The sequence below is a fragment of the Pleuronectes platessa genome, chromosome 1 (genome assembly GCF_947347685.1).
Source record: "Pleuronectes platessa chromosome 1, fPlePla1.1, whole genome shotgun sequence".
Lineage (NCBI taxonomy): Eukaryota > Metazoa > Chordata > Actinopteri > Pleuronectiformes > Pleuronectidae > Pleuronectes > Pleuronectes platessa.
The window spans coordinates 14374055-14508026 of NC_070626.1; the positions used below are offsets into that span (position 1 = coordinate 14374055).

Consider the following 133972-nt stretch of genomic DNA (forward strand, 5'->3'; position numbering starts at 1 on the left):
AGTGTAAAAGTACTTCATACTATTTTAACAAGTATTTTATGCATATAAGACTCATAAACTACTTATGGAAGAATTTTTTTTTTATCCCACATCCAAGTTAGACGAACAGGCTGATGTTTGGTCTGTAGATGGGACTTTTGCAATTGATTACTCAAAGACTACACACTAATACTACTTCACATTACTTGTACAAGTATTTTAAGATTAACTGGAAAGGTGTAAGGCTCATAAACTACTTATTGAAGATATATGTTTTATTCTATATCAAAGTTAGATGGAAAGGATGAATTGTTTTCAGTAGAAAGGGCTTAGGCAGAAGTTTACGCCAGAACCTCAAAAAAAGTTTTTCCTCTTGCGAAATATTAGGTTCATAAATAACTTGCGAAATACATGTTTTTGTTCTGTAGTATATGTCCTTTTGCAATGGATTTCTAAAACTATACAATATACTTGATATAATTTTAACAAGTATTTTAAAATGTACCTATTTTAAAAATATAAGACTCTTATGGAAGAAATTGTTTTTCATCTCCAAAATACAAGATAGACGAACAGGCTGATTTTATTTCCGTAGAAAGAACTTAGACAGATATCACACAAAAACCTCACTGTCAAAGTACTTGCTCAATAGTATTTGTACAAGTAGGCTAAAAATGATAAGGCTCATAAACTACTTATGGAAGAAAGGGTTTATTAGTGTAGATTATATCAGACTTTTTTATATCTTCAAGTTACAGGTGTGGGACACCTACATTTCTCTAAATTGATAAACTGCTCAAATTTAGTGAGCATTATATTTGTACAAGATATTGTATGAGGATAATGTCCAGTGGTCTAGTGCAGGGCATACATGGGTATACGGTATAATACCCACTTATTTTACAATCAGCATTGCGACAACCATTTCCAAATCATCTGAAGTCTGCATCATTAATTCCTGTCCTGCAAGCCAATTCTTTTTGAGGACAGCGGAAAGCATCACCCTCCCTTTTCTGCCTCTGATTGGTTAGTTAGGATAAGAACATCAGAGTTAGCCAATCATACGCCCGATAGGGATGGATCATACTTGTGTTTGTCTTCCTGGTAAAAAATATCACGCCCTTTATCTGACCTCAGCCTATTAAAGACAACCCACAGGAAGTGGAATAGACCATCAGAGATTAAAGAAGAGGGGGGACTTTGATATAAGATTTCTCTACTCCTTTCTTTTTAAAGATTCTTAATCATTTTCTTAAACTCTAAAATGTATTTGTAGAAAATTTTCTTTTGATGTAATGTATTTATGTCATGGATGGTTTCATCAAACAGTGGTGCTATAATGACGACACGTCCTGTGATAGGCGAATATTGAATATTTGAGCTTCTTTTTAGGTAGCTGTTGAAGTTGCTCTGGTCTGAACTGTACTGCACTGATCTATTTAATGTCATGGAAACATTTATTGTTATTTTTATAAGTTTTAAAAATAAAGGTCTTAAAAAATCTAAAAATAAAATACACGTACAGCTGCAATAACAAACTCCAACTCAACCAATGCAGCACCTGCACTAACGTTATTTATGGTGCAATTATCTGAAATGAATTTAATACTGAAAGTCAATGTTAACATTATTAACATCGATGTTGATTCTCCAAACACACGCAGTCACCTTCAGTTTAAAATAATTTCGCCATAACAAACGCGTTGAATGTGGATTTATAACTATGATGAACGATCAAACTGTTAGCATCATCATTTCAGATGGTGTCTTGCCTGGAGGCTAACCTAAGACAAATATATAAATTTAACAAGCCAGGTACAGAGACACCGATCCCTGCTCATCACTGTAGATACAAAATAACACACTGCATTTTTCTTCCTACAAAATCTGCAGTATACACATCTTTAATTTCTCAGTTAGGTCAATCAACAATACAACAAATCATATTATTCATCTGATATGTGACTCAAAACTTTTCATGTTCAGCAACTGGGATTGGCTCGTTAGCTCAGGTGAAGCTGAGCAGACAACAGGCTAACAGCCAAAGTAACGGTGAGGTCACCTGTCAATCAAGTCATCCTTTTGCATAATTTCAAACCTCTACTCTCTAAAGGAGGAACAGAGGACCAAAAGTACTTCAAAGGGAAAAGACATGGAGGCCAAGATAGAAGCAATCCCTTTGATTTGTCTTTATCAAAGGAAAGGGACGTCAAACACATCACTATCTAATGGTTAACTAACCATTAGACAGAAGAAGATAATTCTGCAACACAGTTTTACAATTTTGACATAAAATGGAAACTGATGAGCACCCAGGTGAGTTGGAAAAGGGGTTCATGAAACCTGTGCTTAACATTGTAATTCGAAATGTTAATATTTGAAACAGGAAACACTGTGGTTAATGTTCTCTTTGATCTATTGTTTAATTATGTCCACCAGAGAAAATCAGGGCAGCAAAGAGGCAGAGCTATCATCTCACCATCAAGACGAAAGATGAGACCATACACAAGCTGAAGGAGCAGAACCTGGATATAGCCAAGGAAGTTTCAGTGCGGAATATTGTAAGTTTAGTGTAGTCCAAAAAGTAAGTTTATCTATGCCGCTTTGTGTTTTGACATTTTATTTTGCTTTTGCTTCCTAGGCTGAGACTCAGAACGTTGTCCCTTTCCCTGACAGGGAGTTCGATTGCACTGTCTTTCGCATTCCAGGAAAGGTAAAATAGGGAATCAAGAATACAGTGTCCTTTGTGGTTCATTCTTACTGTGCTATACAATGCGCCTTTGGCTTAATTATATATAATAATACCTTCGTCACACCAAAAGTATTACTCCAATATATCCTCAAACAAGGTTTTTTACCCTTTCACTGTCTGTATGTCTATTTCTATTCTTTCACCAACACCTTTCCTTGTAATGCGTTTTCCTCAGAAAGCCGAGTCAACAGCAAGTAATGATATTAATATTAAGATGAAGCATCTCAATAAGCTGAAAAACACCACCCAGAGATACCAGCAGCGCCTTGTCCTGCTGAGGAAGGAGCACCAGCGACTGAAACCTGAGAATGAACATTGTCCACCAACTGCTAATTTCCATGACCGTGAGGATGAGGAAACAGCTCGGGTACTTTTGCATCAATATCTTGTAGAGATGTGCAAAACATGAAAAAATGCTTATTTCTTTATAATGACAGATGAGTCCAGTCAAAGATTTTTTTTAAAACTATGTGTGTGTGTGTGTGTGTGTGTGTGTGTTCTCAGTTCCTACGGTCACTGGAGATCCAAATGGAGAAGACCGGGTTTCAGTGCAGTCAGGCTGTGTTCAACTTGAGGGATCACCAGAAACTCATAGCTCTTGTCCAGGTTAATGCACATTTTAACCTTAAAATAATGCTTTGTGTCACATACATTTACACTAACTCACTGGAAATATTGCTAAATGAGCATTGTTTCCCACAGGGATATAAAAAAGAAAACACTCCCTGTTACCGATTGTGAAAATCATGTTATTTGTGTGGCTGTTTTTACCTTAGGCATGATAAATTAATTCCACAAAGATAATAACTGTGCAATCTGTCAGAGGATAAAAGTGAAAAAACACATATATCATCAGTGTTTTGTTCACAGTCTGCTAATTAGTTCATTTTCTAATCACGCACAGAAGCAGTAGTTGTTGTGTTCTGTGCTGCAATGCTCTGCAGGGTAGTAATGGCCTGTGTGACACTGATGTGCCTTGAACAGGGGACATTAAGTGAGATGTGACACTATGACTGTGGAATAGAACTTCCTGATCTGGTCCAGGAGAGTCGTTGACCTTTGTCACAGATTTGCCTCCTCTCTTAACCTTTTTCACATTATCTTCCTTTCTGCCCCTCACTTTTCCACTCTCACCAATTCAGGGAGGCAGTATGGCCTGCAAGAGCCGGTCAGGTCATCTGGATACAGAGATCCAGAAGAACAAGACCACTCTTCACCAGCTGCAAGCCAAGAACAACAAGACCCAGCTCGCCAACAAAGCTGTTCAGGTAACTTGTGACCTTTTCTCACGGGGGGGGGGGGGGGGGGTATTCACTTCCCATCACTCTCACCACCACTGATACAAGTTATATGAGTCACAACCTAGGTGTTTACAGGGGCTTTTAAATATTTATTCACCTACCCTATTTTCATTTTAATGGACACAGCTTACAGGTTTGCACACATTAGCATTAGCAATTACTACACAGTGTGCAAAAAATACCTCCCACTCCCAAAAGCAATGCTGCTCTACCTTCTCGGTCCTTTTGTTTCTTCAAAATAAGTGCACAGCTAACATCTTAGTGGGTTAAAGTGCATTGGAGGCCTCCTGCGTTAAGTCATTTTTGTTTCGAAGTGTAGTCATTACTAGTTGGTTTCCTTCTGACCTTCCTTTGATTCCCATCTCTCCTTCCCCTCCTTCTTCTTTCTGCTTTAGGCAAAGTCCCAGCAGCTGAAAGAACTGTTCGATGAGGAGGAATCTAAGAGGGAGCTCAATCTCATCGCCCACAGGAAAAAAGCTCAGGAGGCTGCGTGCAAAGACGTGTCTCCTGAGTCTGATGACGACAATCAAGACACACACATATTGGTACATATTGTACAAGTTGCACCACTTCGGAATATCATTATAGTGAATGCATTTATTTCGGTGTTGTTCCCTAGTTCTCTCTTTTGATCACATACTTTGTCACTGGCCAATCATTTTTTGCAATGATAATAATTTGCTTCTAAACAAGAAACACTGTGTAAGATGACAATGAGTAATTGATATTAACACTCTTTCTAAACTTTTCTCCCTGCAGTATAAGGATTTCAAGACCGTCACCGCCGACATCGCGCAAGTGACGAAACTCATCCGCACTTTTGAGGCGAGCTTGAAGAACATCAAATTGGTCGTTGGAGAATCAGAGAACCAGGTACGGATGTGGACAGAGAAGAAATCAATATTATTACTGAGTTAATTATCTTTGGCCCTGACGACCTAGCAGGCGAGTTGCTCAGTGGCTAGTCCTGTCGGTCTGGCCCCCAGTTACATTTGAGAGCTTCTAACTCTGTATGCTCCTAAGGACTCTAAGATTATATTATCAACACTCGTGAGTACTTCCTAAATCAAAGCTGGTAACTGAGGGTGATTTTGAGGGCTTTTGTCATCAGGGTCCAGAGGCTCTGGAATTCCTTGCCTGAGGAGATTAGACATGCCAGTATTTAGTCCGTTTTTGAATAATTGATGAAAACATATCTTTATAGTACAGTTGGTTTTAACTTGTACTAATAGATGTTGAGTGTTTTCATATTTACTTTAATGTTATCCTGTTGTTCTGTGTTGTTTTATGTATTTTGTAAGTGATATAGAAACTTATATTACTATTATTATTATTATAACGTAATAACGAAATATGTTATTGCATGTCTCCTGTGTGTAGAAGTTAGTGGGAACCTGGATCCAAAAAAGGGAACGACACTCACAGCTGGAGAAGCAAAAGAAAGAGAATGACATAGTCCTGCAGGGGCTGAGGAAGCAGAGGGATCTCCTGCTCTCCACTTTCAAGCAGATTGATTTATCCTACAGCCTCAAACGCTACAAGTGAGACAGCGACACAATTGCAAATGAAAAATGGATGCATGTTTGCAGTTGTGCAATTCTTGTTCTGTCTCACAATTCTTGTTCTGTCTCACTGTTCTGCTTTGACAGTGAACAACAGGAGCTGGCAGAACAGTCAAGGTGCTCTGCTGTTGCTGTGGAACTGCGTTCACATCTGGATTTGTTCACCACCATTAAAGAGAGGATAGGGTACCTGGCCGACAAACTTCAGCACGTCACACTGGTAAATATGACCCTACCATTTATAACTACATTCATTTCCCCCAATGTTGATGGCTCATAACTCCCACTTCTCTCCAGAGTAAGGACAGAGTGACGAGTGCGTCTGCAGACTCATATGAGCTTGTGTTGGAGCAGCTGTCCATGTGCGTGGAGAAGCTGCAGGTACTGAAGGATGACCTCAAGGGGGGAGATCTGGCCGCTTTGAGGAAGGAGATGAAGGAGGTGAGAAAAGGCTCAACAAATTGTCAGGCTACACCCCAGTGGTTCAGGTTCTGAGACAGTTTTCTCAGTTTTCACATGCAGTTCTTGAAAGCATGTCCAGATGGTTTTACATAGATTTAATATCAGGCTTGTGGGAAATGCATGGGCAAGTCCACAGATGTTGGGTGGGCCTAATATACTGTTATCATTAACAGAGAAAATATTTTGTGTTGCCATAGGCAGTAATGTTGAAGATGCAATATCGACGTATGTAATGGTAGGCCATCACTAGACATCACAGTGGGTAGCATCGGTATTTCCCTGACAAATTCTGATATCTTGTATTTTATGAGCATATTTGAATAAGGTTAGTCTTCCAAAGAAACAGATGCCGAGCCTTTTGGAAATAACAATTTTTGTAGATCAACACCAATTCCAAAAATTCTGCATTGACAAACATAGAATACTTGACTACTGACTATTTGCACTTTGCGTCTGTGTGTCTCTCTAAACAGATCAATGACAGCATTGAGAAGAGACTGCCATCTTACAACAACCGTATCAATCTCCCAGAACCTGAACTGGAGTGACATGAAGGAGGAGGATAATGGCGGATCCTTTATCGTGTTGGCATCAGATAATGGTGGTGGACCACGACCGAGGTGGCAGCTGATGATGGAACCTAACTGGCGGCAGTGGACAATTACTGTGGACTATGGTGGCATCCGATCTTGATGGTGGATCATGATCTTGCTGGCTGCTGACCATAGACTATGATTGCAGCAGGACTGCTTGACATATAGTATTTCTCCTAAGACACTTGAAGACCTTCAAGTATCTGACCTTCAGTTATCCTTCAAAATGTTTACCCTCATCAATGCTGCTAAAACCTTTATCCTGATGATGCTTTCCTCTACACTTGACATCCATTGCACTTCTGTCCGTCCTGGGAGAGGGATCACTCACATGTGGCTCTCTCTGAGGTTTCTACGTATTTTTACCCTGTTAAAAGGGTTTTTAGTCGTTTTTCCTCACTCTTGTTGAGGGTTAAGGACAGAGGGTGTCACACAATGTTAAAGCCCTATGAGCAAAATTATGATTTGTGAATATGGGCTATACAAATAAAATTTGATTGACTGCTGAGAACCGCTGATACCCAAACACAACATGAATTGAGGAGAACAGATTCAAATTTACTTTTCTAATAACAAATAATTCAACTCCTATTTAAAAAGTAATCTATTTTTGATATATGAGGGCTATTATTTACTCACATGGAAACTTTTCGAGTTAAGAACGTTTTTTTGTCGCTGCAGATATTATTTTGTCTTATTTTATATTATTTCTATCATTGGTATTGTGATGTATTGCATGTTGTTGTTTTCTTGTTTTACCTTTGACTCTGTGAAGCAAAACAAACAACAGATACAAAACATAAAATGCCTCCTCACGATGTGGTGTCATCCAAGTGTCAGTAAGCCCCGACATTCCAATTGGACTGCATAGAATGTATCAATACATTTCTATGAATAATCTACATTTTCTTATAAAAAGATTGGTAATATGGACCTTGGCATGCACAAAGCAAGGTGATTAAGGCTTTTGAAGCTTAATGTAAGTGTCTCAAATGGTTAGAAAACATCCTAAGGATTACAGAAAGGTATTAATGTTGTTTGAATGTCTACAGCAGATATCAGAATAAGTCCAAGAATTCGGACAAATGCAAACATGTCCCACAATACCAAAATTCACTCTATGGTCTGGTCACCTTTAAAAATCAAAAGATAAAAAGAGAGGGAGAGGGAGAGAGGGAGAGAGGGAGAGGGAGGAGGAAACATTGAGGGAAGGCGAATAAGGAGATTGAGACCATTTCATAGTTTAATACAAACATTCTTTAGGGGTCCAAGCTAATCCAATATTGAACATTGCTAAAGAGGGAAGCTGACAGGAAATATACTTGGTTTTATTGGACTATTGGACTATTAGCTCATCAACTTCATCCATCTCTCATGCTATGCCTTGATGTGTTGTTTCTCTGCTTTCTTTGGACTATCCCTCCATTTGATGTCCGTTCAAAGTGTCTGGTCGTACTTCAAAACCTTCTGGAGCTGTTTGATGATATTGGTACAGAAGCACATTATTTTGTTCAACTTTACTGGAAATGACTTTTGATGCGACCAACTAAAAAACTGTAACTGGCTATACAGCTGACAATGATGCACCTATATACAATACACTGTTACACAAGTACAGTTCTTTTTTTTAAATCCATTCTCACATTTCATAATTCATACTTGGCTTCTAGAAAGTTAGTTAATGTGCACAAACAAGTGATAGGAACCCGAAGCTGTTTTTCAAGACATAGCACACCTACACTTTGACAAGTGCATGTTTTATTAAAACTATTTCAGATAATTGAATTTCTACTGATGCATGTTGAAATGATTTAATTCTATGCTTTGGGTTTTTAAGCTATATTAGGATTAAGGTGTAAACAGAGACAGTTTCTCTGTTAGAGAAGGAAATTCTCTTTTTCTAATATTAATGGTTTATCTACATTCTTCTAATAGACCTGTAGTTTATCTACTTGACGGTTACTGAGAGGTAGATCTTTTAACAGCTCATTTGTTTTGAATACACAAGTATCTACCAACGCTACAACTGTGTACCATATTGTGTTGTGTACGACTTTGGTGGAAGTTTTCTCCTGTTAGTACAAAACGTTTGTGTCGCTTGTACTGTATGCAGTGGAATTAATTAAAATTTTCACCCTGACAGAGTATGCTTGTTGCACACAGAGTACCAAAGGAGATGTGTTGGTAGTAACATTTAAAACAGGATGCTGTGCTCTCAACGCATACTGCATGTGACTATGCAGTATTCTTTTATTAGCAAAGCTCATTCAGGACAACAGCTGGAGTGCAGAGGAACCCAGCAGCCAGCAGGGGGCAGCCTCAGGACATCACAGAAGACTGTGATTTTTGAAAGGCATCAGAAGAACTACTGGGTTATTCTCTAACAATAGGTTTTTAAAGCATGTTATCCAGTATCTAAAATACAAAAATACAAAAGCAACTTTTAAGCAAGGCTGTCAAATATATGTAGAAAAGTAGAAAATATCTTCTGTGAATTGTGTATCAAAAGCAGCACAGAATGACACGGACACAGACACACGATAATTTGTCCATCTTCTTTGTGTGCTTAGTTCCGCACTGGAATCAGCAGGCGGTGTGGGCTAGTTGATAAAAAGCCCGTTCTCCAATGAGAAGGTCCTGGGTTCAATACCCACTCTCTCCCATGTACTCACTGGTAATAATTTTTTTTTTTTAATTCAATTAATTAAAAAAAAAAAAAATTGCGCAGAAGGTGCGCAATGGGCTTCTGCGCAGAATGTGCGCAGAAGGTGCGCAATGGGCTTCTGCGCAGAAGGTGCGCAGTGGGCTTCTGCGCAGAATGTGCGCAATGGGCTTCTGCGCAGAAGGTGCGCACTGGGCTTCTGCGCAGAAGGTGCGCGCGCAGTTTCTTTTTATTTTTATTTTATTTTATTTTATTTTATTTTATTTTATTTTATTTTATTTTATTTTATTTTATTTTATTTTATTTTATTTTATTTTATTTTATTTTTCCTCTCCTGCACCACCATGGTCATAACAATATACAAGCACCGAACTTTGACGTAGTATTTAAATACTCAAAAAACTTCAGTCTCTGACAGAGGAGGGAAAATAAATCAACGATGTGAAACGATGAAGCAATCAGAGTATCATTTCAGATCTTTTGACACCATGTGTGCCCGGTCATTTATCCCCCCCTGTGGAATAAAGATGCCCATGAATAAACCAGTATGTCTATGGTATTATTATGAAACTCCCTGGCCGGATGTTGCGGGTGTCTCGTGTGTGACCAGTGTGTGACCAGTGTGTCCGACCATCTTTTACAAACAGTGTGTCGTGTGACCACAGCAGCTGTGTGTGCCGGTTGAAATGTCTCACGACGGGTTTGATAGATCTCACACTTTAAAGACATGGATCGCTCTGAGGCGTCTGGACAAAAACGGTTCGTAGATTTCTTCCCGGTTCTGATTTATTTAACGATCATTGATCATTTCTCTTCTTTGAGGTGGGCGTCCGTGTCCATGGCAACCAGCCCCGTTATCTCTCCGAAGAAGACGTGGAGCACGAGCGCTCATTAGTATCCGCGTTATTAGTTACTGTGATGGACGTTTTTTTCTCTTCTTAAGACAACGGGGGTCGCTGGTTAATATCCATTCACGCTCAAGAGGACAACCACAGCTGCATTTGAAGGCTGGGAGTTACTGGTTTATAATTAGAGCTCAAAAGAGGTTGTGACGCGATTAAAAGAGGGGATGAAAAGCCTTAATATATTGTGAGACACAAGTATTCTGGTGTTTGTGTTTTCTAGATACCTTGGAGAGAAGTGATTTACTATTGAGGAACTTAGATTTGACTTATTTATTTTTAATCTGGAGAGTTATCATTAATCAAAATCGGCAGACGTAAATGTTGATCATCTATTCACCTATAAATAATAATAAGTCATGAAAGACATTGAAATCAAGGTGAAAAACGTGCACGTCTGGTTCCAGTTCATGTTCAACACGTTTCTGTGCAGTCATCAAATACCAGAAGGTCCAGATAGCACAGGTAGCAGTCCAGATAGTACAGGAACCAGTCCAGATAGTACAGGTACCAGTCCAGATAGTACAGGAACCAGTCCAGATAGTACAGGTACAAGTCCAGATAGTACAGGAACCAGTCCAGATAGTACAGGTACAAGTCCAGATAGTACAGGTACCAGTTCAAACAACGTCTTCAACTGTGTGTTTCGCTTACTGTAAGTAAGCGAAACACACAGTTGCTATGTTACGGTCGTGGTTCTTCTTCGTTTGGTTGATTGGAGGCTGGCAACCAGCGTCAGGAGGCAGCACCACCGCCCACCGTGTTGGTGCCATAGACTGAATGGTGCACCATTCTGCAATCAGAGAGTTTAATGCATTAGCCGGGAATCGAACCCTCATGGCCGGCGAGAATTCTACCCCTGATAATTTGTATATATTGTGCTAAACAAAATCCTCCTCTGCCTTTGGGCCTCCCGTCCCCACACAACCAGTCACTCAAAATTGTTCAAGACAATTTTACAAATGCCTTCAAAAAATTCAGTTTTAATAATATGATATAACAGAGGCGAATACAGGGGACATCAGATTGCTTACCACTGTCGTGTCAAAACGTTTTTATTAAGTCACTTACAAACAACATTAATAATATACAGTATATTTATTTTTTATTTCAGAATTACATAATGTGCTTGAACAGCAAAACATTTTTAATAAATGTAATGACTGTTTGGCCTATTATTGAGCGAAAAAGGTGTGGCACTGTACTCAACCAGGAATTGTGTACGGATGTTGGGCATAATAATACATTATTATTCTGCCCCCCCTCCCCCCTCCTGCCCCTGGGTTTTATAATTTAAAAAAGTCTCATTTGACCTGTGAAGGATTTGATGAATGAATAAATCTATTAGTTACAAAACATCATCGCATTAAACCGTGGCTCATTAAAAAGTGTTGTGTGTGCTGTAGATGACAGAGTGGTGGCTCTCCGAGAGGTGTCCATCCCTCCAGCAGCTGATGTCACCATGATCATACAGGTATGGTCCATCCATCCATCCATCCATCCATCCATCCATCCATCCATCCATCCATCCATCCATCCATCCATCCATCCATCCATCCATCCATCCATCCATCCATCAATCCATCCATCAATCCATCCATGCAGAGATTCCGTTTAACCATTTTCTTGGCAGTTGCTGTGAATGTGTCAGTCAAATGCCACACAGTACTTGGAAATGTGGACTGTTCTCATCTTTTTCCCATATGGAAAATCAAGAATATTAACAGTGAATATGTATGTAAAAATCACAAACAGAGGAAACTGTGATGTGTTAATATTTGACATATTTTGCACTGTCTCCATTTTTTTTCAAGATCATCACCACTACCTTTGGCCTGAACTGTAGCGATGTAATATTCAAGGTACAGTGACGTATTTGCCGTCATGCATATGTAGAAAATTGTTATAAAGAAAGAAAAATCTGAAACTAAAATAGCTGAAACTATTGATATGGAATTAAAGTGGTTAAAAACACAATGAGCTGGATACAATTTGTTTCCTCTGTGTGCAGATCAGGAACCATCGTGGCTGTCTGATCCCTCTGAACAGCTCCATGCCCGCTAACAGCAAGCACATGTCAGTAGTCTGTAGTCATTTAGTCCCATATTTCTGCTCCTATATTCTTACCATAAAGCTGTTATTCACACTAACTGCTGCCATGTACTGTTCACAACAGGCCCTATGTGCTAGAGGTAGCCAAGATCTTTCAGCATGGTAAGAGCCGATTCAGTGTTTTCTTGTGGAGATAGTTTTGTTCTGTGGGCTTCTACATTTCACAGAACTGTTCATAGTGAGATATTTTGAGAAATACATTTACACTTGGTAAATACCATTCTCATGGCTGAGCTCAACTTTATAGCAGATTATCATAAGGGCTAGAAACAGAGAAGAAATGCTCCCTCAATGCTGTCCAAAGGCAACAAATTGCTCCAGGAAATCTAGAGCTATTTTATCAACAGAGTATTTATTATTCGTTATTAAATATCAAATTATATAACAAAAATGCTATCTGATAAGTCTTATAGGGTGCTGTGGTCAAAACCAAAATGGACTGACATGTATTTAAAGTTACAAATTAGGACACAAACCAACACTGTATTTGCACACATAGCCAGGTGGCAGAAGTATAGTAGTCCTTCTTTACATGTGCCTGACTCAGATGCCCATTTTTGCACATTACACCACTGATGAAACAAATTCAACCTGAGGAAAAGGCTTTTTTTTCTGTACCCAGTGCGTCCCATGCCCAGAACCATTCCCATGACGGTGATCAACAAGAGCATGAAGACCAGGCTCCAGACTATTGACAGGAGGGTATGAAATGGGTTTTATTTGGAGTGTGTACATGTACCAAGCAGAACATCCAAATTCCGATCTAAATAAGCACAACTTCATTGTTTTAGAGACTGTTCTTCCATGAAAATATCAATTCAGTTATTTTGTTGCAGATTCAAAGACTGGAGGACCTTCTTCCTCAGATCAATCTCAGGCGCAATGAAAAGCTTGGCCAGGTATTTTAACTTCAACCTCGACCTCTTACAACAATGTTAAAACGTGAGAGTGATATTTTACATCCATATACATTATAACATCCACGTGACTGTGGCCTCTCTGTCGTGTCTCAGGAGATTGAATGTCTCAACCAGAAGCTGAGGTTTCTTCAAAGGAGAATGCAGGTGAGGTAATCGGATTAAACATAGCAAGCATTTAATAATCTAGTGATGATTTTAAGTCACTTGAGATTTTAGGGCTTGTTGTTTGCCCCGTGTAACTTTCATGGTAGTTGTGGTTCAACACATCTCCTATGTCCTCGACCGAGAAGTAAATGTTTATACTCCCAATTTTACCTCAAATCAGGGCGTCTAATTGCACTGATCTAAGAAACTTTTCCAGGGATTTTCTTATATTTATATTTTGTATTTTACATTATTTCCTCCAAGTTTCCCGGGAAATTGAAATTTATAGATTCAATGTATTCTGCTACCCGATGACCCAGATTAACCAAATGCATAATTGATGTTGCCAAGCAGAAAATGTGATAAAACCCTATATTTTACATTTCTGTGTAATGTTCTAAATAACCCTGCAAACATTAAGATGATGGAGCCTACAGACAAAACAAGTTGGCTTGAAGCTCACCATTAGCTCAGCATCAGATAATATGTGACTCAAAACAAGCAGGTAACATTGAATGTGTTGTGAGTCCAACGGCTAGTACTATATTAAACTTGGCAGAAATACCAGAGTAGACTCTGATCTCAATTCAACACTGCCACCACACTTCAACTTTCAATTTTCATGTCACAGGTTGCGGACTCTCACAGCTGGAAGGGGGTGCTGACCAGGGCCCCTCTGTGGTGATCCAACACTTTGTAGAAAACACAGGCCATCTATAGGACTGTGGTCACACTGATCATTCACTGCAGATTTTTATCATGTCACTAAGTCTGTATGGATTATAATGTGGACGGCTTCAGATCAAACGCGGCCCACAGTGTAATAGAGCATGTTCATCATTGTGCTTAAAATTCAAATATGTGCTGTCATCAGTTTAGATGAAATATTGGCCTGTATTTAATAAACTTCCAATTCTGATACGACTGAGGTTTCTTCTAAGTGTAACGTAATAAAACACATTTATCGAGAACTTACTCTTTTTCACATCCGAGTGTAACTTTTATTCCTCAAGTTATCTGGAATGATCACAAGCTCAAAGAAAAACAGCGATTCAGTTATAAATTGACCCTGCAGATGCTAAATTGTAATTGTTCTTAAAATCCTGATGGTTTAAAAGGTGCATTGATGTTATTCTGCAAGAGAATAGATATTTTATGTTAAAAAATAATATTAGCGTCATCTGAAATTGTCATACTTCTCTGAGAATAATTTTTGTAGGAAATTACCAACGATAAAATATATTAATAATGTAGAAATAGGGATGATATAAGAAGAACATGGCTGTATACATTTTGCTGTTCTGCTGTAGCTGATTAAGATGTAAAGATTATAATGAATTTGCAAAATTTGGACAGAATTAATATTTTAACTTTTTATTTGAATACAGGGCTAAAACCTACGCGCTAAACTGGGGGCCTAGATATCAAATATCAGGGCTGATGTAGTATATATTTCTTTGTTGTTGTTGTTGTTACTAATTACCATAGAATTGTGTATGCCACAATCTGTTGGTTAAGTTTTATTAAAATATGTTATCCATACAAATACGTTATTTTGTTTGAGTGATTTATTGAATTGGTTAACTAATTATTGAAAATACAGAGAATAAGTTATGAGACAGTCACTTAGGTTTTTTGTTTTCCTGTTTATATATAGAAGAAATGTTCAATTTAGGCTCAAATAAATAAATAATTATTGATTGGATATGTGAATAATACACAAGGGATTTATATTTTTTTCGTTTTCAATTGTTTACTGTCTATCTACCTATCGATTCACATCACAGACTACATAATTTACATCCAATAGGTGGCGGTACTGCACCTACAACCTGAGGGTCAACTGCCAGCAATTCAAAAGCAAAGAAGATGTACATCCATAGTAAACACTGGTTGAATGATTGAACCTCAGGAAGTCACGGGGACTTTAGACTCATAATCTTCAACTTTACATATTCGGTTTTGTCTTTATTTCTATTACCATAAGTACTCTCCGGTACTGACGCTGCTGCTGTGACGGATAACACACAACAGCCGCTCGTTTCGTAAGACACCTCCGTTAGCTCGAGGTTAGCATGCTAGCTGAAGCCAGGGTAAACTCTCCTCAGAGTGGATGTCGGTGAGACGGGCTCTGGTGGGCTGTGTCGTGTTGTCCGTACAAGACGCCTGTGTGTTTTATCCCTGCTGCAAAGGCTGCTTCTCCAGGATCGATGTCGATCAGCGGGAACCGACGAGGTAAAAACACAACCGACCTAAAGAGGAGACTTTGTTCAATGGTCAGGAGGAAACACTGGGTGTTCACGAACCCCGTTCACATAACTGAGTAAATCCCATGTAAACTTGTCCGAGTCACGCTATAATGCATACCAAATCATATATCTTGTCTCCATTCATTTCATGTAGCTGAGGATCTGAATTCGTTAACAACTGAAATGAATGATGTAGGTTTGCTGGGACACACCAACCTTTTACCTGCAAAGCTCACGTAATATTCAATCGGATACGAAAGAGAAAGACCTCAGGACACTGAAGCTGCTCTCACATGGAATGTGTTTCAGACTCTATGTGATGTCAGACTTAAAGTGGTCTCACACTGCGGCCATGATGTGCGTCGTTTGTGAAAACCACAGTCCATGGTGAAAAGTAGCTGAAGACAAATGTTGGAGGTTTATTGAAACTTTTTATGGACGATTGAGTCGATTTCCACACAGGACGTTAACAAGCATACTGTAATGGAGTTATATGTGTGTTTATAACGAAAATGAAAAGCAAATTTGGCTACTTTTTCATTATGGAACTCACAGCTTGCTGATATTATATATTATTATTTTCAAAGCCTTGAGAGGTGAAATATCTGCGTCACCTCACTCCTCTTCATGGTGACCCCCACTGTCGGTATGACTAGTTTCATGAGATTTTACTGTAGATTTGTAGATAAAATTTAAGGCAAATTTGGCTACTTTTTCATGATTAGCTTCCTCATAGATAGACAGAAATATGTGTGTCATTAAAAAAGTAATATCAGCAAGTTATGAGAGCCAGTATGAAAAGGAAGCCAATTTATCCTTAAATTTTCATAGAAATACATATATATAATATTCCATTTGATTATACTTGTTAATATCTTGTGTGAAAATCAAGTTGTCATTAAATTTTCAATGTTTGTCTTCAGCTTTTTTCTGCTCTTGACCTGTATAATAAGAACGCAGATACATTTGTTAAGTGTGGCTGGCTTGAGGTGGTTTTCACAAACGGCCGACGACATGACCACAGTTCTCAAACTTAACGTGATCTCAGATTTAAGGCGGCCTCAGACTTAAGGTGGTCTCAGTATTAATCTGATCTCAGATAAGGTGATTTCCTGTTCAAGGTGATCAAAAACGTAAGATGGTCTTAGACTTTTGAACCCTACTGTCTCCCTCTCGCTCACCCTCGTGTGTCGGATCTTTGTGCCCCCCCCCCCCCCAGATGCAGATGTTCCAGATGTGGTTACAGCTGTCTCAGGGAACAGGTTGATTACCGATATCGTCTTTCTCTGAGAGTGATCCGAGACAGATGCATATTTGGAGTAACAGTATTTGGAACCTGCTTGAACCCATTCTTTGGTATCCATGCGAGTGGATTACAGAGGTGAGCAGATCTTTTTCTTTTTGTAGTTGATTAACTTGTTTATTGATTTTTCTTTGTCAGAGTCCATTTTAATTCACCGCCCCCCAGGTCCTGGTTAAACAGAGCTAATAAGCCATTCAGGTCTTGACACAACTTGTCTTGTGATCAGTTAACTTAGTAAATACTGGGCTAAACAGCAGTGACGCTTATTAAATGCCCCGTATTCACATTTTACATTGTTAAATAGTTCCTTAGTTCAGAAAACTGAACTAATAAGTCGTTGTGGTTTTCAGCTGCTACGGACTGTCTCTGCTGGAAAACACTGTTGATCTAAGGAAATACATTCATAGAGTTAACTTTAGCTATTTTACCATTGTTTAATGAGGCATGTTTGTAAAGCTCAATTTGTGATTAAATTGTCATTTTTTTGGCCAATTTTTGTTGTGTTTGTAATTTTGTAGGTTGGTGGAGACTGCAGATGGACAATCTGGAGCATCAACCAGAGCCTCACTGTTGGCGAAAGCTGTAAAGGACTGTTTCATTGGCCGACATTTCATCTTTGGTATTAAGGTAAAATTGATATTGCATATTGGGCACCTTAATGGTGTATTGGGTACCTTAATGGAGGAATGTCACTTTCAAAACTTGTGTCAATGTCACTTAACACTCTTATCCAGATGTGGGTTAGGGTTAGGGTTAGGGTTATCTGATGTGCAGTACTTACATGTATATTTTGAATTTGAACAGGTCATTACAGTTTGAATATAAACTTTTCCTCCCAGGTTTCCAGTGTTTGAATTTGGAATGAAACCCAATAATCAAAATATTAGTTTATAATGCCAATGTCATGACTGTTTTTTTTTTGGTTTCCGAATATTATTTGTATATAACATGTTTTCACACGCTAAGAAATCTTGTAAACTTTTTTTTATCCAACGTATGATCTCTGGTCTCAATCACAGGGTTGAAATGTAAAAGTCCAATCGACAAATAGTTGAGCTCTTTTTCGTCAGTGTATCCAAACACACTGTCCTGAATAAAGGAGATCAACCTCTTAAAAAGTTACATTTGATTTAGTTTTTATGCCGCTTGACTTCTACCATCCCTATTCCTCAAGGTCACCGGAACAGAGAGTGGGCTTCGGTTTGGGGGGCCCGCACTCAGTAAAGATGGAGACAGACTCCAGTTTATCGCCAGTCAGATGCTTCTCCCCAAAGCTTCAGGGGGTGGTGGCTGCTCAGTGGTCAGCTACTATCGAGCCCTTCTTCAGAGAGCTGCAGAATATGAGCTGGGGTCCAAAACCTCCAGACCCCTTGAAACATCTCTGCTGCTGATTCGTCATCTTTCTCCATCCAGAAGCTTTAATAACTCCTCACCATTTGCCTCAGGTCTTCTTTCCCTCTCCCTGCAAAGGTAATACAACTAAGGAGCTACTAATAACTGCTGGTTTTTATTTATTAATTCTCAATATTCTTTATTAAAGGGTCTTTAGAGGGGCTGAAACAAATTACTTATACATTTATAATTAAAGTAAAAACAATGCAAATTCTTAACTGTGTCCCAAAGAGTTTTGTTTATTTGAAGAAAAACAAAACAAATTTAAGGTGCTGAAATGGAAAAGAATGAATGAAATAATAAAAACAAAAATTATTTCAAAACGAGGACAGTCCAACAAGCCTTCCCTGAAATCATGTTTATGTGCCGTAACACTCTTCTGACACCAACTTAAAGTCTTCTCTTAGTTCCTCCTGTAAACGGTTAGTGGTCACTGGTTAGTTTTACAAGCTTTTGATCGTCATATTTCACATGTACCTTTTCAAAGTGTTCTTACTTATGGAGATTTCATGATAGTTGTTTGTTTTCCTCCTAGGTCAGAGCACCAAGACAGCACCCTTTCTCCGACTCCTCCATGGGAACAATCACTGGGACTAGTTACTTCATCAGCAGAGCAGGAGGAAGGCTGCGGTAACCAGGATTATAGAGGAAATGAAAGCAGCAGCCAGGAAACCACCCATCATTTACAGAGAGGCTGTCTGGATAAGAGCAGAGTCACAGAGGAGAGAGCTCCCTCACCTTTTTTTTCTTCAGAGCGAAGATCTGATAATACTCAATCATTTTCCAATTGCCCAAACAAGTCTTTTGAGAATGCTGTTGAAACCACCCCCCTTATAAACTCTTGGTTCAGATCCTCCCAGCCTGGCCAAACAAGGGATTTACCACTCAGCTGTAAAACGAAGGGATTTTCTACGGGACAACTAACCAATACCTTTTCGTCAAGCTCTGTGGTGTGGGAGGATTTGCCTTTTTCTGAGAGTCTCACAGAGTTTTTGTGCGGGGAACACAACGATTTTGACATTGTTAGTGAAACTGAGCCACATCTAAATGTGCAAAATCAGAGCGAAACGGTGAGAAACAACAAGAAAATAAGATCTCAAGACAAGCACTTGTCAAATGACTCAACTTCTGTTGGTCAAAGTAACACACATATAACAGAGAGCTACTCATGGATGTTACAGGATATCACTAATACGACAAACAACGTTGGTGACAGAGATGATTTGTCTGACCCCTTGTGCAAGGACAATACTGTAAACAAGAGTCAAGCCAAGAGCATTGGTTTACATCCATATAATCAGGAAAGTGAGAACACTGGTGCGCTGTCTTTTGAAAACCAACAAGAGCAGCTCGAAGGAGAAACCTACGATTGTTCAGTAGACCTATTCGGTTGCTCTCCAATGAGGAACATTACGTCGCCCGACACACGTGCAGAAAGTGTCAGGGTGACCACAGAACCTTGCCCTCTGCTCATCAAGCAGCACCTGAGGAGCGAAATGAATGTCACACATTCAACACCGGACAAACAGAAACTGAGAAGTATTAAATGCACAAACACAGAAAGTTTCATTCCACCAGGCACAAAAGATCTCCTCTTCCTCCCTTCCGCTCAGTCCACCCCAATTGTAAGAGTAGATGTTGTGTCATCCTCACCTCCCTCCTCATCCTTCTCCTCGACATTAGGTGAATTCAGGTCACGACCATGCATTCAAGATATGTGTGTGTTTTATAGTGAGCCGCCCCAGTGTGACATAAAAAAAACTGAGAAAATCACCTCTTCTCTTTGTAAACAAAACACTGTCAGTGCTAATCAGCTGTCTCAGTGCGGCAGAGAGTCTACAAAAGAGAAGCTGTCGTGGAGCAAGACTTCTATCAGACACGACCACGAATTTACACCAAAAAGGAGGTTCTGTAAACCGAACAGGCCTAAGAAACTGCTGCAGGATCAGCAGCACCTCAGGGTCCAGAGAGGGAGTCCCAGCCTGGAGACACCAGAAAGGATTAACCTCAAACGTGACTCTAGTGTTTGTGATGTGACCGAGGACAGGGAAGTGTTTGTTCCTCCTACTCCTGCTGCTCAGGGAGGACTGTGTGCAAAGCTCAGAAGAAGAACAAAAAGACACAATGATGACAGCAGCAACACTTTGGTTTCTACTGTGAAAGCACAGCAGGTAGATGGAGTCGCTTATAAAATAAATCTGTTGGAACATCGTCTGTCATCGCTCACATCTCAGAGAGAACTTGCACCAACGGAAAACTGTGGTGGTGAGGTGGGTGATGAACGGAGTCTGGACGGCTCTAATGATTTCCTCCCAGATGATGATAACCAGGCATGTGATTGGTCCAGAGATCTGTTCTCTGACTCCAGCTGAGATTTCCATGCAAATGCACTTGATTCAATGATCCAAAGGGCTTTTTTATGCATTTAATGGCTACTGTTGTATTGAAAATAGTAGTTTGACTTTCACCTCTCCTACTGCTGCTGATCCTCCAGAGGGATCTGAGAATAGAGAACATGTATTTAACACTGACGACTGGAGAAAGGCTGTTGAAAGTCTCTGGAGGAGAAGCCCTACTCGAACCACTTTTTGCAATTTCCTCTGTATCGCTGACTAAATTCACACACAGATATGAACTCAAATCTGGTAATTAGGTTATTGGTTCTCCTCTCTGTACAAGAGAAATCCTGACAGTATATTTATAATTCTTACGTAAGCAGCATCATTTTATCTCACTAACTGCTGATCAAGATATGTGTCTATGATACATTTTCACACATGCTTATATACCACAATACCAGCAAACCAATTTGAGAAGCATTGATGTCACAACTGACGTGTCAGACAAAAGAGAAGTGTAAAGAAATAAAGAAGTGATGTAACACATTGTTTTAGATTTATTTGATGGTCATTGGGTTGGTCTCAGGTGCATCTTTCTTCATCATTTCCATTGCAATGGCAGGAGACAGCTGGTCAACCTCTGTGGATAAACCATCCCATCTGGTTTCTTGATAATATTATGACAAAATGACTCATGGCTTATGGAGACATCGTTAATTTTCTAAATAGCCCATGTTTATGAATTGGTAAATGATAACAGTTTATACAGTGACAGTAATTTGGTCTTTGATCTTCCCTTTTATTGTTTGACAAAAATTTGTTTGTGCAGCTGTCCTTGTTAGAACTCAGCATATCTTAACATGATCAATTCATGTCTTACCTTGACCTCACATTATATCACTAATCTTAACCAGGAGCTCTGAAATGGCATTTTTTCCACATTAGTACAGGGCTTTATTCCCCAAGCGATTATCGTCCCTTTTATAAAAAAAAGTAACAAAAACATGTTTACAAACAAAACTCTCTTTTGATGTTGATGTTTACACCTCCACACATTCAATGTTATAAAACAAAATATTAATACCCATCCCTCATAGCACATCTTCGGATTTTGTGGCTTGAGCTGCCTTGTAGTGCACATGAGATGGACAGAATTTACCAAGACTGTAATAATGTTTACACTTTTATATGGTTTGCACTGTAACTCTGTAGCCGGTCAAAGTTATGTGAATAAACACACACGAGAGGTTCAGAAATCTGCCGACTGTTAAATCCCATTGACTCCTGCAGCCTCAAGCACATTCATGACTAAAAAGTGCATTAAATCAAACGAGAGGCTTTGCATTTACAATTGATTATGGGTTACAATAAACTAGGTCTTGTTGAAACCTTTTTCAAACTATTGAATGATCTCACTGGAGAAAATGAGGGGAAAGCCCATGTTTTTTAAATGAGATATTCACCAATGAATGTGGTTTGAAGGTTTGAAGGCCCACAGTTTATTTTTGAAAGGAAAGAAAATCTACTTTTAATCAATTAGGGCTTTTACCAGAAATGTCTTGGGAAGTAAAAGCTTCATCAGATGAAGTTGAAGCCCTTGTGTGGGTGGGGTAGTGGGAGCGTTACGCGTGTGTGCCCATGACACGTTGTTAGTTCCACTTGGAGCAGCTGCCATTGTACCCTCAGAGCTGGCATCGCTGACTCACAACCTCATGTGATCTCAGATTGTGACACAGTCAGGGTAACACATGTGTATGATAAGATTGTTCTCTGATGAATATACTAAAACTAAAGTGCAAGTACCGACTCTATTAGAGACTTCTTTTTTTTTAGATTTTTATATTAGATAAGATAAATGCAGTATGACTTGGGATAAAAGCCCCCATTTGGAAATTAACCAGTCATATGTTGCTCTAAGCAGGAAGCTCATCCTGCTTGCTTACATTCCCCACAGGTCCTTCCAGTGTTGTACATGAACGAACGCAAAAGAACGCGCTCATTGAACACGTTCACTTTTATGAGAACGATGAACTGAACGCAACTCAATGACAAATAATGAATTTGAACGGTGAAAACATAAGTTTTCGCCGCTCTGAAGGAGTTGCCTTGTTCAACAGGGGTCTACCCTGACCTAGGCTCAAACCTCCTATTAACTGTTGAACGTGGCCCACAATGTCAGTGTGTTCAAGTGCTGCTTTTGCTTTTAGAGTTCACTCTGCGGTCAATGCGAGATCCTTGCTCTCTTTCGATCAAGCACTTCTTCTTTGCTTGGTGTATTTTAGGCCCTTTGCTGATGTTATTTTCCTCCAGCCAAATCCTATAATAATGAGTGGATCTTAATAGAAGAAATCTGGCATATTTATTAAACCAATCAATCCATTTTATTTGACGGGGCGGTTATTTACGAGTGCGACCAATTTTCCGTCAGATTTAAATAAAAGTCTATTTTCATATCTCATAAGGCGTCTGTTGGCCCTTGGCGGAGTTTTGCACTCTCTTAATGCCATTCAGACTGTTTAATGTAATGTCAAACTGGCACGCAGCTGCCTGCTCCACTTCAGTCCGTTTGATGTTTGCTGTGTGTGTGTGTGTGTGCCAGGACATTTTGGCATCAGTTGCTGCAATAATAAAAATGCAAATGTAACCTTGAGTATCAGTTTCAGGCATTTACAAGTGCAATCTTTTAAAGTGTCAATGCACATTGAGGCATTCTTAGATTTGAGGGAGAAGGCCTGACCTGATTTTGGCTCTTAGGGAAAATGCCCACTCATCTCTTTGTTTGACCTCATTACGAGGATGATTGCATCAGCATTGGCCACTTTGTCTGCCTGTTTTGGTCCTGATAACTTTATTGATATTTCAACTACCTCAGCAACAATGTCTGGTTTAAAATGCTGTGTTCTCATGCTTGTTAAAAAATTCTGTTTCACAGGACCATCATTTTTTTAAATGTGTATTGTATTTGCATTATTACAATCCCTTCATTTGATTTTGTAAAGTGTGTGTGTTTGTGCGCAAGCCAAGGGAGACCCTCTTTGCTTTGCATATAACCTGTTTTCTTTCATAATAATCTTTATTTGTAAATTAAAAAATCACAAGTCATATATTTTGTTTTTATTTTGTTTTCATGCCTCCATAGTGGTGACAGCAATAGCTGGGGGTATGATGCTGACCGTGAACGCGATATCTCAGGGAAGCCTGTAGGGAATTTCTTCCAAATTTGGCACAAACGTTGACTTGGACTCGGAGCATTATTTGGAGTTTGGTTGTCAAAAGTCAAGATCACTGTGTCCTCACCTCCTTCCCATTCTTGTCAACACAATCAGGAATGCCTGGGGGAATTTTTATCTCGCACTTAAAGTCAAAACCTCTTTTTGACTATAACTCAAGCATTAATACCCTAAAATACACTTCATACCTTTGATGAAATTCCTTCGTCTCAATTATAGGCATCAAGCAACTTGAGTGGTTGACGGTGGTATATCTACATTTATATATAAATCTCCCTCCTATCCCACATGGGGGTGTCATGTTGTCCTCAAGCTCGGCTGCTCTACCAGAGGCCTGGGAGTTTGAGGGTTCTGTGCAGTATCTTAGCTGTTCCTGCTTCCGATGTTGTACCTGGGATCTGCTAGAGCCCCTCACCCAGTTTGGGGGTCACCCCTGCTCCTATTCCGTTTGGCTTGGTTATGCTCTTTCCCTTTCAGGAAGTGGCAGCAGAGGGGAGGGCTCCCTCTAATGCGCCCACTACCATAGTGATCACGATGCATTTCACCTTCCACATCTGTTACAGCTGTTCCTCCAGCCCTTCTACTTCTCCATCTTCTCATGCTCCTTTTTCCTGTGACTGTCTGCTGGGATGGCCACATCTATCCCTACTGCCATCTTCTGATCTTTGTCCACCAGCACTATTTACCAAGCGGCCCAGGTGACGTCTGGACCGGTGTAACTCTACTATTTACTACAATTACTACTACCCTACTACTATTAGGTATGACAACTTAAGGAGGCAAGAGTGAACCCTCTCCTCAAGAAACCCATCCTCCACCCACAAACACAGACCTGTCTCTCTTCTTCCTTTTCTCTCAAAAGGAATCGAGCGTGCCATCTTTAATCAACTCTACTACTATCTTCCCCAGAACAACCTTCTTGATCCTCACCAGTCTGGTTTTGGGGAAGGCCACTCAACTGAGACTGCCCTCCTTGCTGTCAGCAACTTCTCACTGCTGGATCTGCCTCTCTCTCCTCTGTGGTCACCCTTCTCGACCTTCGGGATGAGCTTGACACGGTCAACCACCAGGTCCTTATTTCCTTCCTTCACGATCTGGGTTGGTCTTTCTGATAGTGCCATCCGACCCCTGCAGCTCGACTGGTCTTCAACCTATCTAAGTTCTCTCACACTCATAGACTGTATATAAAGAGCTCAAACTACAACGCTCCTCTTCTCCCTTCACTGCTTACCAGTTGCTGCCCGCATCCACTTCAAGACACTAATTCTTGTATATATATATATATATATATATATATACATACACAGTTGGATGGCCTAGGCCTAGGGCAACCGACTTCAAAATCAAAACAGGTTTTTGGTCATAACACATGAAGCTAAATGCATTTACTTTAAGACACATATTTTAAAATAAAGTTTTAACAAAGTGCAATGATTTGTCTGATTGTAAGTCCTGTGTCTTTTCTACTTTTCTTCTGGATTGCTGAAAATAAGCTTGCTCTTTGAATAATGACAACACAGAGAATCTATCAGTGGAAAGGGGATATGGCTGCAAGGTGATAATTCTAGTTGTTCAATTTATTTGGCATTTGTTTATTTCCGACACCTTGTGCACAAAACACACTACTTGGCACCAAAAGTTGGAAAGTTCACATTCTGATCTGATTAGTCCCACAGGACTAATTTTAAATGGGTGACTGTGGAATGGTGTGTGGCAGTAGTATTTCCATTGCACAGTTGCCAGGGAAAATAATGTCGGCCTACTACTGCGCTGTGGACAGCGAGAGGGGTGGCAGAAACTTTAGAGTGCAGTGGAGATAAAAAAGCGTGACAAGCACATGGTGTGCAGGGTGGAGAGATGGCTTAGTATGGAGTTGTCAACAAAGCGTCAGCTGAGGGTTGGGCGGCTCAGCTACGTCCCTGTGTAGAATTAAAACAGATAGAAGAGGAGAGATTTTCTTCTTTAGTGTCGGACAGTGGCTTTTCTGTAATTGTAAGAAGGCAGTGGAAAACTAGGTTGACATGTTGTATGTGCTGCACTGTCAACCATGGTTATACCGTAGTTTAACCTTTAACTCTACAATTCTGGATTAGTGCACTTGTTTTCTTCCTCAAATGTCTTAATGCATAAGTGCCATCTTTGTCTTTCTATTTTGTTATTGTACATTATCTTGACCTTCCTGCAAGAGAAATACAAAGTAAAACAAGCTCTCTGAGGTTGAAAATACAACATCGGACTTCTACTCTTCCATCTTCTCATGATGTGAACAGCTATAATGGATCTCTTTGCCATAGTTCTGTGGCCTCCCACTGGTGTTTTGTGGGCCGGTCTCAGCGCCCCTCCATTACAGGTCATGGAATCTCTGACGTTTGATGCCAGCCCTCCTAATATGCACCTGTCCCTTTGCGTCACGCCATGCTCCCAATATGAAAAGCGTGTGATTGTTTTCCGAATGAGACAGTGTGCGTAGATAGTGGACTGGGACTATATACCCTCCATGGAGGTTCTGTTCCCATTTCAGCTGCAAACAGACTCACAGGCAACTTCAGATTGCACACCACGGGATACTTTTTTTTTTTTGCTTCTCTTCAAATATAACATGGAGGTAAGAGGATATATCTTCACGATTTAAATGTTTAGGCTATGAAGATAATACCGATTATTATGACTCGGCATTCAGTGATATGTTTAAAAAGTGCTCTTACTTTTTTGTCTTCATTATTGTAGAAGCTGATTTAAAACATATATTGACTATATATTAACTTACTAAGTATATTGAAATTATGATATGATCTAATTGAAGTGCTTAATACACATTTAATATGAATGCTCATAAATTATTCAAACTTGAGTATAAGAGATAACGCTATGTGCATTTAGTTTTTGCTCAAATCTAATGTTACTTGTCCCATATTCACAAATCACATAGAGCTTAACAATTTATATAAGATGCATCGTCTGTCCTCAACACTCGACAAGGTTAAGTTAAAACTATTAAAAAAAACTTTTACCGGGGAATAATATGCAGAAACCTCAGGGAGTGAGATATCCCTCTCCCAGTGCGATAGATGATTCGTATAACAGAGCAACAAGATAACAACATTTAAAACATTCACGAGACAAATAGAAAAGTAATCAATGTTTAAGCTGTTATGCAAAAAGTGCTCTGTGCCATTCTTCAGTACCCGAGCAGAGCTTCTGACTGAGCTGTGTTCTCTCCAGGCATCACCTTGTGCCCAGATAGTTAGCAGCCACACAGCATCTCTGTTGATGAGCCTGAACCTCCAAAGACAGCGTTCTCAGTTCTGTGACTGTGTGGTCAGACAGAGGCAGAGCCCGGGTCAACTCTATCCTGCACACAGGTGAGCAACATGTTACCAACCAAACATATGCACATGTACAGTAAATATTTGGAAATATTGTTTAGATTGGGAGTTGTACGTCTAACTCAATAATGTTTTTGCGGCATCAGAATTCTAGTTCCTCTTTGCTCCTGCAGGTGTGTCCTGGCAGCTTCTAGTCCAGTGCTCTCATCTATCTTGTCCTCCTCTGGTGCCCTGGTGGAACTGCAGGCCCCTTGTCTGACTGGTTCTGTGCTGGCTCTTCTTTTGGACTACATTTATACTGGGACTTTGCCATTCTCACGAATCCAGCAGTACTACTACAGCCTGCTCACTAGCGCTTGCTACCTGCAGATGGATGAACTGCAAGAGGCTTTGAGGGCATGGCAGAAGATTAAGGCGAGTGATGCAGATAAAACAAATGTTTCCACCGGAAATGAGAGTGAACAGCTACAAGCTACAACAGCTACAACAAACTCCTGTAGTAGGCATCTACCTTCAACATGCAGCGTTGACGCGTTAATAAGACATGAAGAAACAGGAGGGCCGCTGGAGAGAGTGGATCGTCCTTACTCATGTGATGAAGTGCAAATGCTTTCAACGAGTTTGGATTCCTGTATTAAAAGCACAGAAACAGATACAAGTGGTTTAAATGGTGCGAACGGCTGTAGTAGCAGGTGTATTTTAAGTAACTGCAGTAGTATATCAGAGGACAACTCTGATGGTGTCAACACTGGAAAGTGCACACCAGTAACTTATCTGACACCTCAAGATTTCATTCAAAATATCCCTGACTCCGCTGAAGAGCATGTAGTGTCCGAAGTGGACAAAGAGGTGCAGAAGGATCAGTTTCATTCAGCTGGCACAGAGACCTGGCAGAAGAGCACCGAAGAGGAGCTGCAGAGGAGAGTGGAGGGCAAGAGAAAGTCATCATCACCCTCTTCTTCATCGCCACATCCGTACTGTGAGGCAGTGCCTGTCATACGCCACAGCAGCAGAGCAGATATGCACCAGCTGGCAGAGGTGCCCCCGTACCATTCAATATCCAAGGTCTCAGTCGATTCCAGCAGAGCTGCCGTCCCACGATTAGCAAGCAAAGACATTGATGACATTGCTGAGGGTGTTACTCCTAAGCAAACAAATCCCCATGGGGAACAGGATCAGGATGACGGAATCTGTGAGTACGTGACTGGAACACGCAGTTTGGATTACCAAAATAGCTCAGATCAATGCGCAGAACATGATAAATGTTACAGATCTAGCAGAGATCAACCCGACACGTTAGAACAACAGTACAGCAGCAATGGAGATTATTTCATGAAACAAAATGATGAACATATGGACAATGGATTATCCCACAATACGGACCATAATAACCACTGTGTTTCATTTCAGAGTAAACATCACTCTAAATATCTTGGAGGTGATTCGGTGCCACAGAATAAAATGTGTGGGGAATTCATCAGGGGAGTGAAGCATAAAGCTGAGCTCAGTTTCGATGATTTACCCTCCAAGCATCAACAACTGGACTGGTCTGACGGTCACAACGTCTCTACGACAGCTGCAGCAGAGGAGACAGTCTCCCAAGATCTGAGAGACGCAGCTCCACTTCCTGTGGAGATGTCGGACACAGGAAGTGGCTCTCAGGGGGAAGCCAATGACAAACAAATTTATTCCAGCAGGGCTCCGGCTAGAGTGGATAGACAGAAGCTCCATTGTAACCTTTATGAAGCAAGGAATGATTGGTTCCCCACACTGCACAGAGCCCAGTCAAGCACACACGATACTGCCTCTGCCCGGCAGGAAAATGGGTCTGACAGAGAGAAACGAGCCACTGCTGCTGTGGAGAATGTCCCTGGTCGTCTAATTGACTTTGAACGCCGCGCATCACTGGAACTCTCAGAAATCACAGAGCCACGCTCAACGTTTACAAAGCCAGGGGACAGCAACATGTCTGATCTCATGTGTGGTGTGGTAGGACAGTCATACCACGGACATCTTCATTACCACTGCCTACGCCACGAGGACACACGCCTATTGCACAGAGACTCTGATCAAAAACCTTCTCACGCTGATTATTCAAACCAGTCCAGCGATGAAGAGGAGGAGGAGGAGGCCAACACAGGTCGCAGGTCTCTGAGGCCGCACTTCGCTGCAGGAACCCCCGACCAGGTGCTACTGCTCGACATTAGTGCGAAACCTGCAGAGTTGCTTGTGGCTTACAAACACAAATCAGACGACATGGCTTTCTGCAAAAATAACTCATTTGGGGGTGGGGTCAGTGGACAACAGGATGACCCTGCATCTGTAGCAGGTGTTGAAAAGAAAAAAAGTAGGACTGCAGCAAGACATGGGGCTAAGAGTTTTGATGAGTGCAAGAATGGATCTTGGGTTGGAAAGACAAATTTAGAAAGACCTGGTGACGGTGCCATTCAAAAAGCTGTCCCCAACCCTGAGGAGGGTGAAAGCCAGAGCGGCATTTTGGCACCATGTTCACCTCCCTGTATACCAGACTGTGTACAAGCCTCAATATCATCTACCTTGTCTGTGTGCATACCAGCTACTCTCTCGGCCAGCATGCCAAGTAATACATCAGCCCATCTGTCAACACCACTCCACCAAACTTTCCAGTGTTCTCTGTGTGACCGCTCCTTCAGCCAGCGCGGCTCTCTGAATAGACATGTGCGGAGCCACCTTGGTGTACGGCCCTTTCCCTGCCCATGCTGCCCTATGACCTTTTCTCGCCAGTACCGAGTCACAGAGCACATGCGTGTGCACCAGCGGTTCACCCATGGGAATGACTTTCACAAGACCTCTGCATCATCGATTTGAGGACAGGTCACAGAGGAGAAACGTATATTGTCCTGTCACTCAGGGACAGTCTTCATTCAAATGTTTTGCTCTGTTTGCCTTTAAGTTAAAAAAAATTATACTTTTATTCGACATTTTACAAATACAGAGAATGTGACAGTATTATATAGTATGAACTGAATTACTTTCTCCTTTAATGCTCTTGAGTTTACACAGTTAATAGTGAATTGTTACAGGGATCTTGTATAACAGTTGCTTTTCATACAAATTTTGTAGATTGTCAGGCAAGTGCTGTTCAAAGTAAATGGTTGCTGGATTTATGTTTGTATTTAAGTTTTGTTTGCACCTATAGTCTCTGAATAAAATGCTGAAAAGGCTGCGTGGGGGAGACACAGTGGATCCCAACAGGGGGCGCCACTGTGGCAAATGAGCATGCGACCGGGGTCTCACCAAAACAGCCAGAGACGAACCACTGGCTTTTCAGCACTTTTATTAAATTAGGTGAAACATAAACTCACGAAATGCTAAACTCAAGTCAGTCTCAAACATAATCAAAACGTCACCTACAATTTTTGGTGACAAACTCATGGTGACAGTTGCACAGGAGGGACACACACTTCATGATATTAATACCACTGCACACTCCCTGTTCTCTTTTGGTATGTCTCGCGTTCTATCTACTGTGAAGAGAGGACAGTGTGTTAAGGTGTCACAGTGTTTGAGTTTATTGGAGTTGCTGTTTAAAGAAGAGCTTACATAGTAAAAAAAAAACACATTAAAGTGTCATGGGCAGCCGGAGGTTTTCAGTTTCATCTGGATTGTCGTAGAAAATCAACGCCGCCTGCTGGCTGCAGAGTAAACAGCAGGTCCTTGCTGATGATTAAGTAAAGCAATAGATCACAGAAACACCACACGGCGACACGTTCAGACATACATACAATCTGTATTGCCTTGTATATAAAGCTAGTTATTACTGGTTAATATTTAGGGCTCAAGGATCTTGTTGCTTCGTAGTTCTTCTCTCTTCTCACGTTGTCCCACTTCAGACGTTTATGTTGCGGTCTTCATTCTGCTGGAGTTTCAGGTGGTGCAGCTGTCATCATGACAACAGCCTGGAGAGAAAAGTGAAGTAAAGGTTCTGTTCAGATCTGGTGTTTACGTCCGTCCTGAGAGATCTGATCCCAAATGGTCATTGTTCGGTTGAATGTGTCTCCTGATCTCACTTACCCGCTCTATATGTTAAAACAAATGTCAATTGTGTTTGTGAGGACCAAATTATGTTGTTGTTACCTAGTCTGAGTTCACAGATGTGTATTTGTTTTTGTGTGGCTTTGAGTCGGCAGAAGGGCTGAGATAATCCAAGAGCTGTGTGCAGCTCTGCTATGAAATATGATTTAACCTATTTGAAAAACGTGTTAAACCTAATGTGGTGGTCAGTGATGACATTGAGAAATAAAAAATATCTTCATTGTATTGTGAAATCTGTCCAAGACGATATCTGAGTACGTGGTCCTTTGTATGTTGACCAGGACGCATTTTCGTTCACACAGCGAAAATGTCCACGTGTCACAGACCACCTGCTGATTTGATCTGAGTGATCAGATCTCACGACACATTAGGACGTGTTCACGCCTGCACTTAGCATTGACCACTAGTGAGCGGATCACTCAGGAGGTATGTTGGCACAAACTACTGTATAAACAAGGTCTAATGCTTGACTGAAGTCCTCATTGGTGAGACTGCTCCTAGCGATTGGGACATTCAGGTCGGCCGTGGCCTAGGGGGTAGAGCGGTCGTCCTCGAACCAGAAGATCATGGATTCCTCCCCATCTGCATGCCGAATTGTCCTTGGAGCAAGATACTGAACCCCGAATTGCCCCTAGAGGAAAAAGTGCTGCCCAGAGATGCACTGTATGAATGTGTGTGTGAATGGCTGAATGGGAATAACCTGTACTGTGAAGCGCTTTGAGTGGTCATCAAGAATAAAAAAGTGTTGTATAAATACAGACCATTTACATTCAAAGTTCTCAGCACTGTCTGTATTAATGTGTAAGTGGGGGGGAAGTGGGGGTTTCATGCTGTCTTACCTGACTCTTTGTGGAACGCAGGGCAGCTCCAGCCAGAGTTGACATTACAATTAAAATAATTGCACTAACAAAAGTGTAGAATACAAAGATCCATTCCAAGCTCCTTCCCATGGCCTAAACAAAAACACACATATCTCAGACACAATGTAGGACACGAAGTATCACCCATACCTTGACTGTTGATACCATGATAAACACTGAAAAGGATCTTTCATTATATTCCTAACTAATCAGTAAATTTACTTTTCATTTTTAATTAATACAAGAGAAACAAACAATATGATGTTTGTATACATTTTTCAGTACAATATAACAAAGCCTTAACAGAGAAATATAAAAGCTTGATCTGTAACAAATAACAACAACAAATAACCACAAAATAAATAATCACCTCAAAATCTGATCTCCATAATCCTTCTTCTTTGTGACCGTAAACATAATGCCTATAGTAGTGGGTCTGTATTAAGTCAGGCAGGAAGTAGAAGTCAGTCCCCAATGTCGCGAGTATCGACACAATACTCAGAGCCAAAGATATGGTGACCTACATGCAGACGCCAGCAGAGACAGACAAACACTTACAAATGTTGGTAATAGTTCACACAGTATGCAGACAACATGGAGAGCCCTGCAGACAAATCGGTGAATGAAAGGATTTGTGATTGGTCAATAAATAAGAGCTGGAAATTAAATTTCTGATCGCTTTAATAGGATAAGCCATGTCAGAAAGAGGAGGCTGATGTGAAACAATAATATAATATATATTTGAATCAACGGTTTTATCTGCAAGGCTCAGGGTCCTTAAGTTGCCAGTAATGCTTTTTAAATATAAAAACAGAGCTTACTGTTTTCTTGGTTGGATTGTGCTCTGCCAGAATATACATAATCCCACATATGATGAACTGTGAAAGAAGGAGTAAAGATGTTTTATTATATTGCTTATATACAGCGCAGATATTGCCTAAAGCTTATACTTAACTACTTACTATGATTTTTTGTATAATACTTAATCAGCAGTTTATAAATTGGTTATTTAGAAAAAAAATCTGACACAATAAGACACTATCGTCCAATTTTTATCAATAGCACAGCTGGAGCTGCAAGCGGGGTACACCCTGGCCAATATACAGTGACAAACAACTATTAACATAATTCACACCTACAGTCATTAGAGTCTCCAGTGAACCTAACCCCAATCTGCATGTCTCTGTACTGTGGAAGGAAGAACCTGAGTAGACCCAGAAAACCACTGAGATGTGCAAAGAACATGCAACTCCACACAGGAACTAGGATTCAAACCGACAAACTTCTGGTTGTTTGGTGATAAACAATGCGAACCACTGTTCAATCACCTCTCACTCTATGATCTAATGATCAATAATCCTCTTGTTGTAATACCAACCAGAATTCCCTGAATAATGACAGGTGCGTCGGTTCTCCACAGAGGCTCATTAAAGAGTTCTTTTGCCATTGCAACTGAAATGATAAAGAAAGACGAGCCCAAGACCAACACAACGACCTGAAAGGAAATCAAAAACAGAGTCGAACATGACGCCTTCATTTCTTTTTTATTTACGCTTTTATTTGTTTTCTCTGACATCAGAATCATTATTTGTTACTTTTATGCTTCTATTTGTGTGTGTGTGTGCGTGTGTGTGTGTGTGTCTCACGCCAATAGCCTTGGGTTGCCCTTTCATAAAGCGGTGTAAAGGTTTGCTGCCTCCCACTGTGTTGCCTTGAAGACTTGCATCATTTACATCTGGTCCACTCACAATGTGCAGCTCAGCAGACATTTTATGGATTTAATTGATTGCTGTAGCAGAAGAAAAAAAATTTTAAACACAGAATTTCAACATTTTGTTTCAGTTAACAATATTTCATCCTATATGAGTTTGAGGCTCTTTTCGGGTTTTAGATCCTCTGTCTGTTCCCCAGAACATCTCATGTCGAATGAGGCTAAGGGAGTTATGCTTTAATATAAAAAGTTAGACATGAGAACAAGTAAAAGATCGATGATTAAAACCAAAACCCAAACTGCTCCTGCCACAACCCTCCTTTAATTTGTTTAGAGTTTCAGTTCCATAAACATCTTCACAGACACAGACACAGAGAGAAGCTCAGATTTAAAATCCCAACATTATCCATCATCATTTGAGGGTCGCAGAGGGACTTGAGCCAATGCTGACATTGAGTGAGAGGCTTCATTAAGAACCACATTTCTGAGCTGGTCTACGAAACTACAACTAAGAGTTTCTAGTCGTTCAACACAGAACTGAACTACAGTAACAAATTCAAATGGTTTAAATTTTTCAATTCTGCAAAACCCGCTCTGGATCTTACCTCAATCTGGATATATTTCATTGAGGCCACATTTATTTAGATTTGTATTGTTGTTCAATAGCCGTTCTACTGTAAAACGAGTTTGTATGTCTTCCTGCTTTAAAAAACAGTATAAGACCCAAAATCAAATAAACAAGCAGTAATGTGTAATTATGACTTGTATTTACACTCACTTGCTTTTATTAGCTTTGTCTGTTTTTTTTTCTTATGCAGTGAGCAGCCCTAAAGGCCGGCGCATGGTTCTGCATTTTCAGAGACGCGCAAGGACACACAAGCGCAAGAGCCCCTTGTGTACCCTTTCTTGCGTGCGGCGCCCAATTTTTGTAACTATACGACAAAGCTACGCAAGCCACACACAGCCCGAAAGGCTGTGATTGGTCTGCTAACTACATCCTTTCCGGAGTCACATTTCCAGTTTCATGCCCCATAATACCAGCAGAAACCAAGGAAGTTTTAGAAGAACGAATATGGACCAAATAGAAGAGCGTTTGTCAGAAGAGATCCGAAAGTATGACCACTTGTATAACCCGTCATTGACGGAATATACAAGGACTCGCAGATGGCCTGCAATTCCTGGAAGGAGATCTCGGCTAACATCGGTTTGCAGGTCGACGAGTGTAAGAAGCTGTGGAGGAAGATCAGGGACAAATTTGTCAGCCAGAAAAAAGGCTTTGAGGAGCAGCAGTGGCAATGTAAAGAACAGTTGACAACTGCCACACTTATTGACATACACCAAACACCAAACACATAACACATACACTTATTGACATACACCAAAACACATAATACATACTCATATTGATACACCACATATATTCCTTAAACCATACTCATAGTCAACACTTTATATCACACATCCCAGCTCCCTGATTCAGTTCGCACAGAGACAGTGAGTAGACCTTGGCCTACAATCTCTCCCCCAGACAGCACACTAACGCAGCTGCACTGATACAGCAACATTATCACCTCTGGTAACCACGACAACGGAGTGCACGTACGACATCTTCATCACGCGTCATTCCAAGAGGATGAGGCACTGTCCCGTCTAGATGCAGCGGCCTCCATCTAGTTTTGACCAATCCAAGACGAACCCCAGTCACGCCCAATATAACAATATATAATCTATGTGCGCACTCTGTTTAAGCGTCTTTCTTCCTGTGCAGCCTCCTGCGTAGAACTAGAGACCCATGCATGTTCAATTGCTGGACACCGCGTTTTCCTGACCTGTGACCTCTGAATAAACTTGCTTAACTTCAACTTGAGAACGACGACTCCTCTCCTTTGATTTCCACCCGCAACAAATGGTAGCAGAGGATGGTTTTAGACGATTGAAAAGAGCGGAGTGGAAATCAACCAGTCGGGGAGGAGGTCGTCTCTCGGACGGGAAAGAACCGCCCTGCGTGGCTTGTCTCTCCTCGGGAACCTGATCAAAACAGCGCTGTACTATTAAAAGGTAAGCAGAGCCTATTTAATTGAAATCTGCATATTGTCATGATAGGAAAAAAACCAAATTTTTGATCAGTAGTACTGAGGGTGAGTACAAGTTGCATATGCTAAATTTAGAATAGTAATTAGGAAGGTCTGAAAACGCTGTGTATTTAGCAATTGTGTTTTTCTATATTTAATAAAGAGATACCGGCCGAGAGAAAGAGATACCGGCAGCTTACACTGTAAAATATGACTAAATGAGTTGGTGTAAGAGTAGCTGAGAGAAAAAGATACCGGCAGCTTACACTGTAAAATATGTCTAAATGAGTTGGTGTAAGAGTAGCTGAGAAAAAAAAAAGGAGTTAAAATTCAGCCAGACGCATGTTGTAAAATAGCTCCACGACGGTGGTTGATGTGGGGGTTGGCGTGACGACACACACTGTAAAACAAAGCACCTTAACGGGTTTGTGTGTGGGCATGTCGCTACGGGTTTAACTCACAGGCCCTCCAAATCTCACAAAAAAGGGAATGGAAGGGCCTAACAATTGGACTATCAAAGTTTATATGTAGAAAGAGATATCAAATTAGAAGAAGTGACTGTGGGGGAGACCGCTGAGGCACAGCCCGTTGAGTAGAGGTAGAGGCTGCCTTCGGCATACACCACAAGTCTGGCTCAGTGTATCATCCACAGTCACAAGGCCTTGTAGAAAGAGCCAATCAAACATTGAAAACCAAAATTGCGAAGGTTTGTGCAGACACTAAGATGACATGGGTTGAAGCCCTGCCATTGGTGTTGATGACAATGAGGTCATCCCCAGGCGGTAAGACACACCTGAGTTGTTATGCGTGGTCCACCCAGGGATGGAGGTCACGTGCCACCCCTGGATGTACATTGAAATGTCAAGTTATATGAAGGTTTTAACTGCTGTTACTGTAGCTCTCTCCAATCAGGTCTCCAGGGCCCTGGCGACTGATCCGGAGGCAGCTGCAGGACCGAAGGTAAAAGTTGGTGACTGGGTAAGAGTTAAGGTTCACAAGAGAAAGTGGCCAGAACCCAGGTGGACTGGACCGTACGAAGTGAAGGAGGTTACTTCACACTCGGCCCAGGTCAAAGGTAAATCAGGCGCACCTTGGCACCACCTGACACATTGTACCCCAGCACCTTCACCTTCCCGCCCATTGGCTGAAATAAGAACTAATTTGAAAAAAAAAAAAAAAAAAAAAAAAAAAAAATGGAGGAGGAGAGGAAAAAGAGTCAAGGTCAGCTTGCTGACTGAGACAGAGAGGGAAATGTCTGACTGAGAGAGAAAGAAATAATACAAAATCTAGACTAGAGGCGATATACGCCTGCCATCTGATGTATGTGGTATGTATGGATGTGAGGGTAAATGTGTAAAGGACTTGCCAAAGAAAAAGATTAAGAATGTTGACTGAAGGTTTGAGAGATGAACTAGGGACGAGAAAGATAAAGCTATGTTTAGGAATAAGAAAGATCTATAGGAGTGAGATGTTTCAATTCAGTAATATCTTGCTCTGAGATGGATAATAGAATGTAAAACTTGAGTGGTAAAGAAAGTAGGGGAAGAGAAGTGGGATAGAAAGATTTTGTACGTGCACAGCAGAAGGTGAAAAGGGGGAGGGCCAGAAGCCTTACAGCTTACAACTGGCGTTAAGATCACAAAGAGGCGTAGTTGTTTGTTTCTATGTTGTTTGTTTGTTTGTTTTAATATGGCTTCATTCAGAAGTAAAGCATTCCAAACTGAATTGTTAAAATTACACTTTTTGGCACAAATTTGTTGTTTCAGATATTTCCAATACATCTAATCTATTAGAGGACAGGAGAAAGGTTTTGGCCTCAAAAGTTCTACAAAAAGAAGAATCATTTAACATCTTATTTTATTTTTACCTGACACAGCAGGGCTAATAGTAAAGACCATTTTAATACTCCATAAGTTACTAATTGGATTCGTAATATAAATTCAAGGATGAGTGATTCACTACATCACATTAAGGTGTCCTTTTAAAGCCCATCTCTAAGTACAGTTAATGTGCAATTTGTTTTCTTTTCTTTCTCTGTTTGTATTATATTTAAGCCACTTACACCCATACAAAAGTTTCATCCGCAACTGTGGCCTTGTGAGAATGAGATAACAATGTTTTTTGTTTTTAGTCTGGAGAAGTTGCTGCTCCGATGAAATGAGCCCAGTGAAAGTTCAATAACAGCTGATCTGTTCTGCAATGCTGAGGTTTGATGAGAAGGGAAATCTAGCTCTTCTCTTTGGTTGTTGAAATGCTCTGTTTTATTGACTTTTATTAATTTTGTTTTGCTGGCTGTGATTCTTTTAATCACAGCTTTGTGTTGACGCTTTTATATTAATTGAATTGTTTGTTTTTACATTTTTGTTTTGCTGGCTGTGATTCTTTTAATCACAGCTATGTTTTGGCATTAAGCGCTCCAGTTCCCTAAGCAAGCACACAAAACTTGGGACACACTAAAACTGATACAGCCTGAAGTGCTAGCAACCTCTCAGAGCTACACCACACCCCCTCTCACACACTGATAAAGATCCTCTCGGCGGGACCTGTGAACCGACGCCGGAGTTTTATTTTTTTTTCCTTATGTTTCTATTTTTCTATTCATTTTGAGCATTTAACAGAGTCCACAGTGTTACAGTTTGATTTTCTTTCTTGTGTTACATTTTCTCTCTAAATCCACAGTATCATGCAAGTGTTTTAATTAAAAAATAAGAAAAAAAAAATGGAACCATGGCAAACACCTTGGCATCCTTTCAGACACCCTGGGGTATGTGGGTTGAGGGGGACAGTACTGTTTTCCACCTTTATCGCTTTCCTGATTGTATTTCATCTACTATGGTTCGAAAAGAAAGGAGATGTTTGCGCTATGATAGGTGCACAATGTTGTACGTTCATCCCCAACAGCACAGCCCCAGACGATACATTATCTAAACCACTCCATAGACTGCACTCACTCTCTGTGGAAATGAAGGAACACTCTGGCTTGAAACCATGGGATGATTATATGACTAAATTCTTTGGCAAATGGTCTAAACTGGTTGCGGCCTTCATACTATCTGTCGCAGTGTTCATAGCCCTGTTCGCATCCCTGTGCATCCGTGTCATAGACTCTGCGATACAAAAGAATGACACTGAACGTGCATTACAACTGCCTCTGCTAGCACACTCTGAGGAGACAAGGGACATAAGAGACTGCGTTTCTTATAATTTTTGCTCAGATGATGACAACTGACCAGATATTGACCATGCCTTTGCTCTTGCGTTACAGACTGTCCCCTCAGTCGCTCTGACCCCTGATTAGTCACATAGCCCCAAATGGTGATGTATGAACCTATTCTGGACACGGTTTTGACCCAAATTGGCCCTTTTTGAGTGTATACAGCCCCTCTTTTTGACTCAGACACAGGGTCAGGCCCAGGGCACGACCATAGAAAGGAGAGGTGCTTCATTAAAGTGGTGAGAAAAAGATATGAAATCCTCCTCTGTGTCTTATCTTCTGGGTCAGTCCGCTGTAGCAAACTCCCTGTTTGCCAAGGCCAGAGTAGTGGGAAACCTGGTCGGTTGAATTTTCCCTTACAAGTGATACTGTGGACTTAGGAGGAAAGGGAGCTTCTTCTCGACACAAGCTTTGATGGCTGTGATTCTTCTGATCACAGCTATGTTTTGACGTTTATATTTTTGGGGTTTTAGTGAGTATAGGTTTCTTTTTGATTTTATTTGTGGTGTTGTGTTTTTTTGCTCATGGCTTTAGTTGGGTTTGTTTATCTGCCTTGCCCTTTTCTGCCCTTTGCCTTCCCTGTGATGTCCACACCTATCAGGTGTGGAAAGGGGGATTTATTGACATACACCAAACACCAAACACATAACACATACACATATTGACATACACCAAACACATAATACATACTCATATTGATACACCACATATATTCCTTAAACCATACTCATAGTCAACACTTTATATCACACATCCCAGCTCCCTGATTCAGTTCGCACAGAGACAGTGAGTAGACCTTGGCCTACAATCTCTCCCCCAGATAGCACACTAACGCAGCTGCACTGATACAGCAACATTATCACCTCTGGTAACCACGACAACGGAGTGCACGTACGACATCTTCATCACGCGTCATTTCAAGAGGATGAGGCACTGTCCCGTCTAGATGCAGCGGCCTCCATCTAGTTTTGACCAATCCAAGACGAACCCCAGTCACGCCCAATATAACAATATATAATCTATGTGCGCACTCTGTTTAAGCGTCTTTCTTCCTGTGCAGCCTCCTGCGTAGAATTAGAGACCCATGCATGTTCAATTACTGGAAACCACGTTTTCCTGACCTGTGACCTCTGAATAAACTTGCTTAACTTCAACTTGAGAACGACGACTCCTCTCCTTTGATTTCCACCCGCAACACACTCTAAGGTCGTCTTCGACAAAAAAACATTACTCCACCTAGTGTTCTGGTGGGGAATTGCGTTGCAACACGGGCAACCCTTGGAGAACCATAAATTAAAACGAGTCCATCGACACAACTGCATGAAAAGCTGCAGCTGAAGTTTCAGAACCCTGCGCTGGCCTTTAGACTAAACTGTATTATTATTATTAATATTACTATTAGTAGTAGCAGTAGTGCTAGTAGTAGTATAGTAGTAGTAATATTAGTAGCATGTGCCTTATGACGTCAAAAATACTTATTTTGTGTGACACGGTGCACACTACAATTCCAACACATTCTCAAGACTGATCCATTTAAAGGGGACATATTATGAAAATTCCACTTTTGTAGTGCTTCTACACGTTAATTTGTGTATCTGGCACGTCTACCATCTCAAAAACTCTGGACAAAAACAACTCCCGCAATTTGTTGTGGTTCCTCTATGTCAGAAACGAAACTAGAGTGCGTCGAATGGGATTGCGACCGAAAAGTACGTCATTTTCCAACCATGCCCAAGTAGGGAGTCCCGCTACATGGCCTTGAACCTCCCCCCACCATCATCTCACCGGCTCCGGGGAGAAACGGCCCGGCTCCGTTGGCCCGGCTCTGTCGGCCCGGCTCCCCGGCTAGGGTTAGCTCGCTGCTGCTACCCGTCAGACATCTAAGTGGCCGCATAAACATGCTGATCGTCGAGGCGGAGACCCCCGGGACACTTCTAAACGTTGACTCAACAGTGTGGAAGGATGCTGTTGCTGCGCCAGCTCAAGCTCCCACTGCTCCCACTGCAGGGCTGCGCTGGGGAGCTGGGGCTCTCGCAGCCAGGCTTCGGCCCACCTAACTCTGGTTCAAAACAATATGGTTGCAAGATTGTATCTTCGTCTCCAGTAGCCATATTTCTACAGAGGTAATGGATAGCAAAAAATCTGGGCTCTTGTATCTCGTGAAGGAGGGAGGGGGGGGCGGGGTTGTTGGAGGGGGGCGGGGCACTCAAAACAGGTCAATCTGAGGAGGGCTGTTTTAGACAGGGTAAAAAGGTGCTGTTTTAAATGATCCTTGTGGTATTTTGACCAAAATATGTTGGAGACATTTAATTAAGAACCCAAGGAGCCATATCAACTGTGGTGAAATGGGCAGACGATGGGTCCTTTAAACGAAGTTGAACAACTACAGCTCACATGAACCTCTGGAAACAGATCAACCATAAAGACTAATTTGACTTCTTTAGCAGGAGGTGTTAACATGTGACTGTCCTGTAGAGCAGCGCGTATTTCTATATGGACTAAACACTCTCTTACATACGGTTAAAATGTATCAGAAAAAGAGGTTTAGGCCTAATGGAGGTTTATCTGTTTCCATCTCAACAACAAACCCTCGTGTCCATAACAAGATCAACACGTTTCTCAACATGTGCTGAGAAACGCGTTTGTCCTGAAGGTAAAAACCGTTTCTTTCAGAAGTTGAAGTGTTGTTATGAGCTGGACTCAGAGTCCTCACCTGACATCACACAATACTGTCAGCGCTCAGTCCAAAACCAAGCAGCGATACGAGGACAGGCCGAACCCGCCCAGTTATAAACAGGCTTCTGAAGTTTCTCGGTCTGATACCAAGGAAAACGTTGTTTTTTCGTCTGTTCTAAAATCACAGTTCAATGACAGATTATGTGATGATGCTAAGTGTGTAGTTGATTCGGAGTCAAACCGCAAACAAATGGGTTATAAACAAGAGGAGAGTCAGACTTGGTGCAGCTGGGAGCTCCGTGCTATGCTTCCCTTTGACGGTGCGTTCTCGTGCTCCTCGGAAAAGATAATTTCCCGATATGTGTTTCTGCTTTTGATGCGTTCACGTGCTTTGAGGTCTGAATGTGGATACAACATTTTTGGAGCACTTAAGAAACCGAATGAAATAACTTCACAATATTTGCAGAAAAACAAACCAAAGAAAAGACAAATGATTGAGTTTGACAAATGAATCATTTCAAACATAAGGTCATTTATTGTCTGTATCTGCTAAAAATATACGTTCTGGTATTCGTCAGAGATTTGCAGACAGTTTGCAAGTGCCAAAAAGTAACACAGATTATGACAATTTGCATAAAGAACTATTGCCTGGAGATGATTTTAAAAGTATTGTTAATTAGCGATGACGTTATTAACTTGACAACTAGCGAAACAAAACTTTTAGACGACTTTCGAATTTGTTTTTCCGACTTTCAGATGGCGTTCACGTGAATTTTGCCAGTTGGCAACTCATCTTTCCGATTATTCCGACACCACTTGAACGCATAGATCGAGCAACTGTTCACATCTGGAGCAGCGGAATACCATTGGACTGATTTGGGATCTGTTTTGTTTTCTCACTGCACTTCAAACACCAACTGTTGTTATTTGTAAATTAACTTTCTGAACTCATGTTCATTGTGTCGAAGGATATGATTAAAGAAACGATATGTTTTGTCGGGGACTACTTCTCACATCCGCAGCTGTCCAGCCTGGCGGAGGGATTCACTGTTAACAGGGTGACGCCGTCAAAAATCCATCTAGTCTGGAACGCACTCAAGGGTCAGTTCATCAGGTACACCTGCATTACACAGACTGATACAACAACCCTGCATCATGTGTATTTTGTGAAATGTATGTGTATTTATGTCGAGTTTTCGTCAAAAAAGTTTTATAGGTGGTGAATCACATTGACTGTGTCATCATATTGGAGGATGTAACTGTTGAGCACCATTATATTATCCCAAGAGGCATTTTTGTTCTTCAGCATAACCTCATTTAAATTCTGAAGCATCATGGGGACATCCTCTAAAATGAGCTCATCAGTAAGTCTCTAGATACTCAGAAATGTAACTGCCATCAATGACTATGTACGTCCTAATAGTTATGCACAGTTGGGCAATACTGTACATAAAGTCGTTGTTTACTATAAAGTCTATAGTGTGAACAGATGAAGAGTCTGTTTCACTTAATCGTAACAAACTGAGTGTCACAAATCAGAATCTTATCTAATAATCATGAACATATCCTCTTAAATGTAGTAAATATGAAGAACATCCCATCATCACTTGAACCATCCCTTGGGTGGAAATCAGTTTTTGCTTAATCCTGCAAATAAACAAACCAACAAACAAACATGAGTGACAGATGCAGTGTCGATGAGTTGTGGCTGCCCTGCATCACAAGCAGAATTGTAGTGATTGTGAGAATCTGTGCCTGTGTATGTGTGTGTGTGTATGTGTGTTGGTGCAGCTATTATAAGAATTTCTGTGTTGCTAATGGAACTCGACTACTTACATTCAGCAAATGGCCAGAGGAAAAATGAATATTTCTGTGTGTGCTTGATACATAAAAATGCAAGTGTTTGCTACCAAAAAAAATGTGTATGTGATTGTTCTCATATGCACGAAGAAACGTTTTTTGGCTACCTGTATTCACTACCTGATCACAGCAGCAGTCGCTCTCATTGGCAAGTTACAAATCCAAACACAACTTCCCACATATCAGAACTAAAGCAAAGAAAATGTCATACTGACCGACCAGTGATGTGAATAAGTAATCCACTTTGTAGAAACTGGCACCAAGTGTTGAGACAGCATGTCGAACATTTGTGAATACACAGTCCACTTCACAAATACAAGATGACAACAATATTATATAGTATGAACTGAATTACTTTCTCCTTTTGTTGCTCTTGAGTTTACACAGTTAATATTGAAGTGTGACAGGGATCTTGTAAAACAGTTGCTTTTCATACACATTTTGGAGATTGTCAGGCAAGTACTGTTCAAAGTAAATGCATTTCATTGTCTTTTTTTGTTTATGAACAATTAAACCTGTTGTGTTTGTATCCCTAACCCTAACCCTGTATTTACATGAAGTTGACAGCGTTAAATAAAGGAAAGAGAGAGAGAGAGAGAGAGAGAGAGAGAGAGAGAGAGAGAGAGAGAGAGAGAGAGAGAGAGAAACTACACAAAAGCAGAAATTGCTGGATTTATGATTGTATTTAAGTTTTGTTTGCACCTAGTCTCTGAATAAAATGCTGAAAAGGCTGTGTGGGGTGACACAGTGGATCCCAACAGGGGGCGCCACTGCGGCAAATTACCATGCGACCGGGGTCTCACCTAAACAGGCAGAGACGAACCTGTCGCTTTCCAGCATTTTTTATTAAATAAGGGGAAAACATAAACTCACGAAATGCTAAACTTGAGTCAGTCTCACACAAAATTAAATGTCACCTCAAATTATGTTTTGCAAACTCATGGTGACAGTTGCACAGGAGGGACACACACGTCATATGAATACCACTGCACTCCCTGTTCTCTTTTGGTATGTCTCGCGTTCTATCTTCTGTGAAGAGAGGACAGTGTGTTAAGGATTCACATTGTTTGAGTTTATTGGAGTTGCTGTTTAAAGAAGAGCTTACATAGTAAAAAAAATAAAAGTATCATGGGCAGCCGGAGGAGGTTTTCAGTTTCACCCGGACTGTCGTCCTTTGGCGTCGCTGTGTAAACATAACACTGAAGAAAATCAACGCCGCCTGCTGGTTGCAGAGTAAACAGCAGGTCCTTGCTGATGATTAAGTAAAGCAATAGATCACAGAAACACCACAAGTTCAGACATACATACAATCTGTATTGCCTTGTATATAAAGCTAGTTAGTACTGGTTAATATTTAGGGCTCAAGGATCTTGTTGCTTCGTAGTTCTTCTCTCTTCTCACGTTGTCCCACTTCAGACGTTTATGTTGCGGCCTTCATTCTGCTGGAGTTTCAGGTGGTGCAGCTGTCATCATGACAACAGCCTGGAGAGAAAAGTGAAGTAAAGGTTCTGTTCAGATCTGGTGTTTACGTCCGTCCTGAGAGATCCGATCCCAAATGGTCATTGTTCGGTTGAATGTGTCTCCTGATCTCACTTACCCGCTCTATATGTTAAAACAAATGTCAATTGTGTTTGTGAGGACCAAATTATGTTGTTGTTACCTAGTCTGAGTTCACAGATGTGTATTTGTTTTTGTGTGGCTTTGAGTCGGCAGAGGGGCTGAGATAATCCAAGAGCTGTGTGCAGCTCTGCTATGAAATATGATTTAACCTATTTGAAAAACGTGTTAAACCTAATGTGGTGGTCAGTGATGACATTGAGAAATAAAAAATATCTTCATTGTATTGTGAAATCTGTCCAAGACGATATCTGAGTACGTGGTCCTTTGTATGTTGACCAGGACGCATTTTCGTTCACACAGCGAAAAAAAACATGTCCACATATGTCACAGACCACCTGCTGATTTGATCTGAGTGATCAGATCTCAGGACACATTAGGCTGTGTTCTTGCACTTAAGGCCGGCGCATGGTTCTGCAACTACGACTGCGGCTTTTCACGCAGTTGTGTCGACGGACTCGTTTTAATGTTTGGTTCTCCAAGGATTGCGTGTGTTGCAAAGCAATTCACCACCAGAACACTAGGTGGAGTAATGGTTTTTTGTCGAAGACGACCTTAGAGTTGCCTTCTTTGTGTTTGGCAGTCGTCTTCGACTATTTATTTACATCGCCACTGCAGCTCCTCAAAGCCTTTTTCTGGAGGACAAATTTGTCCCTGATCTTCCTCCACAGCTTCGTACACTCGTCGACCTACAAACCGACGTTAGCCGAGATGTCCTTCCAGGAATTGCAGGCCATCTGCGCGTCCTTGTATTCCGTCATCATGGGTTTTACAAGTGGTCATACTTTCGGATCTCTTTTGCCAAACGCTCTTCTATTTGGTCCATATTCGTTCTTCTAAATCTTCCTTGGTCTCTGCTGGTATTATGGGGCATGAAACTGGAAATGTGACTCCAGAAAGGATGTAGTTAGCAGACCAATCACAGCCTTGCGGGCTGCGTGAGGCATGCGTAGCTTAGTCGTATAGTTACAAAAATTGAGCGCCGTACGCAAGCACGTAAGGGGCTCTTGCGTGTACTTGCGTGTCTCTGAAAACGCAGAAGCATGCGCCGGCCTTTAGCATTGACCACTAGTGAGCGGATCACTCAGGAGGTATGTTGGCACAAACTACTGTATAAACAAGGTCTAATGCTTGACTGAAGTCCTCATTGGTGAGACTGCTCCTAGCGATTGGGACATTCAGGCCGGCTGTGGCCTAGGGGGTAGAGCGGTCGTCCTCGAACCAGAAGATCATGGATTCCTCCCCATCTGCATGCCGAATTGTCCTTGGAGCAAGATACTGAACCCCGTATTGCCCCTAACGAAAAAAGTGCTGCCCAGAGATGCACTGTATGAATGTGTGTGTGAATGGCTGAATGGGAATAACCTGTACTGTGAAGCGCTTTGAGTGGTCATCAAGAATAAAAAAGTGTTGTATAAATACAGACCATTTACATTCAAAGTTCTCAGCACTGTCTGTATTAATGTGTAAGTGGGGGGGAAGTGGGGGTTTCATGCTGTCTTACCTGACTCCTTGTGGAACGCAGGGCAGCTCCAGCCAGAGTTGACATTACAATTAAAATAATTGCACTAACAAAAGTGTAGAATACAAAGATCCATTCCAAGCTCCTTCCCATGGCCTGAACAAAAACACACATATCTCAGACACAATGTAGGACACGAAGTATCACCCATACCTTGACTGTTGATACCATGATAAACACTGAAAAGGATCTCTCATTATACAGTGGGTAAGGAAAGTATTCAGACCCCTTTAAATGTTTCACTCTTTGTTTCATTGCAGCCATTTGCTAAAATCAAAAAAGTTAATTTTATCTCTCATTAATGTACATTCAGCACCCCATCTTGACAGAAAAAAAAAGAAATGTAGAAATTATCGCAAATTTATTAAAAAAGAAAAACTGAAATATCACATGGTCATAAGTATTCAGACCCTTTGCTTGGACACTCATATTGAACTCACATGCTGTCCATTTCTTCTGATCCTCCTTGAGATGGTTGATTAGGAAAGGCACACACCTGTCTATATAAGACCTTACAGCTCACAGTGCATGTCAGAGCAAATGAGAATCATGAGGTCGAAGGAACTGCTCCAGGAGCTAAGAGACTGAATTGTGGCAAGGCACAGACCTGGCTAAGGTTACAAAAGAATTTCTGCAGCAATCAAGGTTCCTAAGAGCACAGTGGCCTCCATAATCCTTAAATGGAAGAAGTTTGGGACGACCAGAACTCTGCCTAGACCTGGCCGTCCAGCCAAACTGAGCAATCGTGGGAGAAGAGCCTTGTTGAGAGAGGTAAAGAAGAACCCAAAGATCACTGTGGCTGAGCTCCAGAGATGAAGTAGGGAGATGGGAGAAAGTTCCACAAAGTCAACTATCACTGCAGCCCTCCACCAGTCGGGGCTTTATGGCAGAGTGGCCCGACGGAAGCCTCTCCTCAGTGCAAGACATATGAAAGCCTGCATAGGGTTTGCCATAAAACACATGAAGGACTCCCAGACTATGAGAAATTAGATTCTCTGGTCTGATGAGACCAAGATTGAACTTTTGGGCGTTAATTCTAAGCGGTATCTGTGGAGAAAACCAGGCACTGCTCATCACCTGCCCAATACAATCCCAACAGTGAAACATGGTGGTGGCAGCATCATGCTATGGGGGTGTTTTTCAGCTGCAGGGACAGGACGACTGGTTGCAATTGAAAGAAAGATGAATGCGGCAAAGTACAGAGATATCCTTGAAGAAAACTTCTTCCAGAGTGCTCTGGACCTCTGACTGGGCCGAAGGTTCACCTCCCAACAAGACAATGACCCTAAGCACACAGCTAAAATAACAAATGAGTGGCTTCAGAACAACTCTGTGACCATTGTTGACTGACCCAGCCAGAGCCCTGACCTAAACCCAATTGAGCATCTCTGGAGAGACCTGAAAATGGCTGTCCACTAACGTTCACCATTTAACCTGACGGAACTGGAGAGGATCTGCAAGGAAGAATGGCAGAGGATCCCTAAATCCAGGTGTGAAAAACTTGTTGCATCATTCCCAAGAAGACTCACGGCTGTACTAGTTCAAAAGATGTGATTCTACTCAATACTGAGCAAAGGGTCTGAATACTTATGACCATGTGATATTTCAGTTATTCTTTTTTAATAAATTTGCTAAAATTTCTTCATTTCTGTTTTTTTTTTCTGTCCAGATGGGGTGCTGAGTGTACATTAATCAGAAATCAAATTAACTTTTTTGATTTTAGCAAATGGCTGCAAAGAAACAAAGAGTGACAAATTTAAAGGGGTCTGAATACTTTCCGTACCCACTGTATTCCTAACTAATCAGTAAATTTACTGTATGATGTTTGTATACATTTTTCAGTACCATATAACAGAGCCTTAACAGAGAAATATAAAAGGTTGATTTACAACAAATAACAACAAATAACCACAAAATAAATAATCACCTCATAATGTGATGTCCATAATCCTTCTTCTGTGTCTTGGCTGGTGTAATCATAAACATAATGCCTGTTGACGTGGCTGTGTATTAATTCGGGCAGGATGTGCAGGTCAGTCCACAATGTCGCGAGTATCGACACAATACTCAGAGCCAAAGATATGGTGACCTACATGCAGACGCCAGCAGAAACAGACAGACAAACACTTACAAATGTTGCTAATAGTTCACACAGTATGCAGACAACAAGGAGAGCCCTGCAGACAAATCAGTGAATGAAATGATTTGTCATTGGTCAATAAATAAGAGCTGGAAATTAAATTTCTGATCGCTTTAATAGGATAAGCCATGTCAGAAAGAGGAGGCTGATGTGAAACAATAATATATTCTAATCAACGGTTTTATCTGCAAGGCTCAGGGTCCTTAAGTTGCCAGTAATGCTTTTTAAATATAAAAACAGAGCTTACTGTTTTCTTGGTTGGATTGTGCTCTGCCAGAATATACATAATCCCACATATGATGAACTGTGAAAGAAGGAGCAAAGATATTTTATTATATTGCTTATATACAGTATAGATATTTCTTAAGGCTGATACTTAACTACTAACTGTGCTTTTTGTATAGTTGTTATTCAGCAGTTTATAAATTGGCCATTTACACCTACAGTCATTAGAGACTCCAGTGAACCTAACCCCGATCTGCATGTCTCTGTACTGTGGAAGGAAGAACCTGAGTAGACCCAGAAAACCACTAAGATGTGCAAAGAACATGCAAACTCCACACAGGAACCCTGATTCAAACTGGTAAACTTCTGGTTGTTTGGTGATGAACAATGCGAACCACTGTTCAATCACCTCTCACTCTAAAATCTAATGATCAATAATCCTCTTGTTGTAATACCAACCAGAATTGCCTGAATAAAGCCAGATGGGTTGATTCTCCACAGAGGCTCACCAAAGAGTTCTTCGGCCATTGCAATTGAAATGATAAAGAAAGACGAGCCCAAGACCAACACAACGACCTGAAAAGAAATCAAAAACAGAGTCGAACATGACACCTTCATTTCTTTTTTATTTACATTTTTATTTATTTTATCTGACATCAGAATCATTATTTGTTACTTTTATGCTTCTATTTGTGTGTTTGTGTGTGTGTGTGTGTGTGTGTGTGTGTGTGTGTCTCACCCCAATAGCCTTGGGTTGCCCTTTCATGAAGCGGTGTAAAGGTTTGCTGCCCCCCACTGTGGTGCCTTGAAGACTTGCATCATTCCCATCTGGTCCACTCACTGTGTGCAGCTCGGCAGACATTTTATGGATAGAATTGATTGCTGTAGCAGGAAAAATAAAATGAAAAGACACAAAACACATAATTTCTACATTTTGTTTCAGCTCACAAAATGTCATCCTATATGACATGAGTTTGAGGCATTTCCGGGGTTTCAGAAAAGATTTTAGAAAAAACTAAATATTTCTGGGCACAAGTTGGAAGTTTTGAGCTTTTAGTGACATAGTTTAGTATCAGCAGTGTTCAGTATCTCCCTGTGAATTGGACATTATGACCATAACTGTGCAGTGATTTAATCGAGATTGACTTTTAACATTTTAAATATAGCTACACCATCCATCCATCCGTCCATCCATCATCATTTGAGGGTCGCAGAGGGACTGGAGCCAATGCTGACATCGAGTGAGAGGCTTCATAAAGCACAGGATTTCCATGCTTGTCTACGAAACTAGAAATAAGAGTTTCTAGTCCTTCAGTTCGTGTCCCAACACAGAACTGAACATGACATTTGTTTTTATTTCTCAATTCTGCAAAACCCACTCTGGATCTTAACTCAATCTGGACCTATTCAATGAGGCCAGTTTGATTCAAATCTGTATTGGTCTTCAATAGCCTTTTTACTTTAAAATTAGTTTATATGTCTTCCTGCTTTAAAAAACAATATAAGGACCAAAATACAATACAAGCAGTAATGTGTGATTATGACTTGTAATTACAGTCACTTGCTTTTATTAGCTTTGTCTGTTTTATTTACTTATGCAGTAAGCAGCCCTAAGACTAAACTGTTAACTGTATTATAATTCAAGACGGTATTTTTTAGGCCAAAAATTCAGATAATAAAATTTGAGACTTTTTAAGACCCCGTGGGAATCCTGAGGAAGTGTCAACATGTGACAGTCCAGTGGATCAGCGCGCATTTCTTTATGGACTAAACAGCCACTTACACACGATTAAAATCCGTTTCTTTCAGAAGTTGAAGTGTTATTATGAGCTGGACTCAGAGTCCTCACCTGACATCACACAGTACTGTCAGCGCTCAGTACAAACCCGCCCAGCTTTAAACAGGCTTCTGACGTTTCTCGGTCTAATACCAAGGATAACGTTTAATTTTTCGTCTCTTCGAAAAACACAGCTCAATGACAGATTATGTGATGATGTGTAGTTCACTCGGAGTCACACCATATACAAAGAGGTTATAAACAAGAGGAGAGTCAGACCTGATGCAGCTGCGAGCTCCGTACTATGCTTCCCTCTGACGGTGCGTTCTCGTGCTCCTCGGAAATGAGCATTTGCTGAGATGTGTTTCTGCTTTTGATGCGTTTACGTACTATGAATCGGAATGTGGATGTGGATACAACATATTTGGAGCATTTAAGAAACGCCATGAAATCACTTAAAAATATTTGAACAACAACAAAGAAGAGAAAGACAAATTCTTGTGTTGGACAAATTAATTATTTAAAACAAATGGTCATTTATTGTTATTGCTAAAAAAGATACTTTCTGGTATTTGTAAGAGATTTGCAGACAGTTTGCAAGTGACAAAAAGTAAACCAGATTATGACAATTTGCATAAAAAACTTGTGCTTGGAGCCGATTGTTTAAGTATATTCAATTAGTGATGACGTTATTAACTTGACAACTAGCGAAGCAAAACTTTTCGACGACTTTCGAATTTATTCTTCCGACTTTCAGGTGGCGTTCACGTGAATTTTGCCAGTTGGCAACTCATCTTTCCGATGATTCAGACACCACTTGAACGCATAGCTCGAGTAATTGTTTACATCTGGAGCAGCGGAATACCACTGGGCTGATTTGGGATCTGTTTTGTTTTCTCACTGGCTTGTGACACAGTCACTTCAAACACCAACTGTTGTTATTTGTAAATTAACTTTCTGAAATCATGTTCATTGTGTCGAAGGATATGATTAAAGAAACGATATGTTTTGTCGGGCCCTACTTCTCACATCCGCAGCTGTCCAGCCTGGCGGAAGGATTCACTGTTAACAGAGTGACGCCATCAACAATCCATCTAGTCTGGAATGCACTCAAGGGTCAGTTTATCAGGTACACCTGCATTACACAGACTGATACAACAACCCTGCATCATGCGTATTTTGTTAAATGTATGTGTATTTATGTAGAGGATGATCTCTCACTCTCTTTCTCTCTCTCTGTTTGCGTGTGGGCGTGTGTGAGGTCAAGCGGTCACACTTGGGGGAAATGGAGAAGTTGAAGGAATGTGATGAAATGGTTTAAACGAGAGAGAGGAAAGAAAAGACTAAAGTTCTTGTTTTTATTCCTACAACTGACAAGCAGGGCTCTGTTTTTCATCATCCATGTAGTATAACTGACATTTAAAACTGAACAGTAAGAAAAAAAGTGGTGTGAGAACGAAAAACAGCAGGAAAGAAAAAGGGCATTTAAACATTGACCTTCATTTAAAAACACAACTTTGTCTTTAAACATGAAACAGATGCTACGTACTTAAAAAGACAGCAGAGATTGAGAGAGACCGTGATGTTCACATTCATTTCTCCCTCCAGAGCAGAAACTGATCCACTAATACATCCGACAATCTCCCAGGGGCAGGTCTCAATACAATAATGTGGAAAGCACCAGGAGAAAACTGTTCAGAGTTACAGTGTATCTGCTCTGTTGAGGTTTCATGTTCAAGTTGCAATAAGACAACAAAGAAAGGAGCATTGATTGGACAAGCGTATCAAAGAAGTAATCAAAGTTGAGTTTATTGAAAAATTTGTCCGTAGCACAGATTTATTCCAACAACGTTGATAACAGTAGCTCGCACTGCACCCTGCGGTAGGCTGCCTGTTGAGCGGCCCAAAGCAAAACCTTTACACAGGACAGCAGACCGGATCCACATTCATGCCAACACAGAGAGAGACCTGATAATTAGTCAAGACCTTTCACAAATCTTTCACAGAAAGAATGAGGTGAACATTCATCATCGGAGAGATGATTGACTCTAATATAAGTAGCGTTGCATTAGCAAAATCCTCTTTTCTTATTTGGACTTCCACATTTCATTGATAAGATCTACTAATAAGGAGATATTTATAATGTAATTATGAAAAGAAAATCACAAAATGATCTATTAATATGGCAGAGGGATTAGCAGATTATGATTCAATTTAGAAACTATTTCCAAACAAACTAAGAAAAAGACATAACAAAGTCAAAGCCCTAAACTGAGACAATCTGTTTCATAACTGTAAATCCCATTGTTATGAATTGTGGAAGCCATATTATTGAATCTGTTCCTTTCGTTAAGTGCCGTACAAAGATTAGGGGAAGAAACAGTCAATGTTACATCCATGTAAATATGCAGTTTTAACATTACAACAACATGTATGTTTTCCTCTTACATAGATTACACTGGATTCCTCTCAGTGGACTCCTGACTAGTTTTCCTTCCAGCAGGATCACAGATACACATCTATCCTATGTTCAAACGGTATAACACACTAAGAGGTCTTGTTAACTGTATTCTGGCATTTAGTTTTCACATTTCTTCAACATATCACACATTAATATCAGAGCACAAATGTCCCTGTTGATTTCTAACTAGAATCTGGTGAATTAATTTCAGATTATTTTCAATCATAAAAAAATCAGCAGGGAACTACAGTCATTTTCTTTTTTTTTCTTTTCTTGAAGCTGTCGAACATTCAACTCCAGAGTTTTTACATGGGTTTATTTTTATTTTTCCAAAAAGGTAAAAGCATTTTGCCTGCGATAAACCAGAGGCAACAAAACAAAGCAAAACGTCCAATTACCAGCTGACTTTACATCAGGGACAGTGAATCCGTCTATTGGCTTTCTTAAAATACTGAAATGTTGATCTATGGCTTTTCGTGGCCACATGTTGAAACTGACACCTCTTAGGGCAACAGGTGGCCACTGGTTTAATGGAGTCAGAGTTATAGTAATGGATGCAAGTGTGTTTGAATGACAACCAGTAACAAGTATTTTAAAAGATTCTTTTTTTAAAGGTCACTTCATAAAAGAATATTGTTAATTATTATTTACAGTGGTTTCCCCTAGCTTAAATCTATATAAGTGCTAAAAAAAATAAACAGACAGACGTCCATCTCCCATTACTGCGTAACAGCATATATTATTTATGGATGAACACATAATGAAAGACATCTACGAACAACTATTTGTGTTTGTGCGGATGCATGTATATAAATACATAAATGTATATATGTATGTATACATACACATATAAATAAATAAATATATAAGACAGAAAGTATACTGATTTATGCAGCGACCATAAAACTGACCAAACCTGACCTTATCCTGTATAACCTTATACAGTAATTGCATTGATGAGCATTAGTCATTGGAATAACACACACTGTGAGTGGTTCATGTTCTACATTCTAGCATGTCACTAGAGTTAATGTATTCACACACATGTATGTATATCAAAAACAGACGTAAAGAACACTTGACTAGTTGCATTGTCCTGCATGTCCCTGGAGCACTTGAGCGCACTGAGCACTTTGTTGGATATCTAGAATTGTTCACAGTAGCACGGTCAAATGACCACACGCCTTAACTGGAGCTGCTGAGGAGCTGGCCACAGAAAAAGACTGGATACATGATCTGTGCCTCTAGTTGTTTCTGCAGTTTCCCAACGTTTTTTTTCTATAGTGTTATGTGTTGTTTCTGGTGCTGTATCTGCTGAGCGTGCTGACTACAGCCACACACCTCGAGCAGATGGAACAAGATGCTGAGTGTCTGCTGTGTGTTATGGATAAAAGAAAAGCCAGAATACTTCCATAAAAATATATAAAAAATGACTGATGCAAGAAGAAACTGAGATCTAAATAACTCAATAGAATATATTTAATGTTGCTCATTATTGTTGTTTAACTATAGCCAGCTTGTGACAGCTGATGCTTATAATAAAGAAAGGTCTTTTAACAGTTACTTGTGTTTAGAACAAAATCCAGAAAACGTTTGTTAGGCGATATGAATGGAGAGAAATTGATTTCAAACAAGCCCTGACATTAATCCATATTCGCACATAAGATTGAGTTTTGTGTTGTTGCTTTTCTGTCTACAACTATAAATTCTATGTGATGTGGGGGAGAATGGTGACTAGAATTAAAATGTGTATAGCTGTGTTATGCAGTTTTACTGATGTTTGCGTGTCGTGAGTCAATGCACTTGTAAAATTGTGAAATGTGATTGTGTGTTGAGGATTCCTCTCTACGTCCCCCCCCCCCCCCACACACACACACACACTTGTTTTGCCGACACAGGTTGTATCAATTCCTATTTTTTCCCCAGTAAGGTTGTCTTTGAGGTCTCGTACTTCTCTTTTGTTTCAGTAGTCACAGTTATTTATGTTAAGTCACAGCGCTCAGTTCCTTAAATCATTTTATGTTTGAGTACATTTCTCAAAGTTCTTGGATGAATCGAACCTGCATCTCCACTCACTTCGATCACAAAACCACTGACAGCAGTGTTGTGTGATGACTGCGATTTAAAGAAAAGCTGGAGTGCAGTGACCTCTGTGCTGGATTCAATGGGGTTTCCTCAGCTTGTCTTAAGGGGCTGTGGGTCTTCTTCTTCCTCATCCTGGTTGGCGCCATCAGGAAGTGCTTTGTTCCAGTAGTCGCACTGGTCAAACGTGTCAGAGCAGGGGAGGTCTGAGCCCCCGTTTTGAATCAGGACTGGGAAGACATGGTCGACCATATCGCAGAGACGCCCGAAGCTGAGAGTGAGACATTTACAGATTTTAATTAGGGACGTTCACTTACTTATGTCCACTGCTTGCATGGATTAAACAAGTAAAAGAAGCAGAGAAAATCACTTACGAGGAGATATTTGTCTTGGCATGCTCCTGTATGAGCTCCCCTTTGGGATTGACAGTAAAAATCCTGTTGAGTGGAACACCCACCTCCTTATAGGAATACACATCCTGAAATCACAAATACACAAAAAAGATCAGCATCGTCCCATAAGAAGGACAAGTCATGGGGCCGTAACAAGATGCAATTACACTCTTTAATGCATCCTCAATATCTGCATGGTGTGTGTGTGTGTGTGCATGTGCGTGTGTGTGTGTGTCTGCGTGCAGTCGACTTACTGTAGCTCTGTTGCCAAAGGCAGCGTAGAAAGGTTCCGTGTTGGGGTAGAAAAGCTGCTTAATGTCTGTGAGGCACTCGATCTTAAACTTCTCTGGTTTCTTCTCAATCACCTCCCTTCACAACACAACATGAAATAGTAAACAAACATCACTTTTAACACGTCTTTTTCTGTAGTGCTTCAAGTCCACATGAAGTCTGATCGCTCCAACAAAGCACTTTGATCCCCAGGCTGTGTGTCTGACCTGTGCAGGGCAGAGAACAGGCTGCTGGGGCTGAGCAGCACCGGACCTATTGGCAGCATGGTTCCCCTCTCATTGACCCAGTGCAGGTAGCCTCTCGTCATGTCCGCCATGCCGATGGCCCTCGCCGAGCAGTACATGAATTTATATCCGTTCCTGTGACACAGACAGAGCTTGTATTTAGCTGTGCACTTTGGTTTCGAAGATCGTTAGAGTGACGATCAGACCGTTGGAGAAATGTAAACGTAAAACATTTAATCCTTAATAATGTTACTTAGTTGAAGGAGATAAGGAATGAATTTCAAAAATAAAGGTGATATTCATTTTAAAACCTTTATTCAGATGTCCTTACAACTACACTCTGTACAGTGTGTGCGGGCTGTGAGGTTGCACTCACTGGCTGACTCTGTGGTAGAGCCGTGCGATTCCCTGGTGGGTCCAGTCTTTACCCAGGGTGGGGAGGATGTGACCCAGCGTGTCGGACCTATAGCGACACATGAGGGAGGCAACATCACACCAACAGACCACATGTACTTAACAGCTTCTTTTTCTCATGTGCACTCACATAACGCGAGTGCCCGAATCTGTGTAAAGTGTGACATCTACTGGTGAACAGCTGAAAGTGAACTGGTTTACCATCAGAGGGTGGCTAACTTGCTGTCTCTTACCTCGTGATGGTTCCGTCTATATCGGAGATGACTATCTTGTCATCCCAGCTCCAAAGATAAATTGCGCCAATGCAGCGACAGGTGCCCTGATACTGAGTTGTCACACTGAACACCACCTCATTAGGACCGTCCTTCAGCTGCAGGCTGGCCTATAAACACACACAACACATGCATGAAGAGACAAGCTCAGACACACAATGAACACTTGCAGAAACACAACAATATGTGGGGTGTTCCTTACAATCTTATGTAGCAAGAAGCAGGTCACAATTTGTAACTTGGTCTACTGTGACATCATACAACTTAAGAACGGGCATCACAAGGTTATTTTCACATTGTTGTTGTGAATTCATTCTGCTGTTACACTATGAAAATAACTTACTTTACATATAGAGACACAAAATGTAGCCAACTATCTTTCCATCCAATATTTGTGATCGGGTTTTGAACTTGAAATCACATTTTAAATATGTAGCTCAACAATTGACTTTTTGGTCAAGCTTAATGCGGTGAATGAACGAGGGTCTGCATAGTAAATAGTCAATACATTATGTAATAGTGACACAAAGCTGCCATTAACCAACTTGTTTGGATATTTCAGGAGGCGTAAGAAAACGTACCAGTTGCTCTGAGGTGAGCCGCAGAGTCTTCGTATAGCAGATGCTGCCAGAACTCATCATGGGCTCTGCCTGGCAGGATCCTGACATGTGATTGGAGGATCTGTGGTCCTCATCACTTGAGGACGACTCGTCCTTCATCCTGAAAAGTCAAAGAGGAATTTGGTATAAGATGAGACCATTTCACCTAATGAGAATGGAAGTAATCATCAGAGAAATGTGGGAATTGAAAAAGTGGAAAAACGGAAGAATGAAAAAAGTGACCTGTTCACTGAGGCCATCGTGAGGGAGCTCTCTCCTCTGACTCCCCCGGCCTCTGACACTGATTCCTGAATTGAACAGAGGTCAAAGGTAACAACTGAGTTAATCGACTGGAAAAACAACCCAGAAAAGACTGTTTCATTAATAATGTGTAAACTTACCGATTTGGATTCACTGTTCCCGCTCCTCCACGAGAACCACCAGCGTCCTCCTTTCTTTGGCATCTTCTCCTTCATGATGTTCTCCACTGAGGCCTGAAGACAACCGTGCACATACAACTCAAAACTGACGGAAAAACTCAAATAAACTCGGAGTCAAAAACAAATAAACCCACAAACAAATGAACCAAAAATGTCAAATGCAACATAACAAACAACACATTTCAGACAACACTCAACTCTAAATAACTCACCAAAATAAAGGCAGTGTTCATGCAAACAATAATCAAAGGATCTAAAGTGAAAACTTGGAAGAAGAGAATTCTGTGACTGGACAGCGGTGGAAAAAATACAGCAAGACACAGCAAAAGGAGGCATGCAAGACAAAGACAATCAGAATGACAAAGATGGTAAATAATGACAAGACACAGACATGCTCTGACCAACACTGAAAGCAAAGCCAGTAAACATCATACAGGCTGGGGTGGGCTGGAGCCAAACAGGCCGGGGAGGCAGTACGAGAAGAGCCCAAACACAGTAAACACGTAACTCAAACACCAAAACTTGGAGGGATGGATGGTGGCAGAAATAAAATGTGCAAATTAAAAGGGAACAAAATTGAGGAGGAGGATAAAGACATGACATTATTAAAGTGTCCGGAGAACAGTTAGATTCAAAACAATATTTCACTGTGGTACAACACTGGCAGCTCTGATGTGATGTGTCCATGATCATTAGAGCCAGGAACAAACTTGTTTGGTAGCGTTTAGTAACATTTTAGCGATTGGTTAAAATAAAGAGAAGATGCTGACAATGAAAACACTAAACCAGAGTGAAACATTAGGTTAAGAAGCATTAATGCGTACGAAAGGCTCTGGAGTGCACAGGGGTGTGATTCAGGGAGTAGACACAACAAACGACATCTATCAAATGTAATTATAATAATAATAATAATTGTCAACAAAGCAATAGTAATCCAATAATATATACTGTTGCACAAGTCCTGACTATAACTCAATTTCCTAATAATGGATCCTCTAACTGAAGATCTCAGTACTTCTACCAACACTTAAGAAGCAAAACATTCAGTCAAAGTGAGACATATGTGTGTGTCACTGCAGTGGTCTTACCTGTGGCAGAGGTTTCTGATAGACCTGCATGGCCAGCATGACGGGAGCTGCTGTGTTCCAGTTGTAGTATCTGCATCAGATGTAAAGAGAGTTAGAAGCACTTCTTAAAACCTTGGACTTCTATCTGCAAAAAATAGAAAAGCTGACATGTTTGACAGACCTTTTAAACAACAAATATGGGATGGTGTTCATAGTGTCTGCTCTCAGCAGTGATGTGTAACACTCTGTGGTGTTAAATATCACCGTACATACTTGTTTCCTATTTTCACCACCAGGTTGGGGTCCTCAATAAGAGACGGGTTTTCCGAGAACTGCTTGAAAGAAACTGCCCTCTCCTGGAACTGCTCTGTGTCAGGAAGAACACACACACACACACACACACACACACACACACACACACACACACACACACACACACACACACACACACGACAGACAGAAATATTGTTCAGTGTCAGCTCTGTGACCTTATACTTTTTGAAAATGTATCACAATGTTTCACTGAAATGTGAAATAGATCTTTGCCAGTCTTCATCTTCGTTGTGCTGTGGATGAGCTAAATCTGTCTCAGATTCTTTGCAGTGACTCTTGCATGTTTTCTACTCATATTCATTTTGAATACTCGTAACATTTGAATATACATGTATTTTATTTGATCTTATCAGTATGAATGATGACAGCGCCCCCTTGCTACTTCCTGGACCTACCTCTTGTGATCTCCCTGTTGTCAGTGAGCCCTCCACACAATGAGATGGTGACGTGTGGCAGGTCTCCTAACTGGTCGGACAGACTGTCCATGCCGCTGTCCATCCCACTGCTGCCCACCGACTGTGGCGATTGATTAGCGCCCCGCACTCCCATCATCATCATCTCCGAGTCTGCTTTCATTGAGCTGCTGCCTCCATCGCTGAGGAGAGAGAGAAACACACTCACTGATAGTAAAATAAGTAATAATAATGATTAAAAACAAATGTGGTATAAAGCCTAATAGGATATAATAAACAATAATGATAACAATTATTATACCTTTTATAAAAGCCAGAATAAATAAGTGGGTTTTAAATGTACTTTTAAGAATATCAACATGTTCCACTCAGATCCTGATACCTTTTAGGGAAGTAGAGAGCAGCGACTTCAGGCTCCAGCTCTGTAAGGTCATCCAGGTACACACCATCGGAACCCAGGTGTTGGCTCCTCTTTTCTGAAAAGAAGAATATATCGCACCTGCTCAGGGGGAACATTTTAAGATATATTTATATTACAACACTTCCCATTCGGGATAATTCTTTGTGTTGCTCACAGAAACACATACCTTTCCTCTTGGAGGGTGAATCGGTTGTTCTGATGGGACTTCCTCTGTTTCCACCTTCGTCCAGATGATCGAGGAGAATCCTGGGAGACACTGAGCCGGCTGTTAGACCCTCAATCTCCGTACACAACAGCCCCACATTCTCCACCTGCCTCTCTGAGGAAATAAAACAACAACAGAGAATCAATTGATGCAATCAATAAAAGTAATGGCTCAACAAAATCTACTGAAACAGATTAAGTTAACTTCAAGAGCACCCTGTATATTCATGGTTCATGCACGGATGTGACTCCTGAAACATTCAGCAGTGACGTCTGTGAAACTTGCACTTTCAAAAAAGACCTCTGGAGGTCACTAAATGGCAGGTTCTGTTCTGAGAGTCGGACCTGAGAAAAGTACCCAATAAACTCTTCTAGACATGTTTGACTCAGCACATCTAGAGAATGCTTTGCACTAAAGAAGCATAATTGTCCCCTGCATAAATACCTGGCTCCCCTCCAGCCTTGTACCCAGTCTTATCACCTAGTCCATCTCTGGCTCTGTGTCTGGTTTCCTCAGGGTCCTCATACCCACCAGTACCAGTGCTCTCCCCTGGCTGGGTGCCATAGAGAGTGAGGGAAGGGGGTCCTCTGTCACTGATAGCTCTGAAGTGAGTGCTGGCTGACAGTGGGACAGAGACATTCGGGTCCAGCTCCTGCCTCAGGTGCGAAGTCAGGAAGTCCGGCTGTAGAGACAAAGTTTTCACACAATATTAGTAAAGCTGATCCTAACCCGAACTCTAACTTCCCTGTGTGCTTGTTCTAAGCACTGCATCGATATAGTCCATTATATATAGAATTTTAAAATATACAAATGCTATTAGAATGCTATAATTGGTGTTCAAATGTTTATTCTTATTTATTTAAAAAATGTGTTGGCTCTGCTGCTCGGGCACCATCCCTAACATGCTGCAGCTCGTGCATACCTAATAGGGAACTGCGACCCCTGTATTTCTTCATTTATCATTGTGGTTACACACACACACACACACACACACACACACACACACACACACACAGACACAGACACAGACACACACACACACACACACACACACACACACACACGCACACACATCAGAGAATCACTGAGAACTTCTGGTCATCAACAATAGCACCTTTACAGTACTTTTGGATATACTTTGTTCGGGAATTAGTGGCCATAAGCCATCATTTTCACCTGTAAGTGTGTGTGTGTATGAGTGTGTGTGTGTGTGTGTGTGTGTGTACCTGGGCAGCCTGTGGCAGCTCCCCCCAGGTCCAAAGCATCTCTGGGTTGTCTTTATTCTGATTGGTTAGCTCTGAGTCGCTCTTTGGTGTTGATGACCGTGAATCATCGGGGTTGCTGGGAGAGAGATGATCAGGTGTTTGATTTATTTGAGTTTGTACTTCACAGCAGAAACAAAATAAACCTCAAAATACAGCAATGAAATACAGCAGCATAAGATTCATTAATAAAATTGAATTGGACCAATTGTATCTTTTTCTTCACTTGGTTGGCAGCACTGAGAGATGGTAAAGTGAAGGTGATACCTAACAAGAGAAGAGAAGTGAGAGGTCTGCTGAGGACAGGAGAAGGACAGACCACATGGCGGAGGGATGGAAAGAGACTCCTTAATCGCTTGACTAAGGGAAGATAAAAAAAGACGAGCAATAACAGAAAAAAGGGACAAACAGAGGGAGAGAGAGAGAGAGAGAGTGAAAGACAGTTAATTTATTTACTTATAGTGAGGACAGTGTATTAAAACACATATACACATGTATTAAAATGCTGAGAACAAAATTAACTGAATAGAGTCGAGAGCGTTAAGAATAGTACCAGGATTAGTTCATCATCGTGTGTGTGTGTGTGTGTGTGTGGGTTTCATGTCTTTCATGTGTGTGTGTTTCAAACAATACCTCTGAGAACGAGTCCAATCAGTGCTGGGCTGTGAATGGGTGATGGCTGTAGTCCCATGATCACCGTACATAGGCCTAATCACAAACACACACACACACACACAATTATGAATATCTCTCTGCAGGTCTAAACAAATTAAAATCTGTTTTTTTACAGTCATTCAATATTCCGTCTGTAACGAGTCAATACAAACAGTGTAGAAGATTTTCTCATCGAGTTCACTATGAAGTAGTTACACATTTTGCATGTTTTGGAAAAGGTCTCAGGAATTTTCCAATGCTGCCAAGTAGCAGACCTTAAAAAAGATCGGAGCCCCTGCAGGAAGGACGACAGTGTGAGCCATTACTTAAAAGAGACAGAGTGCACTGTGGGAACAGGACAAATCCCTGGAGTTGATCCAGCAAGCAGAGCTGCTTTTCACTGATCTTTCACGCAGATACACACAAACATGCACCCACAAGCACACTGAAATGATATCTGTTTTCTATCCATCAGCTTCTTACTTTGAGAAATTATTTCCCTGGTATTTTCATGATATTTCCCAAAGCTCTTCTCACTTGTTTCACAGATGCTTTTGAAATCAATATTTATTATACCAGAAAGGATTTAATAAATTAAATCAAACCCTAACAACACAAGTTGACACATTTGGTTATGAATGTAGGTAGACTGTCATCGTACAGGCACATTCATGTGGATCATCCTCACCAGAAGGTTGGTGGTATGATCCCCTGGCTCCTCCAGTCTGCATGCAAGATAGACTGTGTTCTCCAAATTACCCCTGATAGCTGTGTGTGTGAATGGTGCATGATTGAAAAAGCACAGCAACGACCATAGAAGCGCTGTATGAGTGTGTGTGTGTGTGTGTGTGTGTGTGTGTGTGTGTGTGTGTGTGTGTGTGTGTGTGTGTGTGTGTGAATGTGGCTCAGACAGTCACAAGCAACATTGTGCCTGATGAAGAAGGCTGTTTACAACAGCAATGGAACAGACTGACCAGCATTAAAAAGGCTTGGCCCCTCTAACTCCTCTTACAGATAAAGATTAACAATAGTCGAATGCTGAGGGAGTTTTGAATTTTCTACCGTCCCTGAAAGCCTCACACACACAGTCACACCCTTTCTCACGTACACACACACAAACACACACCTGCTGACGTCAGAGTCTCTTTCCTCGTCCGAGCTCAAGTCAATAGTAAACATGTCCTCATCCTCCGAGAACTCTTCCCCGCTCTCTTCTCGTCTCCCTCCTCCACCTCCGCCTCCCTCTTGCCGTATCTTCCTCCTCCTCTTCCTCCTCTTCTTGTTCACCACACCATCACTTTGCTGGTGTCCCAGGTTCTGGACTGGAAGCGAGTTGCAGGGTAAAGTGTCTATGCGAAGACAGAAACATGAAAACTGTTCAAAACTTGAATTACTGCACTCTGGCTGTATGCCTCCATCTACCAGTGCAGTTTCAGTCGAAATACATTTTTTCCCAGACTCATATTAGGTCGCTGTGACCTTTGACCTTTGACCTTTGAACACTGAAATCAAATCAGTCAATCAAGTGAACATTTGTTCGAAATTTGAATAGATTCATCTCAAGGTGATCTTAAGCGAATGTACTCACAAGATCAAAAACATGCCTTGAGGTCACTGTGACCTTGACCTTTGGCCACTAAATTTCAGTTCATCCTTGAGTCTAAGTGAATGCTTGTACCAGATTTGAAGAAACTCCCTCAAGGCATTCTTTGAAACATCATGTTTTAAAGAGTGGGACAGACAACATGAAAACAGAAAGCCTCACGTGGCTGTCGTCAGTACGGGGGTTAAAAAAAGCCCAAGCATGTTTTCTTTTTTTTATTATTAGGCCCTACCATGGTGACGAGGAAGGCCCCTGCCCAGCTGGGACTCCATTAACTCCTCTCCGATTGACCTGATGGGTGATGTTGCCAAGTAGTACGGCACAACTTCCTGCCAACAGAGGAGCATGACGTTATGACATGAGGTCGCTGCGGTCCAACATCATGGTTCACTTCATGAGATCAAATGAAGCTATACAATGAAAACCAATGAAGCGGGCACAGCTTAAACAATATATATGTATGTGAGAGTAGAAAATGGGTCTGACTGAAGAGATACAATTTAGTTTTGGGGTCTAAATGATCCGGTGGGAATTTGCTGTTGAGCTGAGATTAACATTATCACACTGGAGCCGTGTCTCCACAGTGACTGAAGCAGAAAGAGAAAGACAGACACACAGAGAAATGAGTGACCTCAAGAGATGATCCGAGCATGGCCAACAGATGCTTTGCAGTGCACGTGTTATGACACAGCTCCACACAGTTTATTTTGAAGGGTGAGGAGAAGGGACAGTGCTCAGACTGTGCACGATGACGGGTCACAGCTAATCTGCTTACAAGATATTGCCTCAGTGCAGACATCCATGCCAGAAACCTCATTCAGTTAATTTCACTGTTTTTGGTACCTCAGGCCACAAAGACTAAGAGCAAAATGTTTCTCTCAAAGCTGCAAATGTAATTTCTGTCCATAGGATTTTCTGCACACTTAAATAAATACATGTGACACTTTTTGGATATATTTTCAATCATATTTTCAACATTTCAGCAGACCGACAATACATTTAAAGAGAGATCACACCACGTGTCCTTTTATGTCCGAGGTTTTCAGAAGCGCCTGATGCTCAACAGCGTGAAGATTCATTTCTGCTGGAACATTTGGTTAATGTTTCACATGCAGGATCTATTTGACCGAACACAAGCCCCAGCTAAAAAACCACAGCCGGAGGAAGAGAGAGGTGGAGATTGTGAAGGAGGATCAGGTCAGAGGCACAGGGGACTGGGCTCGATGTCGAGTAGTTCCTCATGAACGATGTTGATCATTTTACATTCAGATCGATGAGGTGATAACATAGTAAACCATTACTGGCCTCATGGCCTGTATGCGTGTGTGTTTGTGTGTGCGTGTGTGTGTGTGTGTGTGTGTGACCTTGTCTGTCTTGTGCTAGCCACATGCTGTGTGTCCTGTTTGCCCTAACCTGTTCTCTCACTGTATCTGTATGTGTGTGTGTGACGTCTGTCTCCCCTTCTGTGTTGACTGTACACAGATCAGTGACAGCCAGTGTCTGGGAGTCGTCTCTGTGCAACCATTGGTAGAAGCAGAGAATTTGGTGGAGCTATAAATAGCCCCCCGGGTGGTTTTCCACTCTGCCGAGGGGGAATAGGGACGGGGGGAGGATTTGACACTAGGCCTAAACTGTATAACACACACAGGCCATTATTTTCCAATTTATGAAGTGCTGAGGCATCACAACATTGTTGAAGGACCCACTCTAAAGAGGAATGAAACCTATTGACTGTGGGAGGCATTAAGTAATGAAAACTAAATCTCACCAAAGTAATACCTCCGATTAGGAAGTGGCTCTTCTCGGATTGTGACATTATTACTCTTAATTCCTGATTTGTCACTTATCCTTGTTCACGTCATCACAGCAGCCCCTCCAAATCCCCCCAACCCTCCCATGAGTCCTTGCTAATCACCTTTCAAAATCAGTTGTCAGAGAAAAGGAAATGTTCCCACGTCAGATTATTTTCTGCAACGTTTGCATTTTTGCTGCACACGTTGTACTTCCATGTTGGTTTATATCCAGGATGCGTCCTGCTGGCAGACAGGATGCCACAAAGGGACGGATGCACTTGTTCCTTGTTGTCCATGAGCTTATATTTCAGATGCCATTTTTAAGTCTTTACCTGATTTGTTGCAGGGTCTCAGATCAGTAGATTGTTTTGTGTGTGTTTTTTTACTCTTCATTCAAAACAGACAGATTTAATTTGTGCATTTGTCATTTGCCTGGAAAGGTCATCCATCTTTCTGTCATGTTATCCTTCCCTCACTTCTTTGTTTCTTCCTTTCTTTCTGTCTCTTCCCTCTATAAACCTGGAGGAAAACCTGGTTCCCTGGTATCGATTGCTTGCACTTAAACGGAGTTGGTGCCCACTTGCACAGCAGCAGTTTGATGGGTAAGGATTTTTTCTTTGTCTGATTTAGTGGAGGCATTATCACACTGACAATTGAAAGATGGCTCTAGGAAAAAACCCATGGTTGTGCATTTGCCTCTGTATTTTCCACAGTAGACTTTGCCGGCATCTAGTAGTGAACCACATTAAATGCATTCAAGCACAAATACCAAGATGAATACACTGTTGCAAGCACTGCATGGGATCTTGATTGAGTAAAACACTAATTGTATGGCCATGAAAATATTTCTAAGGATATTTAATCTAGTTATATAGCAGTATGAACAGATGATTCATATTTTATATTCAGACTATATAAACACATCCATCCAAAAACATTGTGTTGTAACACCAAGCTGCTTTCCAGACACATTGTATAAGAAAAAAAAAAAATTCACTATTTGTGTGAATTTTTTAGTTTCCACAGTCGATCCTGAAGTTACTATAATAACTTTAATGCTTCACCCACTCAGTAGAGCACAAACTTCCATCATGGCCCAATCGTCCCCTTAAACTTAATCAAGCTGCAACATTTGTTCCTAAATGTGTGCCATATATACATTGTGGCTTAATCAGTCGTCGATGATTCCCAGTGGAGCACCGCCTGTATTTTAGCTGTAACCATACGACCTTCATGTCAGTAAGTTATGTCCCCTCCTATATCTGTGCGTGTCTCCTAATGACCCTGTCAATCACTACTCACCAGCATGTTCTCCGTCTCTTTGACGAAGAAGGCCTCTCCATTCTCTCCCAGCTTCATGTGCAGACTCACCGGCTCTCCATTGATCTCTATGTCCACCTGCAGGACACATGAAACAGTCCTTAACATGTTCTAACCACATTAACATGGATTCAAAACTTCACTCTGAGATTAACTTTTTTCTCTTACAAATACAGATTCCATTACCTTGACTACCACTAATCGAATTCTCTTTTTTATGCCGAACATTTCTAATAACTTCCATCAATTTAAAAGTTTATGAGTTTTGAATTACCCACAAACAGCTTTCTCAAACTTTTGGCCATTGTCAAGAAATAGAGATGCATCCTTCAGTACACAATACACAAAGCTGCTGTACTTTCATTCCTTTTTAATGTACTGTTACCCAGTTCTGTCTCATTCCTAATTCAGCCTGCTGAATATTCATTGTTCCGTTCATTATCCATACTGCTTGTCCTCTGAGGGCTGCGGAGGGCTGGAGCCAAGGCCAGCTGACACTGTGCTGAAAGGTGGGGTACACCCAGGTCACCAGCCAATCACACGACTAACAAGCAATTTACATTCGCCAATTAACCTAAGTCTGTGGACTGTTGGAGGACGCAGGAAAACACAGAGAACACCAGTGCACGCAGGTTCAAATTCTTATTCTGTATTTTTTCTTTCCTATTTTTGCACTTTTGTATCAATACTTCAGGACTAACTTTTAACACACAAATAAGCTGTGCATTAGAGAGGTGTGAGAGAGGGAGCGAGCACTCTGATCTCACCACTTTTTCACGGGATTGCAGGACGCCCATCTTGCCGAAGCGGACGTGAAAGGGGGAGCACTGCAGGGAGCCATCGGGCTGCCGCACCACGATGACATCGATGCATCCAGACAGTGTTGCGGGGTTGAGACCTCTGTACAGCTCCTTGACTTGCCCAAACATCTGGCCCGCCAACTGACCCACATAGTTCATGGTCTGCAACTGGACACGGACAGGGAGAGAAAAGCAAAAGGAAAGTTGGGACCCTTGTTGATTTCTTATCCATAATTTCTAAAGCCCAGAAAATAAAGTTTTATTTACGTCATGTTGAACAAATGACCTTAAATGGACCACAGAACCTTCCTGACTTCCCACTACATCAAAAATACATTATTGATCTACTGTGTCCAGTCACTGCCTGCACAGGCAGGCCACTCTTGCAATACCGAGCTGCTGAGATTACCGTACACAGTTTCACATTCTTTCCTCCATTCTTGTGGTGCTGTCAATATTTTGTTTGTGTATGTTTGGGTGCATGAATATAAAAAAAGATATATATTTATTTTTTCTTAGTTTTGAAAAGAAAAACTGTGACTGAAATGCCTTGTCCTCTCTGCAGTACACTTCATCGGGGACAAGATTAAACCTGTGGTGCCGTGCCAGTCTTTTTCATCCACAGCCTCTAATGCTGTCTGTTTAGAATGCCAAACATGGCCGTGTAGAGAGAAGGAGACAGGGAAACGCATTCACAGGGCTGAGATATATGTGGTTGTTGATTTGGCAGGACCGCCGGAGACAGGGAGGGAGACAAGGGCAGGGAAACATATTCCGAGTGGCAGGGGACTGAGGAGTTTAGTTTATGTTGTGTTAATAGCTGTACTTTGTTGATTCGTGGAAGTAACCACATGTAAGAGTAGACGGTAAACAGCTCCGTTGTGCAATCCAAAATATGTAATCATGTGTCTGTTCTAACTACTTATTCAACAAATCAGGATGGAAGACAGAAAGAAAGATAGAAAGGAAGTAGAGAAAACATATAATATCACTATATGCTGACTCAGGGACTAATATTTTGGCCACCATGTAGAGCACTGAGGAGGACTGTTCAGCTCTAATGATTAATAAGAATAACGATATGAATGATAATAAGAATAATGATGACAATAATAAGAATGTTTAAGCAGGATAAAGCCCGACCTGCTGTAACATAACAACACACTTGAACACTAATCTAACACTGTCCAGACCACATATAACGATACCTTTGTAAAAATATCACATATGCAACACATACTGGTCTTAAGACTTATCTTTCTTTGAACAGTTAGTCCAAGTGAAATAAAATATATTTTCCTACCTCAGCTATTTGAGCTCTACAGATAGTTTAAGGAGTAGCTCCAGGTAAACTGTTCCAAGAGAGGGCTTTGGAATTCTAAGAATTTTAAATTCCATATACTTCCATTATGTGAGGATGGATTTTTTTTAATGTATACTCTTGGTGTAACCGACTTATTTTCCAAGAACTGGGAGTGGAGGTGTCAGACGTTGATTACATAATTTTATGGCGCCCTTTGTCTTACTCTCGCTCCCTTATCCCGTTTTTTTTCTATGAATCGTACGAACACAAAGTCACATGCTGTCGTTCTCGGACACGCCTCAGAACAGATATCACTGTCAGCATAGGCCACGTGCAGTAAGATGGGACCATTCATTCACACACAAACCTTGTTAGGACACCCTTTCATTGTGGACAGCCCTCACCAAAACCTTATCACTAAACTTAACCATGACCAATTAAACCACTAATTTTATACCAACCAATAATTCACATCTTACCTCTAATCTCTAACGGTAACCAGGACCTCAGAAATTACCTTTAGCCTCATTGGGACTGAGCTTCAGTCTCCATGACGTCTACTGTACCTGACAAGGTCCCTGTTTATTATGGAAAAGGTCCTAAAGAGACCCTTACCTTCCCTTGACCCTAACTGTAACTTAATTTGAACTAACTTTTTGTAGTTTAAAAATGAACATCTCAGGCCCCTGCCTCCTCTATGAGCATTTACTTTACCCAAGCCAAAACTAAAACTAGTTATATAATTATAACTTAAACAGCCCTTTGACAGAATTACGACTGACCAAGATTAACTAACTACTTAACAAGAATGTCCTCAATCTGTAGGTCTATGCTCAAAATGGTCCTCAAAAGACACAAGTACAAGTATTCACAAGAACACACACACACACACACACACACACACACACACACACACACACACACACACACACACACAGCACACACACACACACACACACACACACACACACACACACACACACACACACACACACACACACAGTACTACCAAAGCCTTGCCCACTCCTCCCAGGACAGCTTTGCGGAAACAGCCAATCACAATGCTCCTCCATTGTGTAATGACCAATCACGAGACAACTCATAATGTCAGTCAGTCATTCAATGGACATGCTGTATCGTTATACGACAATAACAACAACACATTCTAAAGACACTGGAATCCAAAGTGAACAACAACGCAGAGTCAAAGCTACAACACGATCCCCACAGAGGCTGATTCGTTCTCTCTCTCTCTCTCTCTCTCTCTCTCTCTCTCTCTCTCTCTCTCTCTCCTCTCTCTCTCTCTCTCTCCTTTCTCTCACTCTCTCTCTCTCTCACACACACACACTACAGCACAGATATAAGCAGATATAAACACAGAGGCTTGAGACGGAGGAAGTAGAGGGGCCGATTCACATGATGATAAGGATTATCAAAATAAATCAATTTAGTGTGACTGAAGCAGTTTGACACTACAGTGCTCCTGACTGTCATACCTACACACAGACACACACACAAACACACACACACACACACACACACACACACACATACACACACACACACACACACACACAAACACACACACACACACACACACACACACACACACACACACACACACACACACAAACACACGTATTCATTTGACCTCATCCTCCATCTTCACCTCCCCAACACAACAAACATAAATAGATGTTTGTGATGTTGGTGCATCAAAATGCGGATCACACAGCGGTGGTGTAGAGACATGTGTGTGTGTGTGCGACATGTAAACATCTGCACACACGGGGTGAGGCTCTGCAGTGTGCCGTCATTCAAACACATTACGCACGCATTACAAACACATAACACACACATCGCACACTCATTACACACACATTAAACAGCCCCCCCCCCCCCCCCTTCACATAGACCATAGACTCTAATCGTATAGAAATCGCTCTTCTCGTCTTTTACTCACATTATTTATTCACGCGTCTTGTTTCTCAGGGTGCGTTTCCGCCATTCAAAGGAAACCAGAATGACCCGCTCCCCCCGGTCGCCCGGTGCACTGGTGCCGTTTCGCTCCGGTTCGGTGTGCGCTCCTCTCATCACACGCTGACGCCGTCTCTCAACTCACGTTATTTTTAAAACCGAGAGCAGCTTCGCTTTTTAAAACCGAAGTTAACATATTCCTCCCACTGCAGACACACAGCGAGCCCATTGGCTGAGCCCGTGTCGACGTCACATATTGTTGACATAATACCTTTCCCTCTTGAAATCATCTATACATTTTTGATTTTATCTTCATTGCCTACAGTCCCTGGTCAGTATTCACTGTAAACTTCTCCTCCGTGCGGTCTCATGTATGATTAAATATTGATTTGTTATTGATTTATTATGATGAGATCATTGGGGTGACGTGTTTATTCTCTTCAATCAACTTTATTTATGTAGCATTTTTCCATACAAACAAAACGTAACTGACTCACATAAACGCACTTACATATACTTATGTGCATACACACATTCATGCACAAGGGTGCATACAAAGCAAGAGCTTAATAGAACATTGAGAAGTACACAACAGGAACTGAGGAAATGATGTCTCACCGTTTTATACAAAAAAGGAACACAATCTTAAAATGGTAAGATAATTTATAAGAAAACAGGCTGAAATATAATAATGATATAATGATAAATAAATAAAATCCAAATGGAGGTCAGGCTTAAAACGTAGGTCTTTGCTTTTAAAAGTATCTAACACCTTGACATGGGCTTGGTCTTTTTCAGTTTTAATTCAACAGATAGAGACCCCTCCAGTCCACAGCTGCTGGGAATATGGAGCGATATTAATGTATTAATATACTTTGACAACTGCACACTTGGATTGTTGTTACAACACTTTACTCATTATGTATTAATGTATTTACAGTTACAAATCACATGCTGACTTCTGCTGTGAGAAATTCTTTACTTTATAATGACCTTACATATTCACAACTAAACACCCTGAATTTCATTTCCTGGCAACCCAAAGGTTCTTGTTAATGGTTGTAACTTATATTAATTAACAGAAATCAACGTAGCCTTTATTTATTTTTTAAAGATGCCTCTTTAAAAGGTGGCCTCTGATTTATTTCATTTTCCTTTCCCTGATGCTGAAAGCTGATTTGAGTGAGATGTGGTTAGAAGCCTGAGGTTGAAGTAGCTGCAGTGCTTCTCTGAAGTTCAGATGTCTTATTGCTGTCTCAGTTGCATTCCTCCTCTCTTCTTAAAACAAGGTAATTATACGTAATATCTGTAAATCAAGGTCGAAGGCAAAAAAAACGATATCTTGATTCGAACAGGGTCTTGTTAAATATGTACATCATCATCCATAATGTGCAACCCTAGGAGCTTAGTTGTCATACAATAGATAAAAAGTAATGAGAGTATGATGAGACGATGGATTGTACCACTGCCTTGTTTATGTTGAGCAAAACATTCTCCTTTGAAACTCCATAGTTATTCATACTACATACTATAAACTATATAGTCTGTATTAAACAAATTGTGCATCTTCCTACATTCAACCGAGACAGACATATTCTAAAAACCTACATGCATGTGTGAATGACGTCTGACTGCGACGAGAGCAACAGTAAACAGGGTTCTGAAGACACACAAGTGGAGCAGAGATAAGAATAGTCACATTCAGGGAGCTCAAAGGCATCCGTATCTGAGCTATGCACTGACTGGGTCTCAGTTGCCAAAATGTCAATCCATCCACCTGCTGTGATGCTTTGAGTCCAGAGCACTACACAGCCTTTACAGAGCCTCTTGCATCTGCATGGTAAATAGGAGGCCATAACCAGGCATTTGTTAGCATATAGCTTAGCATAAAGACTACAAAGAGGCCTAAACATTGTAGTTACTGCTTATTTATTTAATTTGTACAAAAAATGTCTGCCCTGTGGTTGCATGACTCTGCTTATCAGTGCAGTTTCAGTCCCTTCAGGTTATTTCTGATATATTGCATTTAAAATGTTAGGAGGTCACCATGTCTCGAGGAGGTCTTAGAATTAAATCCCACAAAAGTGGTTTTGAGGTCACAGTAGCTAGAATGGGCTGGATGAACCGACAACCCGAAAACCTAATTCCTCCAGCCACTGGCTTCGCACTTCAGGTTTAAGACTCAACAAGAAAGCTTAAACTTTACAACTTTTACTGCAAAACAATTAAGTTAAATCACATGCATGATATTGGACACACTTTATATTGACAGCTGCTCATAGCCCATAATTAGAATATGATTGCATGAATATTGCCTGTGGTATGTTAGTATTTTCTCTACAGTTCACTTGGCCAGTTGCCTCAATTATCGACATGTTGCATGGGTACTGCATGATAGGTATGTGCCCTCTGGAGAAAGAGGAGGAGACTGCAAACCTGATGTATACTGTTACAGCAAATAAAGAGAGATAAAGCACTGGATCCATTAGAGAAAGAGACAGAGGTTGTCTAAACAAAGAGTAACTGCAGATCAATCACATGCACCAGAACTCATGTAAAGCATCTAATGGCTTCGGTTCTCTGCCAGCGGCGGAGGAACATGCCCACACACGCTTCAACCTCCTCAAATAAAAAGATGCAACCACACACACACACACACGTACACTACACATTTCAAGCTAAATATGCAAAATGCTCCCTTGGTTTGAGCTGTTCTCAGGAATCCACATCCAAATCAAATCTCTAACCATAAAAATTTGATTTAATCGTTTTGAAAATGACTGTTTGTTGTATGTGATGTATATGTTTGGTGCGTGGCTGCAAACCAAGATTCCATTTTGTTAACAGTAAAGTTACAAGTATTGCTTCTACAACCACTGCACAGTCCCCAGTAGTTGTTGCACAGAACACATAGTAAGGTTATGTAAGGCTATTCCCCGACGTGGGACTCATGGCTTTTTGTTGTTGTTCACTGATTCTGAGAATCGGTCTCCAACTGCTCCCGCTGCCGAAGAATGAGGTGTGTGTGTGTGTATGACTTTGTGTGTACTTATGTGTGTGTGTGTGTGTGTGTGTATGAAACCCCAAACCCAATATGTGATGAAGTTCATGGCCATGGATCAGTTGTTGCTCTCTCCGTCAATACATACATACATGGACTGCATAACAGTACTGAACATACACATGTGACCTCGTCATTTCCATTGTTGGACACACACACACAAGCACAGAAGCACACAAGCACACACATACACACGATCAACACCAGGCAGCCAGAGCGGGAACAAGGAAACACGTGTTGAGTTTTCTAAGAACTGAGGTCATTCATCAGGGAGCAACAAGTAGCCAACTACAGGGGGGTGGGAGGGGTAAGGTGGGGCTTAGAGAGGGAGATACATGAGTAGGCTGGAGAGAGAGAGAGAGAGAGAGAGAGAGAGAGAGAGAGAGAGAGAGAGAGAGAGAGAGAGAGAGAGAGATAAACGAGTGGGCAAGAGATAGAGAGAATTTGCAGAATGTTAGTGCTGTGTGAACGTGGATGTACGGCAGCCAATAAAAAGCCACTGAACTGTGACGGAGGAGAAGAACTGGTTTAATTGCTTCAGTTTGCAAGTTGTACTGACTGTTGCTTATGGTATATTATAAGCGTACATAAAAAACCTGTAGTGTATTGACTCAGTAAATGTATTTAAAGGAGATAACCGCTTTTGTGAATGTAACATACCATTTATAGAAATATGAGGTATATGAATAAAAAAACACATTCAGTGTGCTGCACTAACCCTACCCTCCGTTGTTGAACCTTGTTTTTTGCATTATATTGGTTGAGGTCTTGGCCATGTGCTCCGTTTGTTTATTTTTTTGGGTTAATGTTAACTTTCTGTATGCATGAACTGTGTGTGTGCATGAGTGTGTGTGTGTATGTGTGTGTGGGGGGGGGGGTTGCCCCATGACAGACACGTGAGGGAGGAAGAAGGTGGTTTGCTGAGGCAGGGGTAGCCTGACAGGAACACGCCCTGAGGTCAAGAATGCATTCATTTTCATCGCCATAGAGATGGTGTCTATAGGGGGGTATGGGCTGTGTGAGCCAATCAGAGGGCTCGTCTGAGACACACATCTCATATTAACCATTGAGGCCGCCCTCCAACATGGAGTCGTACAGCAGACATGAGCAGTGGCTTTAGAGAAATTTGATTAGTCTGGTTTCCAGGGGGCCAGACGACTTCTATTAAAGCTCTGTGAGCACAGTCACAAATCCAACTAAACAACAACATCCGACACATGCTGGAACAAATGTAGTACTAAACATTGTCTCTCATTTAGTTTTATGACCTGGTCCCAATACCTTTTTTTCTTTTCGCCTCTAATCCTGATGTTAATGTGGTCTCTCCCTGCTTCTGGCCGACTGGAGGATACATGTAAATCCTCTTATATAATGTGGAGCAGTTGTTAGATTCCAAGGTTTATGAGCATCATAAACAATGCATGGGTCTGTCTTCACAGTTCATGAAGACCTCGAGTTATCTTAAGCAATACAACAGGCTGTTATGAAGCTAATTAGCATTAGATTCAATAAGAGGTTGCGATCAACAAATGTTTCCAAATTTAATGTGCAAATGCATAATTATAATTAATTTGCACATTATAGATTATGAAGTATATTAGATATTTTACTACACTGACAATGATTTTTCTTCACATATGTTTTGATGTTGGTTGGCTTGTCTGTTAGTTAGCAGGATTACACAACAACTGAATGGATTACCAAGAAAATTGTTAGAAAGGACGCTCATTTTGAACATTTTGAACATTTTGAAAATTTTCCAAGAGAATAGGTCAGAGTTTGGAATAAAAACATATATTTATTGGATTCCACCATGTAATTTTCCATGTACACAAAGAGAGTTAAAAAGCTCTGCTAGACTCTGTTATTCATTTTGTATTCATAGCAAATATTCTTCCTTCAATGAATTTATTTTATGTTAAACAAATACTCACTCTCTCACTCTATATATATATATACACACCCTGTATTGATATTTTTTATATTTTGGTTTTGTTTTAATATGGGCCATTTCTGGTTTCTGCTACATCCCAGAAATATTTTTAACATTTTATTCATGTATTCATAATGTGTGGGCGGAAACAACTACTGGGTTTAAGGTTTTAAAGTTTTAACTCTAAAGTAATTAAACTTTAAAGGCCTAAAAACCAAGTTTTAAATTTGGAAGTTTTTAGGTTTTGTTTGTTTTTTATTGTTCTTTTATATTTGTGCATTGTAACATAATATAGAGCTCAATAGACAGAGATCTCCAAAAGAAAACATCACAAACAACACAATTATTTCTCTAATGTTTGAGACTACAAATGATCCAACAGGGTGAATACCACTAAAAGTAACCAGAGGAACAAACGCATGCAGTGAACTCGAATCACTTCAGGCAGATGTACTCTGAAGGAGGAGCAGCACATGTAGAGACCTAACACTGCCACAAGGCTCCTCTCAGGCCCTCAGCATGGTGGGTCCGTTATGTAATAGCTTTGCAAACTGTGCTGTAATGTGCCTTAATAAGTATGCATGTGGGCTTGAGGTCATGCGTGGAGCTATGAGCTGTTGATCTGGCACATACTGCACACACAGATGAAAGCTCCTACACTTTGTCCCTGGAACCAGTAGACCCACACTAAGAACTGGCTGTAAAGTATACGGCTGCACAACAGAGAGACACACACACACACCGACACCAACTCCCGCAAATGCAAACACAAACACACACACACACACACACAGAGACACACACACACACAGAACGAGCGCGTTATTTGATCATGGTGTTTGAAGGACATTGCCAAGATTTCTTGGAAGTCAACTTTAAACCCTCTGACTGGTCTGGTGAACCCTCGAGCCTCTCCTCATACACAGGTGCACGCTGGAGATTCATTTTGCAGAAATACTGTAAGAAGTCGATGTTGTTTTTTTTGGCAGTCATTAATTCAAATCTGAGTTTCTTTTTTTTTTTAGTAGTAACAGTCCTGTCACAGGTAAGGGGTCTGAGGACATTTTATGAAACACAAAATAGACTATAATATAGTATATACAGTATATACTGATAATGTACTGATAATATACTCTATATAATACTGTAATACCTCTAGCAAAACATGGACAAGTAAGGCCAATACAAATAACTTGTCTACTACTACTACAACAGTTTGTTTTTTCAAAATGCTCTTTTACTCTGTGTTTATTAAATTGTCCTTAGTTCATTTAACGGCACAGAATAAATAAAGAAGAGTATTTTAGTTTGGTTACCCAGGACCCAGGACCAGTTGGGGCTGTCTCTGTCTTGCTCCTCTGAATGGACATGGCTCCATGTGGTTCAAAGTCCTGTGCTGCTTTGCACTATGTTGTGTAACGTCTTAGAACATGTCAGGATCTCAGACATAATGGTCCAAAAATCGGATTACTGGTTGCCTTCCATAAAGTCTCTATTGTCTTGGTTTAGCACAACACCTGTGGATGGATGCAGAGATCTCCTTGAACTCTGAAGGTCCTGCTCCTCCAATTCTGACTGGTCCTCTCCACATGGCACAAGAACTCTTCTGGCCGGTCCTGGATGAGCCCTGTGAGTCTTCAATCTGTGGACTGGTTGGAGTGGGTAGTTGTTGCTTGTTTGACATGCAGAGAGAGTTTTAGACTAAATTTATCAACGAATGTGTTCTGGGAATGGAGTTCTAGGAGGAAATCTGAGAGGGTCCGGAGTTGCTGTCCTCTCCTTCCCTCTTTAAGGCAAGCACCCACTCACTTGTCCTGCAGTATTACCATTTGGAGGATTTCACTAAACGCAGGCAGTCCTCCCAGTGAGCCATAGATCAAGATCATCCTGCACTTGTTTAGTCCAGTATATGACTCTCACTTTTGGCCAAGCATTACGTTTCCAGATTTAAAGACTTCTGTCTCCGAGCATTAAAGAGCTCCTTGTTTAGAACGTCCACGTGAACAGTTGAAACCCCCATGCAGCGGGTGGACAGAGGACAGAGGGGGCATCTGAGGGCAGCAGCGTGGCCTCTTATCGAAAGGTAAAGTTTACCCTGTGACTTCAAACCTGTGTGACACCACAGCTCACAACTTGAAATGCTAAGGGTCCACCCTGCGGTCTCTAATGTCTCCTGACCTCTCAGGCACTACAGGACACTGCTCTTCCAACCAGGGAACCATATCAATGCTGTGTATATGTTTGTGAGTCATATATATACGCAACATGGTCATTTCCAAATTAGATGGACAAATATGATGCTGGGGTCAAAACAGCTCCCAATTCTTTGTTGTCTTCTTAAGGTGACACACCATCACCTTGAGGCTGCTTCCCTCAGTCCAGAGTAATTTCACCTTTCACCTCTGTGATTGGTTATGTCCTGTGTTTGTGTCTGTGTTTGAAAGAGACATATTAACACAAACACACACACACGCAATTTAAAACGTCTGTACATTTATACAATTTAAGTCATAGGAAACTGTACATTTAAAAACCCTGCCAGTACAAATAAAATCGTCACAGAGCATAAAGCACAAAATACATCCAAATGGAGAAACGCCTCCACAATTAGTTTTGTTTACACACACAGAAAATAAGTACTTTTGTTTTACACAATACAATCTGAAAAAATATGTTCAAAAATATTCCATATGTAAAACTGACAAGAAAATCAAACATCTACAAAGAAAATCTGTCAATAAAAAACGTTTGTTGCCAAAAATCGGCTACAATTGCACACAAATGATTGTGTCTGACATGTAAAAGCTTCTCATGCTGTGTGAACCTGGGAGGAAGTTTGCAGCAAGAACATCAACAGGAAGAAATACAAAAGCAGCACCAGCAATTACTGCGACTAATAAGTTTCTACAAAGGGTTCAATATTTTTGCTTTTATCCTTCTGCATCCAATATATTGTAAACCCAGATCTGTGAAGAAGCTGATTTTTATCCCCGCACTCAGATAATGGTAACCTCTTCTTTATGAAACAAATAATCTTTAAACCCATCAGCAATCGAGTGTTTTATGGAGCGGCAAACAAACCACAGTGAATGTAAACAGCTAAACGCCTCTTCATGAATACTTCCTGAACTCTGTCACAGAAAAATCATGACGCCGTTTCCTGCCGTGTCGTTGACCAGAGAACAATTTCATAGATCATGACTTTCATGACATAAATCCTATTTGTGTGTGTGTGTCTGTGTGTGAAGTGATCAGCAATGGTGAGTATTTTGCATCCTCCTGACAAGATTTATACATAATAAAAAAAACTTCACATGATAAAGCCTTGCTCACTCTAGGTGATTATAGCCCGACTTTCTAACGCAATTGTCGTTTGGTGGGCCGTCTCCGATCGCTTGGTGTGAACCTCTAAAGGCACGATTCATGGAGCAAGCCGACTCGTGGCAGACGAGCAATGTGAGTGAGTACATTCAACACTGCAGCGTCTCTTTGGCAATTCAAGTCCTGACTGTGACTGTTTGGAGCTCACTGTGTCCACGCGTTCCCGTCATATATGTTTCCCAGTCAAGAAGAAGAGCGGTCGGTCCTCTTTGGCGTTGGCCGTCTGGAACTCGTCACTGAGCCGGAACCTCCACTCCTCCTCCAGCTCCAGCCTGCCCACCGTCTGCCTCAGCGAGCTGCGGTCTGCACTGATCACACACAGAGTGGCACCTGCAGGGAGGCCGACAGAGAGACTTTAGAATCTGATGTGCGAATTAAAATCACCTGATCCCCAATGTAATCATAATTCACTGGGAGAGTTTTTTAAACTTAGGACACCCCATGTTCCGTGTAATGTCATTTTCAGAGGAAGTTAAATATTCCTTCAGGCTGTTGGATGTTGGAAGGATTCTACATATTTACCTGCTGACATAAAAGCTGACAGCTAGTCCAGCAGGTGGCGGTATTGCAGAAGACCATACAACAATCCTCTATCATAAAAATTAGGCCTGGACTTTGTGTCAGTTCATCTATCAAATGGTTTCTCTTTTCACTTTATGTTGATGCACTGAAGCACAATGAAAACTGTATTTGCAGCTACAGATTTGATAAAAAAGCTGGAATACTCCACCAATCAGAAATGTTCAGGGCTGCTTACGACAACCTTAAGTTTCATGTACTTTTGGAAAGTACTAAGTACTAAAGATCCTGTGACTAATTTAGTCCCCGGTTTCACAAACATTTGTAGTTCATGGGGAAAATTGCCGTAGAAATCTAACTTACTCTTTAATACTTCATTACAACACATATTTTTTGTACTCCATGTATTTGATCTGCCCTCGTACCTTTGAGGAAGGTGAACTTCTTGAGGAAGCCGGGAGTCACGAAGGAATCAGCGAAACAGAGGAGAAGGCCACTGAACAGCAGCCCTGTGGTGCTGATGTTGACAGAGTGAGGTCTGGAACTCACGAAACACAGCGTCACCTGCAGGAGGGGAGGAGAGGGACACTTTGATTCACTGTATGTTGCATGTGGGGGTACAGAAACAAAAGATAATTCACATCAACAACAAAGCATTTCAGATTCTAAATTACATCCACATCAGGTTTCTGTTTCTCTACATGCTTGTGTGTAAGTGTGTGTGTGTGTGTGTGTGTGTGTGTGTGTGTGTGTGTGTGTGTGTGCTGTGTACCTCAGGCCCCAGGTTGAGGTAGCAGTCCACAGACAGTACGGGGTGTGTGTAGTTCCTGGTGCTGAGAGGAAACAGTTTCTGGCTGGTGTGTTGCAGGTATTTCTCCAGGAGCAGCTGAGCTGGTGTGGCCAAGAAGAGGTGCTTGCTGTCTGGGGCACAGATGTACTGAGAGGGCCCCACTGAGGTGGGCACATCTGTCATCTGGAGAAATGTCAAACTGTTGTTTAATAACATGGACATATTTTGGTTTTATGTAGGATTCAGACAAGTACTTGTTTTCTTCCACATCTCAGTACCTTGGTCTTGATTATGAAGGTCCTGTATCCTCCGATGGCGATCTGCTTTTTCATGACGCTGAAGCTGTTGAACTTGCAGACGAGCAGCCCGGCGCTGTGCAGCCGCAGGGTGAAGTCCACGTCGTGGCAGGTGAAGCGGTTTTGGTCGTACTGGATGTTCTGACTCCGGTCCGCGTTGAGGAGGAGGAAGTCATGCAGGTGGCCTCTGGAGAAGGGCTCCCTCTGCCCGTTACCTAATGAAACAAAGACAAACCACCACAACACCATTACAATATTTTATTAATATGTAAAAAATCATATTTTTTAATCACTAATTTAAAAAGAAGACACTGATTCCGTCAGCCTAAGCTTTACAGTCATTTCAAAGATGTGACTTGAAGCTCTAAACTACTGCTTATTCCAGGCTGCACAGAATGGTGTTATCTGGTGTAAGCCTGAATCAAAGAATGAATGTATAACTATATAATGTTATATGGGCATTGCATGACAATACACTGTAACAGTAAATGATTTTGTAATAATTGCTACGTCAGTGAAGCTCCAGTGGTTACATTTAGACTGACATCTCTGTTTATTTATATATATATTTAAGAAGATGATAATTCTGGAATATTGTTTCTTGGATTTGTGACATTAGCCGTTTTCAGAAATAAATGAAAGCCTGCAACCAACTGTGGAGACATTTTTCAGTTTGCATTTTCACGTATGAACAACAAAACAGTAGATTGTCCAGGTCAGACTCGTTCATAACAACAGGTTAATATCCGAAGCATTGAAGCGAGTGTCGCTTCATAAGGTTTAAAATTCTGCTGCTGAAATCATGTCTTTTTGTTTACAGGAAATCAACACTGGCATCAGCTTTCACCACCAAAAGCTCTTGAATCTTGGTGTCTTTTCAAGTTGACAGTTCCGTTGCTGGCTTGTACGTGTATCGAACCTCTTTTTTAAATCCAGAGATATTTATATTCCTCTCCTTTACAGTTTGTCCCATGTTAGAAATATCATCGACACGCCCTCTCGCTCACTTTTCACACTCCGGGTATTTACAGCTGGATCCTCACTCGGACAATGTCTGGAGCAACTGACTCTGACATTTGAGTTCTCACATACTGGCCTTCCCAGATAATCAAGGATTTCAGTGCATGTTTTAGAGCATTTGTTTTGACCTCTGACCTGTGAATCCACGGCTGCTCCACTTCCTGATCCCGCACAGTCCGTAGTGGGGCAGGTCCGGACACGCCTCCATGTGCTGTAAGACGTGTTTCAGTGACACAGCGCGCTCCGTCGGGCCACTAAGAACAGCAGCAAGCAAAGAGTGGCTGTGTGAATAAAACTCAGCAACAGCCGTGTTGTCCTTCATCCTGATTGAGAGAAACACAGTGTCTGTATGTACTTGCGTGCGTCGAGGTCCACTGCGTTAAACATAACACAGGAGTCATCAGACAGGATGATGAAGGGCCAGACGTCACCGGCCGGGCCGCCTCCTTCCAGCCGGCGACTACGCTCCAGCTCCAAGTTGTGATATGAGAGCTCTTTGATCAGGAAGTGAGCAGCGCCTGCATGGTAAAATAAACATGTTTATATCATATTGATTGTTCATTAGAAAGACTGGTCTGCATGTCCTCATTAGTATCAGCAGTAACATACCTATTCCAGCTCCGTTGAAAACAGTGGGCAGCACCAGCATGATGTGGTTGGGCCAGTACTTCTTATAAACAGCCATCTCGTACTCTTTGACCACCAGGATGTGGAGATGGGAGGCGCCGTCCATCGCGTGGTACAGGTTGAACAGGCCGTGCTCGTGGCGCCCGGTGGTCGGAGTGAAGATTGGAGTCTTGATGCAGTCTGGGCTCTGGAAAAGGGAAAAGAAAATAAATCTAACTTCTAGTAAAAGTAAAATATGGTATTCATATACTGTGTTTTAACACAATTATTTTATTGTTCTGGAGACACGCATATGCTCCTGGATATATGTTGTTTATATAAAATACATAGAAACCAATAGGCTACAGGAATCTGAGCAATAGTTTGGCCAATAGCACCACCTAGTGGAACAAACACAATATAGCACTGTGCTTAACCACACTGCTTTGAGGCAATTGCAATATCAAAGAGGGATTAAAAGAGACTTTCAAACGGGAGCTTTTATTATCTTGGATAAAAACTACAATACAATTTAACTTTTAAAACCTTTAAAATTAAACATTGCCACTATCTAAACCATCATTCCTACTTAATTTGAATATCTGTTTCATTATTTCTAAAACTGGCCTCAGGGTTGAGAGATAAACAGTATTAGGACCCATCACTGCTGGTTGTGGTTACTATAAAGTAAGATTTGGGCTTTTTCTACAGCTAATTAATACAGGGTTAGCGTATAAAAAAATAATTGTATAAAAAAGCCTGATTAATGGTTCAGATTCAGTGGTTTGTGTTTTTGTGATGAAGAACTCACCCAATCAGAAGTTAGCGGCAGCCGCATGCTCTCCAGCTGGCCTCCTGGTTGGCTGAAGCTGAAGTAGTGCTCTTTGGACTTGGGGATGATGAAGTAGAGCTGGATCTCTTCCCCAAGCAGCAGATGGGTGAACATGAAGGCGTGCAGTGTCGACTCATACATCTGAGATAAGAGAGGACCGTCATTTAGAAAGCATTTGATAAAAGACTCATTTATCAGACTCTGGGTTTGTTCGTGTTTATGCTGACCTGGTATCTGGGGTTGATGCCCAGGTACTGGTGACACTGTTCACAGTGGTGATAGGTGTTGTACGCTGCATATTTAGAAAGCTTAATCCTGGATGTCCGTCTTCGTAGGTACACATCCTCCTGACGCACTGGGTTTCCTTAGGAAGACGACAGAGGAAAGGACGGATGAGGAATATTGCACAATATTCAGGTAATGTTTGAGAAGATGACGAAGATGAAGGTCGTGGTTGTTTGTTAATACATTTTCTGGTCAGTATCAGTGTGTTTTCTGTCTGTACTTACCCTCAGCAGTGGTTCCATGTCCAGGACAATACACCGGGCTGATGTCATCATATTTGGGGTCATGGATGGTGTAGTCAAAGGGCATCGTCCTCATTATGTCTGGGTTGGGCCAGGGAGCATTGGGTAGGTGGTACTGCACCCCCTCGGTCTGGGCATCTAAACACACAACACATTTACCAGTGTTTAAATACGTGAGTTTAAACCACATTGAATATATAAGAATAGAATTTATTCTGGAAACATCCTGACGCAATCCCAGATCATTTATATGAACTGGAGGGAAACACTGAAGAAGAGAAAAGGGTTGTAAAAACAGCAGAAAACCGAACATTTATTGTAATAGTGAGTTTATAAACCCTGGTCCCCATAATGTACTTGATTATGGGGTAAGAATGGTGGCTCCTGCAGCAAAGATAAGACGTTTACAGACATGACCTGCAGGTAAAGTCCAGAGCATTGGATCTGGAGTTTACCTGCAGTTTGCCTTTCACAGTGAATCCAGCAGGGGATCCCCTGCTGTGTTCTCACATCAGACACATTCTATGGACTACATACTAAGAGGCCAGGCAGAGAAAGTCCTCAGAAACTGCAGAGCCTCTCACTCCGACATTTGCATTCACACATGCACATGCAGAGTCCAGAGCTTGAAAGCAGATATACTGACTGTAGTTGATGTCCTCCTCATCGTAGATGTCCACCTCCATCAGCCTTATCAGCATCCGAGACAGAATACCCAGGAAGTGCAGGTACGCCCCCGTCTTTCCCACCTGACCATGCAAACAACAAAATGTAAATATACAGTCGAACATCAGTGATATCGAACATGATTTTGAGAAAAGAAAAGAAAAGAACAGAACATACCTGCGGGGGTCCACTGAGCAGCAGCCTGCGGGGGTGGAAGTTGTCGCTGCGTCCTTCTGTGCGATTGCTGCTGTCCATGTGGAGGGAGCGAGGGACCGTCCACTGCCGATAGTACAGGGACTGCTCCGTGCAGGTCATCATCTTACTCAGCAAGGGCCTGCACACAAAACATAGTCTTCATAACCGACCTTCACTTGACTTGACATTAATGTTTACATGAAACATGAAATGCTTTACTGAACGATAGAAGCGTAACTGTGACATGACAGTATCAGTTTACCTGAAGCTGCTCGCCCACACCACGGACATGTGCGGCAGGAAGGAGGTACACCGCGGGAGCCCGCTGCTGTCGCTGGCTGTGATGATGTCATACAGAGCTCGGGGGAGGAGCACGGAGGGGGGGCGACTCACTCCTCGTGCCCAGGAGCAGCTCGGGTGAGGAGAGGAGGAGCGGGGGGACAATGAGCCAGAGGAAGTGGATTTGGAGTGTTGTTGGTGAGACTGGGCCGGGGGGAGCGGCTGAGTCTGAGGGTTGGGTGTTTGGGAGAGGGGCTGGGGAAATGTTGGAGCTTGTGGCTGGGGATTTGATTGAGGTAATGGCGGATTCAGACTCTGGACTTGGGGTTGTGTCTGCAGCTGGGAGATGGGCTGGTTCTGGGAAATACTTTGTGCTGGAGTTTGGGTTTGTGGTGTGGTTTGAAAAGACTGAGATGAAGTCTGTGATTTAAACTGAGACTGCGCCTGTGAGGGAGACTGCACCGCGTCCACGGGGCCTTTCTGGACATTTGGAGAAGTGGCGCTCAGGGAATCTAAAGCTCCACTGTCTGGACACGACTGGAGCTGCTGACTGGAGGACAAAGGGGAGTCCTCTGGAAATCAGAAAGACAAAATAAATCAGCCATGAAATCCGTTGAGATCTACCTTTCAACAACGATGGAACATTTCACTCCTGTTTAAACCTCATCTCACCGTTCTCCTGTCCCTCCTCCTCCTCGTTGTCAGTGCTGCTGAGTTTGTCGGCGTCGCTCTCCAGCAGGTCGCTTCCTGGGCCGGGGTTGTGTGGGGGTCGGGACTCCTCCTTCACCAGATAAGCAGCCAGCCCCAGCTCTTGTTCGAGCGTGGTCCGCTGAAGGTATGAGCAGCTTATCAACCGAAGGTCGCAGTACTTCAGTGACCTGTGGGTGGAAGTATTTCACGTGACATTTATTACAGCTTCTGTAGCTGAAGTAGAAGGATGTTACTACACATCAAACATAGCTCTGCCCATGAAACCTCAGTGTAGTGAGCCTTGGGAACAGAAGTTAAAGAGATCAGAGCTTGTACCTGGGCAGTGATTCTCCCAGCGGCTCAGCTCCGGACAGGATCAGGATGCAGGGAAGTGCCTCCAGCTCCAGGTAGGTACGAGGAACCCATTCATTATCCTCGATCTGCAGCCATTTCTGTGAGACACACAAACACAGAAGGCAAACATTTTCACAGTCAGTAAGTCTCATGAAATCATTTCAAAAATTGATTGTTTCTGTCTCTTGGGAAAAGAAAATGAGACTTCCTCTCTTGTTTTTCATGATGTTATGAGCTAGTCAATTTACCTTGATCTGATCAGTGAAGGTCTGTCCAATAGTCAGAGCTTGGTTGTGATTTCCAAGTATGATCTCAAAACTCTCCTCCAGACCCAGCTGCCTCCTCACTCTGGTGAGCCGTCGATGGGCCCACGCAGCCAGAGCCAGAGACGGGATCCGCAGCAGCACCATGTGGCCGTGCTGGGCAGGACACTGCTGGGCAGCAGTGAGCAGTGATTGCACAATCTCCAGGGTCTCCACGGAGGTGTGTTTGTGCAAGTTGGGGGAGCCGCCGATTCTGCCGGACGCAGCCATCAGGGCGATGCAGTAGTGCTGGATGAGGACTGTGGTGCGGATCACAGCACTGTGCAGCTTAGGGAACCTGGCAGAAAGAAGGAGACAGTTTAAGAGCTTCTCTGTGTGACTCGTGACCTCAACGACCTCCAGCTGGCCGCCCCTAACAGGCAGAGGGTCATAGTTGTTTGCATTATCCTGTTTCAATCAATCTCAAATAAAAACCCTAACAGATGGAGCTTTCATTCATTATGCAGCAGAAAGTCAAGGCCCCCATCTGCCCCCTGGTGGCACAATGGCTGCAGAGAGTTACGAGGGAGGACCAGAGAAAAATGAGCATATCTCAAAACCTAAAAGAATATACATAATTCAAATAACTAATAGAGTCGGAAAAATGACTTTGCTTCGGTCTATATATTTAAAAATATTTTGGTTCAGTATGTTTTCAAGTGTTTAATTAGCTAAATAAGCTGAACATATTTGTTGTACTTTTTAAATGTAAAGCACATTATCGGTTCTTTGGTTTATTTACTTACTAAACCTTTAAGCTTAAGTTGTTCAGAGTTTGGAGTTAAAAATAATCCAAGAATTGACAACAGAATGAGCAAAAAATACCCAATAAGCCACTACCTGACCCTTTCTGCTGCAGTGGGGTTCAAATGGTGAAGCATACATGTTGGTGGGCTACCTCTCTTCCAGGGTGGAGGCCATGCTCTCAAAGGAGGAATCATGACGCATCAGAGGCAGACTGCTTCCTGAACGAGTCGACTCTAGAAGCTCCGACACGCCAAAGTACCGCGTCCTCTCGTGATACAGGTCCACATCCTACAGACACACAACTTTATAGGTAAACACACACATTCCAGGGATTCAAGTGAATTCATAAATACATCTCATTTCAATCTTTCATCTTACATTGCTGAAGGCAGAGGGCCAGTGGATCTCGTTGTAGGGGCTGATGCGAGTGTCCTGAGTCTGAAGAGTGAAGGGGAAGGAGGTGACGTGGAGAATCAGGATGTTCGGAGCATCTCTGACCCGGCGGGAGTTTAACAGCTTGTCCACCTGACCCAACCCACTGTCTGAGGCGCTGTAGGATGAGCTGAGACACAGAAAGAGACAGAGGCACAGTTAAAACGCTAAGATGTTAAAGAGGGGACATTTGAATTCTCCATATTTTCCTTTTCCCTTCTCTGAAGCCCATTTTCCACTGGTCACCAAACCCACTAATATCTGGCTTTTGACTGCAATTGGAATGGATGCAATCAGCATTCACTTCTGGGTCTAATGGGAGAAGGTGCTAAGTTTAAAGAGAGAGCTTCTCAGTTTCCGTGCCTTGGTGACATCAAACGTGATTTGCCAGAAAAAAAAACTAAGAAACTCCTTCACTGGCAATGGCAAAGGACTCAAATATGTTTTTTTCCTCCCAACGTTAAGCCGCATTTAAAAATCTGCGTATTCCTGCAGATTTTGGGGTCAATGAGATATGACATACCTGCTGACGTCCCAGTGGGCGTGGTCATGGACCAGGATGTGCAAAGTGTACGTGTTGCTGTAAGCTTCCTGAATGAGGCTGTCAATCCGGGCCTGAGCGCTCTGATCCATCTTCACCACGTAACGCTCAAATTCCCCCTGAGACACAGACTCCTGGTCTAAACTACCAAGCTCCTGGAGGACACCTGCGATGTACAGATGAAGAGAAAGAGAGAGAGAGAGAGAGAGGTAGAGGTAAAAAATGTAAACACAACCAGACATTCATAAATACGGCTGCTGACAAACAAGGTCTTTGTGACTAACCGGAGCTTCTGAGGTGGAGCACAGTCTGCTGGAACGTGACCTCTGAGGGCGGCACCAGGATGAGGAAGCTGACCCTGTCGAAGGAGCCGAGGTCCAGGTTCTGTGTGCTGGAGTCGGCTATAGCACAGACATGGGACAGCAGCTTCCGAGCCACTGCCAGCTGGATGGGACGGACCTCACGCCACTCCACGGAGTATTCTACACAAACACAAAGAGATTTCTTTATTCATCAATAGAGAGTTGCACAGCAAATACTGCAAGTAGAAATGTGGATCTCATGACTATGTCACAGTATCAGTAACAATCAATTATTGAATCATTCACAGGTTTACCCCGAACCAAAGGAACCAAGACCCGACCCAGGATCCGTACGGGTTCGGATCCATGTTTCATACAGTCAGTGGGGTCAGGGTCTGTTACTGTTCTATTACCGCAGGTCCAGGGTCTGTTTAAGCTAAGCTTGCATTAGTCATCTGTCACCATGACAATGACATGACTTTTAATCTGATATGACAGTGGATTAAATCATATGTTAATTAGCAAGAGAAGAAGAACAGAAAACCTGGATGTATTTTACAAACCTTCTTGGAGGATTGATTATGTATCAGTGGAGAAGTTTTCTACTGTTGAAAGTCATAAAGTTTTGTTTTGATATCTTATGAATTAACTATATATTAACTAATTTGAAATTGACTGGTCTGTGTCTCCCGGACAGGTTCGGCTCCAGCGTTTACTCAAATCGAACTCAAATCTAATTGGAGTATTTAGACACTGATAAGGAAATGCAGTCTGATCTTTAACCTTTCTGTGTCTTACCTGAACAGGCGTCTCTAGGACTTGAAGCTCTCTCTTTGGGACTGTTTGAGTCTTTTGAACTCTGTGTGAGTGACTCCTTTGGGCTCTGGGTGCTTTTCAGACTCTTGTCTTCAGCTGATTCCTGACTGCTGAGCGGAGGAGACAGCTCGTTGCTGTCCACCGTGGCACTATCCAGGAGGGAGTCCATGTCGCCATCTGACCAACAGGAAGCAGAACAACATGTTGGTGAATTGGGACTAAAACAAACACTGAGTGCTGTGCTGCACACACTAATGAGCATTTAAATCAAAAGGCAGAAAGTCAGGGAGACCTTGTCCCAGTGAGTTGCAGAAGTGGATGAGCTCCTGTGCGACTCCAGTCGAGAGCTGGTGATTGATTTCTTTCAGGCCCTCAGTGGGAGAGTACATACTCTCTGCCAAGGCACGACACTGATGTTTACCTGCAGTACAGACAAAAATACACAAATTAGAATGCTCATTTTATGTTATATTATCCCCAAACCTTCATACGTGCGTATATAAATCACAGCTCCCACCTGTGACCACCACACAGGACTGTGTTTCCTGTCCCGGTGCAGTGACAATAATCACCACGTAGTTGGTGTTTTCAAGGCGTCCTTCCATTAACCTGCTAAACGTTTCTTGGAGGCCTTGAGCCAGAGATTTAATCTGGTCCCCTAACAAGACCACGCCCTCTCCACAGGATGACGCAGCCAGCTGAGCGAGCCAGGGGAGCTGGCTGGGGGTCAGGGGCTGTTGGCTCTGCGGAGGTAAACTGAGGTGCAGGGGAAGCCCAGGCAGGGTGGAGGGGGTCTGAGGACAAGGCAAAAGAAGATATGACAATATGTGAAAACATATACAATATATAATAACGGAGTAATGTTTATGTGGTTCTACAAGGTAGGAGTTAGAAACTGGTCACAAACAAATCTGGATCTGAAGGTTCCCTAAATGCCATTATAATATCTGTTAATATATCAGTGTCAATCAATTATTGAATCATTCACAGGTTTACCCCGAACCAAAGGAACCAAGACCCGACCCAGGATCTGTACGGTTTCGGATCCATGTTTTATACAGTCAGTGGGGTCAGGGTCTGTTACTGTTCTATTACCGCAGGTCCAGGGTCTGTTTAAGCTAAGCTTGCATTTGTCATCTTTCACCATGACAATGACATGAGTTTAAATCTGATGTGACAGTGGATTAAATCATATGTTAATCAGCAAGAGAAGAAGAACAGAAAACCTGGATGTATTTGACAAACCTTCTTGGAGGATGATTATGTATCAGGGGAGAAGTTTGCTACTGTTACATGAAAGACATAAAGTTTGGTTTTGATATCTTATGAATTAACTATATATTAACTAATGTGAAATTGACTGGTCTGTGTCTCCTGGCCAGGTTCGGCTCCAGTGTTTACTCAAATCTGACTCAAATCTAATTCGAGCAGCATTTGATCTGGATCTTAAGGTTCACTAAATGCCATTATAGTATCTGTTAATATAATTTGCCTGCATGTATTCTTTATTTCATTCTTCCTTAAAATGAATATTTAAACATAGACCATCCATGGGATGCTGTCTCTCACCTCCACGACAAAGTGCCTCCCATGGGAGGCTGGGGTTTGAGGCTGCTGGTACTGTCTGATCTCACTGAGGTGAGACTCCCTCCACGACCTCATGAATATCTGCTCCAGGTCCTCGACCAGGGGCACTTGGTCAGGGCCTAGGGAAGTTCGGTGGGAGACAAAGAAATAGTGAACATCTTTTTAATTCACAAGAACATGATGTAGCTTTTCACCCAGAGATATTTGTCTTTGTTTTAATGGACGACATGCGAGCGATCTCTGGAGTGACCTACCTAGCTGAACAAGGTAGTAAACTGTGAGGAGAATCTGCATCTCCGTGGACAGCGGCTGGATGGGCGATGGTCCGTAGTGCTGGTAGACTCTGGGCAGCGCCTGGGAGCTCAGGTAACAACTCTGCAGCAGAGGACTGACCAGCACTTCACCGACGTTACCAGTCAGCTGAGGGAGTGGCCCGTGACCTGTGGCCCGTGAGAGGGAGATAGAAAAAACACATGAACATATGGCCTCCACGGGTGAGAAGCTAAACCCCAACTTGTTCCCAACATATTTGGCCAGGAAAAGAATGTACGTTACTTTTTACAAAAACATCTGCCAAATAGACGTAATGTGTTAGCCGATGGAAACACTTGACAGACAGCTGAATGGAAAAATGCACTTCAGGAAATTATGTTATAACAATTACAATTGATAGAGATGTTAATTGATCAGGCAGAAGGGAGCTCAATTCATAAATACATTGATTTCAATAAAAAAAATTGTGTTCAATGATAATAACATAAGATTACATACTAACATTTCCTTTAGGGGGATCAAGTGGTGGGAAAAAGCAGTTCTATGTATTCCCAAGAGATAGGGAGAATAATAAGGATGGGAGGAGCAGAGAGAAGTGTAAGTGGAGGAAAAGACAAGAGGTGGTTGGTGGGTAATGAACAGGAAGTGAAAACAGAAAGGAGAGAAGCATAAAGTACATTTAGCATAGAAAACATACATAACCACATAGAAAGTGGCAAAGGTCCAGAGGATCGAGAGAGAAGGTGGATGTGTTGACAGGTGATACAAAGGGGTGAAAAGGGTGGAGGAAGAGGGGGACGAGTGGGTGAGTGCCAAGCAGAAAGCCTGAGAAACAGCCATGGGCGTTGGCTGACCTCTGACCCGTGAGGAGAGGTGAGCTAAAGTGGCCATCTGTTGTGTGGTTACTGAAAAGCTCACCTGACAAAGTCCAGTACTGACAGCTGGGTGGAAAAAATATCAGCAGCTAAACAATAATAGCCCTTTTCCCACCTGAGCATGAGAATTGGGTATGGACATTAACCGGAATTTGCCTTTCACACATAAAGAGATTGTCTGAGACGTCCTCACAACAGAAACAAGTCTGCTGCAATCAAATGAAGGTTGGTGTCTTGGTAGAGCGTACAAGAAATCACACGTTATCACCAAAAGCTCTTGAACCTCATCTTTGTCCTTGTGAAATATTTGTATTCTTTTCATTTTTTGTCAGTTTTGTTTCTGTTGCTTTGTAGGAACGTCAACACGCCCGCGCTCACATAGGCTCATTCTGAAATTAAATTATTTCTGACAGAAAAGCAGAAAAAGTGCATTTAATGATTGTGAATCACCTTTGAAGACGACAGGTTGCAGTCTGCAGGTCTGTAGCAGCTGATCAGGCACAGTGACAGACAGCTCCGGGGGAGCGAGTGGGGTCGAGGAGTGCTGCGATGAACTCAGCAGGGCTGCAGGTTCTATGTGGAACATGTCACGGAGCACAGAAAAACATTTACAGTCAAAACAAGAAAACACTCAGAGTCAAAGCATTAAATAAATGTGTTCTACCACACCATTCTGTCGTTTGTTTCTCCCTCTATCATTCACCTCCATTTATTAACTTCTATTTGTACCTGATCTGGTTCCATGTGTTACGGCAGAGGACAGGGACAGCGTTGCCGGGACTGATGAAGATGGCGGCGTCTTTAAAGTGCTCTCTGGCAGACTGTTGGCAGCTGACTCCGGTGACCAGCCCTTGTGCCTCTTTTTGGGGGGTCCAGCATTTGCATGTGTCCCTGAAGAAATACAAATGACAACATAATATACATGATCTAAAATGTTTTTATATTATACATTTTTGAATCCCTTTTCAATAAAATGATTGCATTTATTATCAATGTTTAGCTGTTTTTGTTCAGTTATTTGCTCTTGTTGTTTCAATTTCATTTCTCGAGTTGAATTTTTTGAATAGTTTACGTCGTGTTGGTATAGTCATGGAAAACAGCTGTAAGTCAGTCATATATTAACTCGTCTCTTCCTCTTCCTGTCAACTCTCTGTTGAAATGCAGGGAGACACATAAAAGCTCCACTTGTTAAAAGGGCAATGAAAAAAAAAAAACATTGACAGGAAGGAAGCTTTTCATCAGTGAGAAAGCAGGAAAAAGAGACAGGGACGAGGGAATTTTACAACCCTGGTTTATAGAGGTGACAGACTGAGGGAGAGGGAGGGAGAGAAGCAGAAAGACAGACATGAGAGAAAAGAAGGAGGGAGACGTTTAGTGCCCCAAGTGTTGGCAAATGAAAGAAACAAAGGACAACCCCCAACACACAATGCAGCTGGCTGCATATCAGGGATGTTATAACACACACACACACACACACACACACACACACACACACACACACACACAGTCTGGGCTGCTGGTGGTAGGGACGCTCCCTTTCAGAGGTGTGAAGAACCCCAGGGGAGGAGCTTAATGACAACAGACACAAACTGATCAGTTTACATAAACACAAGCAGCAAGGATAAGGAAATGGGCTACTTCCATTCAAGTTATGTTTTCCTTTGAAAACGGTGATTTCAAAATAAAACAAGTTCTGTCCATGTGAGCGTTTTGACTCTATATCAGTTTTAAACCCCGACCATACCAACACGCCTGAAAACCCATCCACTCACACTGGGCCTACATGTGCCTTTCTGCAAAGAAAGCCCTTGGTGTTAGTTGCAGAATTGTCACAGATTGCTTGAATAATATTTTGTGTCCTGCATGTTTACAGTTAAAATACAGAATTTATCCACACAACAGCTGTAAGCAGAGACAACCTGGTCAGAAACACTTGTATTTGAAAATCCATGTTGCGTTCTACACTGGTGGCTGAGGCGGATGCCAGTTGTTTTCTTCTAGAAGAGGCTCATGTGATAAAGACACATAAATATCAGCGAAGGCTAAGCCGTGAAGAAAAGAGTATCTACAGCCTTGTTTCCTTACATCCCAGTTTCTTCCCTAAAGTTTTCAGACTAAAACGGTGCCTTTACTTTTCAGCTTTAGCGGCACTAAAACTCAACTTTCAAAATAAAACTTAGTAATGGGAATGTAGCCTAGGTTAAGTAGGAAATTGGATAAGGGTATCTTCCTTGCTGTTGTCTCCAGAGTGCACATACCTGTAACTGAGGGTCTCCCGGGCCCTGATTGATTTAAAGGTGGCTGGGTGACGGAGGGAACAGCATGGTTGCCATTTGTCAGTGTTTGGGGAGGGTCGGCTATTTGAGGCAGAGCAGTAGCGTCCACATGTGATCCTAGAGTAATGAGAGAGAGACAAAATAACATTAATATCAGGGATTCCTGTGACTTTTCATGAAACCAGATAAACATCGCGATGATGCTGTTACTCCACAGGGCTTTCCCATTCTGTTACATATAGTTATGACAAATACAGAGGTTTGTGAGGCCGTCTTTTAAAAATATTTCTTTGTACATGATCTTTGTGGTCTTCAGTCTGATATTGAAGTGTGTCTACATTTAGATGTATATGTGTGTTTGCCTTTACCTGTGTAGCTGCCTGGTGTGTGTGATGCCAGGTTTGGTGGCTGCTCATCAGATGTCACATGGTTTTCTGCGAGGATGGAGCCCATCTGTCTCATCCTGCCATCTGAAACACACACAAACACACATCAATACACACACATTCAAATAGGTTACTGCAATAACTTACTTACTGCAAAGACAAGTTTCCATCTTCTTTGATTTCACAAAACTGTCTGCATGCCTGCATGCTTGTGTCAAGCATCAACTATGTAATATAAAAAGACCTGTTCAGCAAAGGTAGCCAGACATATCAGTAAACCTGCCTCTTGAAATAGACTCCAGGTCTGACTTAACAACCATCTAGCCCCTGGTGGTGCACATGTAAATGAGAAGCAGTAGAGAAATAAGGGAAAGTGAATGACTGGTATGAAAGGAATTTCAGAAATCTGAAAACAACCGAGGACAGAAACACTCTATTCTCACCCTCCACCTGTCCTTAAGGTTTTACTTACTATACATCTGGTCAGACCTGTACACTGTACACATAGTTCAAATAATAACAAACATCTCTGTTCTGCTGGAAGACATTACACGATGGACTAAAGTCACCATCTGGCTCTGACAACATCTAAACTTAAAAAAAAAGATTTAAGGAATACATTTTTGGGGAATAACAGTTAGTCTTTGCAAAGTTTTGCTTTCACCAATGGTTGAATCATAACTGATAAAAGCCAATCAGGAAGGAGGGTGACTTCAATGAGCCTGTCCAGACTACAACACAGCCGCCGAGTTCTCAAACTAAAAACGGACCAGCCTCGCTTCCTAATGTCTCTATTTGTAAGGACTGAAAAACTGAAGTAAGGTGAATGATAGGTGTACACATAGCAACAGTTTAAAAACTAAAACACTGCAATTCAACCCTAATACCTTAATACTGATAACATATGGCCAAGGCTTCTTCCTCCTGTTTCCACATTATGTCAGGGTGCTTCTCCAGCCATAATGAGGGATCCTAGTTGTATGATAAGTGCAGCAGCAAATAGGCCAACTCCTGCTTCTTGTTTGATTACATCTACACAACCTGTCTGACTGCTATTGGTACAGTATATATGTTTTTTTAATATGTTGCATTCAAGTAAAACTTCTAATCGAGCCTCATGTGCATTCGACTGCTGAATACCACGCGTCGTGTATCCGTCTCTCACCGTGTCCCCTCCAGCAGATAGGAGCTCCTTTGACCAGCATGCCCTGGTTGTTTCGGTACAGGTGGTACTTCAAGTGCTTCTGTTTCTTGGGCTGGGTGCTGAGCTTCAGGTTAATGTGGTTGGAGAACTCTGTGAAGTAACGAAAGCCTTTCTCTCCGCAGCCCATGCAGTTCCCCGAGAAGCCTAGAGGGGGCGCACAGAAAATGTGTTATTACAAGAGAATGTGAATCTAACCGGATAATGCCAAAGACGTGACATTTTGAATAGCAGGGATATTTTCCTGTGCAAATCTCGCGCCTCACCCAGCAGTGAATTACGACCCCGCTCATCTGGCAGGAAGCGGCGGTCCACAGCACACACCAGCAGGGTCTCGGAAAGAGAGGGCGACTTTATCCCCACCAGCATGAAACCAGGAGGAACTTCCAGAGTCTCTGACGCCAGCGAGGACTGACGCAGGTCCCTGCCTGCCTGACAGAAACCTGTGGGAGAGAAAGACAATTTTCCTTAACTTTGAATTTATAGTTGGTAAAGCTAAAGTACTTTGCAGCTGTTTTGCAAAAAAACCTAAAAACGACCCTTGCTCGCTGAGTGACTATAAATCCAGAATAATGAACATTCAACAACATTCATTAAACCTTTTTTTGCCATTTGTATGATCCTCCTTCAGATGCGCAGCAGATGCATAAAGGAGGTGAACCTTTATTATATGCAATATGTACTACATAGAACAGGGGTCTGTATTTCAAAGTTGCACATCTGCTTGTGACTTATATACAGTGGCAATCTGCATCTTGTTGTTTTTTATGAGCATAAATATGAGCATGTGTACACACCATCTGTGGTGCAGCATCCCTCAGGTGGGGGCTTCATCTGGTAGGGTATTGGGGGGCTGTTCGATGCTGAGCCATCTTCATCATCCTCGTCTTCATTCTCTGCACGGCCTGTTGGGGACACATTTTAATGGTAAACAAGAGACCGACCAGTGAATAGCAATGTGCAGCTTAGTAGGAGGTGCAAGCTGAGTTGGCCTTTTGTTATCCTGGTACTGAAGTTCATTCAGAGGCCACTGGAAACACAGATGTCAGGATTCGAACTGGCAAATTTTTTTCAGGAAATGAAAACAGAGGAGACTATCCCACCACTTGTGTTAATTCATGCAACCCACCATCATGGGCCGACGGCTGCTCAGTCTCGAGGTACAGCTGGGAGAAGACCGGTCTGGGAACGACAGTGTTGGACCTCAGCGACGCCTCAATGGAGTTATGCAGAACCTCCTCGAAGCGCGTGGTCCGCAGCTGGCCCGCATACGAGTTCCCCATTGGTGTCCTGCAAAGACCGGGTCGTCTCGTTTAGACTCCAAAAGATAGATCCCTGCTTGCTTTTACCATCTCAACAATTACCTCACTAGAATTCATGTTTATTGCATTAGTCTCTTCATTATGTTACATGATTCAGTTTGACAGCAGAGTCAGTTTCAGCATTAGAAAAAAAAAAAGAGGAAAAGATATGCAATTCGATTGGATGGTTTGTTTATAAGATGTCATCTCGCCAAATTCTCCTTGGTCGGACGATAGCCAGTTTTATATGTTCAAGTATTAAAGCACTACATTAGTAACCTTCCAGGGTTAATCCATTATTTTCAGTAACAGGACAGATTACCCAAACTAATTAACACCACGTCACAGATGTTATCTGTGTCTGTGTGGCTGCATTTGTTAAAACTAATGACCAAAGGGTCAGCTGTAAACTTTGGAGATGTTTCAACACACACCTGCATTGGAAACACCAAAGAATGCCGGGTCATCAACAAGTTCAATTTATGTACCAATCTGAAACCATGTCTTTAAAGTTTTTTAGTTTCACCAAAATAAAACTCTCAGATTTAGTTTTCCAGGAAATAACTTCTTATTCGCGCTTCTGTGCTGTACTTCCACAGACAGGTTTCTGTTTTTAGAGCAGTGAAAAAGAGGTGATTTTCAGCAGAGTGGTGTCAGCCAGAGTCAGATCAAAAGTTTTGCAGTTGGAAATAATTCTATAGTAATGAAGTCAAGATTATTAAATATGAGGAATATATTATATCTGAATGCTTGTTTACAGTTCAATACGGCTACCAGACAGAGTGTAAGCTACTTACAATAACCAAAAACTGAATCTGAATTATAAGTATGTGTAATACTTCACTTTGAAGAAAGTAGCAAAAAAAGAGAAGGAAAACAGGTCTCAGTAAAAAAGAAGAAATATGTGATTAAAGATCAGTAATGGTTTTATCCGAATATTTTGGGTAGCCTTCACACGCTTGCACTCCTAGATATACACACTTTCTGCATTTGAAGAGACACAAACACTGACATACACACACACAGCTCCTCACACACAGGCACACACACAAATAAGCAGTGGTTACTAGTGGATGGCATCTGTCCAGACAGCATGCCATAAAATCAGTGTTACTGACAGAGTCAGGACACCCTGACCTAGACTCTACCTCCGCTAACTGTTTTTTTTCTTGACTTCTCAGCAGCTCTCACTCTGTGGTTTTCCCCCTGGTTCGCCTCTGCACACACACTGATGACAATCCTCACGGAGAAACTGCACTCATTCTACACGTCAGTTAGTTCTTGTTGCGCTATTGGTTGTATATCTTTGTTCTTCTTAAAAAGATCGTTAAAGAACAACAACCTTTCAAACTTTTCTGAACATTCCACATGGATTGTTGTACTTTTAAAATTGTGTCACGCGAAATACCACAGCAATGCATCATCTGCATTTTCCAAATTACAACGACTCCTTGTACAAAACGAACACAGTGAATTAAAGCTGAATAAACATTGACCACAGTGCTGATTATCTCTGTCTGAACCAAAGAGGTGTTGGTTGTAAACAAACTGGGTCAGAGGGGAAGAAAATAAAAAGGTTGGCTTGTTAAAACCAACTTAATCCCCCTCCTCTAAACCTTCGACTGCCCATATGCTGGTTACACCGGCAGGTTCATCTTAATGAGGAGACTCGTCTATCAGATTACAGAGGTAAACCTGTTAGGCTCAGGTAAACAGGACGACAGCTTCCTGCAGCGGAGAGAAGAATCACTCTGTTTCTAAACCACAAGAAAGAATTTCCTTTTTAGATTTTAGGCATATACATTAATTTTTCTTAAAGAATTAATACCCGTAATAACCCATTAAATCACTATACACAATAGATTTATTAAAAACAATAACATTTACCTATGTTTCAAACTTTTTGGTCAGGATAGGTAATAAAAGGAACAATGAGCCCAAAGGAAACATGATCCAGATATCTGCTCGTTTTTACATTTTTTACGACGTCTACGTTGTGCTGTGCTCCTGTTACTTTCGCTAACCTGCTGTAATGTAATGTAATTCAGCTGCAGAATCAGACTGGCCGATCTATCAGTAAGAAGTAATATTCAAAAATCTCATTGGAATATAATTTGTGTTGAGTTCAAACATATGCAGAATCAGATCCAGATCCAGGAAAGATGTTCCCTACATGTCATCATGCTGATATTCTGTTTCACAATTCAAGTCAAAGATAAAGGGGTTTCTGCAGGTTTCAACCAGTTACATTTACTTTTTAAGATGATAATGAGGACAATTCAAGACCATGTCAAGTACCACAGATTTGAAGGAATATCTGAGTCCCAAAATTAAACACTGACAGGTTCTGACTGGTTGTTTGTAAATTCAGTTCCATGCTGGTCTTGTTTGTAGTTTTATGACAGAGAACCACAACACACTAGATTGCAAAGCTATCCTTATAAGGACACTGCAGAGACTTCCATTCATTGTGCAAAGTCACATCTTACCCCTAATCTTAACTAGAACCTCAGAGTTTCTGCTTTTGGCCTGAAAATGAATTACATAGTTGTATTTACATGACTCATGTTCACAGCAGGATGTTCACTCCACCAATACATGTCAATAGATGTTATTTTATTTGCTCTTGTTTTTTTATTCATTAATATGTGAAGATTGTAAAGCTTATTGCTTCCTATATCTGATCAATTTTACCTTTTAATTTACTATCATTGCCATTTTCTCTCTATTTTTTAGGAATCCTATTTAATCTTATGCTGGTCAGTGATTATGCAGGAAAATGTCCTAAAGAGGTCCCCAAAAAATGAGCACAGACACACCTCACCAACTTCTCTTTCCATGCTTTCATATGTAAAGAGGCTCTGCAGACATGTAAAGCTTTGCACCACTCTGCAGAAAGAAACAGGGTGGGAGACAAAGACAAAAAGTCCTGTCATAACACGGCCGCCACTGACAGGAAGTAATCACACCTAAGAGCCGACTGGTCTTTTTTACAACCAGGGAAAGAGGAGACAGGGAGGGAAACAGGGACGAGATGAAAGCGCAGAGGTGTATTCCACATTTTATTGAATCCTGAGCTAATCCTTCACGTCGGACCAAAGTGTCAAATAACCAAGAAGCCACTTTATATGATTTTTAATGCATGGTTGAAATTGCTCAATCATTTTCAGATAATTTGGCTTTTTTTATAGTGCATCAAAATAAGCTTTTCATTCACTGATACCAGGGAGATCAGACGCAGCTATATGTGTCTACTATAATGTCTCTTGATGTGCTTTGAAATTAGGCTGCAAGGAAGCGCACACAGAGGAACCTCCTACTGTGATCTTCATTGTCCAGTCAAAACGCCAAATCTTCACCTCCGATGTCTTGCTGCACGCTGCTGCTGCCGTGTTTCACTTCATATCCTGTTGTTACTCTCCAGGAACATCTGTCCCTCGAGCCAAAAGACCTTTGGCACATATTTAAAAAAAAAGGCTCGGGGCAGAGACGACAGAAATAAGGAGTAAGAAAAACTTTCAGGAAGCTTTCCCCCCCCCTTCTCCTCCCATCTCCCCCTCCTTCCTCTCTCCCTGACGTGGACGTGGGAGACTCTTTCATCTCACCCCCCCTCCCCTCTTCTTCTTCTCTTTCTATCTCTCTTTCACCCTGGGGAGAGAGAAACTATTGTTGGCTTTTATGACCCCATGGAACCCCCACACTCAAACACACACACCCTCACACAGACCTGTAGTTAGGATCCCCTTAAGTTCTAAGACCCAATCAGACTATGTTGCCAGCCTAGTTAAACAAAAAAACTCAAGATAATTCAAATTGTAAAGTAGTTTTTTAGTTGTTGCTACTGGTTCCCCATTAGAGGAAACTCATGAGTTCCACAAAGTGAAGTAAAATGATTATAGGAATCATGGTGAAAGATATTTTGTGCAAGAAGAAAACATGTAATAGTTTTATTGGTAAATCCCCCACACACTTCATTCCCATCTGCATGCTGTCCAGCTCAGCTCCGGCAGCTCGCTGATATATGCAAACACACATATAAGCTTTCTGGTGGATGAATAGGTTTCAGGGATGTCTCACGGCGAGAAGGTCAGAGGTGCCGCGCAGATAACAATGTTTAAGTAAGACTTTGATGTGGACTATACTTCTATTGCACACACACACACACACACACATATGCAGATGCACACGCACATGCGCCCTCCACACACGCTCTCCCATGGGCTCTGGCTCAGCGGATACAAAGGGCTTGTCTTGAGGGGTGAAAGGTTGTCCTGGGAGAGGTCAGATAAGAACCCCAGGCTCTTTCTCTGTTGGCCACGACCACATACCAGTCACACACACACACACACACACACACACACACACACACGCACACACACAAATACATCATCCAGGCTATTCTTCCTTTCTGTTCAGCCTGACCAGCAGGCGTTTGCAGTGTCCAATAGCAGATCATATTACACACACACACACACGCACACATACACGCACACATACACGCACACACACGCACGCACGAGCAGCTAAGTGAGTGCATTCATCCAGCGACAATGTGCCTTTCTGCAAACACACAAGTAGCAAAAGCTGTAAGCATTAATGTAATGTGTGTGTGTGTGTGTGTAGTCAGAGGAATGTGGAGCAGTGTCAGCTGGTCAGTGCAGCATCTCTTTCAGCTCTGAACAGTAAAGTAAAACAAAAAAAACCTTCAGCTCTGCAGATGCTCCGAGTGCGCTGACCCACAGCACAACACATATGCAAAGAGATGTCGGATGTACACACACACACACACACACTCATCAGATGGGCTCATCACTGACCAGTGACCCACAGCAAATGCTCCCATTCACAGTTTGTTCAACAGACATCGGGTCGATGGCCAGCCAGCCAACTGGCCAACTGCTCCAGCAGCCCCTCAGACAGCCATTCAACTACACACACACACACACACACACACACACACACACACACACACACAAACACATTGAATCAGGCCACTTAGCTACAACCAGTCTTCTCTGCCAAAATACAGAAGTTCCCATCACTGACAGCGTCTCACTAATCCTCTAAAAACATTGCTTTCTATTATCACACACCCAATATAAACACAAAGTTGGCTTCACAATATCAGTTTGTTCAGTATGTTTTCATGGAATATATAGTCAGCTGTGCAGTAACACAATAAAGAAGAGTGATGCCCTGCAGGCCACCATGCTGTATGTTCTCTGCAGGACACTGGCAGTGTGTGTTGTACAGAACACTATCTGCTGAACTCAGTGTAAAGAAATAGTTGGACGGCACAACAAAGCTCCGGCTCCCTGAACATCGTATGGCTGCTCAGACTGTTGCTTCACTATCTCGCTCCTCGTCCTTGAGCAGCTTTTTCTTCCCTCGACTCCCGGGGGAACTTGTGTTGTCTACAGGCACACAAACCTGGCTCTGTGCACAGGGGAGTGGAGTTCAAACATTTGAGCTGCAGGAGATTACCTGCAGACACTGAAACTGGATGCATGAGTTGAAAGATCCCCATCACTGTGAGTTACATGGAGACTGGGAATATTCACACAAACCAGTCATCATCAGATGTGATGAGCGGCAGGCATCAGCACAGACTATAAACTAGATATACAGTCTTTATATACGCCTGGCACAGATGATCAGGGACATGCACATATTGTGTTTGCACACAAACTAACTGCAGCAACTTGTTGCCTCTGTCTTTTCATGCTCGGGTTCAGCACAACCACACTGATGCATCTAACAACCAAGGACACAGAGGCCTCTAGAAACGTTTATAAAACAGTAAGACCAAACTCTGAAAATGTACTAACAAAAATTGTATTATAATTTTGTCTTATTATCTTATTATTAATGTCCATGACAGACATCTACTTGTTCAAAACACTCGCAAATAAATCCAGAATATTTTTTTGTTAAACACGAATCGTGCAAAGTTGTTACTGACAACATCAGACTAAATGTTTACAAAATAATAACAGGACTTGTTACATATGAGTAAGAGCATATGTTTTTGGGAATAAATAACCTGCATTAAATGCACCTAGTTCAGGGCTCTAAACTATTTATATGGCAACTTGGACGAGGGTCTGACACGAGAGTGGGCTCACATGCTGCTCATTTCACAGGAGAACACGGGTTAGAGCCAAACGAAGAAGCAGTCAGAAGAAAGATGAGGAGACTTTAGAGATAACACTGATCAACTCTGCACCACTCGCACACAGAGACACAGTGTGAAAGCAGCGTGTGGATGATAGTCCACAGGCTGGTGCTGCAGTTTGGGTCAGTCCAGTGTTTGTCTCCTGCCTGCATCAGACCCAGATCTGCTCCCCATCATGAACACACACACACGCACACACACACACACACACACACACACACTACCGCTACCTGCAGCTCGCACCAGCGCTCAAAACAAACCAGCGGCGACAACTCACCTGTACCGATGTGACTATTCTTCATGGAAAAGCTGTGAGCAGCAGCCGACGTGATGTCACCATGTCTCCGTGTCTCCGGATCGAGACCTGCGGAGGAACTGGTAACCAGTGTCGCGCGTGTCATCATGTGTGATCCCTCCCCCACCTCCTCTGCAGTAATGCTACAGCCCGAGCGCGGCTTCACTACTTCTTTAGCATTTACTGCTTTTTAAAAACACACAGTTCATCTCTGAACACGTGTTACTCGTTTATTTGATAATGCAATGTTACAGGTTATGTAACTTTGTTGTTGTGTTATTATGAGGAAATAACGAGTCAACTTAACATTCCTGGAAGGAGATGTCACTCAAATTCTTAAAACAGTTAGTTAAAGCTAATCAGACAACACCTCAAATAAAATGAAATAAAATAAGATAAGATAAGATAAGCTAAGATAAGCTAAGATAAGATAAGATAAGATAAGATAAGATAAGATAAGACAAGAAATCTTACATATTGCTAAAAAAAATCCTACTTCTCATGGACAAGTGCATTGCACTATATTATAGAATGAGTTGACTATATCTAATTAACAATTTTAGGATTTTCCCATGGGATCAATAAATCATATTAAGCAATCATAATTCATTTGTATATTATGTTTTACATTTTTAATCTGCATTGGCAAATAAGATAAAGCGATTGCGTAAAATCGCATCTGAAATGATATTGTAATGTAAGTGTAAAGTTTAAATAGTATTTAAAAACAAGAGTTTAAAATCCTACTGTGACTGAGAAAAGTGTCAAATCAGCACCTTTGAGAAAATGGGTGCAGCTAACATTTGGAATTGTTGCTTTAAAAATAGAATGACATTTTTCTAGAATATCTAAATAGTTGATGGGTAATTTTCTGTTGGTCAACTTATCAATTAATTTATTAAAAGCTCATTTTCCCCTGCTACTTAGTGTATAGGGTTTTTATATTGTGTTTTATTTACATTGTATATATTGGTTTATTTTTTCGTGCACTGATTTCTGATTGTACATCAAATTGACCTTAAAGGATAATAAAGATTTTCTTTAATGGACAACTTTAGTTAATCACAAGAAAATATTTTTAATTAAATTAATCCTGCGCAGTCCACTTCTGCGCAGGAGGTAAATCATTTAAAAAAGAAATTTGATTAAATTATTATATTATTATTATTTTCACCACTTTCTAAGTTCCTGCAAATTTTGGTAAGAATTTGAGCATGTTAAAGCCCTCAAAAAGCCAATTCATTTGCCTGAAAATATCAATAATAATCCTTACAATTTCAATAGTACTCACTGTCTGTAAGTGCCTGTCAGTGCTTGGGCCCTAATAAACATTAAAGAAAACCTGTGGTAGTTTTCAGTTGTCATAAATACTCAAAAAGTGTTAACTTTTTCCAGTCTGGGCTACTGTAAAAAAAAAAACAATAACATATTATAATAAGTATTTAATCATAAAGGGCGGATTTGAGGGGATAGAAGACAATGATTCGGACAATGTCGATAAAACACACTAGTCAAAACCTCACCAGGATTATTTTGTATTCAATTTCTGCCAATAGATCCTTTTCACCTAAATCTTACACACTGAACATTTAACATAGTACACAATTACACATTTTAAAATGATAAAATTGCCTCACAGTCTGATCCAAATACCTCAGGAATGTAAAAAAAACAACCTCTAATGTAAAAGTGTGGAGATGTATGTGAGCACCACTTCGCTGTGTGACCCAGTTCATCTTGTTTTACGCCAATGATCTACTCAGACAGAGGACGTGTGTCGCCCTCTGCTGGACCACAAGTGGACTTGTAAAAGCACAGAGGAGAGCAAATGCTCATTATCAGTAAGCTCATAATAAACTATATAACATCTCTGGAAATGATGCTGCGAGATGGCTCTGCACAAAATGAAATTAGACTGAACGGAATAAAGAAGCAGCTGAGGTTGTGTGAAGAGCTAAAAATAGAAGAAAAAAATGAAGTCAAATATTTCTCATTAATATCTTGGGCTTGTTGAATTATGTTTGAGTTTGTGATTGGGTTCTAGGTAAAACGTTTTGCTGCTGTAGAAAAAAGGATTCCGCACACACACACACACACAGACACACACACACACACACACACACACACACACACACACACACACACACACACACACACACAAACACACTTAGAGTTTGGACACACACTTATTATTTGGATCTGTGGAAGTATTTGATGTTATAATATTCTATTTTTGTGTGATTAAAATCAGGAATATTTTATTTGATGGGGTTTTCCAAAGTCTAAGCGATTTTTCATCTGTGCAGGTCATTTATGAATATCTTCAGATCTTGCGTGATATCTTAACTAGCCAAAAGCAAAACTTTTTTACATGAAACTAATCAGAAAGGATTATTTCACACTTGCAATGTGTTTGTTTTTCTCGCGATTGTTTTCTTGAATTTGTAGAGTTAAGATTTCATATTTAACCTTTGACACTATCATTGCATTTCATCACTGCCAAAATGGTAAACCTAGTTTTTGGTGGGGGTAAAAAAAAAAGGCCTGTCCGCCCTATGACCTCTCTCTTTGTTTCCACCAAGGTGCAAAATTATGAACGTCCCTCCCACGCCCAGCAATGTGAACCCACCTACACCACAGAGCTAATGTTCATCTCTCACTCAGCACCAGCCGCCCCCCCAGGCAATCAGTCACGCTGATGGGACAAGAGAGGGACCCTCCAACCCCCCTGTGCCAAATGTCACTGCGGCCAGAACAGACCAACTGGTAGACAGGTGAGTATCTAAAGAGCATTACAGCTCTAATACCCACGGTTTTAAGGTCATGTTGATAGAAACACATAGTTTTATCTTCTCCTTACATCACTGTAGAGAATGCACATAAATAATAATGATGATAATACAGATAAGAATAATGCAGGTTCATTTTGGTGTGGATCCAGATTATGATCCAAAATGTGGAAATTATACTAAATATTTTTAGTAGAAAGTCCGTAGAGTAAACTCATGAGACTCACTTTGTTTTTAAGTCACATTAGATCAAACACAGCGTGAGGACAACTAACCTTTATTCTTTCAGTTTTACAGTAGATGCATTTTATTGTTGTAACTCAGTGTCCTCTCAGTGCTGCAGACTTCTCCTCACATCCACATTTCTATAGAAACATTTTACTCCGCAGATTCATTGCTCAGAGTTTGAGGATGTTACAATTATGCCAGACACAGATTTGCCATTTCTCCATAATGGGGGAAGCAGCCGAAATCATTTTTTCGATTAAAACCTTTTGAAATATTCATTTATAATTTGATATGATAACAGATGAGCAGAACTGGAGGCCAAATTAAACACTCACATCTAAATCAATTCCAATGGCAGCTAAAATGGTTCATCCATCTGCTAAAATACTAATGTCATTTAATTTATGATGAATTTGTTCCATTAACTGGTTATTAAGGCTTTTAAGAGTTCGATTCTAAAGTGATTTTAAAAGCATAAAATGCAAAGGATATTTATAAAGACATTTATAAAGCTGTTTTCCATGATGGTCCTCCCTCCTAATTACAGCTTATATTTTGTCACCAGGAGTCTCATACTTCATCCTCTCCCCTGCCCGAACTGGGCAGTGCCAATCTGTACAGTGGCAAAGCCACGCCACGCCAACACAACATCCCCTGATGGGAGAACAGGTGTTGGACAGGGTCCAGTGGAGCAGAGCGGAGCGGGCTGCCGTGATATGTCTGATGAACAGGCCAGCTCAGGCTCCTCTGGCCCGAGGGAGGGGGACCCAGCCATTTATTAAGTGAGGGTCTGTGTGTGTGTGTGTGTGTGTGTGTGTGTGTGTGTGTGTGTGTGTGTGTGTGTGTGTGTGTGTGTGTGTGTGTGTGTAAAAGAGAGAGAGAGCAGAGGTTCTGTGAGGGCAGCGGCGGTACAACAATGAGTTCCAACAAAACTGATGGACCCAAAGAGCCAACAGGGAGCCGGGCTAATCTGGGAAATCCCTGAACAAAAACTTTGTTTGTTTGCAAGAAGCAATTCAAAATGTTGCAATCCACACAGGGCACAGTGATTTAACGTTACCATGATGTGAGACATCGGGCGTCACTTCAGTTTTACATTTTAGAATAAAGTAAGAATAAATCGTCTCCGTCAGGACTGCTGAACAAAGGAAATGTCAATAGACAACTGAGATTCTGTATAGTACAATATGTTTAACTCCACTAAATGACACACATACCATGTTTTCTTTATGTGTGTGTTTTTAATAACACATTTTCATCATAGAAGTTCTGGACGGGCCTTAAAACAGGCCCCAGTAACCCGTATCTGTTTCTTGCCTCAGACCATAAGAAACAAGTTTATTGGGGCTTTGAGATCCGTTTCTCGAGTCCCTTTATTGCTAATTTTACAGCCAAAATGACACTGGATATGATGATTTGCTAAGTCGCTGTGGAGCCATATTGGCCTAGGCAAGGCTTGTAGTTCCTGTTAATGGGTTGAATATAATATTTTATGTCCCGTTGCTATAGCCACGGTGCTTAACTTGTGATGTAAAAATAGTCAGGCCCATTCATTTTAGTATAAATACTTCACTTCGCTTCAAGACACAGACTGAGCTGTATGTAAAACATGTCTATTTGAATGTGCCCTGGCAGAGGGAAAAGGTATTGCTACTTTACACATAATGACGGCCCAGGTCGTTTGGCTGAGAATAATGGTGGTTTCACTGTAAAGCATATCACTCTCATTAGACTTTTACACACTGGTCGTGCCTAACTAGAGATGCACTTGTCTGGACACACACACACACTCGTGCATGCATTTGCCCCAGACAGTTCACCCACACACACGCAGGCACAGTCTCACACACGTATCCATCTCCAAAGTCATTAAATCCCTTTGAAAAGAGGCCTCATTTGAGAGAAGCAATAAAAATTTTAATCATTTTATTACCAAAAGAGTATTTAACAAGTGGGCAATGAAACGCCAAAGGCAGGTTAGCTGAGTTTAACCTTCAGAGAGGAAGCCATGTATCACATGCTGCCCCAAGGCATAGTGGGACAGAAATGTCATCCTCCATTATCCACCATACCTGAAGTGTGGCGTTGCGCTGCTGGCAGGCAGGCGTCTCGCTCCGCAAGGCCAGGCTGAGGGGAAATTAGGTGGAATTCAATTAATGGACGTTTTTTACGCACCAGGGAGAGGACACAGCTGCACACACACACACATACACACACACACACACGCGCGCCTTAATGCATGATGCACATACAACGTAACTAATGTAACACAGACGCACACCTCGGAGCATGTCCTACACGTCTCACACTGTGAGGGGCCACTGACGGGACAGGAGAGCAGGAGGTGCTTTGTCTCTTTCTTTGGCTCTCGTCACTGTTTTTCATCTTTTTATATCTCCACTACTTAACTTTCCATCCTCCTCACTGGGCTGGATGAGAGTTGGTTCTGTTTAATCTGCTTCTCTCTCTCCCTGTGGTGACGGTACAGGCGGAGTCGCCCCACTGCTTACCCCTAGCGGGTCGGTTAAGGAGAAAATGAGGCAGAGGGGGACACTCTCAGTCTGTCACCATAAAAGAACCATACCTACCCACCTACCTGGCCGCCAACTGCTCGTAAATATACCGTTAAACTGCCCTGCGGTCGAGGCACAAGTGTGTCTGTGTGCATGTACCTGTGAGAGAGAGCGAAAGACAGAGAGGGAGGGGGAGCATCGGACAGTATACATGTACCTGTTAGAGAAAAAGAGGGTGTTTCCAGAAAAGCAATAGGCCTAAAGGGAGGGGAAATACATCTGCCCTCTTTAGTCGCACAAAATAAAGGCCCATACATCACACCTTGCAATTTCTTTGACACTTTGGGAATAATTTATAGCTGATAACAAAAATACTTTATTTCCAATAACAAGCCTCTGTGGTACTTATGAGGGACTGGCCCCCCAAAGTTAATTGAAAAGTGTCCTGGCTCTCATTTGCATAAGAAACACATTTAAAGGTGAAAAATTATAAATAAATATGCGGCCACCTGTGAAATATGGCTTTTGGCCTGCTGGTCATTTATAACTTTGCCTTTAATTACGTGACAGGCTGGGCTTCTGCAGCTGTAATGAGAGGCTGGAGTGATGGAGAGGAGTGTGTGAGAGACAGAGGGCTATAGGTCATTTAGTGTGTGAACAGACAAACATGAGAGCAGACGCACACAGATGGACACACACACACACACACACACACACACACACACACACACACACACACACACACACACACACACACGCTCACCCACACAGATACCTACATGGATTTAAACTCAAATATAAGTCAACATACATCCCCATGGTGATACACAGAGATGGACTGGTAACAGAGAAAACAAATCAATATACACAGAAACAAACACAATCACATTTTTAAAAATGTATTTGCAAAGTTTGTTTACTTCTAATTTAAAAAATAAAAGTAGCAAGATATTACTTTTGATACCCGATCATCTGTCCTGCACATTCTCAGTCACTTGCTCGTACATTCAGACAAACAGCATATTTAACCAACTTCTAAATGTTTACTGGTTTTATTGCTTCCTGGTGAGCTCGTCCAATCAAAGAGGAGAATGTGTGAGTCAGACAGGGACCTCTGTGATGTGAAGGGGCAGCTGGTTGTGGATAGTGTGGCCTTTATTTAATTGAATTCCATGTGTGGATTATAGATTATTGTTTATGAACAATTTTATACATGTTAGCATCATATACACAGTGTGAGGCAAAGAGTCTAAGGAACTAAATGGAAAACAGAAAAAAAACCAGTGCAGCGTGTATTCTCCTTTATATTTCTATAATTATATTGTCTTTTATTATTATTGTTGTTGATGTGCTCTGTTACATGAAACATTTATTGCACTTCTATCCTTCTTGGAAAAGAGATCCATCACCTTTACTCTCTCTGAGGTTTCTGGGTTTCTTTCCCATGTTTAGAGTTTATTTTGTAGTTTTTCGTCCCTCGATAGTCGAGGGTCCAGGACAGAGGATGTCTCACCTTGTGCAGATTGTTAAGCTCGAAGAGGCAGATTGTGATTTCTGATTTCTATCTGATTCATTAGCTTGTATACGACATTTCCCTGCTTCCTTGGCTGCCACATTTGTATTGATTCACAAACTCTACATTTGAATTTTACTTGAAGCAAACAGATGTTATTCACAAGTTCTGTATATGATGCATTTGCGGACAGCAGTAAATGTCAGACCACAGACGACTGGAGATGCTCAATGACTTATTGTCAGTGAAAGTGTCACACAGCAGACAGGTTATATGACTAAAGTCAGAGAGCGTCAGACAGAGAGACAAAAGGCTGTGGCGGTGGTGGTTGTGCTGCGTGTGGCATTTCTGTCTCAGTCTCTCCATCCTCTGTCCCCCCTCACCCCCCCGCATCCCCATCCCTTTTTATGCATACAGAAAACAGCTTGCATTGCCCTGCAGGTACTAACCCGAGCGCTGTGCCACCACGCACCGCTTTCTTTTTCACCTTCACTCCTTCTCTGCGGTCACTTCCCGGTAGAGCCTGCATGTGCTGCAGCGGTGGCACTTCCTGAGGTGTCTCTCTCTCTCTCTCTCTCTCTCTCTCTCTCTCTCTCTCTCTCTCTCTCCTCATCTCATTTTAACCCCCTTTCTCCATCTCTGAATAGCAGAGGAGAGGGAGGGAGGCAGGGAGGCATAAGCACGGCTTGGCCCAGCCCAGTTAGGCCTATTAGAAGAAGGCTATATTTCACCATTTCAACCCCCCCTCCCTAGAAATATTACAAGATAGACAAGCAAGCGGGGGCTAATCCCTGGGATGAAATTAGCGGCAGAGGGGTTAGCGGCAGGGTAGGAGGATGATAGAAATGGGGGGTGGGGTGGGTTGAGGTGGGCAACTGAGCCCAGCTGGAGGCAACTCGTCCACAGGGATAATTACAAGATGCTCCCGGGATCTGTCTGTCTGTCTGTAGGCTGTGCTGGGCCGGCCTTCATTTTTGATGGCTATATTTTCAACAAGGGGGACTAGTTCTCACCCTCAGTCACCCTCAGTGTGTGTGTGTGTGTGTGTGTGTGTGTGTGTGCGTGTGTGTTTGTGTGTGTGTGTGTTGCTGCTCTCTGTGTCTCCAGTGCTCGGATACATAGTAAAAGCTATTAAAATTGAAATTGTTCTAGGGGCAGTGAGCAAATGGGGAAGAGAACCGTCACACTCAACCCCCACGACAGACTGTTTAATAATGTCTTTCACACACACCCACTCCACCCTAATAATGGGTGGAGTGGGTGTGTGTGTGTGTGTGTGTCCGTTTGTGGTGAAAGTGAGTCTGTGACCCAACTAGCAGGCCTGGTATGTATATTTCTTCTTATTCCTAGCACTTGTACGGCTTTTGGAATTTATTATTTAAGAAGGTTAAATAAAATGTTTTACTTTGGAAAGTCTCGCCTTAATATTACCTACAATTACAAACCTATGTTGAATACTCATAATAGTAGTTTTTTCTCATGTATTTCTCTTTTAACTTTGCTTTATGGGTAAACACCCACAGATGAAGTGTGAATTAAAGCAGAAACAGTTAAAGACCACGGTGTTATTTTAATTTTAAGTTCCCTAAGTGAGGCCCCCCCTGACTCTGTGGTCAGCGGTAGGTGAGCGCGACAGCACCGTGATTTGACCAGCACACTGACCTGTCTCCAGGGAAACAATGACTTTGAGAACACACAAACACACACACACACACACACACACACGTGAAATGAAGAATGGAATGGGCAAACACATTCATCACTTTAACAAATATAACAGGCCATTACAAGCTTGCAAAACAAAAGACAAAAGCTAAGGCAGTTGCACTTTTGCCAATTGCAGCATTCAATTGGATAAAGGAAAAGATATCATAACTTTTCACTGAAACTTCAAAAAGTTGGTTGTCAATTTGCATGTCAACAGCATAATATAATAATTACCTATCTGAGGTTCGTAAAATCAGGAAGCTTAAGTTCATTGTTTTCTCCCAGCTGATATATTCCTGTACTGCAGTATAATACAGCAGTAGGCTACAACCAGGTTCCATTCATTACAACAAAGTATATGCAGTCAGAATAATTAAGAGGAGAACATGTTGTTTTTTGGTCTATCGAATTGTATTCATTTGTTTTTTTTTGCTTGTCTTTGTGTTGGCACTGATCAAACTCCTCTCCCTTACTCGAAGACTCTAAAAGGGTTTGTCTCATCGGGGAGACCGGCAAACGGGAGTTGAATGAAGTTGCAGCTGAAGTTGTTCCTTGTGGGACCTGTAGATGGCGCTCTATACAAGGAAATGGCGCCGGACTCTGATGGAATGTGGACCATAGCGCAGAATGTGTGTGTGTTCGTGTGTGTGTGTGCGAGCGAGTGTGCGTGCGTGCGTGCGTGTGTGAGAAAGAGAGAGAGAGAGAGAAAAAGTGAGGGATAAAAGGAAAAAAGAGCAAGAAAGATGGAGTGTGTATGTGTGTTAGAGAGATAGAAAAAGAGAGAGAGAGAGAGAGAGAGAGAGAAAGTGTTTGTGTGTGTGAGAGAGAGAGAGAGAGAGAGAGAGAGAGAGAGAGAGAGAGAGAGGGTGTACAGTACCTGATGCTACAGAATAGTCTAATGACCGTCCTTCTTTGTCTTTGAACAGGCAGACAGAGTCATCCAGCACATTCAGCACCAGAATAGCCACAGAACATCCGCGCATAAAGTGAAGTTATAAACAAAAAGGAGCGCAGTAGATCATGGAGACAGGCCGGGCCAGGACGACATTTTCCTTCTGATGACTGCAACCTCTCACATTATTCACAGTTTCGTCCGGATGCTGTGCCTGATAGCTCCTGGAGCCTCAGTTAGTTGTGGGAAACATTTTGTTGTTGCTAAACTTCTATTAAACATGTGCAGGAAAATTAAATCATATAACAATAAACCACACGAACATACAAACATTTTAAAAAGTGCACAGAACATACATACATGCACATACTTTGAATTTAGAGGGGAAATTTATGTTAAGGGTTATTAAAGATAGAATAACAGTATTTAATGACATTTCAGGTTGTGTTTGACATTTTACATAGAACCTCTAAGACTCATTCATCTGTATTTCCTCCTATTCAGAAATGATAAAGTAATCAAACAGTAATAAAATACTTTTTTAAACGGTGAATTATGGGTTGCTTTATAAAAACTACCAACATGGTCAAAATCCAGGAGAGGGGGTGTATCTGTCTTACAGCGTCACCACATCTAACGGTGTGATTAGTGGATTGAGTCAAGGTCAGGTGAATAATTGGCCTGGTGGTAGCAAGCAGCTGTGTCACATTGTGTTACATGTGATTAGGTTGTAATTACACTGCAATTATAGAAAAAAAAGAAAGCAGCACAATAATTGCTGAGTGTTGCTCGTGGTAAAAACAACACCATGACTAAAGCGATTTAATTCTTTGTCATGTTTGGTCACGTGAAAAACATTTGATGCCACGACAAACAACGCTTCAATTTTCAAACTGAACATCACAAGATATTGAATTAATGATGTTTCAGGGTAAAATCAGTTTACTATTGTGTTAGTGTCAATTACAGTTATTCAGCTGGGATTCCAGTCTTAAAACCGAATCATGGATGTGACCAAATAACACGTACAACCCTGCAATCTTAACAATGAGCTGTATGTTGCAGAGGAATGCTTGTACAGCCCAGAACACCATGTATAAATTAGTGCACAGATTTCCCTCCACAATCACATATTTATTATTAACTTAAATATGCATTTTTATCACATAAATAATGTAAATCACGAGGAATATTATGTGCATTCTAAACAAGTACATTTTTAATTTTTAGCTGACACTGTCTTTATTAAGTCAAATCCCTTGATTAAAGGTCTGGCTGATAATCCAAGCACCGATGGGATGAAAAATATTCAGATGCTGTGCTCGGGCTCAATCAAAGTGGCTTTTTAAAAACTCCTCAGCATTTGGTTTGAACAAAATATACAAATGCCGAAATTACGGATGTCAGATATTTTTGGTCTTTCAAGTCGTGAGTCGCTGATTAAAAGTTGCAGAACACTTTTGGACCATGTGCCGACAGCCCTGTTATAATTGAACCGTTAACAGGAATGCAGATGCACGATCACATACCTACCCTGAACTGAATATATAACAAAAAGGTGCCCTTGAAAATGACTCAGCCTTTCTGTGTCGATGCTTTTCTTTGATTTCACTTTGCAGAGATGCATTCTTTGTGCTGCACCAGTTTGGATAGAAGCAGGTTGAGACGCAGGTAAAAAGCATCTCGCGTGTGATTAAAGGTATTTCAAATAATGTGCTGACAAATTATTCGAACAATTCTTCTACATATAATTCAGAAAAAACAATTTATCAAAAAAAAAGTATATTCATATGGCTCTGACAATAGCACGCACTTCCTGTATTCCTTTGATGTATGAGTTTACTGAACAACATACACTCGTAAGAGGTGGTTTTATTTTCCTGGAAAGTTACTTATTTAATTTGCTACCTCCAGGTGGGCCTGAGGGAAAGGCTAAATATATAAGACACCCGTGGGAAATGGGAAGGGACCAGTGTCTTTTTCAAGGACAGGGCAGCAGGGAACAACTTTATATTTTACATACATTTTTGAGAAAAAAAACAGACAACTAACCTCAACATACAAGAGGTATTTAAAATGCAGTACTGCAGTGTAATAACAGAAAAAGCAAGGTGTGTTTGTGTCATTTAAAAAGTGCAAGTTTGTTTTTGTCATTATGTCTTTTTAAATAACTATAACAAAAATATGTTATAATTTGAATATCCTTTATCCTGATAGTTTAAAGTGGCTTCAACTCGACCATCTCCATCTTCAGGGTGTCTCTCACATATGAGGACACACAAACACACACACACAAACACAAACTCTCAAACGCACGCACAGAGACCATGTTAGTGTTCTGCATGTCCCACACTCAGCAGTCAGTGAAGATAAAGACAGCGCCCTTGACAAAGACACCCCAGTGTTGTGAGTCTGCTTGTCTTTCTTTTAACTTTTCTGATTAGATTCTTTGTTCAGCGCTTTTGGAAAAAACTACAAGACCCATAGACGTCTGTCATTATACATGTGGCTGAATGACATATATTTCTTCACTTCTTTCAAGATGAATGAGAATTAAGCTTTTTATTTGTTTTCAATATCACAATGAATCTAGAATACTTACTCAACCAATTTGCTGTCAGATTGTATTATCATAACTATAACTACTAGTTATTACAATCACCATTATTAATATAATTTTATTATTATTACTATCATCATAATTATTATCATTACTATCATCATCATCAGTGTACTATTGATATTATTAAGTGCACATCACAAGCTAGTTTGTTTGATGATTCTAAATTTTTTTATTTCAATGCCTAATACATAGATTTCAAGATTAAGACTTAAATAAAGCCACATGCATAAAACATATACTAAGATATTCATGTTTATCACTGCTTATTCATGAAAATTTGGTTGAATTTTTTTATTTGTACACATCAGTTTGTATATATCATTGTTTTTTCGGTAGCTTCTGATTTTTATCTTAATTCATATAATTATTGAAATAGTTTTTTAAACATTGTCATATGAAGTTTTCTTTTAGTTAACATACAGTATATTTTCACACACACACACACACACACACACACACACACACACACACACACACAGCTACACTTCTACACATATATAATAAGCACACACTCTTCCTCTCTTCCCCTCTGTCTCAATACGCTCTGACTTTGTTGTGGGCGTAATAGTTCATAACGGTTACAACTAATGAATTGACCAGCCTCGGGGAGATATATATAAACCTATTAGCTTTAATAAAGTCTGAAGGTATAAAATGACTCTCGGAGGTATTTCACTATACACTTAGTACTCTCCCCAACCTAATAACACCAGCTTCTCTTCGAAAGTACATTGTCATGCTCTCTGATTGCATTCCGGGGGTCTGTCTGCGCAATTATTTTCAATTTAACCACTTAGAGGACAGTGGAGGGAGAGAGCGATAAAGAGAGAGAGAAAGGGTGGAAGGAAAGAGTGTGCGAGGGAGGTGTGTTGTCTCTATGTAACCTCAGAGTCAAGGAGGAAATGGAGAGAGATGGAGGCAGAGTGAGAGACGCAACGTGAAAAATAAAACACAGGCGGAGGGATGGTCAGAGGGTGGAGACAGGCAGATGAAGGGGAAAGTGGCGCGCCGGCGAGACGGAGACAAGGAGATATGTCCTCCCTCCAGTCGGCTGCATTTGTGTGTGCGCGCTCATTTGGCCGCCTCCTAATCCCTGATTCAATTTCTGGCCTTTAAACATGACGAATTACTTTCCTGTCCTCACCTAATGCTTTTAACACATGCCTATAAGAGGCCTTAATCAGGTGAGATGGGCCCCAGTGAAACACACACACACACACACACACACACAAACACACACATGAAACACACAATCATGAGATACGCTCATGAAACACACACCTATGTTCAAGACATACACACATGCAGTGTTGGAGACACAAATTCATAGACATAGCAAGTGCCGTTAATATACAAGAACATACACACATACAAACACACACAAATACACACGCACATTAACCGATTAGCCTAGCCACAGTGCTAACCACCCCGGATAAGCCACCAGGTGGATAATGTGCTACTTTAGCGCCTTAATTACGCCATAATCTGTTCAGTGCCTCAACCCCCTGCACAGAAGGACACAGAAGAAGAAGAGAGAGAGAGAGAGAGAGAGAGAGAGAGAGAGAGAGAGAGAGAGAGAGAGAGAGAGGAAAAGAAGCCCGGAGGTATTCACGCTTCTTAACCTATACCTCCTTCCTCCTCATATCATCACACCTCATCTCAGAAGCTCTCTGGTGTTCCGTCTGTTTGAGTCTTCTCTTTTATTCCTTCTTTCCGTTCTTTCTTTTCCCTCCCAGATTACTGAGTTCATCTCCCCCAGACACTTCTAACCAGTGTTGTCGCCGCACACACACACACAGACACACAAACACAACACAGTGCTCAGAGTTGGTCTCGATCATCTCTCTCCCTCCTTATGTTTCATGTGTCTTGAAGCTCGCCCTCCCCTCCCCCGGCTGTTCTGCCTCCCTCCACCTCTCTCTCTCCTTTAGTTGCCGTGCGTCTCAGTATCTCGGGTCTTCCTGTACCCTGTACCTGTCACCGCGTGCGGCCCTTTGACAAATCACGTGAAGGGCAGACTGAGTTTTGTAGGACGAGACAAAGCTTAAACATATGGCCGCCGTGTCCCCAGGTGCTCCACCGTGTGCTGTAGCAAGTCCCCGGGAGTCCTTATATATAACATTAGCTACCTGTCTTTCCATCGGGCAAGCTGCCTGTCTGTCCCTGTGTGTTTGTCTGTCCCTGTGTGTTTGTCTGTCCGGATACTCTCTATGTTACAGATGCTAAACCTGGCTATTAGCGTTTCTCCAACCTTTGTGTTTGTCTTTGGGACTTTTCATCAGTCTTCAACCTTTCAAGGTGCTACATTCTTCGATAAAAAATAAATTGACTTACCACAACTAATCTGTCTTTGTGTGGAATAATTGATAAAAGCTCCTTTATTACCTCCGCCACAGAGGCTGTTCTCAACGCTGTCAGTTAGTTTGTTGGTTGGTTTGTTTGCAAGAAAGTTGGTGGAAGGCTGTGATACGGGTCAGGAAAGAGACAGATACATGTTGGTGTGGAAGGATCCAGGAATCTTTTTTACTTTTACTTTCCTTTCTTTAACTTTTCAATAAAGGCAGTTTTTTTGTGACATTTTCACTTATTTCTCAGGGGATAATTCATGGATCTTATCATATTTAGGGGACTGATATTTCTAAGTGTGTCAAATTTGGTGCAGCTTGATTGAATATTAGGGGACTGTCGGAGGTGTGCGCTCTATGGCATTCTAATCTTGTTTTTGTGGCTGAGAGCTGAAAAACCAGCTTCACAGAATTATGCGATGTATGAAAGAACACATTCATATTTCTTAGTTGATTGTAGGGATACACCGCAAAAAACCACATGGCCATATTTTTTGTATTCTATTTTAAAAACAACATATCAGTCTCGCCAGTTTGAGTTATTTTGAGCAATATAAGTAAATCATTTATCATATAAAATGACCCATCTGTTAGCGCTGATAAAAATGATTCACTTGTTTTATCTGATTCCTCAACTTTCCAAGATGTGACTAACCCACAAAATGTCAGGGTCATACACATTTGACAGAGTAATATTGTTTTTATCATTGCTTGCTACTGTTCCTGTGTAACTTTATACACACACACACACACGCACAAACACACAAAAGCAAATCACATCAGTTTTTCCTGCTAATGAAGATGAAGTGAGATATGAGTGTTTTCTCAACGGGCTCGATACCAATTAAGTGGCCCATTTAATGCCAATTAGCCACTGAACCTCAATTTGTGTCATGTTATTTATTCTTTTGAATATTATATTTCTCTCCACAATATTAGTTAACACAGGAGAGACACTGTCATATATTCACTCAACACACATCTACCAAGATGCTTCAGGCTGCGACACAAACACTTATCAACACAATAGTCGTGTTTAACACACTCAGGTGACATTGAGAGGGTTACCACAGTATACATTATGCAAGACATGCTTTAAAGTTCCACCGATCAATATTGTGGTAATATAATGTAATGTTACAGTGACAATGGATCAAATTGTTACGCTGAATAGAAAAGGTGTCGCTAGTAGAGACAAACCCAATTATCAGCCAACAACTCAATTCCAGTCAGAGCTGTGAAGCTTTGTGTTTTTCATATTGTTGTCTTGAAAAGTCGGAATGTAGAGTTCACTGCAGTGGTGGTCGAAGCTGCTAGGTTTCTAACTTTTTAATGCTGTGAAACTTGTTATCATTTGAATTTGAGCTGTCACAAACCAAGTTTACAATCCATAAAGATATAGTATGTAACAATTCTTCATTAAAATGTCTAAAATTGACTTGATCCACATTATAGATTTAGTGAACTTATATTACCCAAAATGTTTCCATACATTTTCAAACAAAGAGAAATCCACAAGTTTATTCAAAGTTACGGGATGTTTCATTTTGCTCGCATTATTTTTGCGTCATATCCACTTTACCCATGGCCTAACCTGTCTCTGCTATAACCTGCTATATAAACGTATATATATATATATCCTATATTAACGCCATTGGATGTCAGTATATGTGTAGGAATCCCCCATTTCCCTGAGCCCCCAAGGTCATCACAGCCAACAGCTGTGACAAATATCTGAAGCTGACACGATGTGATATTTTTGTTCCTGAAACAGACAGACAGACTGACAGACAGACAGACAGACAGACAGACAGACAGACAGACAGACAGACAGACAGACAGACAGAAAGACAGACAGACAGACAGACAGACAGACAGACAGACAGACAGACAGACAGACAGACAGACAGACAGACAGACAGACAGATAGATAGATAGATAGATAAATGGGGAACGGTGGGTAGTGAGTGAATGAATGAGAGAGGAGGAGAGAAAGACAGTGTTTGGGAATGTCCTACAAAGTTTTTGAAGTTCTTAACTTTTTCAAACTTTACGTGTATTTGCTGGCACACAGAATAATTCTGGGCTTTGCTCGTCTCCAGAGCAATGGCCTCAGGGGCAGGCAGGCCCCCATGGGGGACAGATGTCAGGCAGGTGTGTACGGTGTGTGTGCGTGTGTGTGAGAGAGTGTGTGTGTGCATGTTTGTCAGTGAGTAATGGCGCTATCAACTGGCCTCCACGATCCACCATGCGCGTCCCTGGCCTATAGCACCTCTAGGGCTGCAGTACACACGCACACATGCACATTTAAATGAGGAGCACACATTCATACATTTAAATATACACAAAAATACACGCCCACACGGGAATGAGTGGGCGTGAATGGCGAACAAACCAATCGGATCTTGCGAAACACACACACACAAATAATGAGAGGTACGGTCTCTCTCACTGATTGAATTAACTTATTTACTTCTGAGTAAGTTTCACAATGGTTGTTCAAAGTTTGTGTTTTTGTGATCACAGACACACAGCTGCTCCAAACAAGGCATCTCCATCAGCAAGGGCAAAACATTTAAAGACGTTCAACAGATTTGAATCAGTCATCCCAGACACTGCTACTTAAAAAAAAAAATTAAACACTAATCATGAAAGCTGTTGTATTATTTGGTGTTAAAAAGACCTTTTCAAATTCTCAATATCATATACTATATCACCCTCAACTTAATATTCTCACAGTTTATGCGTTTTTTTGTCTCTTTTGTTTCCCGTCTTTCCTCCTGTTTTTCTCTCTTTGTCCCCACGGCTCATCCACCGACTTACTTCATGTAGCTGAAAATCTTTCCGGACAAATCGCTCTGTTCAGTTATTATCTCAACGGGGGAGGGTGGTATTATAATTAACAAAACAATAAAAGTTTATTAATGAACATTAAAATGCAAAATAGCAGGAAGAGAAGACGATGGCTGCTATCAATCAAAAAGGAAGTGACTCCCCCGGTTTTTTGAGTCTTAATTAGCCGTCCCCTCATTAATGGGATGAGTGTGTTTGTGTGTGTGGGTGCAGGGGAGGTTACAAAAGGACTTTAATTGATCAGTGGCCCCTAAATGGGCTATCAGCAAGTCGGACAGAGAAAAAATGTAATTTATAGAAGGGTGTCAGTTTTATTTCCACACCCAACTAATTATGAAAGCCAATGAGTGCAGATTGTACTTGGTTGAAGGCCTCGTCCAATCAGCTAACTGCAGCGGGATCAAAACAATACCCAACGCAAGTAACCACAGCAGCAATGGAGATAAAAGTTAGATAGAGTCATTACTGTGATAGCCAAAACCAGTTCATTCAATCCAGAGGTGTGAGAATGCATACTTTAACTAGGGTATGTTGTCTTGTGTTATTGAGTTAACTCCTCTGCAGAACCCAGATGGTGGGAAGTAAAGGGAAATGGCCGATTCCGTCTTTTAGTCTTAATGGGATATCACATGTGAATCTATACCAGAATAAATCTCTCTCTCTCTACAATAAAGCTGGATCAAATGAATCTATTGCAGGTTGATCACGGCTCTATCACGTCATAGTGAAAGCGAAGGTGCCATTACGCCCCACAAAATGGAGCAACACTTGAGAGCTAGTTCAGGCAGTCAACTCAGGCTCATGTGACCTGCCTCACTTCACATATACAGTCCTCGATCATACACACCCTCCGAATGTGACCATCTATTGGCGCAAAGATTGCCTATCTCCCTTTGCCTGTCAGGACCACTGCTGCCCTCCACCTCCCCTTCATCCACATGTAGCCTCCGACAGCGGGGTTAAAGATGAATCACTCCTCATTATATCGGTGTTGTCATATCTGGGGAAGTGATGAAGTCGGAGCCGAGACACCAAACTCTAACTATGTTCTGCTGCTGGGATAAACATTTCAAACCTGAGTTGTCTGACTGGACTGGTGATCCTGATGGATGGCTGAGAAGGCCCACAGCAAACCCTTCTTATGTTTAACTGTGAGCCCACTTCATACGGATGGAAACATTTTCAAACTTAATGAATTTCTCAAGAAACAAACTTTATTAATAGATCTTTCAGAAATGTGAAGAGAGCTGATATCTATGGACAGGTGATTTGGTGCAGATCCAGATGTCTCTGATCTCAATACATACAATATGGTAATGATGGCCTTGAGTCAAGTGCTCTTTAGTGTTTTCATTGCTGATGGTTTGTTAACAGGATAACTGATATATATTGCTGAACTGATTTCCATGATATTATATGGAGGGGTGAGACAGGACCCAAGGAAGCACCCATTGAAGTCTGGAGTGGATCCAGATTAACAGGCATCAGCCTTGGCAGAGGTATGTGCTCTCCAAGCGCCTTCAAGTATTTGATTCACAGCAGTCAATGAAAAGGAGCTTGAGAGCGAGTGTGGTGACATGACACAAGAGTTGTGACCAAGTTCAGAATATATCTAAACCACTATACACTTTAAACCACTGAGCCACAGACTGCCCTGATAAAGCTAAATTTAACAGTATACTTTGAACCAATCAAAAGCTGCCTCCCGTCTTCCTCCTATACCCCCCCCCCCCCCTCTCTCCCTCTCACAGACACACACACACACACACGCTTACACAAATGTACACATCACCTCACCAAGACAGACACACCTGAACAAATGTAAAACCCAGCTCCATTTAAAATAGTTTGCATGACCCTGTGCTCCCCTCTCAGGGAGGAACTGAGAGAGTTCAAATCGTGGCCTAAATGCGCCCCGCTCCGCTTCGCTCCCTCCGCCCTGTGTTCTCAGAAAGTAGAGCGCATAGCTACCGAACACACATATAAGCTCCAACACGCACGCGTGCTCCGCTTTCAGAACAGACGGTCTGTTTCAGAGTTAATTCCCCTGCTTCTATCAGGCACGCACACGCACACACACACGCACACACACACACGCACACACACACACACACACACACACACACACACACACCACTGTAACTGTTCCTTTGCTTTGGGTCAACCTACATTTTCTCTCTGTGAGACCCAGTCACTGTACTGGTAGTTCACAAAGCGTAAATTCTCATATAGAAAAAATAGCAAGGAAGGAAGGAAGCAAGGAAATTCAAACTCTATTAACTCTACAGACAATTTGACCTATTATATATAATATATCCCTCAAATTAACAACCAATATTACTGAAATTATCCAGTAAATAATTGTTTGTTGGTTTTAGTTTAGTCTTGATTCACCCACAGTTCAAACTGAAGCACTTTGAGGGCACAGAGAGTTTAGCAAAAAAAGACAGGAAGGCGGCTCACTGTAAAAAGAAAATGCAGATGACTAAGACATCATAAAAATAAATTCATTAAAAAATCTGCCCACCCTTCTTAAAGCCATTTTAGTTTTTTAGGCTGTAGTTCACCCTAACCATAGACTGTATATGATGATGGATGTAAAGCGGTTCGATTGCCACCCAATGGCTGGCTGCAGTAAAGGTCATAAATCCCACCTACTCCCTGTTAACCAATGGGACATGGGCCAAGGGCATGTATCTGTGCGCCTCGCTACAGTGGCTCCGTCGCTGCTACTGCACAGACTCTGTCTCCACATGCACAAGATGGCAGTGCTCATGACTTTTTAGGTTAATTTCTGGATAATGGGGGGAAGGGGGGATGAGTCGTCCATCTTCATATAGTCCATGGTTGTAATTTCTGCAGCCAGAGGAGTTCCTCTGTAAATATCCTAGATTATATTGGATGTTGTGTGCATGCTGCAACTGTTTTAACTTTACTACAGAGAAAATCGTTTTACCACTGAGAGCAATGACAGATATATCAGACGTTTCCTGATCCTCCTGACAGCTTGCTCCTGTTTCCATGAGAGAAAAAAACAGAACGATGGTTCTGTCCAACGTTCTTCACAAATAAAAAAAAAAGATAAGAACTGGAATCACTGGAGGCGTAAAATGTTCCAGACCTCACAATGTCACTACTTTACAGACACAAAGCTTTAGTTCAGATCGCCTGACTACGTTTGAGGACTGGCAAACTTAAATTGATCAAATCTGCCTGCAAAAGTAAAATTTTCATTCTCTACTAAAACACACATACACACACTTATGTTTCTTGATTCAAACTAAGAGTTTCATAAGATACATTAAAATATGTAAAGACATGTCAGGGTGTATGTGCGCGTGCAGTCGGGGGGGGGGGGGGGGGGGGGGTCTCGCTAGAGAGATGGAGAGAGATTTGAATTGGCCCAGTGGAGTCGCAGCCACTCGCCGGCTCTATTCTATTTTTGCCTTTTTTTTCTCTGGTCAGACCCACAGGCCTTTCCCACAGAGCTGCCACAGTAAATGCTGCACCACCTCCTCTATACGTGTGGCTGAGCCTGTGCATGCATGTGTGTACATGTGTGTGTGTGCGCACGACTTTGACCTGTCCTTGAGAAGATGTGGCTTTAACTGAAACTGCCAGGAGAGCAGGAGGAAGAAAGAAAGAAAGAAAGAAAGAAAGAAAGAAAGAAAGAAAGAAAGAACTACCACAGCAGTAAGATTTCCTCCTTTTAAAAAGCATGTAAACAAATCAGTGTCACACAGAACAAAGCGTCCTACAGAGCATGTGGACAAAGGAAACACACCACAAGTTTTTATGTTGGTGGCCTCACACTCAGCAGAACAAAATATATTCTCAAAGATCTTTCAGTGGCCACTGGTTTCAATCAGATTACAGGATAAGTGTACAATCTTTACAATAAATGATTAAATATGAAAGTTCATTCCATATCTGCTAAGACAATTAAATCACTTGCAGCTTTCCTGTTAGAAAATGTCAGTCACCTCTTTGGAAAAATAAATGCTTTCCTTAATTTAGCAACAAAGTGGAAACCCACTGCAACGTCACACATCTCTGCCAAGCCACGTATTCAGATTCTCCCTCCACTTCCTGTCATCAGTGAAGAGTTAATAAGAGCCTGACGTGTAATATGTCCCTGTCTCGTTTCACTGCTGCGCTCTGCTTGACTACATGGTAATGTAATTGTTTCATGGACACATGGGCTTGCAAACACATAACATACAGTAAATACAAAACCTGGAGCGCACACTCATTTTAACAAATACACACACACACACACACACACACTGTTAGATTCCTGACATGTTTCCGGGGACTCGACCAGGCGTCTGGCTTCGGATTCAATGTCCCTCATCTTCAAGCTTTGTCTTTGATGGAGACTGACTCAAACAATAGTAGCCATAGTTACTAATTGACCCACATTAACCTAGAACTAACCTAACCTTAACCTAAACCCAAGTATAACCTATTCATGGTTACTCGATTTTTGTCCCATAGTGAAGAAAAGACCCTATAATGTGACTGTGTAAACATTTAGGTCCCCACATGACTAACACCTGGAACACTTAGACACACACACACACACACACACACACAATGCACACAGTCATGCCAGTCGCTTTGATAAAAATATGACAGACAAATGTGATTTGATTCTCTTTACAAGCCTGCCTGTGACGACTGCGAGTGGGGCTGATGATCTGCCACATCACTCCACGTGTGAGTGTTTGCTCTGTGTTGACATCGCACTTCAAGGAGCACAGACAGAGGGATTGAGATTAATGAATGTGAGAGGAACAGAGGAAGGAACGAGAGGTCATGCGGAGCGGAGAGAAAAAAGACAAATCTGAAAGAGGAAGAAAGAGGTTAAAACGAGTGGATGATATTTAGTCCTGGTACAGTGTGCATGTTTATGTAGAGAGGCGTCTCCTACTTTTGAAGTATTTCATTGATATAAAGATGAAGGCCCGTTCGCATCCACTTCCTCCCACTTTCCATAAATCAAGCTCAAATATCCCTGATATGAAAGCTGCTATTTTGTGCTTTTGGGGCCAGAGTCTATACAGGAACAATTGGGGGAAAGAGTAGGACCGAAATCCTGCCGAGTGCTCGACCAGTTGACTGCCAGTCTCAGCTGTCAATCATGCGGTTTCACCCCATTTTAATAACTTCAAATAACTAAGTAAAACCCAACTGATTTTGCGACCTGGTGGTGATCGAGACTACTGAATTGACTTTATAATGGCTCAATACACAAAATGACCATATTCCATCAGTCTCAGTGTAGGTTTACTGCAGTCTGTGCTCTCGTTAGACAGGCAGGTCACTTCTTTGTTTCACTGGCAATGTTCTAAACTCACAGGACTACTCTTTAAAGGCTGTGGGCCGAATTGTGTTGTATAAAGGTTGTGTCTGCAGGCCCATTCACAACACCTTAGAACTTTCTTAGACAATGAATCCCGAGACCTTATTTTTAACTTCAACAAACTTTTTAAATTCTAAAATCGTAATAAATATTTATATTTTCCTTTTTATAAGCTGCTCGTTTCTTGCTGAGAATACTCATGAACACATACGTGCTGAATAATTACTATTATGGTTGGTTTCCATTCATGCTGGTTAAGCAAACTGTATCCAAGATAGAGAGGGAGAGAGACTGGTGTGACAGAGTAGTGGCATGTGGCATGAGCAGCAGTGTGTGTGTGTCTGTGTGTGTGTGTGTGTGTGTGTATATGTATGTGTTTTGGGAGGAGTGCAGACGATGCTCAGTATGTGATGTCTGCTGAAAAGACAACATCTCTGATCTCATCTGCCACAAAAGTGGCATGCGTTGGCCTGTTTTGTGTGTGTGTGTGTGTGTGTCTGTGTGTGAGTGAGTGTGTGTGTGTGTGTGTGTGTTTGTGTGTGTGTGTGTGTGTGTGTGTGTGTGTGTGTGTGTGAAGTGCCGGTCATGGTGAGGGCTTGCATCACACTGCTGATGACCTGTCCAGTCCAGTCAGACCCCAGTTGATATGTGTCTGCGTGTGTGTATGTGTGTGGGTGTGTGTGTGTCTGTGTGTGTTTGTGTGTGTGTGTGTGTGTTTGTGTGTGTTAAGTAGGGGTGAGAGGGAGTCTTAAAATGTCACTTGGCACTCTCGCCTGCAGCCAAATCTTTGGCCCGACAGTGACCTCAGCACACACACACACACACACACACACACACACACACACACACACACACATGCATACTAAAGTTTTCCTTGCTCTGCTTTTTCAGAAATCAGCACAGTTTTAAAAACAATTCAGATTCCTCACATAGAGACTCATATACGTCTTATGTCAGAGTGTGTCGGTTACCTCTGTAAATGACAGGGAGGAGCACAGTGTCATATTCACAGTCAGTGTCATGTGATGGCCAGTGTTTTGGCAGTTAACTTTAAATTATTGACACAGGTTCTGAAGTCAGGGTATTGATGTTGTAAGGGTAGTAGTGGGCTAATTGATCAGCAGCATGATTAATGCTGACAACATTAAGAACAAGTTAGAACACCATTACCAGGAGTCTGGCAGGAACTCAAACATATGCTCAGACACACACACACACACACACACACACACACACAAAGACATTTCATCATATCAGGTCCAACTCCGTTCCCCTTAAATACACACAATCAGCCAAACAAGGATATTGTCTCGATAACAAAAGTTTTAAATTAGGAAATATCTCAGCGAGCATTCAGGGTCAACTTTAAGTCTTTGGCTTTTTCGATATTCAATGTTCAAGACCTATTTTGACTGCGTCCAAAAAGAGGCAAAACTTCAATTTTCCCTTCAATCTCTCTCTTTGCTTCCATTTGAGATGTTAACGCAACCAAAAGCAAAACAGTGTCTTGATCTACAATTTCCTCCCTCTCTCTCTCTCTCTCTCTCTCTCCCTTTCTCTCTATGTCTCTCTCTTATATGCCAGCCATAGTGGCAGTGCCAGGCAGGTGATGGTGATGCCAAGCTGGAATGACACACACACACACACACACACACACACATGCACAGGCATACAAAAACCGTCTCCCTGCGGACGTTCTTAATTAGACTCCACCCGTCCCCCACGGTCCTTGTGGCAGGCGAGACAAAGGGAGGCTCACTCGTTTGGACGTGTGTGTGCGTGTGTGTGTGTGTATTGTGGTGTTGTGTGTTTGTGTCTGAGGGGCCTATCTTTAGCAGATGCTCATACTCTCCTGTCTCTCTGTGTGCGGAGCAGCGGTGCTATCATTAAAGTGTCATTGAGAAGTGGCACCACTTAATTTTAGCTGCTTTCACTGGGGGGGCCGAGGGAGACGTTGGAGACTGAGTAGGGAGGGAAGGAGAGAGAGAGAGAGGGAGGAGACATGGGCGAGGGGGGAGGAGAAATGGAGACAGAGAGGGGAGCGAGTACAGATACAAAGGTTAGACAGGAGGGATTAGGAGGGAGGAAGCATGAAGGTGAGCTAAGACAACTTACTGCAGCCACAGGAGCAACACAGGGAAAGATCATCACTGACACTCACAATCAAATGTGACCAAAATATTGTAACATCTCATATTCTTGTTTCAGTGACTTGGTCCAGAACAACAAAAACACAGCTCGGTTTAAAATCCAACCTCCAGCTGCTTTCAGACATGGACCCTGGACAATGTCCTGAAATCATCCAGGAGGGGCTGTAGAGACGCAAATGTCCCAGTCAGCTGCTGCAGACATCTTCAAGGACTTTTCCTGTCAGCCCCCCCCCCCCCCAAGTAAAAACTTCTGTCCAAGTGAGCCATAACCCACTGCTGCATGAATCTCACCACAAAATACAGAATCGTGTGTCCTGCAATTTGTGTGAAGACATGCAAAAAGAGAGAAAGAGAGAAGGAATGAAAGGGAAAAAAAGAGTCACAATTATCGTGAACAAGGGAATATATTACACTTCTCTCAACAACTTCCCCAAACAACTGATTGCCTTGAGATGAGTTACATGAGACACACACACACACACACACACACACACACACACACACACACACACACACATAGAATCACAGTGGCGTCAGGCTCAGTAATGAATCCATGTCTCAGGGACGTCAGGTGAGAAGCAGCACTTCCTATGAGAACCCAAAATAACTAAGTGGTCGAGAGTTTGAAAGAGAGAGCACGCGGACAGACAGACGGACAGACAGACAGACAGACAGACAGACAGACAGACAGACAGACAGCTGAACAGACAGACAGTCAGCCATACAGTGTGCCTATAGTTTGATAGATGAGATGAGACGACAAGTAAAAGCAGTGTGAATGAAAAGATATCATATTGTACATCTGTGGATATCCTATCTTCCTTTGGTCTTTCGGACTTTTGTCATCGATTCATTGACCTTGACCTTGGCGTCTCCCCCCCGCCCATTCGTCTGTCGGTCCGATGTGTCAGGAAAATGTTTGCACGTTGTCGTTGTCTTCAAGAGCAGGTACAGACTTGTTAATCCTGCCCCCGTCCGCCCGCCACTGCTCTCTGCTATTTCGATTTTGTCCGCAAGGCTAATTTGCGTTCTCATAAGGCAGTTGCCAACACATCCAGAAGATTCCTCCACAGTCGCCACAAACTGTTACTTTGACTGGAGGGACTTTTAAAAACTTTTAACTCCCTGCTACCACGTATTCTTCTCTGTCTCACCTCTCCAGCCTGCCATCACTTCTTCTCTTGCACCTCCCTAATCCAAGGACTTTCAGTTTTTAAAGATGTCTAGTATTGTGAAGTTAGACTTAGAGACATTGGCAACACTGCACTGAACTGCTCAAACATATTGTTTCCTCAGCCAAGGAGGTTATGTTTTTGTCTGCGTTTGTTTGTTTGTTAACAGGATTATGCAATAACTACAGGATGGCTGACCATGAGACTTTGTGTGAGGATGCAGAGAGGGTAAGGACATAACCTGTTAAACTTTGGTGCAGATCAAGATAAAGGGAACAGATCCAGGATTTGTTTTTCCACATTTTTATTGATTTGAATAATTTGGACCCTAATGAAAGCAATTAAGTATTTTTATGGAACAAATATTTATGAGTGTGTGATTTAGTGCAGATCCAGACCAAAACCGGGATCTAGTGAATTTAAATGTAGTTTCATGAGGACTTTGTTGGACGATGTTGGACCTTGGTGGAGGTAAGCACTCTCTCAGTGTCCCTGTAACTATTGTAATGATTCAAGTGTATTTCCTTATAGCCTATTTCTGTTGCACTCCCATCAAGTTTGAGTTTTTGATGGAGACAAAAAAAAATAACGGTCAAATTCAAAGCAGCAGGTTCTGAGCCACAAATTTTAAAAAAAGAAATCAAACCTGAAACTCATGGAGAGTTTTTGACGAGCACTTAAATGCAACAAATATTTGTGAATCAGAGACCATGAAAAAACAAATCTCCAGATTCCTTGATTGGTAGGACGCATTTTGAACTCCATAAACTACCCACAAATCCATCAGTGTGTAAAGATAAAGAAAAACTTGTTTACTATCTGCCACGGATTTCAGTATCTGAACAATATTGGTAAGGTCAAATTCAAACCCAATAATATACAGGGTTATGAATACAAAGCATGTGCGATTCTCCCTCATGACAACGTCCTTAAAAACTTTTGTTTAACCAGTCTTCTCATCCTCTCCTCTCCCACTCGACTCTCCTTGGAGCCACCCACTGCTCCCTCCAACCTCTCTCTCTCCTTGTTTGACACTCACTGTCATGCAGCCTTGGCATCTGCTCCGTGAACCACCTCTCACATGTCTTCCCACCCTATCCTCCTCATTGCATCCCCCATATTCTTATACTCACTTTACAGTACGCCTCTGTCCTTCTCCGTCTCTATGCTGGGCCCGTGTCTCCTCTCATACCATCTGGTTTAAGGCGGCTCCAGAGTCCTCGTGTGAATCTCTGTGTTGTTTGCAGGGGTTTGATTGTTGAACTTTTGCTTTTGGGATCCCTCGTCTCTTTTAGCTGTTTCTTCTCTCAGCGTGAAAACACCCTGTCTGTAACCGTCTGTGTCCTGCCAGTGTCGAGATCATCTCTACATTCATCACTGGGTGGGATATAGACTGATACATCATCACCACCTGGTGGCCGGCTACAGTAAAGGTCAGAAATCTTGCTTCCTCCATGTTAGTGAATGGGACATTGACCGAGCCAAAAAGTTCAATTTAATTAAAAAAAAATCGAAGGTGGTTTCTATCATTTTAGTTCTTATCACACTGAAGTTTGTTTAAATGCTCTTATTTGGGGTAAGTTTGTTTCAGATGGTTACTTGCTAGATAATTTGGATTCTTAAAAATCAGGGTGAACGTCATGATTGGCAGCTGAGCCTGACTTGCGATTGGTCGATTGCGACTGTGCAGGCTCTGGCTTCAAGTGATGTCCTCGGCACAAGATGGCAGCTTTCGTATCTGGGTTATTTTGGCCCAATTTCTGGATAGTGGGAAGAGATGGAGAAGTGCCGTCCGTCTGTATAGGTCTATAGTTTCAGTGAAGACATAATCTCATTGCTGATTCTATTAGTTAACAGTATCAAGTAAACACATGATTACACTTTTTATTGACTCACCTCATTTGTTCAAAAAGAAGCTCTAGAGATAAGCCCTCCACTCTAATTTGCTAAAACTTTCTGAAGTTTTGTGCTTGTTAAGCAGCGAATAGTTGGCTTGTCTCAGGCTGTTGGTGAAATCCAGCAACGTTCAGAAAATCAAAGTGGGAAAAGAGTAAATTTGCTCATGACAAGCAACACTTAAACATCACTAACTCTCAGATGTGCAGGCCATGGTTTTCTTTAAGAGAGTGTCAGCCTGTCGTAGAGCTGGTTATGACAGGCTAATGACGGTGTTGCACCACAACACTCATGACATTAAGGAAGGGTAACGCAAGGTCTCTTTAGTTGGTGTTTGACTGCTGTGTTTGTGCGTTTGGGCCACAAATTAATGGTCCATCATGTTTCCATTGTCCTCAGAAAAACCAGCATTTAATCACAGGTGATTTGTCACGGATGCAACATCTGTCCCTAACAAGTATGACTGCGCTTTACATCCTCTCTTTTGACATTTACCAAGTTGGTTAAGGTCATCGGGTTTGTGTTAAAGATCGAGATTACAATGAAAAGCGAGGAGGAAGAAATTAGGAACGAATTTTGCACAGAAAAAAGGAGAAATAAAGAAAGGAAAACTGAAAAGTGATCAAGGAAATATCCTGTAGAGAGGGAAAAGAGGAGAGAAACGAGGGAATTGAGGTAATCAAAAAAAATGAGAAGACGTGAGATGACATTAGGAGAAAAACGGAGATCAGGAAGGAGGAGAGAAGTGAGGAGAAGGTGAAGGGAGGTGAGGAAGGAGATGAGCGGGGGACCTGAAGAGGGGATGAGAAAGGAGAGGATGAGGAGGAAAAAAAGGAGTGTGGCCCTCTTCATTTATTGCTCCAGTGGAGAAGAACGTAGAGCTCTCTAATGGCGCTGCTGTGGTAATAACAATAAAAACCAGGAGAACAAGAGGAAAAAAGAGAGACAGAGAAAGAGAGGGGGGAAAAGAGAGGTTAGGACAGAGAGGGACACGTCAAGCGTGATTGTTTTCTTTCTACATTTCCATATTTCCACGTCTCGTTGCCACTCTTTCTTTCTCTCTCTTTCTCTTTCTCTTTCTCTGCCCTCCACTCCACTCAACACACACGCACACACACACACACACACCCTCTCTCTCTTTCTCTCCCCTCTTCTTTTCAGTCTTTCTGCTGTTGGCGCTGTGTGTCCTTGCTCTATGCTTTGTTAGGCAGGGCAGTGGCACCGCTGTAGTTGCTGTGTCAGGGCTTTCTATTGGTGGTGATTAATGTATGGAGATGGACTGATCGTCACCAGCCACCAACAATATTCTCACTGCCGGCGCAGCGGAGGTGCACACAGGGGGTAGGGGACATGGAGACAGAGTGCCTGCATGTGGGTGTCAGCTTAAGCTTAACTGTTTGCTATATTTGGACGGGGACAAAATCATGGACGTATTTGAAAACGTATCACATTCACCAAAGACAAAAAAATCAGAGACATTCTAAACTTGTATCACGTAACAGGAAAAAGATCTGCAAGTTTAATAATGATGAGGAAATTATCTCACAATCATGAGACAGTGTTCTTGATCTGCATTCAATCAATCAATGAATCAATCGATTAATATGCCATGAAAATACGGTAAATGGTTATTTAAATATTATTCAAGGAGCTGAAACGAAGAAACAGAAGCAGAAATATTTAACTTTTACTGCAAGTGAATGTATTAACCTTCATAAATGGCCTCCTAAGATATTTCTCACTCTCACATTTTATTTAACAACATATTTAACATCTTGTGGGTTCTGAATGCTGGGTGGACATAATGAGCAATTATACTATTACACTTTGGGTTTTTGACAATTAAGGTCGACATGAATGTGATGAAAATTAAAGGCAGATTATTTAGTAATTAAACCTATCAGTACTTGTTTCCTTAGTTATATTTTTGACTTCTCTAAATTCTGTTTCTCATAATTATAAA

General features: G+C 41.6%; 7 protein-coding genes across 12 annotated transcripts; 3 read left to right on the top strand and 4 right to left on the bottom strand.

Annotated features, from left to right (window-relative positions):
- The first annotated feature begins 9934 nt into the window (after positions 1–9934).
- On the top strand, positions 9935–14829 carry si:zfos-1056e6.1 (uncharacterized protein LOC107988029 homolog). Its single transcript, XM_053434760.1, has 9 exons — positions 9935–10070; positions 11620–11687; positions 12028–12075; positions 12225–12289; positions 12390–12427; positions 12948–13027; positions 13162–13224; positions 13339–13389; positions 14021–14829. The coding sequence occupies exons 1-9, from the start codon at positions 9998–10000 to the stop codon at positions 14072–14074; spliced, it is 540 nt and encodes a 179-aa protein (XP_053290735.1). The 5' UTR covers positions 9935–9997; the 3' UTR covers positions 14075–14829.
- Positions 14830–15243: 414 nt separating this feature from the next.
- ddias (DNA damage-induced apoptosis suppressor) lies at positions 15244–21214 on the top strand. The gene is made up of 5 exons (XM_053434655.1): positions 15244–15624; positions 16858–17019; positions 17460–17568; positions 18116–18411; positions 18869–21214. Exons 1-5 carry the CDS (start codon positions 15503–15505, stop codon positions 20703–20705), a joined length of 2526 nt encoding a protein of 841 aa, XP_053290630.1. The 5' UTR covers positions 15244–15502; the 3' UTR covers positions 20706–21214.
- A 5159-nt stretch (positions 21215–26373) lies between these two features.
- LOC128451058 (hypermethylated in cancer 2 protein) lies at positions 26374–28773 on the top strand. Its single transcript, XM_053434858.1, has 4 exons — positions 26374–26507; positions 27125–27264; positions 27402–28420; positions 28639–28773. Coding segments are annotated over exons 1-4 (1269 nt in total). The 5' UTR covers positions 26374–26399; the 3' UTR covers positions 28641–28773.
- A 1381-nt stretch (positions 28774–30154) lies between these two features.
- On the bottom strand, positions 30155–42219 carry LOC128451152 (uncharacterized). 5 transcript variants are annotated; one of them, XM_053435058.1, is made up of 7 exons: positions 42115–42219; positions 33809–33951; positions 33541–33657; positions 32984–33040; positions 32533–32598; positions 32142–32255; positions 30155–31166 (listed from the first exon to the last, which is right to left on the bottom strand). In XM_053435058.1, the coding sequence occupies exons 2-7, from the start codon at positions 33929–33931 to the stop codon at positions 31119–31121; spliced, it is 525 nt and encodes a 174-aa protein (XP_053291033.1). In that variant the 5' UTR covers positions 33932–33951; positions 42115–42219; the 3' UTR covers positions 30155–31118. The 5 variants fall into 5 exon arrangements, with proteins under 5 accessions (XP_053291033.1, XP_053290940.1, XP_053291162.1 ...); XM_053434965.1 differs by having other exon boundaries at positions 32533–32682; XM_053435040.1 differs by lacking the exon at positions 30155–31166 and adding an exon at positions 31173–31948 and having other exon boundaries at positions 32533–32682.
- Positions 42220–44745: 2526 nt separating this feature from the next.
- LOC128451432 (uncharacterized) lies at positions 44746–51345 on the bottom strand. Its single transcript, XM_053435298.1, has 7 exons — positions 51256–51345; positions 49939–50081; positions 49659–49775; positions 49222–49278; positions 48762–48923; positions 46817–46930; positions 44746–45177 (listed from the first exon to the last, which is right to left on the bottom strand). Exons 2-7 carry the CDS (start codon positions 50059–50061, stop codon positions 45130–45132), a joined length of 621 nt encoding a protein of 206 aa, XP_053291273.1. The 5' UTR covers positions 50062–50081; positions 51256–51345; the 3' UTR covers positions 44746–45129.
- Positions 51346–52769: 1424 nt separating this feature from the next.
- Positions 52770–71443, bottom strand: lpin1a (lipin 1a). Of its 2 annotated transcripts, XM_053417956.1 has the most exons (23): positions 71289–71443; positions 67990–68190; positions 67205–67300; positions 64342–64438; positions 63633–63855; positions 62486–62560; positions 62120–62212; positions 61817–61931; positions 61035–61272; positions 60552–60704; positions 60347–60440; positions 59947–60146; positions 59492–59585; positions 59240–59309; positions 58113–58205; positions 57955–58019; positions 57694–57832; positions 57074–57222; positions 56803–56889; positions 56409–56561; positions 56166–56280; positions 55894–55997; positions 52770–55790 (listed from the first exon to the last, which is right to left on the bottom strand). In XM_053417956.1, exons 2-23 carry the CDS (start codon positions 68179–68181, stop codon positions 55613–55615), a joined length of 2823 nt encoding a protein of 940 aa, XP_053273931.1. In that variant the 5' UTR covers positions 68182–68190; positions 71289–71443; the 3' UTR covers positions 52770–55612. The 2 variants fall into 2 exon arrangements, with proteins under 2 accessions (XP_053273931.1, XP_053273939.1); XM_053417964.1 differs by lacking the exon at positions 62120–62212.
- A 7329-nt stretch (positions 71444–78772) lies between these two features.
- greb1 (growth regulating estrogen receptor binding 1) lies at positions 78773–97472 on the bottom strand. Its single transcript, XM_053421023.1, has 33 exons — positions 97319–97472; positions 96987–97094; positions 96456–96632; positions 96154–96336; positions 94971–95072; positions 94585–94719; positions 93056–93217; positions 92777–92899; positions 91433–91618; positions 91161–91297; positions 90109–90385; positions 89884–90012; positions 89574–89768; positions 88758–88955; positions 88456–88639; positions 87879–88062; positions 87652–87788; positions 86700–87051; positions 86434–86549; positions 86080–86285; positions 85391–85979; positions 85111–85267; positions 84914–85016; positions 84250–84405; positions 83968–84104; positions 83720–83881; positions 82912–83116; positions 82658–82820; positions 82438–82556; positions 81265–81497; positions 80969–81169; positions 80622–80760; positions 78773–80007 (listed from the first exon to the last, which is right to left on the bottom strand). Exons 1-33 carry the CDS (start codon positions 97470–97472, stop codon positions 79844–79846), a joined length of 5973 nt encoding a protein of 1990 aa, XP_053276998.1. The 3' UTR covers positions 78773–79843.
- Positions 97473–133972: the final 36500 nt, after the last annotated feature.

What these genes read in the sequence shown, in the direction of transcription:
- si:zfos-1056e6.1 (XM_053434760.1), top strand. Translation starts at nt 9,998, where the DNA reads ATGTCTCACGACGGGTTTGATAGATCTCACACTTTAAAGACATGGATC. An exon ending in CCCGCTAACAGCAAGCACAT is followed by an intron (nt 12,290 to 12,389) that starts GTCAGTAGTCTG and finishes TGTTCACAACAG; the next exon opens with GCCCTATGTGCTAGAGGTAG. An exon ending in GCAATGAAAAGCTTGGCCAG is followed by an intron (nt 13,225 to 13,338) that starts GTATTTTAACTT and finishes GTCGTGTCTCAG; the next exon opens with GAGATTGAATGTCTCAACCA.
- ddias (XM_053434655.1), top strand. Translation starts at nt 15,503, where the DNA reads ATGTCGGTGAGACGGGCTCTGGTGGGCTGTGTCGTGTTGTCCGTACAA. An exon ending in CATGCGAGTGGATTACAGAG is followed by an intron (nt 17,020 to 17,459) that starts GTGAGCAGATCT and finishes GTAATTTTGTAG; the next exon opens with GTTGGTGGAGACTGCAGATG. An exon ending in ATTTCATCTTTGGTATTAAG is followed by an intron (nt 17,569 to 18,115) that starts GTAAAATTGATA and finishes CTATTCCTCAAG; the next exon opens with GTCACCGGAACAGAGAGTGG.
- LOC128451058 (XM_053434858.1), top strand. Translation starts at nt 26,400, where the DNA reads ATGGAGGTTCTGTTCCCATTTCAGCTGCAAACAGACTCACAGGCAACT. An exon ending in TCTTCAAATATAACATGGAG is followed by an intron (nt 26,508 to 27,124) that starts GTAAGAGGATAT and finishes TGTTCTCTCCAG; the next exon opens with GCATCACCTTGTGCCCAGAT. An exon ending in CAACTCTATCCTGCACACAG is followed by an intron (nt 27,265 to 27,401) that starts GTGAGCAACATG and finishes TTGCTCCTGCAG; the next exon opens with GTGTGTCCTGGCAGCTTCTA.
- LOC128451152 (XM_053434965.1), bottom strand. Translation starts at nt 33,931, where the DNA reads ATGTCTGCTGAGCTGCACATTGTGAGTGGACCAGATGTAAATGATGCA. An exon ending in GGCAACCCAAGGCTATTGGC is followed by an intron (nt 33,658 to 33,808) that starts GTGAGACACACA and finishes ATTTCCTTTCAG; the next exon opens with GTCGTTGTGTTGGTCTTGGG. An exon ending in TCATTATTCAGGGAATTCTG is followed by an intron (nt 33,041 to 33,540) that starts GTTGGTATTACA and finishes CTTCTTTCACAG; the next exon opens with TTCATCATATGTGGGATTAT.
- LOC128451432 (XM_053435298.1), bottom strand. Translation starts at nt 50,061, where the DNA reads ATGTCTGCCGAGCTGCACACAGTGAGTGGACCAGATGGGAATGATGCA. An exon ending in ACAATCCAACCAAGAAAACA is followed by an intron (nt 48,924 to 49,221) that starts GTAAGCTCTGTT and finishes GTCTGCATGTAG; the next exon opens with GTCACCATATCTTTGGCTCT. An exon ending in TGCGTTCCACAAGGAGTCAG is followed by an intron (nt 45,178 to 46,816) that starts GTAAGACAGCAT and finishes TTTTCTCTCCAG; the next exon opens with GCTGTTGTCATGATGACAGC.
- lpin1a (XM_053417956.1), bottom strand. Translation starts at nt 68,181, where the DNA reads ATGAACTATGTGGGTCAGTTGGCGGGCCAGATGTTTGGGCAAGTCAAG. An exon ending in TGCAATCCCGTGAAAAAGTG is followed by an intron (nt 67,301 to 67,989) that starts GTGAGATCAGAG and finishes TGTGTCCTGCAG; the next exon opens with GTGGACATAGAGATCAATGG. An exon ending in CAAGGCTGGAGGGGAGCCAG is followed by an intron (nt 60,705 to 61,034) that starts GTATTTATGCAG and finishes TTATTTCCTCAG; the next exon opens with AGAGGCAGGTGGAGAATGTG.
- greb1 (XM_053421023.1), bottom strand. Translation starts at nt 97,472, where the DNA reads ATGGGGAACTCGTATGCGGGCCAGCTGCGGACCACGCGCTTCGAGGAG. An exon ending in TATCTGCTGGAGGGGACACG is followed by an intron (nt 95,073 to 96,153) that starts GTGAGAGACGGA and finishes TGTGTGTTTCAG; the next exon opens with ATGGCAGGATGAGACAGATG. An exon ending in CGGGAGACCCTCAGTTACAG is followed by an intron (nt 93,218 to 94,584) that starts GTATGTGCACTC and finishes GTATTTCTTCAG; the next exon opens with GGACACATGCAAATGCTGGA.